The sequence below is a fragment of the Mus musculus genome, chromosome 5 (assembly GCF_000001635.26).
Source record: "Mus musculus strain C57BL/6J chromosome 5, GRCm38.p6 C57BL/6J".
NCBI lineage: Eukaryota > Metazoa > Chordata > Mammalia > Rodentia > Muridae > Mus > Mus musculus.
The window spans coordinates 133508324-133652502 of NC_000071.6; the positions used below are offsets into that span (position 1 = coordinate 133508324).

A 144179-nucleotide genomic window follows, 5' to 3' on the forward strand; every position below is an offset into this window, starting at 1 on the left:
GGCACTGTTTCATTGTGATGGGTAGATTATAGAACAACACAAATATTAAGCAGCAGGTTGGAAAACTTGTTACCAATCCCGACAAGAAGTGTGTCTCTTCAGCTCTGTAGCACACATGGTAATTGACTTGGTCTCAGTAGAACACTGCTGTGGTTTGAATGTGAAATGTTCCCCATGAGCCTTGTGTTTGACTACTTGGACTCCAGTTGGCAGTGTAGACCTGGAAAGTTACAAAACCTTTAAGAGGCAGAGCATCCCTGGAGAAAGTATGTCACTGGGGGCATAGGCCTTGAGGTTAGGTACTCTGCCTCATTTCCTGCCTGTTCTCTTCTCCAGAGTGCAGATACAATATGACTAGCAGCCTCATATTCCCAGGTCCATGCCTTTCCCACCATGATGTACTATAGCCCTTTAAATAGTGATCCCCAAAAGCCCATCTGCCCTTAAGTTTCTTCTTTTCAGATATTTTTGTTACAACAATGATCAGAGTAACTAACACAAACACATTTCACAACCTAGATCAAAAGCTCAGGGGCTTAGAGTGATCTCCTGGGCAGGCTCGCTTCTCAGCCTGAATCAAGGATGGCCAGGTGTAAGAAGTGGAGGTAACAAAGGGAGAATTTCAAAGCAGCCTTGGGGGAAACACAACAGAGGGTCACTAGTTGTCCAAGTGGTGGTGGTACATGCCTTCAATACCAGCACTCAGGAGGCAGAGGCAGAGGCAGAGGCAGAGGCAGAGGCAGAGGCAGAGGCAGAGGCAGAGGCAGAGGCAGAGGCAGAGGCAGAGGCAGAGGCAGAGGCAGAGGCAGAGGCAGAGGCAGAGGCAGAGGCAGAGGCAGAGGCAGAGGCAGAGGCAGGGGGATCTCTATGAGTTCTAGGACAGCTTGGTCTACAGAGTGAATTCCAGGACAGCAAAGGCTACACAGAGAAACCCTGTCTCAAAAAAAGAGCAAGGAGTGGGAAAGAGGAGGAGCAGAAGGGAGGAGGAGGAAGAGGAGGAAGAAGAAGGAGGAGGAGAAAGAGAAGGAGAAGAAGAAAGAAGAAGGAGGAGGAGGAGAAAGAAGAAGAAGGAAGAAGAAGAAGAAGAAGAAGAAGAAGAAGATGAAGAAGAAGAAGAAGAAGAAGAAGAAGAAGAAGAAGAAGAAGAAGAAGAAGAAGAAGAAGAAGAAGAAGAAGAAGAAGAAGAAGAAGAAGAAGAAGAAGAAGAAAGAAGAAGAAGACTATGACATTTACTAATCAAATCAGAACAGGCACACAGAAAGACATGAGTGATGCCTATGGAATAAGATATTGAGTTGAACAGATTTGAGAAGTGAGGAAGAGATTCCCAGCTAAATTGATTTATTTCCTGAAGCAGCAAACAACTGCAGCGAATAACTGAGTTTTCTCTTAAATTGAGACCAAATGACAAAAAGAGGAGCTTATTTAAAGGCCAAACTTAAACAGAAAATGAAAATGCCATATTGGAAATACATCATCAATAAATGTTTACATTTTAGGCCCTCTCCCAAGAGAAAGGGCAAGTATAAATAAAGATAATATTTTATATTGAATTTCAGGAGATTCTGAAACCATCATATCTGGGTGCTTGAAATATTAGATGGTAAAAGAGCCTCCTCCTCTCTCCTTTTCTCCCCACTCCTCACTTCTCTCCCTCTCCTAATTTTTTTTAAAAAAATCCCTCTTCCTCTTCTTCTTCCTCTTCCTTTTCCTCCTCCTCTCCATCCTCCTCCAACTCTTTCCTCTTTTCCTTTTTTCAGTACTTAGACTGACTCTCAGATACCATCATGAATGCTAAGGCTGACTCTATGGAGAGCTATTTCCACAGGCAGACAGTTTAATCTTAAAGAGTTAAAAATGGGGCCAGCAAGATGGCTCAGCGGGTGAAGGCAACCTTCATTCAACCCATGAAGCTCACATGTGGAAAGAGAGAAGACTCCAGCAAGTTGTGTTCAGACTTCCACATTCCACTGTGACATGCACGAACCCACAGACATACATACAAAATCAATTAATGTTTAAAAAAATAGAGAGAGAGGGTTAAATGTAGCCAGACATGATGATGGAAAACTAATTCAGACCAGGGTAGGGTGTGTGTGTGTGTGTGTGTGTATGACCAGGGGTTCAAGGTCTACATTATCCACATAAAGAATTTTTGGCTATCCTGGAATACATGAAAGCCTGTCTCAAAACAAGGAAATAGATAAACAAAGAGTCACAAATATGCATGCCAAATGAGCCACTTAGCAAAGGAAATAAACTCATATGTTCATTCAAATACATGTGTGCAAATGTTTATGACAGCCTTATTTATTGGCTTTAAGAATATTACATTATGTAATTATTGTTTTTAATTATGTGTGTTTGCACATGAGTTCATGTGGCTGCAGAGACCAGAAGAGGAGCTGCAATTATAGGTTGCTTTGATTCTCATGACAGGAGTTCAGAGAACCAAATTTTCTCATCCTAAGCAAGAACAGGTGCTCTTCACCATTAAGACATCTCTAGCCCCATGTCAGTTTTCTTTATAAGAATCAAAAGTTTGAATCGCCCAAATGTTTAATAACGGGTTAATTGATAAGGAACTGTGATACATATAGTGATTGGGATATTACTTAGTCATAAATAAGAATCAATTATAGATTCTTTTACAAAACTCAAGATTCAAAATATCCTGGAGACATAGCTTAGTGGTGACTTGCCTTGTGTGTGTGTGTGTGTGTGTGGGCAGCTCTGGGTTTCATGTCAAGCACTGAAAACACACACACACATGCTATTATTTATTATTTATTATTGGAGAAGAATGTTACATAATTTAACTTGCTTAAAATTCTAAATACACCAATTAGTTTATAGAGGCTGGAATATCAGTGATTGCCTAGAAAGGGGTTAAGGTGTTACAAAGGAGACAAGAAACACTAGGATGAGGGAGTGCTCACCATTGAGACTGGAGAGATGGCTGATGCATGCCAAAACCAGTCACATTGTTCATATTAAATGTATGTCACATGGGTACTATGTCAGTGATACTTCAACATATCTATTAGGAACAATCCCATACAATATGGTGGTAAAGCTCATATAATCTCACACTTTTCAATATCGTGCAAACATTTATCACTTGTACAGGGAGCAATTCCGCAAGGGAGACCATGACTTTTCACTATTACTGTTACTCGAATGATGAAACAAATCAGGCAAAGCAAAGAACACCAAGGCTGTGAGTGGGGACAGGATCATTCTCTGATATGCCATATAGACAAATGCTAGTTTAGGAACATTAGAAACCCAGGTCTGAGAAGTGCCCATGTCAGTAAAGTGCTTTCCATACCAGCACAATGATCCAGCTTTGATCCTAGAACAAGTATGTTAAAAGCTAGGCAAGATGGTGCACACCTGTAATCTCAGTGCTGGAGAAAAGAAGACAAGTGGATCCTTGGAGCTCCATGGCTAGCCAGCCTACATGAATTGACAGGCTCCAAGTCACTGAGAGAACCTGTCTCAAAAACAATAATGTAGACAACAGCCTGTGGAACAGCATCTGGGATTGCTCTCTGGCTCCCACATGAGCATGCACACATGTGCACATACCATCTCATATATACAGATGTCAGAGTCCTCAATGAGAAAGAGCTGTGCTCTGACAGTGGAGAGTGTCTATCTACTGTTTGGCTCATATTGAACCATCATCACTCTGCAAGTTGTGTTTGACCCTTTATTGCTTCTATTTGTAACAGAGCATCTCAGATCCTTAATTAATCCTTCCGGGACCTTTAATACATTTTAAGTGTTTACTAAGCCTGGCAAAGTGATTGATTGCCTCTGGTTAATACCTTTATACTCAAGGTTAATTATTGCTCTCTGATATTTTTTTTTATTTATTAGCCTCCTTGAATACAGCTGGCAACTGCTGGTTAGTTAAGTGAACCAACCATTAACACAAGGCCTGGAGGGTCAATGAAGGGTCTAGTTACTAATTTCTTGGCCACAGAAGACATGCGTAAACCCTATAAAATAAAAATGCTTACCTTGAGCATCTGGTAGTCAGCTAAATGATGCTATAAATGGATGGCGCAGCGTGGAGCTTGCTTTTCCCACAAGGCAAATAACCACGAAAAGGAAAGTCAAGCACAGAAGTGGTGGGCAGAAGGGGGCAGAAGGGAGTGGGGGTGTTAGTTGACTTCTCCTTGAATGGGTTGGGAAATAGGCACAGAAATTTCCAGAAATGGCAAAGGACACTGGGTTTTATTGTGGTGGTGGGGTTTGTTGTTGTTGTTGTTGCTGTTGATGTTGTTTTTGGTTTTTTGGGTTTGGGAGGTTTTGTTGTTATTGTTGTTGTTGTTCTTTAGTTTGTTTGTTTTTGGTAAAGAGCTTACTGTGCAAATGTGAGGACCTGAGTTCTGATCCCCAACATCCATCTAAAACCCAGGAGATCATGGCACTGAGTGAGGGGTGGAGACAGGAAGATTCCTGAAACTTGGTGGCCGACCAGTCTACCTAAATTAGTAAGCTCCAGAGTCAGTGAGAGACTGTGTCTCAAAAAAATAAGACTGAAGAAGACACTTCCTACCCAGTGTCCACTTCTGCCTACACATGCACCTCCACATGTGTGTATGTATACATAAGCACATGTACACACACACACAGTTACAGAAATGAGAAGTAAAATTCAATACAAAGATCCCTGGCCTATACACATCTACTCTGAACCTCCTCCTTATATATTTCAATATATAATCTTTTAAAAGATGTTGGGTTCCGTGCTCTGAATGGAAGATGAGAACCTGGGCGCTTCACGCCAGGCTGGGGCTGGCTTCCGGCTGACTGTATCCCTCAGAAATCAGCTGTAGCTGCTGCAGGGAACCCTTCCAAATGCAGGCAGGAGCCTGAGCATCCCCTCAAAGCAGGGTAAAAGGGGAGTGTGGTGAGGAATGAGGATAGTAAACTAAGCTCAGGAAGGGATTTCTGATGTTGCAATTCAACGTAGAGGTTGTCACTGATAAAGAATGAAAACTTCCCAGTAGAGTCATGACACACACTCATCTGTGACATAATTCCAAATGGTTCCTGGATGCCCTGCTTTAAATAGTGAGTTTAAACCCTGATGATGGGCACGGTGTGGTGAGAAAAGAGGAATAAATGCATTTTACCCTTGAAATTCAACTTACTCCTTCAAAAATGGTTTAAAATGCCCACTAGGACGGTATGTTTATTTATTTGTGTCTCTTGGCTCATTTCTTTGACCAGTGCTGGAGACTGAACTGAGGGCCCCATTCATACAAGGCACAGGCTCTACCACTGAGCTACCCCTCAGCCTGAGAGACACATGCAGACATGCTAAGCTTCCTAGAAGACTCTCAGACAGCTGAGCTGAAGGGATAAGATCCAGACCGAGCTGACTGGAAGAGGCAGAGATTTGTTTATCAAACTGGGTGAGGCAGAGACCCTCTGAGCTGCCTAGAGGAAGCTCAGACCAACTGAGCTGCCTGGAAGACGCTCCCCCAAACCCTCAAGCACCTTATAATTTGTCCAATAAGCTCTGGGTTTCATGAGCTGCCACTCATGCTAAGTGGATCTTTGATGATATAGTTGTCTTTAAGGTATTTCTGTTCTTATAAATACCCTTTAACCCTATTCCAGTATGTAGCCCCAATGGAACTCATTGATTCAACAAGTTGGATTTTGATGGCATCTTTGCTTCAGTCTGTTGTCAGTTTATATCTGGGCTGAGTAGATAATTGGTCATGTCTTCCCAGGAACAGTTTCACATAACCCCTTAACTTCTGCATCCTGAATCCTCCTATTGAAGAGGGAGCACCATGCATCAGGTGCATTGTTAGACTCTATATAGCTTTCTAGTGAACCATGCTCTAATCCTATGAGGTATTGACACATAGCTGGCATTGGAACTGTGTCTTCAAAAGTCCATTCCATCACTGTAACAAGGAAGCTGCGTTGTGGAAGAACAGGGAAATGATCAGACCAGTGAATTCCACAAGTAACACTAAATTCAAAGATCATACTATGCAGGCTGCCCAGCAAGCTCCAATAGTCTTCCTGTCTGTCTCACCTCCCAGATCCTCGGATGATAACCACACGACACTGTGTCTGACGGTTTACACGGAGTGCTGATGACAGAACCCAAGTCCCCATGTTTGTGTGGCAGACACTTTATCAATCGAGCTGGCTCCCCAGCACAAAGAAAGGGCTGTCTCTTTAAAAGGAGAGCATTTACTTTCAGAAAACAGCAAGTCATTGCTAGAAAAATTCCTAAAGGCCTGTACTACAGTTCATCTACAGCAATTTTGAAATGTCTCAAGCGAGCTTCACCATCTGCCACCGCCACTTCAGGCCTGGTTGGATGTGCTGGATCACAGTAAGTGGAGAGTCAGCTCTCACAGCAGTCACGACCTGCTGCCGAGTCTTCTGCTCCACACCCCACTCAAATTAACACCTTTTGGGACCACTTGGTAAATGGACCAGGGGAACAAACCAAAACAAGCAATATAAATGCTGCCTTCAAAATCCAAAGAGTCCATTAAGCAATGTGTCTTTTATTCGGTTATAGAAGTGTCCAGAAGGGATGATAAAGGAAAAAGGCCCCTACTTCATGCATTCTCTATATATATTAGTTATTCTCCTGTTGCTATGATAAAACACTATGGCCCAAAAGCAATTTGTTTTTATAAAGGGATTAGTTGGGATTCCGGTTCTGGGGAGATTGAATCCATCTTGGCTGAAAAGGCCTGGCATGGCAGCAGATGTAGGAGAGCTGGGTGATTATTTCATGTGCACACAGGGGCAAAGAAAGAACAGAAAGTAGGGCCGGGCTGTAAACCCTTAAAGCCCACCACCATTATGGCACTTCTCAACAAGACTTCGTCTCCTGAACATTCCTTAACCATCCCAACAGCGCCACCAACTGGGAACCAAGGATTCCAATACAGGAGCCTATGAGGGATATTTCTCATGCAAACCATGACATACTGAATTCAGACTTCTCAGCGCTCAACACTCTTGGCCAAATACTATCCCTTTTTAAGATTTATTTTATTTTTAATGGGCGTGTGTGTGTGTGTGTGTGTGCATGTGTGTTTGCATGTGCCCCCAGAGAATCGAAGAGGATGTCATATTTCCTAGAGCTGGAATCCTAGGTAGTTTTGCAACACCTAATGTGGCTCCTTGGGTCCTCTGAAGAGCAACAATCACTCTTAACCACTGAACCATCTCTCAACACCCAGAACACCTTTTCTTTATAAAAGATTCAATCTGTATCATTCTGTTGTCACAACGTGACAAAGACTATGCCAAACTGTTTGCCACGAAAAGGGATACTTAATTAAGGCACTAAATAAAGCGTTCAGGTGAGAATGGTATATGATAGGCAAAGGGGCAGGCAGGCAGGGAACTATGTCCATCTCTCCTCCCCTGCTGGAGAATGATGCTGATTTTATGATCTGTTCATCTAAGATAAAGCCACCAGATTTAGCAGGTCTGGCACTTGTATCTTGGTGATAATGAGGAAATAGTACCCCATGGGGCAAGTGAAGCTTGGAGCCAGGAGACAACTGTGGTGAACATAAGCTTGCCTGGATCACAGCATCTTTCCACCTCCAGGTTCCACACCTCTGCCCCATCTCATGGTGCAACCTCTCCCTTTCTTTGGGTGAGACACATGCAGTCACCTGGAACTAAGCATGGCTGAGTTGTCCATTCCTATGCTGCTCTTTTGACACAATTCGGAATGTATGTGTGCCATCCCTTAATGCATTCTTGTTCAAATTCTAGAATGCTGAAAACTGTCAGAAACATGATTCCCAGAGGCTTTGACCAAGGTGAGAGATAAACTTTTCTCATTTACCAGCAAAATACTCTTTAATTGCTAACTAGGAGAATATCAAGACAGATCTAATGCATAGCATATGAGAACAAGAAAGGGATTAAAGAAAAAACTCTAGTTTACTTGGTAATGGAAAATAAATACTTAAGAAGAAGAATTATAATAACATCACTACGATTTTAGGAAATCATAACATTAGTAGAAAAATAATGAGAAAAGTCCAAAAGATAAAAGAAAGATCCAGTTACTTGACAACTAGAGCTGGGGATGTGACTGAGTGAATAGAGTACTTGACTAGCAAGTGTGGAGCTCTGGGTTCCATCCCAACACTACATGGTTACTATCCCTGAACTCAGGAGGGACAGACAGAAGAATGAGGAGGGCCAGGTCATTTTGGGCTACACAAGAAGTTCAAGACCAGCCTGGGATACAAGAGATGATACCTATCTTATGTCAGAGATAGATAGATAGATAGATAGATAGATAGATAGATAGATAGATAGATAGATAGATAGATAGACAGACAGACAGACAGGTAAACAGGTAGACAGGTAGACAGGTAGACATATATACATATATGATAACCAATTGGAAGACATAGTACTTAAATTGGTTCTAGGAGGCAGGGGTAAAGAAAGATAAAATGAATGAATGAATAAGATGCTGAGCAATTGAAACACGGAAACTTGAGTACAAGCCTCAGAACCTATGTTTGAAAAAAAAGTCATGTGTGGAAGAACATACTTCTCATCACAGTCCTAGGAGGACAGGGGCAGAGAGATCACTGAGCCTTGCTGGACAGCTGGCCTAGCCTATTAGATGAGTTCCAAGCCAGTGGGAAATTGTGTCTCAAGGAATAGAGTAGACAACGTTTGAGAAATTAGGACTTAGGATGTCCTCTGGCCTACACACACACACACACACACACACACACACACACACACACACACACATCACACTCACCTGGTCTAAATCAGCATCCTTTCAAAACACCAGAAGTAAAGATGGATGGTAGCATCAAAGGGCTTCATTGGCAGTAAGACCTCCAAGGAATAAACCAAGATCCATTATCTTATTGTCTTGAATGCAGATGCTGCTCACCCAGGCATACTGCTGGCAACCAATAGAAACTGACAGCCACATGCAGAAAATTAGAGTCAATACCTTCATCCTGTGAGTGTGTGGTCCATAGGTATTGACTCTCCCTCACTTGGCCCGGAGCAATGCCTCAGTCCCAATCTGCAAGCCTTCCCCTCACTTCTTCATCTGAGAGCCACTTAACCCATGAGTTATCTTGGCCTCCTTGAGATTTCCCAAGTACTCTGTGATCTTGCATCTGATGATAATCACAACCATTGCAGGCATTTATTGAGTGTTTGATTAGTGCCTGACCTCTAACTCTTGTACTACCATCCAGTCAATTTCATTAAAAACAGCTATTGACTGTTTGCTCAGTAAAAGTCAAGCCCTGCCAATTTGTTTCCTCTAAAATATATATTAAACCTATTGCCTGATTTCCAGATCTTTCCCACCAACCTGCTCCAGTTGTCTCACCATCTCTGTCTTCTGAACAAGAGTCAGGATGACCCAACTCACAGACCATGCTGCTGCTTCTCAGTATCTACAAATGACCCTCCAGGTGAAAGAACTTTCAAAGCCATGGTCTTCAGCAAGCAATGGATCTGCAGAGCCTCTTGGCAATCCACCATCAACGGAAGACAGTTCTGCACATGATCGTGGCTCATAAATGCATGATGCAGCCTTTGACCTGGGTCTGCAGTGTTCCCTGGAACTACTTTCTAGTTTCCTTTTTGTCACTACGATAAACACTGACCAAACACAGACTGGGAAGGAAAGGGTTTATCTGGCTAATATGTTCATATCATAGTCCATCATTGAGGGACATTAGGGCAGAGATTCAAAACAGGAACCTAAAGGAGATCCTCCGATCTCCTGGCACTAGAGTTACAGAGAATTGTAAGCAGCCATGTGCATGGGTTGGGAATTGAACCTGAGTTCTCTGGAAATGCAGTCAGGGCTATTAACTACCGAGACCCCAGCTAGATTTGTTATACATCTCAGGACCACCACCCAGGGAATGACACCACCCATGGTGAGCTGGGTCTTCTTCAATTAGCTAACAATGAAGATGGCCCTTCATATACATACACACAAGCTAATACAATAAGGACACTTACTCAGTTGAGACTTCATTTTCAGGTCATTCTAGGTTGGCCACATTGACAGTTTATGCTAATTAGGACAATGGCATAGTACTTGAAATTTATATGAAATAGCACCATACTGCATACATAAGCACAATCTCCCTTCTAACTGGAACTGCTCCTGTTTTTCCTCTTCTCGATTTGCTCCATAGTTTATCTCCTGTCATCCAACATTACACACTTATCCTAGCACTTCTCACTGAATATTATAATCATCTGCTTGGTGTGTCCCTTCTATATTGAACTGTGAAAAATAGAGCTCTATCTTAATTTTCTGTGGATCACTGTCTTTAGGAAGCATTTACTTTTTAATTAAATAAATTTATTAGTGTATATTTATTGTATAGAGCAATGGGCTTCATGGCATGTTTGTTTCAGTGTGTCATGTTCTTTGAACAAATTCACTCTCATTGTATTTCTTTCCTATAGCTGGACCCCTTCCTATGCAGTCTTCCTTGTAATTTCCTGTAACACATTCACATGTGCACACACACACACACAGGAATGCATGCACACATGTGCTTGTGTACACACACATGCATTCATACACACAGAGATGAATGCATGCACACACATGCATGCACACACATGTGTGCATGTGTACACGTACACACATGCACACAAACAGAGCCATGAGGTACAAGAAAAATAAGATGTATGGCACTGTTTTGTTTTGTTTTTTTCTTGGATCTGGCTTGTCTCATTCAGTATAATCTCCAACTTTATCCATTTTCCTGCAAGTGATGTTATTTTGTTCTTCTGTATGGCTAAAATCCCATTGTGTGTCTATATAAACTACATTTTCTTCGTCCATTCATCTGCAATAGACACGTGGGTTGATTTAACAATCTGCCCATTGTGAAGAATGTCACAATAAACACATATGAGCACATGTATCTGTGTCATGCTGGCTTAGACTTCTCTGGGTATTTTCCCAGGAGTGGACTGGGAGTGGCCATGTGGTAGTTCTAGCTTTGAAAGTCTCTCCATGCTGATTTCCATTTTGGCTGTGCTGGTTTCCATGCCCATAAGCAGTGGATCAGAAATCCTTTCTCACATCGTCATCATGAAGTATATGCATCAGCCTTAGGTGACCCCTTCCCTGCATCTTTATGTCTTACCTCCCGCCAGTTCATAAGTTGTACAAAACACATACTTGTTTGATCTCTCTGCCCTGGGCTTAGCAGTCTTCCTGACATGTCATATCAATGTAATGTGTAATTAGCTGTTCTTCCCTTCAGTTTCATGGGCTGAGAATCTCGGTATATTGCCCATTTTATAGATGTAGCATGAACATAAAATGTCAGAGCCATCCACTGGATAGAGCATATAGCTATTTTATGAAAACAAACAGATGTGGTTGATTATTTTCTCCCTGTCCATTAAGAAATCTGACAGTATTGACTTTTTCCTGGGTACATCCCTAAAGGATGAGGTTCTGAAAATCATACTAGTGTAGACACAGACTTGGGATGGACAGTGGACCAGGTTCAAGACTTTTCTTGCTATTGGGGACTACAATGATCACATTGGTCTTGGTGTTAAGTGCTCCAAGGAGGTAGCCACTGACATCTGAGATGGGATCATCACTGCCAAGCTTTCCATCATCTCTGGGCAGAGAGGCAGCTGGGGAACAAGATTGGCAAACCTCACACTGTTCTATGCAAGGTGCCAGACCACTCTGGCTCTGTTTTGGTGCATCTCATCCCTGCCCCCACTTTGCTCCTGTGTCCAAGAAGCTCCTGATGATGGCCAGTACTGATAACAGCTGAACATCACCCAGGGGCTGCACTGCTGTCCTAGGCAACATTACCAAGGTCACCTTTGATGCCATCTTCAAGACCTACAGTAACCTGATGCCTGAATTTTGGAAAGAGACTGAGTTCACCAAGTCAGTCAGTCTCTCTCTCTCTCTCTCTCTCTCTCTCTCTCTGAATTTCTTTTATTAGATATTTTCTTTATTTACATTTCAAATACTATCCCGTTTCCTGTTTTCTCCTCTGAAAATCCCCTATCCCATCCACCCACCCCCTGCTCACCAACCCATCCACTCCTGCTTCCCTGTCCTGGCATTCCTCTACACACTGGGGCATTGAGCCTTCACATGACCAAGGGCATCTCCTCCCATTGATGTCCGACAAAGTCAGTCTTGAAAAGATCAGGAATTCAAGACCCATACCTAAACATAGTAAAAGCAATATACAGCAAACCAGTAGCCAACATCAAACTAAATGGAGAACCAAGTCTCTTTATAGGGAATTGACTGATTATCTTGTGGAAGCCCACATCTGAGTCTCTGTTCAGAGGACCCAAGCTCCAGCTGTGCCTACCACATAAGAGTTTCATACAAGAAAAACAAAGTGAATTAAGTCTATTAAAATTTTTTAAAATATATTTATTCATTTAATGTGGGTGTGGAGGAATGTACATGCCACGTCTCAAGTGTGGAGAGCAGATGACAATTTTAGGGAGTCAGTACTCTCATTGTATCGTATGAGCTCCAGGGGTCAGATTCAGTCATCAGACTCAACAGCAAGTAACACTGATGTATCTTGGTTATGCCTGATTTGTAATTAATTATTTTTAATGTCAACCTATGAAGTATTAGGTTTCACTGTGGCATTTTCATACCAAATCTGCTTTTGTTGCATCTCCTCATTACTGTCTCTGTCTACTGTACCTTGTAACTTTCTGCTTGCCACCGAGCCTCCTCTCGGCTGTGATGATACCTGCTTCTCATTATCTATTCCTGTATCCCTGTATCTCCCTTCCTAATTCTGTATCCTATGCCCACAACCACACCCACTTACACAAATAAGCACTAGATGTATAATTATACATGTAATCATATAAATATTACACACATATGCATATAAATATTATAAGCTAAGGTCCATATATAAAAGAAAATGAACAATATTTCTGTTTATACATTTGAGGTACCTCACTTAATGTAATTCTTTTGATATCTATCTTTTCTCCTACAAAGTTCATAATTTCATACAAACTAATATAGACATTATAGAAATCTGTATGAGGTTTCTCAAGAAATTTAAAATAGCTTTTAAATTTCCTATGATTTTGTTCCCCCTTCTATGTAGGATTGAAGCATCCACACTTTGGTATATCTTCTGCTTAAACTCTATATGGTTTGTAGTTTGCATCATGGATATTCTAAGTTTTAGGGTTAATATCCACTTATGAGTACATACCATGTGTGTAATTTTTTGTCCAGTTTACCTCACTCAGGATGATATTTTCTAGTTCTATCCATTTGCCTTTGAATTTCATGAAGTCATTGTTTTGAATAGCTGAGTAGTACTCTGTAGGGCACCGCGCATGGGGGAATAAAGAGAGTGGGAGAAGACCCGCGACCTGCCAGAGTTCCGGTGCTCTGGGCAGGCTGAAGCAGAGGATTGCTGCACACATCCCACGCAGGTGTCTGGTTATGGGAAGCCACAGAGCCTAGCCTGCAGGGGGTTGACAAGGAGCAGTCTGAGGTCTCTGGGCCTCATGGAGGCCAAAAATAACAGGTTCTCAGTCTCGGGCATCCCAGATGCCACTGAACACCAGAGAAGAGCTGAGAACGAAGTGGGGGGCCCTGTGGGGGCTTGGCCAGCCTTGGAACCAAAGAGAGTAGAGGGCAGGGATAGAGGAAGCGCTGGGTGGTTCCCAGTGGGGTGAGAGTCTTTGGTCGGTCCGTGGCTGGAGCGCAGGAAGGCCTTCCAGCAGGAGGTTAGATGGGGCTCATTAGGTGAAAGCCTATCCCATCATTCAAGTACGGTAGAAATTGATGAGCAGAGATGGTCTATGGTTTTAGAGCTTTATTGTAGAAAGACAGAAAGAGAGAAAGTAAAAGAAAGAGAGGGCTGCCATGGCCACATTTGGGGGGGGGGGGAGAAAAGGAGGGCTATAGATGAGAATAAAAAAAGGTGTGAGTTTGAGAGAGGAGGGGCCAAGCAGCCCCTTTTATAGTGGGCTGGGCTATCTTGTAGTGTGGCTGTAGGGAGGAGCATCTAGAATGCCACAAGCTTGGGGCTTTGTCTGCATGACTGATAGTCACAGAATTATGGAGTTTAGGGCTCTGTGGTGTCAGGCACCTGTCTCTGGGAATGTGGCTCACTGTTCCATCCCTTGTAGAGTTTTCTACTGGGTCTCTGGAGCAAGCCTCGCTCAACCAAAACAGGCTGCCTTCCACAGTCCCACAGTATTTAATTGTATAAACGTACCACATTTTCTGTATCCATTCTTCTGTTGAGGGACATCTGAGTTGTTTCCATTTTCTAGCTATCATAAATAAGGCTGCTCTAAACATAGTGGAGTATGTATCCTTGTTATGTGTTAGAGCATCTTTTAGGTATATGCCCAGTAGTGGTATAACAGCACCTGACCAATACAGATTGCAGATGCTCACAACCAACCATTGGGCTGAGCCTGGAGACCCCAATGGAAGAGCTATAAGAAGGACTGAAGGAGCTGAAGGAGATTGCAATCCCATAGGAAAAACAATATCAACTAACTGAACCACCCAGAGTTCCCAAATACTAAACCCCCAACCAAAGAGTATACATGGAGGGATCCATGGCTCCAGATATATATGTAGCAGAGAATGGCCTTATCTGGTGTCAGTGGGAGAGAAGAACCCTTGATCCTATAGAGGCTTGATGCTCCAGGGTAGGGGGATGTTAGAACAGTGAGGTGGGAGTGAGTTGAGTGGGAGGAAGAGCACCCTCATAGAGGCAAAGGGGAAAGAGAAAGGAGGATGGGAAGGGGGTTTGTGGAGGGGTAACTGGGAAGGGGTATCATTTGAAATGTAAATGAATAAAATTATTAATAAAAAATAAAATAAAATAGAACTACCATATGACCCAGCTGTTCCACTCCTGAGTGACTGTCCATCTGTGTTTATTGCTACTTCAGTCACAATAGCAAGGAAACTAGAACAGGATGGCTTCACAACACATCTCCACATCTGCCTTACTACACTGGCCTGTGTATTGTGCAGCTAATGGTATACTGTGTGTTTTTCTCTCTAGCTGTCCTCCAGGAAGTACTGGTTTTCCCAGTCTCATCTGGCACTTGACTTGGCTGAATGCTTAGAGATGACTTAAGTTAATCTATAATTGGCTCAAACTCTTCTAAATTCAACTATGACACTAACCATAGCAACTTTACTCACACATGGTCTGAGCCATCCTTGACTTCAAGTGCTCAAACTCAATAACAGCTTTTGTTCTATAGTACCTGTTCGCCTGCCTTAAAACCAGGATGTACAAGAGAAAGATAAAGGGATAATTAGACAGGCTAAGCTTTGTCATATATTCAGGGTAATCAACTTTCTTCCATAGAATGGTTTAAGGTCACGATACCAAACCCTGAATTGACCATCTATTCTAATTCTATTTCTCTACAGAGATTGAGATTCCAATTTTGATAGGAGTCTTTCTTCTCCCTTCTTTAGCATGGGGAGAACATTTGAAATGTATTCATCTGGCACTGGAGAAATAGCTCAAGTCAGGAAACGACCAGTCACACAAACACCAGGATCTGAGTTCATATCCTCAGAACAATGCACGGACGTATGCATCTGGAATCCCAATGGTAGAGTTATGGAGCTTATTGGTTGATCAGCCAGACAAAGCAAATAAATGATCTCCAAATTCAGTGGCAGACTGTCAGAAAGAAGAAAGAAAGAAAGAAAGAAAGAAAGAAAGAAAGAAAGAAAGAAAGAAAGAAAGGAAGAAAGAAAGAGGTGGAGGAAGGAAGGAAGGAAGGAAGGAAGGAAGGAAGGAAGGAAGGAAGGAAAAAGAGAAAGGAAGAAAGAAAAAGAAAGGCAGAAAAGAAAGGCAGAAAGAAAGAAAGAAAGAAAGAAAGAAAGAAAGAAAGAAAGAAAGAAAGAAAGAAAGAAAGAAGGAAGGAAGGAAGGAAGGAAGGAAGGAAGGAAGGAAGGAAGGAAGGAAGGGAAAAAAGAAAAAGACAGAGGGCAACTGAAGAAGACACCCAACACTGATACTTCTATACATCCTGAACACCCATGTGCACACATCTACACAAGCAAATATAACACACACACACCTCTCACAAGAAAATAAAGTATTTTTTCTTTCCATATCCATCTCACCAATGCTATGCTCAGTATCAGAGCCACACAGTTCAGGAACAGAAAATGTATGGTGGCTTCCTAAAGGGATTCATCACTTTTTTTTCACCCTTGTCCCAGATCTCTCACTCTACCATCTTGACCTCTTAAATTTAAGGGCACTTCCCTCTGACCATGAAAAAGCCCCCGGGGTGATGGGAGCAACATTAACTGGTATATAAAGCTGTCAAACTCCCAAGAGGAACTGACCCAAGCGGGCTCTCCAAATGACGAAGATTAAGGAGAACACGGGAGATTAAAGAAATCATTTTTCACCTTCGAATGTGGATAAATTCCCAGTAATAGAGACAGAATAAATAAAAAATCTTTTTAAAAGACCTCAAGCGGTTTATAGAAATGAGGCAGGTGGCAAGGCATTTGCTGTAAAAGCATGAGGCACTGAACTCAGATCCTCAGAACCCTTGTAAAAGCGGGATATGTTCCTTGCATCTGGAATACTGGTGCTCCAGAAAATGAGATGAGGGGTGGAGACAGGAGGACGAGAGAAGGGAAGAGGCAAGAAAGGAGGGTCAGGAGGAGAAAAAAAGAGGAGGAGAAGAAAGTCAAATGTTCTCCAGCCCCCTTCTTCCTGTCCAGATCTCTATAACTTTCCAGTTGTGGGAAGGAGTACACCAACTGTGCTTCCTCCTCTGAAAGGAGCCGCTAGCAAGTGGTAACACCTGAGGCCCATGATTGGCCCTTACCTTCTAGGTATCCCATCCATAACTGTCACGAATGCAACCCCATTAGCAAAACCAGAAACCTATGTCCTGATGTTTAGTTGAGCATGGGGCTGGATTAGCTCAGGGAAATCAGAATAAAACTCACCAGTGGCAATTAATGACCCATGGCTAACCAGGAGGGAGCATAGGTATTCTTCCATGCTGCTGAATGGGTAAATGGAGGGGAGAATACACCATGTTTTATGAGTCCACCAGAGCATGAAGGCAGCACTGTTTGGAGGTACCAGACATATGAACTCAGCTCTTGGGGAAACTTGGAATACAAGAGGCAAGAGAGTTATTCTTCAGAATGAAGATCTATGGCAACTAGAAGAGAAGACTTTTCCATGGGGGTGTGGGGAGTGCAGGCTCCTGCACATGCAGGAGGTGCATGTGTGCATATGTGCAGCTGCTGAACATATGCCTGCATGTGGATGTGAACATGTGGAAACATTGTTGTTTCCCTCAATCTCTATCCACTTTCTTTTTGTTTTTACATGCATTTATTTATTTTGTGTTTACGTACATGAACATAGGAGTGTGTCCCAGCAAGCATACATCCAGCTAGATTGGTCGGCCAGTGTGTCCCAGATGTCCTTCAGTCCCCACAATCTGATACTACCATTACAGGCATACACCCTTACCCCCAGATTTTTGTGATGGTCCTTGTGTTCTGAACTCAGCTTCTCATGTTTGTACAGCAAACAGTTCACCCACTAAGCCATCTTTTCAGCCCCTAAGTAGAATACTCTTCTCCATTAGGCATGGAGAAGACAACCTTGCAAGGCAATGCTATCAACTTCATTCCCTACACAAAGAAGACTGAGGTCCAACAAAACTAGAAGATTTCCTATAGAGCACATGAGCAATGCTCTGAAGGATGGGAGCCCCAATCCAACCACCTGACTCCATGTTTCTTGCTATTTTCTATGAATCATGATGCCTGTCAACCATTTTACAACAATCCAGTTATCACTGTATGTCCGCAATATGGGGTGATGTATGTGTGTGGGGAGGGGTAGATGCCTCCTAAAGTACACACATGCACACACACAATAAAGGAAGCAAAAGAGGGTAAAGAAATGGGAAGCAGAGAAAAAAGGGCATAACAAGACACAGTAAAAGGAGGGAGAGAGAGAGAGAGAGAGAGAGAGAGAGAGAGAGAGAGAGAGAGAGAGAGAGAGAGAGAGAGAGAAGAAAGAAAGATAAGAAAGAAAGAAAGAAAGAAAGAAAGAAAGAAAGAAAGAAAGAAAGAAAGAAAGAAGAAAGGAAAGGAAAGGAAAGGAAAGGAAAGGAAAGGAAAGGAAAGGAAAGGAAAGGAAAGGAAAGGAAAGGAAAGGAAAGAAAAAGAAAGGAAAGGAAAGAAAAGAGAAAGGAAAGGAAAGAAAAGAGAAAGGAGGGAGGGAGGGAGGAAAGAGAACTTCTTATTAACTTCTAATAAGTTAAATGCTGAGTGATCACAAGAGTTTGAGTTCATGGTCTTTCTGACCATACTTTGAGGATTGATGAATTCAATCTAGAGACAAGTGATCTGGCTTCTGGCCCTGGATCTAGCAACAACAAGCTTGGTCACTTTAGCCAAATCACACATCTTCTGAGTACCTACAAAAATATGCCTGATAATGGATCTCCAGGAATCTACCCGATCTGCATATTCCTGTCCAGACGGCACACACAGGATTAATTCTGCTCTTGCATGAACAGAGTCTACACACTGATCCTGAGTGGACAGGGAAGAGCTGTCAGTCAGATTCAGAAGCATCATCCAGAACATATCTCTTCTCTTCTCCATGAGGACATAATGGAGACTGATAGGGTTTGCCAGAGATGAGGCTCAAGGAGACATGGCGTTAGAACATCCTTCATGCTGGAGATATGAAACATCCCTTTAATCCTAGCATGCAGGAGGGCAGAGGCAGGTGGATCTCTGTGTTCAAGGCCAGCCTCTTCTGCAGAGCAAGTTTCAGAATATCCAAGGCTACCCAGAGAAACTCTGCCTTGAAAAACAAAAAGTCTATTAGAACTGATAGCATGGCAGGGTTAGAGGAAAGGCTTCCGCCCACCTATGGAGAACAAAGCGTGATCTTTTAAGATCCCTTATGCAGTAATAGAGAAAGGGAGGTGCTTAACCATCAGGAATTGAGTCCAAGGGCTAAGAAGCAGTTCGGTGTGGCTGAAGCAGGTGTTTAGAACGTCTTGTGTGTATCTGTGGATAAGGAGGTGTAGGAATAGATGGATAGACAACAAGACAGTGGCTCGAGTGCACCATGGAGTATCACTCAACTGTGAAGAAGACTGAAAGCAAGGGATGTGGGAAGGGTAGTACTAAGCCAGGAAATCCAAACGCAGAAATGCAAAAACCACAGGCTCTCCCCTATACGTGGAGTGCAGCCTATGATATGCATGTGCATATATGGAATCAGGTATAACAGGGTTGGGGGAGATGTAAAGATAAAACACCTAGAAAGGAGACCAATGTCTGACAATATTAGGTGCTGAGGAAGGATAGAGAGTGGACAAAATGACACAGAGGACATGCAAGAAGAGAAGAATCTGGGGAGGGGTATAAGAGAGAAGCAGGGGGCAGGGGCAACAGAAGAAGGAGAACCACAAAACACACTGAAAATGTCACAATGATAGCTAAAGCTTTATATACTGATTAAAAATAAATAAATACCATTCTGCAAAGCAATGGACCCTGTGGACAGATGATGTATGTCTCCAGACAACGTTGCTTAGCCTCTAAGCCCAGGAAGCAGAGAGCCTGGGTGTGTTCCTACCCTGCCTTCAGCCTTCTCTATTTGGGGCTTTGGAACCTGGAAGACCTGTTTCCAAGAGGAATGGAAAAGGATGCTTGGCAGAGACCATGAAGAAGCAGGCTCCTCTGCATTCCTCTGGCATGACACCAGGTTTGATCACATTGGAGAGATGAACAGAATGGCGAAACCTTCGATTTGCCTTTGCTGCTAACTCCTAAAGCAGGAGCCTGTGTTACCCAAGGTGATGAAGCTGGGGTTCTACAGCCAAGCTCTCCCCAGGGACTCAGTTTTTCATTTACATTTCCAATTTCCACACTTGTCAACAGTTTCTTTCTCTTCTCCAAGAGGAAATTAAAAAATCCTAAACAAAATGATAGACCCCTTTTAATACCGCAGGGGGGTTGGGGATCGGGAGGATGAAGCTGCTTAGACTGAGGGGATGGGATTTTATTTGCCATAAGCCATGAAAGCAATGTGCTCTCAGCCACAGGGGTCATCTCAGGGGCTTGTTGTCCGTGTAGGAAAATCACAGGGCATGGAAATGAATGTTTCCCTTTAGTGCAACTCCAGAAACATCCTGACATTGCTTCTCTACCTTCAACTGACCTCATTCAGAGTGCTCTTAGTGCACACACCACATCTTTAAAACAGTGTTGTGCACGTCACCAGGGATAGATCAGTTAGTAAAGTACTCACCATGCAAGCATAACAACCTGAGTTCAAATACTCTGAACCCCAATTAAAACAAAACAAAGCAAAGAAGAACCACTGAGTGTATTCAAATTGTTTACAGGAGTGTGAGTTTGGAGTTACTTATGGGAGCAAGAATGACTCGAGCAGCTGCATGAGCAGACACCTACCGCAGCGTGGGTGACAACTCTGTATGTGGAGCTCTCGGTACAACTTGCAGGCAGCTCTACCAGGTGGAGAGTCTCCACCCCACAGCAATTGTTACTGTTTATACAACCTCATGCAGATGTCTTCTGAATCTCCTAAGTTTCAGAAACTTCCTAAGACTTGTAAACTTTATTTTGTGAGTGTTAACTGAACCCTCTCCTACCACTAGAGAGAATGTTTCAACCTGAAAGAAATTATGACACAAAAGTAAGTCATATTGTCCTCAAACTCCCTGTGTAGCTTGAGGATGGTTTTGAATTCCCTAGTGCCGGAATCACAAGAGTTCCCCACTTTGCCTATCTTACTTCACTCCTTTTTAGGACAAAATAATATTATATTGTATGGATATGCCCTTTTATATATTCATTCAAATAACTTGATAATTTGGATGTTTTTCATCTTAGCTGTAAGTAACGCTGAGATGAACATATTTGTACATGTTTTATATTAAATTAATTTTTTTTTAATTTTAACAGGTTTGCAGAAGGTTTCATTTCAGCTTAGTACAAGGATACATTCCACCATGTCAGGAAAGTCAAGACAGTAAGAGCAGGAGGCAGAGGAGCTGCTGGGATGTCTATCTGTCTCACTGCTGGAAGTGTTACAGCAGCTCAGGGAAGGCAGAATACAGTCTGTTATAGGGGTCTCCAGGTGTTGTTCACCACGGAACCAGAATGAATAAATTCTGAGGACCTCTGGATCCCTGAAAAGGTTCTTAGGGGCTCTTGTCTGGCCAAAGTGTTACAGCTCTCTGTAACAGGTAGTCGTGCAGGGCAGGTAGTCGTGGTCTCTCCCACTACCATAGCAGTGTGCTAATGCCAGCAGATGGCTGTAGGGAGTAGCAGTGGCAAGTGGCAGTGGTAAGAGCACCAGCCTGGCCTCCTGGGCAGATCCAAGGTTCAGCAATGAATGCTTTGGGAGAGAAAACGCCTCTCCAGAGTGTTATAGCTCAGTAAAACAGCCTTTCTCAGATGATTCTTGGTGTAATAACTTGTGTACTTTATTCCATATGAATAGGGACCTTATAAACATTTTAGGAGTAGGATGGTATCTAGGAGAAAAGGCATCACATTGCGTTAATCTGAGGTGTTATGGATGCTCTATTTGCATGGAGAAAAACTTCAGGCTGTTGTCCATATGTGTCTGATGGTCATCACCCTCTCAGTGGGGTATCATGCTCACATATTCCAGAACAAGTAGAGCTTGGCAGGGAGATGGATCTACTCCTGACATTCTCAATTCTGAGAGTTCCTAGGGTCTGAGCCTGTCCAGCCTCACCAGTTCTTCTGTCTGTGGCATGGTCCACTTGCCCCACAAGGAGCCTCCTACGTAGAGCCTCTGGGAACAGAAACATAGAGGAGAAAGCCAAAAGTCCTGAAGTTTGAGATAAACAATGGGTGCCCCACTCATAGCCCAAGGCTGTACACAGTCCAGAAGAGCCATGAGTACACCCCAACTGACTCAAAACAAGAACTCTTTTTGTGACATTTTATAATTGTATCATACAGTACTTCACTGTGAATTTTGTAGACGACAAGGTCTACCATAAAGTCACACAAAATAAACATGAATTCTCTTTCACCTATAACTCATGGGTTAGACACTCCTAGATTATTACAAGATTTCCACCACCTGGGATAGCCCACTCACCAAAACCAGGAATATATAAGAACATCATTTTTTTATTCCAGGCAACCAATTGTTAAAATAATAGGTTTATATTTCAAATGTTTCTCTCCCTGTGTTTGATCAATAAAATGTTCTAACGATCAATACAAATGTGATTTGACTGCTGGAAAGCATTTAGAACTCACAGTGAAGAAATCGCTACTAGGCAAGCTCAGCTCAAGAACCTCAAAGAAGCACACCACTCAGCTAGTGACGGGTAACGCTGAAGACAGCAGGGAGGTAGAAGTGAGATTACTAGCCAGTGAGCTTTGGTGTTGGTACCAACATACTATCGCCACATGCACTAATTTCCAGGAGAATTTCTCTAATGCCACTAAAGTCATCTTTAAAGAGTTTTATTACCTAATTGTTCATGCTAGGGGTAGAGAACAAACATGTGAGAACAGGTGTTCAGATCCCCTGGAGCTGGATATACAGGCAGTCATGATCTCTGTCATGGGCTCTGGGAATTGAATTTAGGTTCCTCTCTAAGTGCAGTACAAACCCTTAACCACTGAGCCATCTCTCCAGTTCCTTGTTGATCTTTAAAACTACATACTAAGAGGTCTGGAGACAACTGAATAGGTGAAGTGTTTACTTCATGAGTTTGATGACCTGAGTTAATGGGAAACATAAACAATGTGTGCCATCATATCTGGAGAACATGCCAGCTCTGAGGGGAAGACAAAGGACCCAGAGGCTCTCAGAATCTCCAACAGAGTGGATGAGTGAGTGGACGGCTGAGAAAGAAACAGCTTCCTGAGCTCTAATTTGTGTATTAATCCATCTCTGCACCGTATAAATGACACTATTGCACTGTGTCTGAGCATTCTACTGGCTGAGAAAGAGAGAGTTGGAATCCAAGCATGCAAAGTGAGGTTTTGTTGTGTAGTAATTTCTTCTGAATTGACACATTTCTACCTGGAAGAAAGATTCAAGTAACAGACAACTCAAAGGTCACAGGAGGTTCCTGAAACAGACAAGGTTTACAAGTCCCCTGTACAAGATTACATAGGTGGTAGCAATTGCTATGGAGAAGAGACTCCAAAAGCAGATAAACAGCCTGAAAAAATGGACCAGGAGCTTCAGGGGTGAAGGTTTTATGCATGTGTATCCATGTTGGTGTGGGCTTTTCAATGATGAAGCTGTCTTTGTGTCATAGCCTGTGTGTAGTGTCAACAAGCCTACTTGTTCACTAAGCTAGATTTGGGTTGCCGTCACTATCCTACTAAGAGGAAATAGATGTTTACTTATCTCTGGCTGGGAAAGCCCCATAACACATTCCATGATCCATGTTCTCTACATTGCAAGCCCTGTGAAGATGGACCTTGTAATAAGCCTTAGACTGGGTGCCCACACAGTAGTGGGTGCTTCTACAAGATCTTGCCTTGTGAAAGGCTGTACTTTCTTGATTCTATGCTGATCAGTCTGGACCAATTCAACTGAAAGTATTTCCCAGTTAAAATATGGTGTGTGTATGGCAGGGGTGATGTGAAGGTCGGTGCTGCTAAGATAGACATTGAGCTTTCATTCACTCTGCAGTATTTATTGAAGGCTCATCATGGACAGCTAGAAAATTCAGCCATAAATGTAATAGATGAACTGCGTCATCCTTATAAGCTTAAAATATAGCAATTTAGATGTGATTTATCTGTTTATTCATTCAGTCCCGCAGTCACTCACTCAGCTACTAACTCGTTCATTCACTTCTTCATGCCCTTTCATTCCAACACTTCCTCATTCATTCATTCATTCATTCATATTTATATTTACTTGTTTGTTCAATGAATATTTATGATGTTTCAGATACAGCAGCAGGTCCTGGGAATTCATGCAAATGAAAAAGAAAAGATCCATTCTGGTAGTACTAAAAATTCAGCAGGGAAGCAAGGTATATAAAAAAAACATATTTCCATTCTGAGCTTGCAACTAAAGTCACGGTTATTCTTATTCTATCCCCAGCATTATGTAAGAACTCACTGGAGTGCCAGAATTGAAATCTAGTGCCAACATGAAACAGGGGTCTTAGAGAGCTGTTCAGGAAGAACGGAGACATCCTGGTAAAATTTTCTGAGTGAAGGTCAGCCACCTCCATCCCTAGAAACTTGTTCTGTCATTCAAACTTTTGGGATATGACACATGAATGAATGGGCACACCCATAGGAGCTTTGGCTCATCTTAATCCTAACTTTGCTGTTTCAAAGAACATACAGTCCTAACTAAGCCAGGGGACTCTGCTTTTTCTCTGCAGCTCACTGACAAATCCAGGTTCCCAGGCTAATGTTAGAGTGGCTACTGTCTGTGCCTGCACCACCTACTGGTGGAGCTTGTTGCTTTCAGCTTTTGCTTCCACCTTAGCAATAGTTGTATGGGGAAGGGACCTACATGTTGCATCCAGCTGGCCCTGGTACCTTCATTCCAGAAGGCAAATTCTGCAACTTCTGTTTCTCTGTCCTCTTCAAAACTGTCTGAGAACTAGGCCTACTGGCTGGTCCTTTACATCTATAACTTGATAGCATCTATATATACCAGCTTCCTCCCAGTTACCCTCTCTTTGTCATGTCTATGTATTTAAGTGTAGCTCCCACAGGAAAAGCTGATTCTCTAGTGTAGTGGGTTTTGGAAGAAATGCAGCCTTTAAGAGGCTGGGGAAGGAGGGACTGTGAGGGAGAGACAAGGGGGAGGTGGGGGCAGCAATCAGGATGTTAAGTAAATAAATAATAAATTAATTAATGAGGGGAAATAGTCTTGGCCTGGAATCTCTCCTCAACAGGTGACACACATACCCACCTATAGTTTCAGTGTCAACTACTATAAGGTGATGTGTTTAAGAGACCAGAGCTTGTGAAAGACTACTTAGACATTTGGTGTGTTGTATTACTTTCCATGGGAGACGTGAGCAAGTACCTAATTACCAGCTAGGGCACAGACAACAGATAAAGGAAACAATTCCACCCAAGTCTAGCTTAGTGACCAGTGAGCTTACTGAAGTTACTTATAGGAGTATGGGTTAGGAGTTACCTCCAGGAGCATGGATGGCTCAAAGCAGACATAACACTGAAAAGCCCAGCCCTACCTGAGAGAGAACACATGAAACCTACATCCTGGGAGTCCCCTAAACAATGTATAAGCAGCTCAGCTCACTGGTTGGCAAGTCTCCTCTCTCTGGCCAACATTAGTGCTTCTGTTATCTTGAGGAGGGGCTTAGTGAGTCTTAAAGATTGCAGGAAGTTCCTGGTTCTTGTGAGCATTACTTACTTCCTGAGCCCTGAATACACTTACCATCTATAGAAAGGCATGACCTTTCTTGTAATTTAGAGCTGAAGTTTTCTCCCCAAAGGATCATCTGTTAAAGGTTTGGTAGCCTTCGTGTGGAACTACTGGAAGGCGATGGGAACTTCAACAGGTAGCAACTAGAGGAAGAAGATGGGTCACTGGAGGTTATTCCAATTGGAGGGTGTGATCATTGGAGGGTATGACCATTGAAGGGTGTGCCCATTGGAAGGTACAATGGGATTTCAGGCTGCTCCTTTTTCTCTGTGCTTTGCTACCATGGCTACCATGAGATGAGCAGTCTTTTTTACCACCCTTCTCTACCTCTCCATGATCCCCAAAGCAGAAGATCCAAATGGCAGTAGATTAAAACTAAAGCTATGATCCAACACAAACCATTTTTCACATTAAGTTGGTTTTCTCAATCATTTTGATACAGTGAGAGAAAGCTGACTAATACAGCCTCGAATTGGTCCCCTGCTTTATCAATGTCAGCATCCTCATCCATGAACCAAAACCAATTTTTCTTGCATTGAAAATCTATAAGATACTTCACATTTCAATGTTGTAAAGTATTATGTGCAGAGACTGAAATAATGATGAGAACATTTTTAACATACTTCCAAGCAATGGGAAGTGAATTTAAGAACCATCTTCCTCCACATAGAGGAGGAAGATTCATGTTCAAATAGCAGAAGGGTTGCTTATGTATCCCTCATTTAATCACACCATTTCTTTCCATTACAATATTATTTATTATGTCTATGTGCTTGTGTCTCTGTGTGGTAGGTATATTTGAGTTCAGTGCTTGTAGGGGCCAAGAGTTGTAGTTGGGTGCCTATAGTTGGCGTTATAGGCAGTTGTGAGCCTCACATCATGAGTGGTGGAAACCTAACTTGAGTCCTCTGCAAGAACAGTTACTGCTTTTAACCATTAAGGCCATGTTTTCAGGCTCCCTTTCTATTTATCAGTAATCACAGCCTCAGGGATGTGATGCAACTCAAACCAGGGCATATAGCTTGGAGTGATAGACACAGGTTTCATGGAGATGTCATCTGGATCCTTAAGCCACAGTTACAATTGGATACTCAGCTCCTCTTCGTGGGATTCCTAGGAGAAAAAAAATACAATGCATTTTGTCTGCCTACCTTTAAATACAAGTCCACTGCTTTCAGACCCAATTAGGAGAAGGTAATGACCTGTGGGAAGTGGGGAGCTGGGCTGTCTGCTTCATTGACATGCGGCATCTTTGAGCTAGTCTTTTCTTGTTATCGATAAAATGCTGCAACAAAATCATTACTTGGTAATGCGTTCATTTAGACCTTCTTCCCAGAGGTCCAGGATGGAGCATAGTTACGGTCGCCCTGCTGACATCAGGCTTATGTTGGTGTCATTGGCTATACTCCTCATGTTTGAAGGATGATGCAGTTTTCTTAGACTTCTATATAACTGCATATTACTGAACTCACCCCTTTGGAAAGATGCCTCCCTTTGAGTCTCAGTGTTCAATGGAGCGTGCTATGAGTCTGCATCAGTTTCATTCTGTTGCTGTTATAAAACTTTCTGACTTAAAGCAATTGACAGGCGAGTGGAGAGTTCCTTTGGCTTACACTTCCAGGTCACAATCCATCACTGAGGGAAGCCAGGGCAGAAAATTAGGTAGAGTTGAAACAGAAACCATGGAAGATGCTTCTTAATGTCTCACTCTCTCCCTCATGCTTAGCCAGCATTCTATGACAGTCCAGGACGAGCTGCCTAGTGATAATGCCTCCTGCACTGGACTAGGCCCTTCTACATCAATTAACAATCAAGATAAAAGCCACCCTCAGACATCCCACAGGCCAGTTTGATATGAGCAGTTCCTCAATTACAACTAAATACTTGGCTGTGTCAAGTTGACTTTTAAAACTAACTAGGACAGACACTGAGTAAGACGAATATTTCTACCAATTAACCAAGGTTAACCAAAATTAAGCACCCACTAGCATGAGCCTCTTTTAATCCTTTATTTACAGGTTTGAACTAACCATTCTACATACACAGCTAGGTTTACAACTTTGCTTTTCTGCCATCCAAAAATATGTGCTAATCCTGGGATGCAGCCTGTTTGATACGGTCTGCCATGCCCAGTCTCACTATTTTCCCTAAGAAACTAGATTCTGTTTCTTCCCTACCAATGACAACCATGATCCTATACACTGTCTATCTCTTCATCAGAGACACCTACTAGATCATAACTAAATCTGATGAAACTGGTGATCTCCATAGACTAGGGGAAGATCTCCATGTACAGGGGGAAGCAGTAAATCATGTGCTCAGTCACTTCCATTACAGCGCCCTGGAGCCACTGGTCACATAGCCTTCAAGTCGCAGAGCAGAAATGAATGCTGATGCACAGCTAGCTTTACCCAACACAAAACTAAAAATGGACTTAAAACAAGAGAATGCTGAGGAGTCAGGGATGGGGCAAAGGTTCATAAGTGTATATGTATCATAGGTGTACATATGTTCATAGGTGTTCATGTGTTTATAGATGTTCATGTTTTCGTAGGTGTACATGTATTCATATGTATTCATGTGTTGTTCATAGGTATATATGTGTTCATAGGTGTACATATGTTCATAGGTGTTCATGTGTTCATAGGTGTACATATGTTCATAGGTATACATGTATTCATAGGTGTTCATGTATTGTTCATAGGTATATACATGTTCACAGGTGTGCATATGTTCATAGGTATATATATATGTTCATAGGTGTACATGTATTCATAGATATTCATCTGTTCATAGGTATACATGTGTTTATAGGTGTTCATGTGTTTGTAGGTGCTCATGTGTTTATATATATTCATGTGTTCATAGGTGTTCATGTTTTATAGGTGCTTAGATATATATATAGATATTTATAGATATTCATATGTTCATAGGTTTTTATGTGTTTGTCTGTCTATATGTGTTTATCAGTGTACATGTATTCATAGATGTACACATATTGGTAGATACTCATGTGTTTATAGGTGTTCATGTGTTGTTCATAGGTGTTCATGTGTTTATAGGTGTACATATGGTTATAGATGTTCATGTAGAGGTCAGGAAAAAAATTCAACTGCCTTCTCCAGGTGCTACCCACTTTATTTTTCAGTCTTTCATTGGCTTGGTGCATATCCTTTAAGTTTGGCCAGTGATTCTTAGGAATTCACCTGAGTCTACTTCTACAGTGCCAGAATTACAAGTGTGTAGCCCACATAGATGTTTTTTTTTTCTTCACCAGTTTTCTGGGGAGCTCAAACTTGGATATTCAAGTTTGCAGCACAAGTGCTTTACCAAGCTACCACCCCACCCCTGATAATAGAGGTGGGCCAACATGTCTACGTGGCATTTACGTGGGTTCTTGAGATCTATTTTATTTGGTTTTTTGTTTGTTTGGTTGTTTGTTTGTTTGTTTGTTTTTTGTTTGTTTGTTTGTTTTTTGAGACAGGATTTCTCTGTGTAGCCTTGGCTGTCCTGGAACTCACTCTGTAGACCAGGCTGGCCTCGAACTCAGAAATCCGCCTGCCTCTGCCTCCCAAGTGCTGGGATTAAAGGCGTGTGCTACCATTGCCCGGCTGAGATCTATGTTAAATCTCGTAATATTTACTTTTGTTTCATTATTATTCTTATGTGTGCCTGTGTATCTGTGGGAAGATAGGTACACGGGAGTACAGTTCCCTGTGGTGGCCAGAAGAGGATGCAGGATCTCCTGGATCTGGAGTTACACTCAGTTGTGTGGTTTTTTGAATGTACACTTTGTGGATGGCAAGATTATAAGCATGTGTAGCAAGAAACCACCAAGCAAAACCACTCTTTGGAAAGAAATCACTTTACTAGGGGCCAACTCTCAGGCTGTCTCAGGTGTAGGGGATAGTGCCAGCTGCAAAAGCTTGCTGGTTTTTATAAGGGTAGATGGCAAATGGAAGGTGGCTTGAGGCTAGAACAGCTTTGGGGGACTTGTTTAGATAAAACAGGTATTGATAGAAACATTTGGGCAGATGTCAAGGACTTTTGAGAAATGTTAGAGGCTTAGGTTTCTGCTTCTTAAGAAAAAACTCAGCTCTGATGGGATCTGAGCCATCATCTTAGTTCATTATTATCATCTCTGCTATATTGAAGCCCTTCTGTTTCCTAGGAATAACTCAGCACTAATGAAACCTGAGCCACACCATCTTAATCCACTGATATCAGTATTGAAGCCCATTTTGTGACATAACAATTGGTCATACCACAGTGTCACACAAAATAAATTGATACATATTCTTGCAACCCACAGGGTGAGGAGTAGATATCTTCAGACCATTTAATGTGTGCCCCAGCTTAAGATAAGATTCTTCTTTATCCAATGTATCCCAATGAAGCCAAAAAGTTGGATGCCCCTGTTTTAGATGGTTTTAGTTCACAGAGGCAAGAAACCCATGGTGGAGCAGTTTAGATCATGATGGTAAGAGCTGTTCAGAACATGGTAGACCAGGAAGTAGAGAGATACTTCAGGAAGCAACCTGCTTCCTCCACCCGGGGCCCAACTCCCAGAGGTTCTACAGAATCCAAAAGAAGGCTACTAGCTGGAGATTTATTTCAATGGATGGAAAGCTCACCTAGAATATCAGAGGTCCTGGCGTTTTTATCCCAGCTCTGCCTAAAACAAACAGGATCCTACCCTAGAGGTAGAAGCTGTAGGATCAGAATTTCAATCCAACCTCTACCTCAGTCAGCTTACCAGTTTCAGGCCTGCCTTGACTTCATGAGATGCTCTTTCAAAAATAGCAAAAGAAATGTTAGAGATTTTTTTTTCATCTTTCTTTGGACTGGGTAGATGGCTCAGTGGGTAAAACATTTGCTGCTCAAGCATGAAGACCAGAGTTCAGATCTCAAGAACCCACGAAAATCCTAGGTGGACCTGTTGGCCCACCTATAATCCCAATGTCAGAAGATGGGAGACAGGACAGCCCCAATGCAAGGTAGCTAGAAAAAAGTCTGTATGTGAGCATTAGATTTGATAGAAAGGCTACGAAGAAGAAGAAGAAGAAGAAGAAGAAGAAGAAGAAGAAGAAGAAGAAGAAGAAGAAGAAGAAGAAGAAGAAGAAGAAGAAGAAGAAGAAGAAGAAGAAGAAGGACGAGGAGGACGAGGAGGAAGCAGTGAAGGATGACTCCTGACATTGACTTTGACCTCAGGCTTCCACACACACATAGTATGAGCATCTACATACACATGAAAGCATACATGCACATGCATACCTACACACACACACACACACACACACACACACACACACACACTGGGAAGAAAAATGGCATCAGTTTAACCAAGCACTATTTTGTCTTTGAGAAGCCACCCAAGTACAAACCACATCAGCTGCCCTCTAGTTAACTGTGAAGCAGTAGGAAAACATGGGTCTCACTGAGTAGTTCTGTGCTCTCATCATGCGCAGCCTGCAGGAATTCTCAACCTGAGGTTGTTTGCCAATCAGCTCCCATCCACCCCTGAATATCACTACAAAGTCGATGAGGAAGCAGGACAACACAAAATTCTGCACACCAGGAAATCCCACTTAGAAAGCTGTGAAAACTCATGTATCCTTTTGAGGCGTGATGGTTTTTAATTTTCTTAGGCCCTGATCTCTATGGCAATAATTTAGAAGTGCAGAAGCATTTGTGAATCAAAGTGAGGCATGTCTATGTGTTTAATTATGTGTTTTTTGGTGGAAACTTTCCATTTGATCTCAATTTAAAGGGGTTTATACTTCAACAATGACTTTTTCACTTCTACTAAAGTCTCTGTAGGTTATTGGATAGGAAATCTCTATTGGTGCTGAGAGGATAGTAGGGGAAGACTCGCTTCTGTGTGGGATGCAATGGATGTAGATATGAATCTGGAGACACCTGCTGAAGCATCCTGGATTCACCTGTTGAAACCTCTGGATTCTCTTGTTAAAGGACAAAGACTTGCACCAGGGATGCATTGTTAGAAATCAAAATAAGAGGCTGAAGAGGACAAGACTGTTGTACATATGAACCCACAGCAGGTGTAGCTGCCACCATAAAAACTGCACAACATCAAGCCAGTCAACATTCCAGTGGGGAGGGGGGTATAACAGCTTACAAGCCATAATTGTACAATCCAGTACTACCCAGAGCTGAGGAGCTATTGGCAGTTGACAGCTGCTAGAGGAGATGGAGTTAGCTTTCTTTCGGGGTGTGTAGTCTCTCCTAGGTTGATTCTCTCTTGTGTATAGGGCTATACACACGTGAATATTGGCAATACTGATTGGGCTTCATAGGCACCTTTTTTTTTAAGGATGACATGAAATTGAGGAAGATGTGGGAAAGATATTGAGGAGCAGGAGAGAACAGTAATCTTAATTTTTAAAATTAATAAAATGGTATGAATACAGTTTATTATATATATATGTATGTATGTATATATATATATATATATATATATATATATATATATATATATATATATACATACATATATATATATATAAAGGCACTCCTTAAAATGGAAAGGTGAGGGAAAGAGATGTCTTCACAGGTTCTGGGAAAGCCGTGTACTCATGGATTCTAGGCCTTGGTGGGGCATCTACATGGTAAGTGCCTCTCCTGTGTTTGTATAGTGCTGGCTTTTCTAGAGCATTCTCTTGAGCAGTGTGAGGCCCCAAAAGGGATGCTCTTCCAGAGTTTTCCTGTCAATTGGCTTCCTTCTCACATTAATCTTTTTGAAAATGTATAGTTCAAAATTGATAATTTCACACGTGCAAATAATAATATGTTTTGATCAAGCCCCCCCATTCCTTCCACTCAAATTTCTCCCTTGAATGGGCTGGAGAGATATGCTGTGCAGTGTGCAGAGTAGTGCATTCATGAAGTAGTGGCATGCATGTTATGGCAGTAACCAATTGCTGATTGGATTTGAAGTCCACTCTGCAAGAGGGAACTTATCTGTTACCCTTGATGCAGTTTTCTCAGTCCCTACCCTCCTGCCACAGTTGTTGACCATGTGCCTACTTCTATTCTTGAGAAATGGATGAGCTGGTGAGCCTGAAGCACTGCACTCTCAAGATCCTACAAACCAAGCCTCTTACACACTATAAAAGATGCCCCTCTCTAGACTTAAACACAAGACAGGCTAGAGATTGTGGGTGTCACTCATCAGTACAGTAATTTCTTAGCATTCACAAGGCCCTGTGTTTGATATTCTTATAGAGGGACTTTTCTCCCCTCATGACATAGCACTGTCATCTTGAAACAGAGATGACTGTGAGTAGGTAAGGATGGCAACTACAATACAGATAAGTGTGGTGGTTTGAATATGCTTGACCCAAAGGAAGTGGTACTGCTAGGAGGTGTGGCCTTGTGGGAGTAGGTGTGGCCTTGTTGGAGGAAATGTGTCACTGTGGGGGTGGGCTTTGAGATCTCTATGCTCAAGCTCTGCCCACTGTGGAAGTAAACCCCTTTCCTGGCTGCCTGCTAAAGATATTCTGCTCCTGGCTGCCTTCACATCAAGTTGTAGAACTCTTGGCTCCTCCAGTATCAAGTATGCCTGGATGTTGCCATGCTTCCCATCATGATGATAATGGACTGAACCTCTCAAACTATAAGCCAGACACAACTAAATGTTTGCCTTTATGAAAGTTGCCTTGGTCATGGTGTCACAGCAATAAAACTCTAATTAATAAAACCCTAATTAAGACACTAAGTATATGATAATAGTGATGAATACTCACTAGCAAGTGGGAAGAGAAGGGTCACAGGAGCCCCAACTAAGATTCCAGCCCATAACTTCATTATGACCTCTTCCAGTTGAAAATTACTTGGGAAAATTCTTGAGTGTCTAGAAAGTGAAAAGTGAACTAAAACAGGGCACCCATGGTGCTCCTGTCATAAAGTCATCATCCATGGTGGGATGGAGCTCTGCGGTGATGCAGCCACTTAGAGGTCCCCAATCCTTCTACAAATAATCCTTATCTGTAATTCCTTAAGTGAAGACATGTAAACTAATTCTTTATCAAGTTGAGCTTTTTAAAAGATTTATCTCTCTCTCTGTGTGTGTGTGTGTGTGTGTGTGTGTGTGTGTGTGTGTGTGTGTGATTTCTCTGAGCTAGCATTACAAGAGGTTGTAAGCCATCAGCATAGGTGATGGAAACTGAGGTTGTGTCTTCTAGAAGAGTCCTAAGACACTGAATCATCTCCCCAGTTGGACTTTAGGGGAATCACTACTGTATTCTCATATCACTGTCCTCTCTGGAAAGAGTAAATTTGTATTCCTGTCTCCTTAAGAAAATTTATGTAACAGATTTTCTGAGTTAGGGTATCCATTGCTGAGAAGAGACATCATAACCAAGTCAATTCTTATAAAGGACAACATTTAATTGGGGTTGGCTTACAGGTTCTAGGTTCAGGGGTTCAGTCCCTTATCATCATGCAGCAAGCATAATGCTGGACAAGGAGTCAAGAGTACTATATCTTGATCCTAAGGCAGTCAGGAGAAGACTGGCATTCTCAGGCAGGTAGAAGGAGAGTCTCAAAGTCCACCCCACAGTAACACACTTCCTCTAACAAGGCCACACCTACTCCAACAAGGCCACACCTTCTAATAGCTCCACTCCCTGGGCTAAGCATGTTCAAACCACCTCACAGAGATACAGTATCAGAAAGGAAGAAACAAAATATAAGAGTTTAGAGTCCCCTTAGCTCACCATGGTGCCTGAGAACCAACCAAACCTCCCCAATGACAGGTTACTCTAGCTTTCATCACGGACATCAGTAGAACATTCCAGATCCAAACCATAGTAGTCAAAAAGAAATGGAAGATTGCATCTGTGGTAGAATTTGGATCCTTTTGAAACCCTCTCCTCCTTCCCCTTTCATCCCAGCCCATTCTTTTTCTCCCATCCTTACATATACCACCCCCTTCAGTGTTTCTGAGCATCTATAAGACTGTCAGACACTCTTAAGGTCTAGACAGAGATGTCTATCAGTACCCAAGAGGAATTCATTTGTATCCAGAACTACATAAGATCACTGTCTGTGATCTTTTCTCCAAAGAACTGGGCTCAAGTGCCTATTGAAGCAATCTATTCACTCAGTGATATCCATTTATTTCGAGTCTGTGGTGGCAGAAGGCCAGATCTCCAGGCTGCAAGCTCAGGTTATTTGGGTTTTCTCCTGACTCCAGCATGTAGAAACGACTGCCCTGGTTATGCCAACTCATCTGTTAAGTGGGCATAATAAGTGCAAGGGAGAGAGTTTAGTCAGTAAAGTGCTTAGCAAGCAAGCATCTCATGGACCTCAATTTGGATCCCTGACACCCACAGAAAAAACAAGGTGTGTTGGAGCTAGAGCAATGCCTCGGCTGTTAAGAGCACTGGCTGCTCTTCCAGAGGATGTGGGTTGTATTTGGATTCCCAGCATTCATACAGAGACTAACAACTGTCCCTGATTTGAGTTCCACAAGATCTATCACCCTCTTCTGGCCTCTATGGACATTGTACATGTGTACACATATGGTGCACAGACATAGTACAAGCAAAACATTCATACATAAAAATAAGGATAAATAAATCTTAAAACATACCACACACACACACACACACACACACACACACACACACACACACAAAGAGGAGAAGTGATTGAGGAAGGTATCTGTTATTAACCTCTGACCTCTACACATGTACACACAGGTATACATATGCACCAAAGCACATATACAGCATAGGTGTACACACACATACACACGTGAAGGCGTGCACACAAAAGTATTTTTACGTTGGCATGATAAGACCTTAACGGTTGTGTTACAGCTTTTCTTTATTTTTAAAGCTTATTTTAATTTGTGTGTATATGGGGGGCTGTGTATGCAGGTACCCATGGAGGGCAAAAGAAGGTGCCAGAGTTCCTGGAGCTGGAGTCACCTCCCTTCACAGTGTGACTGACAAGAAGCAACTTGAGAGAGGAAAGATTGATCTTGATTCAGAGTTTGGAAATATAGTTTCTTCGTGGTAGGAAAAGCATGTCAGTAGGAACTGGATACAGCTGTAGCTTAGCTGCTTGAGGTTGTTGCTCACATTTGGAATTCCAGGAAGCAAACCATGGGAGAGAGAGGGAGGGAGGGAAGAAGAGAGGGAGGGAAAGAGGGAGAGTAGGGGGAAGGGAGGAAGGGAGAGAGGAAGGGAAGGAGGAAGGGAGGGAGGAGGGAAGGAGGGAGGGAGGGAAGGAGGGAATATTGTTGAGACAGAAGGAGGTCATCTTACAATTTAAGAATCTGAAGTTCAAAATTGTATGTGTTAGAGATATGTTTCCCTATGCATTTCAAGCTGGCCTCTAATTCATGATCTTTCTGCCTTAATCTCTCAAGCGATAGGATGGCAGGTATGTTCTGACACACAGTCATGAAACCAGAGTTAACGTTGCAGCTTTGGGACAATTTTTCCCCACTCTGATTCTCAGTTTCGTTTTTTGTAAAAACAAGGAAAAAAAACAACAACTTAAAGAATTGCCTTTATTCTATAGATTCACCAGATTCGCTGTGGGAACTGTGCACAGTACAACAATGAATGGGTCCATTCAAATTTGTGTAACATGGCCATTGCCTTTCGCCTTATTTTGTAACTTGGTGATTGTTTTCTTCAGTTCATAAATAAAATATTATCCTTTGTATTAGAGAAAATCACCTCTCCCACCCTCAAAATATTTTCTAAACCATCTAATTTTAAGGGCAGCTTAACTGCGCCCAGGACCATCTCTGCAGAAAACAATTGTATCCAAGCTCCCCTAGCATCTCCACTTCCAAAATTTCCCCAGAGAAATCTTTTCCTGCTGTAGAGGAATTTGTGCATCAGAAATTAGACAGGCTGACTGGAGGTTCTGTGTCTTTCAGGCTGGATAATTTAAGGGAGAGCCTGAAATACATTATCAGATGAATAGAAATAGGAAAGACACCTACCAAGGAGCCATGGAAACATCCAGAAACAAAAGGAAAGTGGATGATTTTTGATCTGCTGCCAATTTCAGGGACAGGTAGTCTCAAATAGGGTACATTTCTGGAATGGAAACTGTTCATTCATTCAATTATGTATTCATTCATTTATTTACTTTGTGTGTGTGTTCACGTGTGTACGTATGTGTTCATTTGTGTGTGTGTGTTTATGTGTATATGTTTTGTGTGTATGTGTATGTGCATGTGTTTGTATGTGTGTGTGTGTTCAGGTGAATTAATACATATACATTAGTCTCATTTCTGTTGCTGTTAACAAGCATCCTGATGAAAAGCAGCTGAGGTAAGAAAGGTTTCCTTTGATTCCCAATTCCATGGTCCAGTCTGCTATAGTAGACAAATCAAGGCAGAGACTTAAAGCATCATTATCAAGAGCACAGAGAATAAACACATGGACTCTCATTTGCTGAGTTCTCAAACAGCTTTCTCTACTCTTAAGCAAGAAGGGTCCAGCTGAGGAAATAGTGTTGCGTATAACAGACAGGGCCTTCATACATCAATTAGCAAGTAAGACAAACTCCCTCAACAGCCCACAGGTCCAGTTGATCTAGGTAATTCCTACTTAAGACTCTCTTTCTAACTAATTCAAGATTAAGTTGGACAATGAGAGCCAATCAACAAAAGTGTTATTCTTGGGAATGACATCTACCTCTGCTGAGATGGAGTCTCTCACTGGCCAGGAGCTCACAGGAGTAGGCTAGGCTGGCTGGCTAGAAAGCCCCAGGGATTCTCCCATTCTTCCCTCCAAGGCAATGGGATTACAACCACACACCATGATGTAGGCTTTTTTTTTTTAACTTCTCGGGGCTGAATGATGCAGATTCTTGCACTTGCAAGGCAAGCATTTTGTTGATGGAAGTATTCACTAAACCCAGTGTTAGTGTTTCAAAAATAGAGTTGAGGGATCCCTAGTAGTATACCTTATTAGTGTCTTAGTTATCTGTAGTTCCACCATAACCATCCTACATACTCACAACATTAAGTAGCAATGTATTCATGTGATATTCAGATCAACAGTAAATCTCAGGGTCATGGGTTCAAGCCCCATATTAGGTGCCATCTGTTGAGTGAAATATTTAAAAAGGCACCGTCCCACGCTAACTCTGGCTATTCTCTGGCCCCGGTGATCTCTCCACCTCCATGGCTAACCCCATGTAGTGACCGCCCATCTCTGACCCAAGCTCCAAAATCTCTCTACCTGTCTGCTAAGTTTCCACTAGTGGGTGACTGCAATGCCAGCCCCATTCTTCCAAATTCCCACTGCCTTTTGAGGTGTACTTCTTACAAACTCATACTTTGTTGCCATACCTTTCTCTCTGGAACCCAGTTGAGTTGTCGCATGAAGGAAAACACCACACAAACTTAGTTCAGAATCAACAGGTAACTCAATTGTTCGGCACAGCAACAAGCACCATAATTTTATAAGCTATCCTAAATATAACTCCTCCAGTGGTGAATCATGGTGAATTTGCCATCTAAACCAGGGGCCTCTTGTTAGCTACATAATGTCCTCCAAGCTCTTCCTGTCCAAAAGCAAGACATCTATTTCTGCTTCTCCTCTTTCCCTCTCTGACCTAGAAGTCTCACCTACTCCTCGAAGAGTGGTCCCATGAAATCTTTATTCATAAGCGGAAGGTTCTGCCACAATATCCTTCACTTGGGACTGTTGGCCCTTTATTGTGAGTTAGGAGCCCGAGTTGCACTGTTAGCCAGAACTAACATAGGTGTACTGATATCTTTTCTCATTGCTATGGAAAATACTTGTCAAAAGAAACTTAAGGAGTGAAGACTCTGTTTTACTCAATTGGGAAGGTATGGTGGAAGGAGTGTAAGGCATCTGCTCACGTGGCATCCTCAATCAAGAAGCAGAGAGAGGTGAACGCTGGTGCTCAACTTAATTTCTCATTTTTGGTTCAATTCAAGACCCAGTCCACAGGCTGGTGATACCAACATTTAAAATTCTTTCCTCTAAGTTAAACCTCGATTGAAACTCCCTTAAACATAACCAGACACAATGTGTCTACTAGATGACTCCAAAATCCATGAAGTCAATGAAGATCAGCCAGCATTGTAAGTTTTCTCCCTATGACCTGAGATCTGGCACAGTGCCTGGACACAGAGAGAGGGTCCCAAGTGTCCAAGCTGGAACTGTGTTGCCTTCTATGATCACTTCCTGAATTTCCTATAGCTTCACTTCTGCCATTTTGTTTCATGATAAAGGAATCGATGCTCTAAGCTGGGCATAGTGGTACATGCCTGGAATCCCTGCACTCGGGAGATGGAGGAGAGAGGATCAGAAGTTCAAGGCCATCCTTGGTTACATAGTGAGTCCACAGTCAGCTTGATTACATGAAATATCATTTCAAAATAAAGCAAACAAAACTTAAGAATCACTTTAAAATTATTCCATATTACAGGGTGAGAGAGATTAGACTTGATGGATGAAATGTCAACAAATTTAAATATATATATTTTAACAGGAAAAAGAAGTTTCTCATCAGACCTGGGAAACACATGTCATTGGAGATGTTATGAATTGTTACTGGCCACCTTGCTATACAAGAGAAGAAAAAGTGACACAGACATTGTCAGGTGTAGAAGAAGGCTTGTTGGGTATTGTATTTGAAAATGAATGTCTCCTATGGGTACATACTTAGCTCCTGGATCTATTTGGGGGAGATTGGGGACCTTTAGCACTTCCTCCTTGTTGGAGAAGTGCTAAAATTGAGCAGGCTTTTAGGTTTTACAGCTTGATCCAACTTCTTGTTCCTCTTCTGTTTCCTGTGTATGGATGAAATCTGACTCACTGACCACAGGCCCATGCTGTCATGCTTTCCCCACTATGATGAGTTCTACACTTTGGGAGCCATGAGTCAAAATACACTCTCTTTGCCAAAACTGGTTTCCTTCAATTAGTGGAGTGATTTCGCCATTTCTGGTTAACTAAGTAGACTTCATTTCTCCAGAACTCTCGGGCTATGCGAGGGGAAAACATGAATATGGATATTTCCCTGCACATAAATTATGCAAGACCTAGTTATATTTCTTACGGAAATCAATGAGATCGATGAATGTTACACTGTGAACAGAACATTGCCAACATAGTTTAACATTGTAGGGGTTCCATGGGGACACAGGCTGACTGATAATTAGGAGGTCTCCTGTTCAGTTAGAATATTCCATCTACTTGATGATTGATGGGTGTGTCTATAGGTGGCAGGAAAGGGGAATGGATTTGTAATAAATAATTTCCCTATATGTAGAAACTGTGGGACTGAAGATGCAGCTCAGTGGTAGAGCACTTGCCTAGATACCATCCAGTAAGACACTGAGGTATGGCTCAACTGTAGGTCAGCTGCCTAAAATTTCCAGAAAGTTTGCTGAATCCCCTGAAACTAGAGTTACATGTGATTGTGAGCCATCTTGTCGATGCTAAGAATAAAACCCAAGTCCTCGGAAGGAATTGCAACCTCTGAACCATCTCTCCAGCTTCCAATAATGTGTATGTTCTGATTTTTGTTTATACTGCAGCTATTTGCTTTTAAAAACAACTGTATACATCAGGTTTCCACATTACTGTGGTTGATGTGGATAGAAGCCATGGCTATTCCACCTGCTTCTGTGATTTTAAAGATATTCTATTTCTCTTGTTCTCCAACTCCTATCCTGTTATATGAAATTCCAATTACATCCTTAAGCTTTTCGGGTCAGTCTAAGGCAAGAAAATATTCCCCAATTATTTTAAAGGTCAAACAAAAGAAACAAGGGATAATAAAGAATGCCTCTGTGCCAAGTTTTTAAAATAATCCAGTCTGACATCATACTAAAAGTTTAATTACCATTCTCTCTCTTTTTTTTTAATCAGGCTAGGGTGTGGCTCAGTCTGTAGAATGTTTATTGAGCATGCAAGAAACCCGAATTTCAGCCTCTCCACTGCATAAATAGAATGTGGTGGTACATGCCTAAAATCCCAGCAATGGGGAGATGGAGGCAGGAGTTCGTGGGCAAGCTTGGCTACATAATTAATTGGAGATCAGCCTGAGCTAGAGGAGATCCTGCATCAATAAAGCAAGAATAAAAACAGTGGGGGTGATAGTTCAGCAGTTAAAAGTATGGGTCCATTTCTGTTGACTGTGGCTGGGAAAACGCAAGTCTGTCTCCACAGCTCAGATGTAAGTAAGGTAGGTAGATGCCTAGCTCCCACATTATCCACAGATACATGGGATGCCTCTAGGTGAATATCTTGTACTCCCTCCCTCCTGAACTTACCCATTGGGAAGTACATTGGTAGGGAGACAACTGTCCCCCAGGAACCCTTTCCTGTGACTCTTAATCCATGGCAGCTTCTGTTTCAATACAAATGCTGGGGGAAGCAGCTTCATCGTCCCTTTATATTCCTGACTAGGGGTTCAGATCTTAATTTAAAATGTTTGGATTCTGGGGAGAGCTCAGTGAACATGCAAGCACAAGGACCTGATTTGGATCCTCGGAATCTATGTAAAATAATCTGTATGGGGGTTATGGTCTTGTAATCCCAGAGCTGGGGAGGTGAAGATAGGCAGATAGGTGTCTGGTGGCCAGCTAGCCTACACTATCTGAGAAGTTCCAGGTCTTTGACAGATCCTGTCTCCAGAACAGGGTGATAGTATCTATCTCAGTTAGTGCTTGAACTGCTGTGAAGAGACACCATGACCATAGCAACTCTTATAAAGGAAAACATTTCATTGAAGCTGGCTTATGGTTCAGAGGTTTAGTCCATTATCATGGCGGGCACCAGGGTGGCACATAGGAAGACAAGTTGTCAGAGAGGTAGCTGAGAGCTCTAGATCTCAATCCATATGCAACAGGAAGAGAATGAGACACACTAGGCCTACCTTGAGTCTCTGAGAACTCAAACACCACCCCCAGTGACATACTTCGTCCAATAAGGCCACACCACATCCAAGGCCACACCTCCCAATAGTGCCAGCTCCTATGAACTGATCAGTCTATTTTAATTTAAACCATAGCATTTCCTGAAGAATAATAACACTTGAGATTGACCTTTGCCCTGTACACACAGGAACACACATGTACAAACAAAGACACACGTGTGTGCACATATACAAAGTATATTCTGTATTCCTAGCACACCTCATCCTGTCTTTGTGGTCTTTTCTAAAACTCTGAACAACTGAGTGACATATAATGAATTATATTGACATATACACATTTCCCTTTCTTTAAAGGTTTATTTTAGTGGAAATACTGCTTAGGAAGCAAGAGAAAGTAGATAGCATCAGTGGAATATTGACAAGCTCCCTTAATGGAGAGATTGGTCTGGGAAGGTGGCTCAGTCTAGATGGAATTTTCATACAAATATGAAGACCTGAGTTCAATCTTCAGAATCTAAATACAAAAACTTGCATACAATGGCATTCTCTTGCAACCCCAGTACTGGGGAGAGAGACAAGAGGATACATGGGGCTCAGTGGCTACCCAGTTTAGCTGAGGGTATGACCTCCAGGCCAGTGAGAAACCCAGTATCTTTTTTTCCACTAATTTTTTTCCTCTGTCCTTGGATATTTCATACATATCTGCAATGAATTGTGGTCAGATATTCCCCTGTATCCTCTCCAACTCAACACATCTCCTTCTCAATGCCTTACCCTTTTCTTTTGCATAGCCTAGTAAATATGATCAATGCTGCCCATATACACATGAGCCTGGGGCTAACCGCTGGAGTATGGGAAAACCTATCAACGGTCATACCTTCAAAATGAACAATTCTCCTTCCACTAGCTCTTCAGTAGAAGGTGGAGCCTGGAGAGCACCTACCTCATCTATGCTGGAATTGACTGCCTTGATCTTATGTTTATCTTATGCATAACCATAGCTGCTGCGAGTTCATAAGAGCAGCCGCCACTTCATGCACAGAGGACATTTCACGGTATGCTTCTCACCCAACCCTTACATTCTTTCCACTTTCTCTTCTGTGATGTTCCCTGTGCCTCGGTAAGTAGGTGGAAGTGATAATGAAAGTCAATTCAGAGCTGCATATTCAATGGAAAGCTTGTCTTAAAAATCAAGGCAGACAGCAACCAAGGGAGATGCCTGAGGATGACCTCTGGCTACCACGCATACACATTTAAACGTTACTGCATACCCGTAAGTGTAGGTATATTAGCAAAGCATCCTTATTTGTTTCAAGCCCCAGACAAACCATTTTCTGGGTTTACCTTAACCATCTAGAAATGGTGTCAGCTCTTGGTAGGGCACAATGCAAGCCTCCAGCATCTAGCACTCCAAGCAATCAAATATTGATAAAATCTGCACTTTGCACTTGTAGGTAAAGCACAGGTCACTCCTTTTCTATCTGCCCTACAGCTGAGCTACTGTAGCAGTCTTGTTCACTATAAATGGTAAATTACTTTTCAAGTCCATATCTGAGATTCTCCTCTCCTGCCAAATGAATTCTAACAAGGGGAAAACTTGCATTGAGCATCCCATGGGGATAAGTGGAAAGGCAAAAAAAATTTTTGAAAACCCTCCGGGCAACTCTCCCAGAGGATATTATTTTTTAAATGTCTCTAATAAGGCAATATTTGAAGACTGCAATCTGGAAATTCAGGTCCAATCCTAATGTTGGCAACAGGCAGGCAGACAGTGAATCAAGTTGTAAAACAACCACTAATGTGAAAGAAAGACAAGCAGCTTACACAGTGTGAGTATACCATCCTGGCCCAGCACTGGAAAGTGCTACACCTTTATTGGATTTCAACCAAAAGCCGAAAGAAGGGCCAACAGTTGCTAGGAAACATGTCAGGGTCAACAGAGCACCAGCCCCTCTCGACCCACCCACCCAGAACATCTCTTCAGAGGAAAGAGGGTTCAGAGGCAATGATTGATCTTAGACTATTTTCCTCCTCTTGCAAACAGAGCCAGCCAACTAGTTTAGCCATTTCTATTAGATTAGGAGCCAGGAAATGAGAAAAGTCTTGCCTCACAAGGGAGCTATCGTGGGGTCACATGCCTGACTGCAAGACGCACAGGGAAATAACCAGGACTGTTTTGTTGGGAGAAGAGGCAACCAAACGGATGGTCACCTTATGAGCTCCCGGTGCCTCCTGTGACCTCTCGTTCACCATCACCCTCTGGCCACACTGAACTTCTAAAACCATTCTTTAAACATTAGAATCATTCCATGGTAGCATCTCTCTAGAACAAAATGGGGAAAAAATTGCAAAGGGCCGGAGGGATGGTTCAGTGGAGAAGAGCTTCCATTGTTCAAGCCTCAGAACCTGAGTTTTAATCCCAGCACCTGAGTAAAAAGCTGAGTGTGGCAGTGTGTGCCTGTACCACGGGACTGTGGGAAGCAAAAACAAGAGGATCTTTGGGGCTTTGTGTTCAGTGAGAGACTACGTGGAAGGAGTAATTTGGAGAATTATAAACGAGGATACCCCACATCCTAATCAGGTGTCTACTACTCATACACACAGGCACACATATATACTTACATATATGCCATTCATAGGCACCACGCATATGTACCATCCCTCTACAATATACTATCCCTACACACACACCGCTCCTCCACACACAAAAAGCACTCCTTCACATGCATATACACACAACCCCCACCCCACCAACACACACACATGCACACACATACACACACTTACACACCACTTCCTTATATCCATTATTCATAAACACAGACCACTCCTTCACATATATCACTCTTACACACACACATACTACTCTTAGACACACACAAACACACACCACTCCTACACACCTCTATACACACATACAATAGTCCTTCACATACATACATATAACTTCTACACAAACACACCACTCCTATACACACACACACACATATACACACACTATCCCTACACATTCATTACTCCTACACATACTCACAAACACACAATTCCTATACACACACCACTCCTACACATAAACACCATCACTACTTCTAAACATATCACTTCCCCACACATATGCCATCCTACACACACACACACACACACACACACACACACACACACACACATCAGTCCTACACACATACATATACCATTCCTTCACAGACATACATACCCCACACATACTAACCCTACACACATACATGCTACCTGTGCACAATTACACTACTCTTCCACACATCACCCCTACACACATACACATACATCACTCATACACACATATACATACCATTCTTTCACACACATACTAACCCTACACACATACATGCTACCTATACACAATTATACCACTCTTACACACACACACACACACACACACACACACACACACACACACACACCCCTCAGGTCCTGCCAAAAGCAGTAGGTAATCTTAAACCCTGAGCCATGCATTTCAACCCCATTTGACACACTTTAGAAGACACTTTCTAGGTGAATTTCCTTTGCAATTTATCAATCCCCTATCCAATTTATAATTCCCATAATTCCTTTAAAATGCAAAACTCATATCTGAACTAATTTGGTCAGTGAAGAACAAGGCAAGTTTTTTTCACTCCTGAAATATCAAAATGAAAATCCCTGTTGGAAGGAGAGATGGGGAGGGAGGGAGGGAGGGAGGGAGGGAGGGAGGGAGGGAGGGAGGGAGGGAGGGAGGGAGGGAGAACTGAAAGGATGAAGAGAAGGAAGAGAGGGAGGCAGGGAAGAAGAGAAAGAAACATGAGCTGATGTGTGTTTTAATATTTTGGAAATCATCTTTGAAGTTTTGCTTTTTAAAACAGTCTCCTGTAGTCCTGTAGCCCAGACTGGCCTCAAACTCTTCCTGTAGCCCAGGAAGACCTTGAATTTCTGATCCCCCTGTTTCTACCTCTTAGATGCTGGGATGGCAGGTGTGTGACACCTCATCTGCTTTATATGATGCTAGAGATTGAAATCAGGGCTTTCTGCATGTTAGGTGAGCACTCTAAAGAGCTAAAGTGTCAGTCCAAGAAGAATAGAGTGCAGTTTAAGAATCAACTATTGAGGGAAAAAAAGATGGTACAGTGGTTAATGGCACTGGCTGCTCTTCCACAGGGCCCGAGTTCAATTCCCAGCACCTACAAGACAGCTCACAACTGTCTGTAACTGCAGTTCCAGGGGCTTCAACACCCTTTTCTGACCTCTGAGGAGACTAGGCACATGGTGATACACATTCATATATGCAGGCAAAAAAACCCCCATACACATAACATTAAAGTTTTAAATTAAAAATAGTCAACTATTGTTTCTTATAATTATGAAAACATTGGATTGTTTTCCAGATATTGGCAGGGGATCATGCATAATCTGCTTGCATATATCTGATGTTAGAAGTCCCACTACTTGTTAGAAATCCCCCAGATAGATCACTAATCCAAAAATACATCTCTAAAAAGGAACAGGGTCTATATCCCTACACTCAGAATTATTGGACTGCACCAGAACTTGATGTAGTAATTTCATATTTGATCCACTCCCTGAGGTGTATTAGATGACTTTATTGCTCATAATAGATGCTCCATAAATATGTGCTTCAGCAGTAAATTCAATAGTACTCCTTGTCACCTGAAAGCACCATGGGTAATTTTCATGTAATTGACCATTTGTGTTAGGATATCCGAAACATGAATTAAGTCAGTCTGAAAACTTTTCTCTTGTGTTCAGTTTCTGTGTGTGTGTGTGTGTGTGTGTGTGTGTGTGTGTGTGTGTGTGTGTAGGTCAGAGGCTGAAAGTTGGGCATCTTACTCTATCCCTTTCCACTTTAGTTTTTGAGACAGGGATCTCATATTAAACCTAGTCTTAATTTGGTTCACTGGCTGGCCAGTGAGCTCTAAGAATGTGCCTGTCTCCAGCTCCTTCCCCATGGCTAGGATTACAGGCATATGCCAAGGCACTCAGCCCTTAATTTTGACTCTTTTTTAAAATCATGATCTTACTCTGTAGCCTGGGCTGGTCTGGAACTCACTGCATAGCCCAGGTTGGATTTAAACTGATGGTAATCCTACTGCCTCAGCTTCCCTCAGTTTCCATAATCCACATCAGGAGACTCACAACAGCCTGTGACTTCAGTTTCAAAATCTAGTATCCTCTTCTGGCCTCTGCGGACACCTGCACTCATGTATACATACCTGCACATGAACATACACAAGCACGCACACACATGCGCACGCACACACACACACACACACACACACACACATGCAAACACACACGTGCACACACTTACAAGTAAAATGAGCCTTTTAAAAAAGAAAGAAAGGAAGGAAGGAAGGGAGGGAGAAAGGGAGGGAGGGAGGGAGGGAGGGAGGGAGGGAGGGAGGAAGGAAGGAAGAGGAAGGAAGGAAGGAAGGAAGGAAGGAAGGAAGGAAGGAAGGAAGGAAGGAAGGAAGGAAGAAATATTCTTTGACTTAGGAGAGCCTAAATCTTCAAACAAGGGGGCTACTTACTTTTGCAAGGTAACGGCAGGGAAGGATACAAAGTGCCACGTGGGGGTAAAACACAGAGAACTTTTTCACACAGGGCTGAGAGTGTGCTGCAGTTGGTAAAGTATTTACTGTCCAAGCATTGGACCTGAGTTTGATCCCCAGTATCCATGCAGAAAGTATTAGGTACGGTGGTGCATACTTATAATTCCAGCGCTGGAGAAGGAGAGATCGGTGATTCCTTGGACCTCATGGGCCAGGCATCCTGGCTCAATTGTTAAGCTCCAGGCCAGTAAGAAACCCTGACCCAAAATAATATAAACAAACAACAAAAAGGAACCCGAAGAACAATGGCTAGCATTCTAGCATTCACATGCACATATGCATGCATGGACACACATGTGCATGCGCACGTGCATGTGTACACACACCACGGAGGAGGGGGAGACAGAGAATTAACAGACACAGTATCAACCAAGTACCTTGTGGCGAGGGTATTATAATTAAAACAACAGGTGTGCTCATCTCATAGCAGATTCCAGATTGGATATAAAAATATCTGCAGAGGCTCATGTGTTGAAGGCTGCTTCCCCAGCTGGTGGTGCCATTGAGAGACAATTGGGTCTTGAGGGTACTAATCTCATCCACAAATTCATCTTCAGAGCCCTTTCAGCTAGAAACTCATCAATGGATTAAGCCATTGATGAAATTAAGCCCTCATGATCCCATCACCCCTCAAGAGCTCCACCATCAGGGGACCCAGCCTTCAACACATGAGTCTGTGGTGGGGAGCTCTTGACATCCAATCTCTAACAAAATACTAATAGATTTCCTATTAACCTCCCCCGAGCATCTTATTCCCTAAAATCATGAGTGTGTCTTGTATCTCTGACATTAGTGCCATTTAAAACTATTCACACAAGCACACACCCAAGAGTTGAGAGTTGCACGCACATGCACACACACACACACACACACACACACACAGAATTCTTCTCACTTACTGATGTGTAGAAAGGGGAGTTTTTCTCTCCCTCTCTCAAATGGAAGATGCCTCTCCACAAATCAAGTACGTTCTTGCTACTTGAAAACAGTTTCAGATGCACCTGTTCCCCCCTTACACACACAAAAAGGATTCACAAGTTAATAAGTTTTGCAGCACACATAATCCACCCCAGCAGGGGAGAAAGTCCTCTATAATCCCTTGCAAGAGGCATTGGCTGCTGACTTCAGAAATGCTGCTCTTCTATGGGGTTGGATAGAGGGAGGCTTTGGGTCTGACTGCCTGGCACTGGTGGGGAGGGAGCTGAGTCTCAGTAAAGGGTTTTCTGGTGGTTGAAAAACAGGTTAGCAACTGATAACTCACTGTGGGTCCAAAGGGGGATAGGGAGTCAAATCAGAGCTAGAAATGGTTTGAGTCTTTACACTCTCAAAGCCCACCCCCAGTGACATGCTTCCTCCACCAATACCTCTAAAGACCACCATCAACTGGGGACCAAGTATTTAAATGCCCAAGACTATGGGGGACATCTCATTCAAATCACCATACACCTCAATGTCTGTGTAGCATCTATCTATCTGTCTGTCTGTCTGTCTGTATGTATGTATGTCTGTCTATCTACCTATCTATCTATCAGCACCTGTCTGACTACCTGTCTTTCTGTCTGTCTAACTTTCAACCTGCCCACCTAATCTCATTCACTTTTCCCCCTGACCCTGTTGCTATTCTTCATCTATTGAGAAGCCAGAGAAGGCACCCAATTTGAATGACAGACCTTGGGAAAAAAACTCATACCTACTCCAAGTTTACAACATAAACTTTCTGGCTTCGTTGCAAACAAAAAAAGAGGAAAGAAGGAAAAGAAGAAGAAGATTACTGCAAACTCCTACTCCTCAATCCTCGAAATGTAGATGATGACGAGGACCATGGCTAGAAATGCATCCCCTCTTTGTGTGTGTGAGTAGGTATGTTTATGTGAAGACGCCTACATGTGGGTACAAATGTGTGTGTATATGTGTAGGCAGACAAACAGGCACATATGTATACATGCCTATGAATGTCAGAGGTTGATGTCACGTGTTTTCCTCAATGAGTCTCTACCTTGCTTTTTTTGTGGCAAAGTCATACTCTGAGCCTGAGGTCACTGGCTTGGCTACACTGGCTAAGGACTCAGGGATAATCCTGTCCTTGCTCTTACAGTGCTGGGCTTAGAAGCACACACCACTGTACACTCTTTTTCATGGGATCTAGAGCTAGAGCATCAGGGCTCACACTTGCACAGGCACTTACAGGCCTGGGTGTCTCTCCAACCCTAAAGATAGGTGGATGCCCTGGTCTACCAGAGGATTCTCAGGAATCGGAGTCGGTTCTCTTTGGGAATCAGACGTTACTTTCTTCCTCACCCTGCTGCCTTCCCTCAGACATCAATAAGGGAAAAACAGGCTGCCCGAGGAGAAGAGATTGGTACCTGGAAAATGAGCGTGCTTAGGATCAGTCTTCAGGAAACGCATGTGGTATGAGTTATTTGGAACACAGTTCTGATCCACATGGCTCTAAATGAATGCCACACTGGCGTTGCCACAGACAGCATGGGACGCTCTAGATTCTATTCTGCTTAGCAGACGAGGAGGACGAAAATGTGTTTTAGCAATAAAACACATGTGGCTTGCTTTAAGAAAAATGTGATTTGTTCTTCCGGCTATGGAATGTTTTGAGGGCTGCATAGAAGCTTCTCTTCTCTCAATGCTATGAATGAGGGACACACTAATAAAAAAAAAAAAATTAAAGCCATTACAGTGAAGGAACCATTCTTTTAGCTTACAGACAAATGCAAACTCCTGTCAGTGTTTGCACAGATGGAACATGAAGGCCTACTATGTGCCACTTTGGTAGCCACCCTACTGCTGCTGCGTGTCCCGTAGTACTCTGAGGAGACTTCTGTGAGATTCCTCTTCTGCAGTCTGAGGGTGAATTGTGTGTGTGCATGTGTACATGTGTATGTGTTAGTGCATGTGACTGCAGGCACATGTGTGCCATGGTGCCCATATGAAAATCAGAGGATGACATCAAGTATTAATCCTCTCCTTGTCCCTCTTCAAGGCAGTCTTGATTCATTGCTAGCTTTGTCGGGCTAGCCAATCCACAGGCTCTGGATTTCTGCTACCACTGTTTCCCCATCTTGCTATAGCAATGCTAGGATCATAGACATGCATTACATCGCTGAGTCTGCCTTTTACCTGGGTTAAGGGAATCAAACTAAGATCCCTCCATCTTGAGCAACAACTTTTCCTGCTGAGTTCTTTCCCTAACCTGAACTGGAAATTATTCATTAACAGCTCTGTATGCCAGCTCACTCAAATCAGCTACTCAAATCAGAAGACCCCCATTTAAATTTCTATGGCCCTTGGTTTTCCTCATCTGTAAAATTACAAGTTTAGACAAGTTGAATTCAGAGACCAATTCTCAAGTATCCAGCATTTCCATGACTCTACCATTAAGGTGACCTTAAGAATCCAACCTTTCTTCATCAGCCAGTCCCTGGAATTTTTGTAGAGACTGACTTTTGAGATAAGGCCTTACTATAGAGCACAAGCAGGCCAGAAATTGCCTCTGTAACCAAACTGACCTCAAACTACTAATGATCTCCCTGCCTTGGTCTCCTTAGTGCTAAGAATACAGTCACATAGCACTGTGCCCACTAAGTTCACCACTCAATCTGAATAAGAATCTTCAACCTTCTTACTGCATTGGTTGATGGTTTGATGCCCCGAGACTAGTGAATGTAGGAATTCTGAGCCAGACAAGATCCTCTGATGAATATCAATAAGTGACTTCTTTGATCCCATTAGGAATGGAACTCAAAATATTATACATGTTAGACAAGTGCTCTACTACACCCCTTCTTTAATGGGGGATTCTAGGCAAATGCTCTACCACTAAGCCATGCCCTAGCCCCTCACTGGTGAGATTCTAGGCAGGTATGCTACCCCTGAGCCATACCCTCAGACCCACAGTGTGTTGGGGAAGGGTTTCTAGGCAGGTGCTCTAACACTTAGCCACACTCCCAGCCCCTCACTAAGGGATTCTAGGCAGGGGATCTACCACTGAACCACGCCCCCAGCCCTTCCCTGGGGGATTCTAGGCAGGGGCTCTACCATTAAGCCACGCACCCCCCAGCCCCTGACTGGCAGATTCTATACAGGTCTTCTCTCACTTACTCACACTCCCAAACCCACTGGTGACTTTTGTGATCTCACTAGATGTCAAGGATGGTTAGCACAGAAAAGAAAGCAAAATTGTTGAAGCATAAATGATGAGGCAAGTAATGACCCCAGTTAGTAACATTAAATTCTTCAAGACTTAAATGTATCAGAGTAGCAGACCAAAATGGACATGATGTCATCCCAGCTCTTGGTACCTAGGATCAGGAGGATCACACGTTTGAAGGTAGGTGCAGATATCTAACAAGTTTGAGCCAAGCAACAGCTACACGAGAGTCTGCTTTAAAAACAAGAAAAGAAATACAGCTAGAGCTTCAATAAAGAGAGGTGTGGACAGCAGCAGCGGTCGCCATCTTGGTCCGGGACCCCCGAACTTAGGAAATTAGTCTGAACAGGTGAGAGGGTGCGCCAGAGAACCTGACAGCCTCTGGAACAGGCAGAAGCACAGAGGGGCTGAGGCAGCACCCTGTGTGGGCCGGGGACAGCCGGCCACCTTCCGGACCGGAGGACAGGTGCCCGCCCGGCTGGGGAGGCGACCTAAGCCACAGCAGCAGCGGTCGCCATCTTGGTCCGGGACCCGCCGAACTTAGGAAATTAGTCTGAACAGGTGAGAGGGTGCGCCAGAGAACCTGACAGCCTCTGGAACAGGCAGAAGCACAGAGGGGCTGAGGCAGCACCCTGTGTGGGCCGGGGACAGCCGGCCACCTTCCGGACCGGAGGACAGGTGCCCGCCCGGCTGGGGAGGCGACCTAAGCCACAGCAGCAGCGGTCGCCATCTTGGTCCGGGACCCGCCGAACTTAGGAAATTAGTCTGAACAGGTGAGAGGGTGCGCCAGAGAACCTGACAGCTTCTGGAACAGGCAGAAGCACAGAGGCGCTGAGGCAGCACCCTGTGTGGGCCGGGGACAGCCGGCCACCTTCCGGACCGGAGGACAGGTGCCCACCCGGCTGGGGAGGCGGCCTAAGCCACAGCAGCAGCGGTCGCCATCTTGGTCCCGGGACTCCAAGGAACTTAGGAATTTAGTCTGCTTAGGTGAGAGTCTGTACCACCTGGGAACTGCCAAAGCAACACACTGTCTTAGAAAGGTCCTGTTTTGGGCCTTCTTCTTCGGCCAGGAGGAGGTCCAAATACAAGATATCTGCGCACCTTCCCTGTAAGAGAGCTTGCCAGCAGAGAGTGCTCTGAGCACTGAAACTCAGAGGAGAGAATCTGTCTCCCAGGTCTGCTGATAGACGGTAACAGAATCACCAGAAGAACAATCTCTAAACAGAGTCAACTATAACTACTAACTCCAGAGATTACCAGATGGCGAAAGGTAAACGGAGGAATCTTACTAACAGGAACCAAGACCACTCACCATCACCAGAACCCAGCACACCCACTTCGCCCAGTCCAGGGAACCCCAACACACCTGAGAACCTAGACCTAGATTTAAAAGCATATCTCATGATGATGGTAGAGGACATCAAGAAGGACTTTAATAAATCACTTAAAGAAATACAGGAGAACACTGCTAAAGAGTTACAAGTCCTTAAAGAAAAACAGGAAAACACAATCAAACAGGTAGAAGTCCTTACAGAAAAAGAGGAAAAAACATACAAACAGGTGATGGAAATGAACAAAACCATACTAGACCTAAAAAGGGAAGTAGACACAATAAAGAAAACTCAAAGCGAGGCAACACTAGAGATAGAAACCCTAGGAAAGAAATCTGGAACCATAGATTTGAGCATCAGCAACAGAATACAAGAGATGGAAGAGAGAATCTCAGGTGCAGAAGATTCCATAGAGAACATCGGCACAACAATCAAAGAAAATGGAAAATGCAAAAAGATCCTAACTCAAAATATCCAGGAAATCCAGGACACAATAAGAAGACCAAACGTACGGATAATAGGAGTGGATGAGAATGAAGATTTTCAACTCAAAGGTCCAGCAAACATCTTCAACAAAATTATTGAAGAAAACTTCCCAAATCTAAAGAATGAGATGCATATGAACATACAAGAAGCCTACAGAACTCCAAATAGACTGGACCAGAAAAGAAATTCCTCCCGACACATAATAATCAGAACATCAAATGCACTAAATAAAGATAGAATACTAAAAGCAGTAAGGGAAAAAGGTCAAGTAACATATAAAGGCAAGCCTATCAGAATTACACCAGATTTTTCACCAGAGACTATGAAAGCCAGAAGAGCCTGGACAGATGTTATACAGACACTAAGAGAACACAAACTGCAGCCCAGGCTACTATACCCAGCCAAACTCTCAATTATCATAGAGGGAGAAACCAAAGTATTCCACGACAAAACCAAATTCACGCATTATCTCTCCACGAATCCAGCCCTTCAAAGGATAATAACAGAAAAAAACCAATACAAGAACGGGAACAACGCCCTAGAAAAAACAAGAAGGTAATCCCTCAACAAACCTAAAAGAAGACAGCCACAAGAACAGAATGCCACCTTTAACAACTAAAATAACAGGAAGCAACAATTACTTTTCCTTAATATCTCTTAACATCAATGGTCTCAACTCGCCAATAAAAAGACATAGACTAACAAACTGGCTACACAAACAAGACCCAACATTTTGCTGCTTACAGGAAACTCATCTCAGAGAAAAAGATAGACACTACCTCAGAATGAAAGGCTGGAAAACAATTTTCCAAGCAAATGGTATGAAGAAACAAGCAGGAGTAGCCATCCTAATATCTGATAAGATTGACTTCCAACCCAAAGTCATCAAAAAAGACAAGGAGGGACACTTCATTCTCATCAAAGGTAAAATCCTCCAAGAGGAACTCTCAATTCTGAATATCTATGCTCCAAATACAAGAGCAGCCACATTCACTAAAGAAACTTTAGTAAAGCTCAAAGCACACATTGCGCCTCACACAATAATAGTGGGAGACTTCAACACACCACTTTCACCAATGGACAGATCATGGAAACAGAAACTAAACAGGGACACACTGAAACTAACAGAAGTGATGAAACAAATGGATCTGACAGATATCTACAGAACATTTTATCCTAAAACAAAAGGATATACCTTCTTCTCAGCACCTCATGGTACCTTCTCCAAAATTGACCACATAATAGGTCACAAATCAGGCCTCAACAGATTCAAAAATATTGAAATTGTCCCATGTATCCTATCAGATCACCATGCACTAAGGCTGATCTTCAATAACAAAATAAATAACAGAAAGCCAACATTCACATGGAAACTGAACAACACTCTTCTCAATGATACCTTGGTCAAGGAAGGAATAAAGAAAGAAATTAAAGACTTTTTAGAGTTTAATGAAAATGAAGCCACAACGTACCCAAACCTTTGGGACACAATGAAAGCATTTCTAAGAAGGAAACTCATAGCTATGAGTGCCTTCAAGAAAAAACGGGAGAGAGCACATACTAGCAGCTTGACAACACATCTAAAAGCTCTAGAAAAAAAGGAAGCAAATTCACCCAAGAGGAGTAGACGGCAGGAAATAATCAAACTCAGGGGTGAAATCAACCAAGTGGAAACAAGAAGAACTATTCAAAGAATTAACCAAACGAGGAGTTGGTTCTTTGAGAAAATCAACAAGATAGATAAACCCTTAGCTAGACTCACTAAAGGGCACAGGGACAAAATCCTAATTAACAAAATCAGAAATGAAAAGGGAGACATAACAACAGATCCTGAAGAAATCCAAAACACAATCAGATCCTTCTACAAAAGGCTATACTCAACAAAACTGGAAAACCTGGACGAAATGGACAAATTTCTGGACAGATACCAGGTACCAAAGTTGAATCAGGATCAAGTTGACCTTCTAAACAGTCCCATATCCCCTAAAGAAATAGAAGCAGTTATTAATAGTCTCCCAGCCAAAAAAAGCCCAGGACCAGACGGGTTTAGTGCAGAGTTCTATCAGACCTTCAAAGAAGATCTAACTCCAGTTCTGCACAAACTTTTTCACAAGATAGAAGTAGAAGGTATTCTACCCAACTCATTTTATGAAGCCACTATTACTCTGATACCTAAACCACAGAAAGATCCAACAAAGATAGAGAACTTCAGACCAATTTCTCTTATGAACATCGATGCAAAAATTCTTAATAAAATTCTCGCTAACCGAATCCAAGAACACATTAAAGCAATCATCCATCCTGACCAAGTAGGTTTTATTCCAGGGATGCAGGGATGGTTTAATATACGAAAATCCATCAATGTAATCCATTATATAAACAAACTCAAAGACAAAAACCACATGATCATCTCGTTAGATGCAGAAAAAGCATTTGACAAGATCCAACACCCATTCATGATAAAAGTTCTGGAAAGATCAGGAATTCAAGGCCAATACCTAAACATGATAAAAGCAATCTACAGCAAACCAGTAGCCAACATCAAAGTAAATGGAGAGAAGCTGGAAGCAATCCCACTAAAATCAGGGACTAGACAAGGCTGCCCACTTTCTCCCTACCTTTTCAACATAGTACTTGAAGTATTAGCCAGAGCAATTCGACAACAAAAGGAGATCAAGGGGATACAAATTGGAAAAGAGGAAGTCAAAATATCACTTTTTGCAGATGATATGATAGTATATATAAGTGACCCTAAAAATTCCAACAGAGAACTCCTAAACCTGATAAACAGCTTCGGTGAAGTAGCTGGATATAAAATTAACTCAAACAAGTCAATGGCCTTTCTCTACACAAAGAATAAACAGGCTGAGAAAGAAATTAGGGAAACAACACCCTTCTCAATAGCCACAAATAATATAAAATATCTCGGCGTGACTCTAACGAAGGAAGTGAAAGATCTGTATGATAAAAACTTCAAGTCCCTGAAGAAAGAAATTAAAGAAGATCTCAGAAGATGGAAAGATCTCCCATGCTCATGGATTGGCAGGACCAACATTGTAAAAATGGCTATCTTGCCAAAAGCAATCTACAGATTCAATGCAATCCCCATTAAAATTCCAACTCAATTCTTCAACGAATTAGAAGGAGCAATTTGCAAATTCATCTGGAATAACAAAAAACCGAGGATAGCAAAAACTCTTCTCAAGGATAAAAGAACCTCTGGTGGAATCACCATGCCTGACCTAAAGCTTTACTACAGAGCAATTGTGATAAAAACTGCATGGTACTGGTATAGAGACAGACAAGTGGACCAATGGAATAGAATTGAAGACCCAGAAATGAACCCACACACCTATGGTCACTTGATCTTCGACAAGGGAGCCAAAACCATCCAGTGGAAGAAAGACAGCATTTTCAACAATTGGTGCTGGCACAACTGGTTGTTATCATGTAGAAGAATGCGAATCGATCCATACTTATCTCCTTGTACTAAGGTCAAATCTAAGTGGATCAAGGAACTTCACATAAAACCAGAGACACTGAAACTTATAGAGGAGAAAGTGGGGAAAAGCCTTGAAGATATGGGCACAGGGGAAAAATTCCTGAACAGAACAGCAATGGCTTGTGCTGTAAGATCGAGAATTGACAAATGGGACCTAATGAAACTCCAAAGTTTCTGCAAGGCAAAAGACACTGTCTATAAGACAAAAAGACCACCAACAGACTGGGAAAGGATCTTTACCTATCCTAAATCAGATAGGGGACTAATATCCAACATATATAAAGAACTCAAGAAGGTGGACCTCAGAAAATCAAATAACCCCCTTAAAAAATGGGGCTCAGAACTGAACAAAGAATTCTCACCTGAGGAATACCGAATGGCAGAGAAGCACCTGAAAAAATGTTCAACATCCTTAATCATCAGGGAAATGCAAATCAAAACAACCCTGAGATTCCACCTCACACCAGTGAGAATGGCTAAGATCAAAAATTCAGGTGACAGCAGATGCTGGCGAGGATGTGGAGAAAGAGGAACACTCCTCCATTGTTGGTGGGATTGCAGGCTTGTACAACCACTCTGGAAATCAGTCTGGCGGTTCCTCAGAAAATTGGACATAGTACTACCGGAGGATCCAGCAATACCTCTCCTGGGCATATATCCAGAAGAAGCCCCAACTGGTAAGAAGGACACATGCTCCACTATGTTCATAGCAGCCTTATTTATAATAGCCAGAAACTGGAAAGAACCCAGATGCCCCTCAACAGAGGAATGGATACAGAAAATGTGGTACATCTACACAATGGAGTACTACTCAGCTATTAAAAAGAATGAATTTATGAAATTCCTAGCCAAATGGATGGACCTGGAGAGCATCATCCTGAGTGAGGTAACACAATCACAAAGGAACTCACACAATATGTACTCACTGATAAGTGGATACTAGCCCAAAACCTAGGATACCCACGATATAAGATACAATTTCCTAAACACATGAAACTCAAGAAAAATGAAGACTGAAGTGTGGACACTATGCCCCTCCTTAGAAGTGGGAACAAAACACCCATGGAAGGAGTTACAGAAACAAAGTATGGAGCTGAGATGAAAGGATGGACCATGTAGAGACTGCCATATCCAGGGATCCATCCCATAATCAGCTTCCAAATGCTGACACCATTGCATACACTAGCAAGATTTTACTGAAAGGACCCAGATGTAGCTGTCTCTTGTGAGACTATGCCGGGGCCTAGCAAACACAGAAGTGGATGCTCACAGTCAGCTAATGGATGGATCACAGGGCTCCCAATGGAGGAGCTAGAGAAAGTACCCAAGGAGCTAAAGGGATCTTCAACCCTATAGGTGGAACAACATTATGAACTAACCAGTACCCCTGAGCTCTTGACTCTAGCTGCATATGTATCAAAAGATGGCCTAGTCGGCCATCACTGGAAAGAGAGGCCCATTGGACACGCAGACTTTGTGTGCCCCGGTACAGGGGAACGCCAGGGCCAAAGGGGGGGAGTGGGTGGGTAGGGGAGTGGGGGTGGGTGGGTAAGGGGGACTTTTGGTATAGCATTGGAAATGTAAATGAGCTAAATACCTAATAAAAAAAAAATGAAAAAAAAAAAAAAAAAGAGAGGTGTGCTTTGTACTGGGCTGTGCATCTGGGTGCGGTGTATTTTCTAGTGGCTCTGCCTAGTCAATAACACTGTCATTTGCCTCCCATGTCCTTTCCCAGGACTATAAACTCGGCTGCAAGCTTCCCACTGCTGCTACAGCTATTACCAACAAGCTAATTGAGTTTGCTGGCCATGGAAATGCATCTGAGGAGGTAATGTGGTGATGTAATGCTGTGTTCCTGCCCTCTAAGTTCCCTTCCTGCTATTACCAAGGCCTTGTTTATGAGACTGGATGCAGAAATACAACAAAGCGCTGGCTGGCAAGAGTCTAAAGCAGAGCTGGCTTGGCTTTCCTTTGTCCTCATGGGAACGTGAGGTTCTTGGGTTCAAGTTCAGCAGGGAAACTCCAAAATCAGGTAAAGGGGTCCTTGAGGGTCACTGAAGAAGGAACAGCAGACAGAGCATGCTGGAAGCAAAAGTACCAATTATAACTGGAGGCAAAATGAGGCCAGACAAGGTCAGCATAACAATGTATCAGGCACTGATCTCTGCAGAAAGAGGGAGGCAGAGCTCCTCTGAAGCTGAAGAAAGGAGGGAGAGACAGTGTACTGCCCATTGCTGAGCAGAGATGTGCGGGAAATTTTATTTGGGCTGCCCAAAGAAGACTTAGAAACCGGATCAGCCAGCACACCTCTTTTGTAGCTATTTCCTGTGAATGGAAACATTCCCTCCTGTAGAGAGGATCTCTAAGAGCTGGAGTAAAGAAATGTGTAAGTCTCAGGAAGTAAACAAAACTTACAGGACTCACAAACCCTCCCTAAGGTCATAAAGGCAGTTGCAATGACTGACATGGAAAGACTCTCCCAATCAGTCCAACTGCCTGTAAGATAGGTAGGGAGCTTCATGGATGCAGCTCTCAGGAGTCACCCACAGTTAACTGGGCTCTTCGGTAATTCAGCCACCTTCTGAGTCACAGTCCCATAAGTAGCCTTTCACCTGCATGCACCTGTATGTAACCTGACTAAACTCACTGGCTTCGTAAGCTAGACCTGAGTCTATACTTCCTTTAGTCTGTTCTCGGAGCCCTGTCTGGAGTAAATGGACATCTGTTCACATCTCCCCAGGGAAAAATTACACGACATAATAAATGAAAGCTCATTGAGCCGCATGCTATGACTGAATCTGGGCTAAGGCATGCTGGGTGAGCCACTAAAGACCTCCCAGGAATTTCTGAGGAACTTGCCTTCTGCTGGTGATAGGAGATGAGTTCTGAAAGCAGGCATGAGAACTAACAGAACAGAATGAAGATCTGAGAACAAAATCCTTGAGCATAGCTTCATGCAGTTTTGAGCAGGATGCCATGACCATGACCAGCTGGACTTCTATCACAGCACAGGGGCAGGAAAGCATGGGAAATGTTTAGTGCTCTGGAACCCCATCTGCTTTGGTTTATACACTCATACCCTCTTGTAATAATACCTCCACCTGCATATGCTATCAACACAAAACCCTCTCCAGACAATGCAAATAGCAACAACAGAACCCCTGGACCACCTATTCACATTGACCGTCACACACTCCCACCTCTAAGCAATGGAACATGTTTCCCCACCCATGGCAAGAATCAAAATCAGACAGTTTCTAGCCAACTGTATTCATGACACAATCAGGTACGAAGAAGAATTAATGCAGCTTAAACTGGTTTGGGATGCATAAGCAGCAAGAGTAAATTGTGTCCTCCTATGAACTTTTAGGAGAAATCGCTTATTTATCTTCTTATGTCTATGCATAATTGGGCATGTCTATGATTAAGATCAAGTGCATTGTGGAAAGAAAGCATGAACAATTACATGACCATACCTATCAAGCAAAATAGAGAACCACCCAGCCATACTCTTTATAACCAGCTCCTCCTTCCCTTAGACTCCATCAAAGGATGTCCCAAGCCATAAAGGAGACCCTTAGATACTCTCAGCCATGTGGACTACTTACAATTTTGACAATTATCCTCTCTAATCTGCACTCTCATTTTGCTCTGAAAAAAAGCTGCTTTGTATTGTCAAATCTGAGTGAGCTCCTATTTTCAATTCTTTAAATAAGACACCAAGAACGTAGATACACTCGGGAGCAGCAGTTCTCAACCTGTGGTCATGAAACCTTTGGGGTTCAAGTGACCCTTTCACAGGGGTCGCCTATTACCATCAGAAAACACACTTACATTACAATTCATAACAGTAGCAAAATTACAGTTATGGAGTAGCAACAGGAACAGTTTTATGATTTGGGGTCACCACAGTATGAGGAACTGTATTAGAGGGTCACAGAATTGGGAAGGTTGAGAACCACTGCTCTAGGGAATGTTGACATCAAAGAGTAAGAATGCCCTCTTCATTGTCTTCTCTCTCTGACTTCCATGATGCCATCTCCCATGATACAACATAGTGGTGGAGCAAGGACCAGACATGTCAGACCTTTTAGCATCATATTGTGATGTCGCCTACAAAGTTTACCCTTGAGATCCAATCAATTAACTTACAAAAACAAAACAAACCAAACAAACAAACAAAGCCTGCCAAACGTGAGCACATGGTATGTGTATGCGTGTGAATGTTTATGTGTGTGCTGGTTGCATAAAACTACATGTTCATGTGTGCACATGCCCTTGCGAGCCACAGCATGCCCCAGTCACCATTCATTTTGTTTTACTTTATTTTATTTTAAAACAGGGTCTCTGGTTAGCTTGGAGCTCTCCAAGTAAGCTATGCTGGCTGGCCAGAAAATCCCAGGAATGTCCCTGTCCAGGTCTCCGGTGCTGAACCTATGCACTTGTGCTACTGTTCCCAGTTGTTGTGTGTCACTTTCTAGAGAGACACAACACAAATGTCTATTACCTCAGATAGGTACAGGCAACAGACCTGAGTAACTGAACCAGTGAGTTTTACCAGAATTATTTACTGGAGGAGGGATGACTGGAAGACAGCTACATCCCTGAAAGCCTACCCTAGCTGAGGTAATGACCTATAAAGACTGTAATTGGCTGTAATTGCATGACTTTCATGCAGCTCAACAGGTTAGAGTGAGTGTTTTCTAGGCAGCTCTGCCAGTTGACCTCTTCTAGACAGCTCAGCTAGTCTCCTTCTCCTCAGTAGTATTAACCACTATATAACTTTGGGGAAAAGAAGGCTTTTTAATGTTCATCTGGTCAGTTTCAGGGACTTCCTGAGGTTTGTGCATTGTTCATTTCTGAAGACTTAGCCTCCATGCAGGATGAAGTGTTTCCCCTCAGAGAAAATTTCTGCACAACACTGGCTCAGTACAACTTTTTAAAAAAGCTGTTCCATGGCCACAAAAACCATAGCTTTCATATTTTACTAAAGGTGCTTGAAGCCAAAAGGAGATCCTGTAATAAAGAGAACAGGACCTGGTGACAAGAAGTGATTAGCTACTTCATCTCTGTCTTTGCAGAAAGCCTTCTGATAAAACTCATAATGAATTATGAATTTCCATTATGAATCCCTTTCTCTCTCCAAATACAGAGAACAGAGCCTGGATATTTGCCCCAGGGCATCTTTTATCTCTCATCTTGCTCAGTAACTTGCATGCCATAATTAAAGGCGTTTTGTACTGCCTTCTCTTTAGTCGCATGCTCTGCTCTCCTGCAGCAGTAAGAGCCCAGCAGCTGGTTTTACATACTCAGCAGCACTGTGCTGAGCCTCACAATTATAATTTCCTAGACCAGACATATTGGTGCATGCATGTAACCCCAACACTGAGGAAGTACACACAGCTGGGTCTCTGGGGCTCACTAGCCAGCCAGCCTTGACTACTTGGAATAGCAAAAGAACCTGTCTCAAAATTTCAAGGTAGACAGTGCCCAAAAAATGACACCAGAGGTTGTCCTCTGGCCTAAACATGTACATACATACATGCACACACACACACACCATATGTACACACTAAAAATTATTTCCTTAGGCTTAAGGAACCGCAACAGTTAAAAATGCATGAAGTTCTTGCAGGAGACTGGAGCTTGTTTCTCAGCACCTATACCCCACAACTCAACTGCCTGTAACTTCAGCTCCAAAGCCTTCTTCCAGCCTCTGTGGCATCTGCACTCACATGCATATAGGTACACAAAAATACACATAATTTAAAAATAATCTCAACAAAAATATTTCCTGAATGTGTAAATGATGATGATGATGTCTATAGCCCTAATGTACAGTGTGAGTGTGTAACACGCACACACACACACACACACGCACACACACACACATGCGCACGCGCATGCACACACATGTACATATTCTCACACAAACATAGCCATTCATAAGTATTTTCTCTCTCTCTCTCTCTCTCTCTCTCTCTCTCTCTCTCTCGCACACACACACACATACACACACATTTGCAAGGACTGGAATCATTAGAATATTTTCATCCATTTCACAGCAGCATTCTCCATATTATCTAAATTGCCACTTGGCAAAAAGAAAAAAGAAACCATTGAACTGAGGCCCTGAGAGCCAGGCATAAACACAGGGAAGATGAAAGTTCCATTCGTGAGGCAAGAGGAAAGGAAAAAAAGTACTTCTTGCTAATGGAAGAGAAATCTCTGTGCAGGGGGAAAAAATAAAAGGCAACTGGAAACAAAAGCAAGATGAATGACTTTCATTCTAAGGCAGCGCCCGAGAAACAATGGTGCTAAATGAGATACAATTCCTGACAAGATCGCCTCTCTCTCCAAGGGCTTTCATGGCGCTGTGCCTACCGAGAGTTATGTTTTATCTCCCCGAAAAAGAGCCAGCCTGGTTTATTTTATGCGTGATACCTTGCATCGCCTCGCTTCCCGTCTCGCTGAGATTTAAGTCAGCTATCTGTGGTGTGCTATCTGCGATCAGCTTTAAAGATCTGAAAAGCCCTGAGTTTGCAAGAATGGATAAAAAGGCAACAACAACAACAGCAGCAGCAAAAAAAAGAGCCTTCTGGTTTGACAGTGACAGATCCCATGGGTCCCCTGGTGATCACACTCCCACAACTGAAGACTAAGGAAAGGTGTCTCCAGCCAGCATCATACCTTTGTGAGCTGGCATTTGTAGGAGTGAGGGAGACGGGCTATATGCTACTTCCTCAGATGTGATAGGAGTGCTCCCCCTTTTACATACAACAAGTTTGGGGTGAAAGGGGGATTTAGATAAACAGTCCTAGAACTCAAGATATTATAATGGAAAGGGAGGTTTAAATTGAGCTTGGTGGTGAAGGCCTATAATCTTAGTACCCAGGAAGCTGAAGCAGGAGGATCAGGAGTCTAAGGCCAACCTATGATGCATGTTCATTGAGTTCCAGGCCAGCTTGAGCTATCTTGTGATACTTCGTCTCAAAATAAAATAAAATAAAATAAAATAAAATAAAATAAAATAAAATAAAATAAAATAAAATAAAATCAGAAAGGAACGTAGAGAGGGACAACCGAGTGGAGAAAAAGAGGAGGGAAAAGGAAGGAAGAGAGGAAGGGGTGGAAGAGAGAAGGAAGGAAGAAAAAATGAAGGGAGATGGTGAAAGAACATAAAAGAAAGAAGGAAAAGGGTAGAATGGGAAAGGAGGAAGAATGCGAAGGATGGAGAGAGGAAGGGGGTATTTTACGACATGAATGAGATCTTTAGGCTTTAGTTTGACCCTGTACTCACCTCCCTAAACCTCAGGTTTTTCTGGTGTAAAATGTCCCAAGAGCAGGGACTGTAACAATGGGAGTCAAGGGCACTGGGCAAGTGAAAGCCACATTCATGGGGCGGGGCCTGCTGATAGGCTGTTGTCAATATTATTTTACATTGCTCTCTCTCTACCCGGATGTTTCTTGGCATCCTTTGTGATTAATACCTTTTTATCTCTAATGAATGAACAATTACAACACAATTAGGCAGAGGGAATTGCATTACTCTCCTGATTAAAAGCCTGGTACCCAAAGGATCGAGTCTGAATTCTTTAGTGTGGCTTCACATCTGGACGCAGGATCACCTGCCAGTCCCCTCTCTTGCTGGATCTTACTCTGTGGAGCTCCCCTGCCCAATTAAACCTGCCTACTGAACCCACAGCATCCCTGAACGTTGCCCTGTATCTACAACATGTTACTTTCTTCACTTGCAAATGATTGAGGGGAATATAAGTTGGGGTCTGTGTCTAAGTTTGTGTCCAATGCAGATACTGCTTCTCCTAGGATGCTGTCCCTTGGGAGCTCCAATGCAGTGATGTTCGCTCTCTTTTCTGGGCTCACAGTACACTGTAAGCCAATGACACTCAAAGGTGTTTCCTGGACCACCCACAGCTGTAGTCCCAGGGAATTTAAGAATGAATTATCCTAAGCCAGGTATGAGTGATCACAGTCTGCGAGTAAGGATTCTTTGGGCTTTCTGGAGTGACGTAGTCCACCACAGAAGCAGTTAGACAAAATGCTACAGTCACAGAGTGAAAGGATGCAAGTACCCAGTCAACCAAGAACGTCAGCAGGGACCTCAAAAAGGTGGTTGCGGCAAACAAGGGAAACTCAGCTAGAAGTATCAGATGTTATCGCATCCTTAGCTTGTGTTTGGTGGGAACTCGAGTCCTGTTAACTTAATAGATTCTGCAGGTGTTACCTGATAATCACAAGGATGTTAGGGTCTGACAGACAGGTGGCTATTAAGAACCTAAAGAGGGAGGCTGAGATGCTCAGCAGATAAAGGTACTTGCCGCCGATCCCAATGACCCGAGTTTGATCTCTAAGACACAAACGATATGAGAAAACTGACACATACAAGTTGTCCCGAGTTCCACATATATACCATGACTCACACAAATAAGCAAAGAAAAAAAAATATATATATATATGCAAAAACAAAACAACAAGAACATTAGACATGCTTACTGCCCTACTAGGATCTATAAGAAGAAAGAGGAACTTGCAAGAAAACAATAAATGTAGGCTATAAAAAAATCATAAGAGAAACTGTTTTATGAGAGATGTGCTCAGTCACTTCTCTTGAAGGAATGTTTATCTACACCCTCCTCCCCAAGTCCTAGACCTCTCCAAACCCAAGGCCTATTTTTGTATTGTGCTACTTACTAACTTCTACAGGCTCTGAGTGACACCTACATCAGCTGTCTTATACATCAATAAGCAAACATCACCCCCGCCAGCAAAACTGTATGACACCTGCGGTATGGGTTCACCTGGTCAGTGGGCAACAGACGCTACGTAATTATAATAACCATCCTGTCTTCTGCCTTTGTTATGGTTGATATTACTAATAAACTTCATAAAATCTTGGGTCACCTAGGAGTCAAGTCACTGGGTGTATACATGAAAAGTTCATTGAGATGGGAAGGCACACCCTAAATTCGGGTGACATCTTTTCATGGTATGGGGTCCTAGTCTAAATGAAAAGGGAAAGCTGAGCAGAGTACCAGCCTTCATTTCTCTCTTCTTCCTGACTGTACACCAAATGTAACCTGTCACTACAAACTCCTACCGCCATGCCTCGCTCACCTTGGTATATGCCTTCTCTGCCATGGTGGGCTGTGGTCTAGAAGTTTGAGCTAAAATAAATCCTCCTTTAAGACTCATTTTGCATACAGTTTGTCATGGCAATGAGAGAAGCAATTATTAGACCATATATAGTGGTGCCCAATCCAAAGGCTTTGGAATTGTTGCTGAGAACTTAAGAGTTGACTATTATTGATCACGAACTATGAACTCCTAGGGAACAAAAATTGTTTCTTAGAAGAGATGATTTGGTACTTAAGAGCACCTGCTTCTCTCCTAATGACGTGGACTTGAGTCCTAGTACCAATGTTAGGTGGGTCATAACCACCTATAACTCCCATTTCAGGAGATCTGGCATCTTTTTCTGGCCTCCACGTGCACCTAAATACATTTGAGCACGCGCACGCGCGCGTGCACACACACACACACACACACACACACACACACACACACATGGTGCATACTCATAATCCCAATACTGGGGAGATGAAGATGGGTCTTGGACTCCCTGGATGGCCAGTTTAGCCTAATTAGCAAACTCCAGGCCAGTGAGAGACATTGCCCAACAAACAAACAAACAAACAAAAGAAAAAACAAAAAGACACCAAAGTTGCTTCTTAAAAGAAGACTTTATGGACAAAAGCATTTGGCACACAACCCTAGCAACCTGAATTTGCTCCCTGGAACCCTTGTAAAGATAGAAAGACAGAAGTGACTCCACAAAGTTGTCCTTGAACCACCACATGTGTATTGTGGTACACAATAATTTATTATTATTATTATTATTATTATTAAATAAAATGAAATTTAAAACAATGTGACTATTACCTGAAGAACAAGACCCAAGGAAGATCTCTGGCCTCCAAAAGTATGTGCACACACACACACACACACATACACACACACACACATGAACACACAACTGCACATAAAAAGAAGAAAAGAATGCAGATAAAACACTAGGACACATGATTGCATCTGTCCTCTAAGAAGGTCACAGGCATTGTTTGCTAAGAATAGATGGCAGCATTGGCAAACTCCCTCCTTGTCTTCAGTGCTGATGCCTTCTCCCTCCCACATCACAAGCTACTCCCAGGTTCATAATTATCTGCTCCCTTCTCTGCTCCTCCTTCATGGAGAAGAACAAGTTCTTTGAGGTCAAGGACTGGGTCTCATGCATAGGTGGCCAACAGAAGCGATCCTTACTAAATTTCCTAAGAAGACTTCAAGGAGAACGATCGGAAAAGAAGAATTTGCAGTGAGTCAGAAGAAAAATGGAGGTGGGCCGAGCCACAGGATTTCGAATGAAAAGAGCATAGGAGAGGATGTCAGATATTCTGTGGCTGGAAAATACACACACACACACACACAAACACACACACACACACACACACACACACACATACACACACGGCGACATACAATGGGAGGGAAGAGAGAAGTCAGATATTTGAATGATGTAGACAATGTGAAGGTCAAGGGCTGGCCTTTTCAGACAGGAAGAATTGAGAAGGAAGCTCATGTGTAGAGAGACAGGGCATAGGAGCAGTTTCAATGATTTGGCCAACTTAGCTAGGTTGAGAAGCATCAGTCGTGCCGTCTATGATAGGGTTTCCCCAGAGGAAGTCACCAAAGTCAGTAGACAGCATGGAGAAGATACTCCTTCAACGAGAGTCCTGTCCAATCAGCCGGAGTCTCAGAGAGAGGACAAAAAGGAGTTTCTTTCTCTCTCCTGGAGGTTGTTCCAGCCAACCTTTGACATCAGTGTTCCAGGCTCTCTACCATAGGGACACCAGGACCTACACGAACTGCTCCCTGAGTTCTAAGCCCACTGTAGGTGGTGTAATATTCCCTGGGTTTGAGCCCTGAAATGTGGGAGAGTATCGGCTCTGCTCTCCATTATGGATGTGAGTCACTGTTTTAAGCTCCGGCCTTGCCTTGCTTGCAGTGATAGACTACAAACATGGACTTGTGACCTGAAATAAATCCTTTCTCCCTTAAGTTGCTCTTTGTCCAAGTGTTTTATCACAGACACAGAACCAAAACAAAGATGCCGGAGAAAGTATACAAGCTGAGGATGGGAGAAGGAAGACTGATATTTCAGAAGCTGATTCTCAATCTTCTCAGTTTCCCAACTTTCTCACCCAAACAGCAAGGAAATGAGCTATAAAAAAGGAGATAAACCTGATTGTTTTTCTAGTTCTGACTCTGTCATGGGCTTTTTTCATTTTTCTTTTTTTTTCCTTTTTGTGTGTGTGTGTTTAAGAAAATAAACCATATATGATAGTAAAAAATAAAATCCAATACAAGATTCTACAGTTTCCATTCAAAAAGATAACTCTAATATAAAAAAGTTCCTTGAGCTGTATAGTCACTGGGTCTGCTTCATTTTGGTATGTCATGTTTTGACTTGCTACTTAATAAGCAAATAAAAATGACATTTTAGGAAGAGAAAAGAGTAGAATGTACTCTACAGCTAAACCAGGCCTCAAAGTGGAGCAGCTTCATTCTGTCCAACTCTGTGACCACAGAACTATCATATGAAATTGCAATGCACAGGGCTATGGCCAAGACAGAATGAGCTAAAGCACGTGGACATTCCTTGTACATAATAAACCGTGAACGTGAACTTGAACTAGAAAGAAAATGATTAGCAGCAAGGCATGATTATCTATATGGTTCTGACAACAGCACCATTTTGCCACCTGCTGCCTAGACATTTCTGTAACGGCATGACTTTGCTAAGACGTGAACTTTGCATGCTGGTGTTTGCCCAGCTGTAAAATGAGATATCTCCGGGGATGGCAAACACAGCCAGCTCCTATAAGTCCATGGGGATGTTTATCTTGGCAATGAGAGGTGGAGGGGGCAGGATCAGGGGCTTTAGAAAGGATGAGTGAACAGATGGCAGGTGGAACAACAAGCCTTACTTCAGAGGACAGAAGCAGCAGCTAAAATCAGTGGACATGCTATGAAGGTAGCTTTGGCCTAGGGCCACAATTATTTACCTAATTAAAATACTAGTCACCACCAATTGTGATTCTGCATTCGCTCTTGTAATATTAGCTACGAGGAAGGCTGAGGTAGTAAGACCATCATTTCAAGGATACTTGAATTACATACAAAAATAAAGAATGCTGGGGAGGTATCTTAGTGGCAGAGCACCTGCCTAGAATCCCCCAGTGAGGGGCTGGGGGCGTGGCTCAGTGGTAGAGCCCCTGCCTAGAATCCCCCAGGGAGGGGCTGGGGGCATGGCTCAGTGGTAGAGCCCCTGCCTAGAATCCCCCAGGGAGGGGCTGGGGGCATGGCTCAGTGGTAGAGCCCCTGCCTAGAATCCCCCAATGAGGGGCTGGAGGTGTGGCCCGTGGTAGAACAGTTGTCTAGAAGCAGTGATGTTCTATCACTAGTCTGGAACTCATTTAGTAAACTAGGTTGACTAGCTAGTGAACCCTAGTGATCTACCTGTCTCCATTTCCCCAGTTAGATTAGAAGTGTGCCACCATGTCCAACACTTTTCAGGTGGATTCTGAGAATCAAACTCAGGTCTCCTGCTTGTGCACTTTACTGAGTGAGCTGTTCTCTCAGCCCCCAGAAGTTCATTTACAACTGTCATGCCAGAACAGGCCCAGTTCAGATCCTTGACCTTTCAACCCGAGGTCACCTCTAAATCCCACTTCCTAGGACAAGAGGAACCTCCATCTTTGAAAGTCTTCTTGTTCTGTCTTTGTATCTAATCTGTGTGTGTTATTCTGAGCTGGCCTTAACTGTGCCCCCAACCAGAAGCCTTCGCAATCAACTGAGCTGGTTTTCATTCTTCATTTAGTTCTTGGACTCACTCCCTGCTCTGTCACCACGTTCATAGGCAATGAAAAGTGAAAACCATAATTTGGTCCAGGATTCTAACCATGTCTTCCTACCTGAATCCTTTCTTTGCATTGGTTGCAGGCACTCACTATGGAGTCCAAGATGGCCCCAAACTCATGAACTTCCTGCCTCCTACTTTCCAGCTGTTAGAAAGATGTGCACTACCATGTCTGATGGTCTAGTTGGAATGTGAAATGTCCCTCAACAGGCTCACTGTTAACAGTGTTTGAGAAAGTTGTAGAACCCACAGGAATTGGAGCCTTTTTGGAGGAGGTGGAGGCAGGCCTTGAGCTGTTACAGCACAGCCCCATTTCCTGTTCCTACTTGGCTTCCTGAATGCAGATAAAAAATGACCAGCCAGCCTGTTCCTGCCACCATGCCTTTCCTGCCAGCTTGTGACGGTTTCACAGTGCAGTAGTACCTTGGAGAACAAAGCCCAAGGAATGCCTCAAAGATCTCTCCATGCAATAGAAATCATGCAGGGGTTGGTGGGGGCCACAAAAGGCCACCTCTGAGAGAGGAGAGAGAGGCAGAGACAGACAGAAAGAGGGAAGGAAGGAAGGAAGGAAGGAAGGAAGGAAGGAAGGAAGGAAGGAAGGAAGGAAGGAAGGAAGGAAGGAAGGGAGGGAGGAAGGAAGGCAGGCAGGCACAAGATTTTATATAGGGTATGCAACTTGTGCAGACAGTGGAAATGAGTTGTATTTGACATCTGGTGATTACTGTGGCTGCTGAGTCACTGAAGGCAGGCTGCAGGCTACAGGAGAACACCTGGTTCTGGAATTTAGGCTGTTTCCAACACAGATCCCATGTCTTCCTCACCATCACAGAATGGCTCCCCCCTTAAACCATAAGACCAAAAAACAAAAAACAAAACACCTTAAGTCACTTTGTCCTGCTATGTCACAGCAGCGACAGGAGTGACTAAGACACTTGGTTTCTTGGTTAAGACTATGAAAGACCAGAACCCAAAAGAAAAGTGTCTCCTCAGCCAGGATGCCCCAAACCTGAGTACTTTTCAGTGTTATAGAATGCTACCCTCTGAGTAAGACAGTGGATATCCTCATAAGACCAGCTCTTCCCCCGTGCAGACCATCAAGGTCATACCTGTGCACAATTGACATGCTCTCAGAGAGGGAAGGGGTAGGGAAGGTCAACAGACCTCTCCCCAAGATTCCAGCTGCTCCTCTCAGTCATTCCTATGCCATTCTGCCCTATCACACGTGGCTTCTGGGTCTTTGAGATACTAGAGTACATAAGCTAGGGAGATTTTTAACCAAAAAGGGGCACATGACCTATGTGACAATGGAGTAGCCATCATCCATTCTGGGTGACAAGAACCTCAGTGCTTTGGGGTCATTGATATTCCTGCCCATTTTCTCTCACGGTAAGTAATCCCAATCTTCCCATTGGTTCCCTCGGGTTAAACTTTGATGGAATTCTACTTTGGCTTGCCACTGGGACCTTATAAGGAAAGGGTAGATATTGGAAAATAGATACTTAGGTCCCTGATCGGCCATTCAGCATCAGAATTCCAGAGGTGAGAGCTCAGAGATCTATTTTTTTAAACCCTCTGGATGCTAAGACTGAATGATCCTAACAGGAAAGCTTAGCCCTCCCGCATCTATTTAGTGCAATATGGAACCCCTGCACCGTTCTCAGGCTATTTGTTTTTTAATGATTGATGAATCAATCTAGCAGTAACTCATATCTCCCCAGGCCAGTCACACCTGCCTTGAAGCTGGTATTGCTGCTAAACACCAGCCCAGGTGCCGGAATCCCTGGAGAGGCCTCTCAGCCTGCAACCTGTCTGAGTAGCATGACCAAAGCCATTGGACAATTCACAGGAGATCAAGTCACTGGTAGCCTCAAGGCATTCTGACTCCTGTTGTTCTCAGCAGGGCAGGGGCTGGAGAGCAACCTGCTCACCATGGGGCTTCTGCTGCCACTCTAGAATCAGCCCTGTGACTCAGAGGCCACAACCCTGGGCTTACCTTGGGACCAATATGTCATTCACTCTCAGAAGCCATTACAGCAGGGTCTGTGGCAGCTTTCTCTGTCTTGCATGCTAAGTCAAGGGTATCTGTTCCATATGGTGGTGAATAATTTACAACACAATTTACTTCCTGCTTATATAGCTGATTCCATACAAAGCTTCCATTTGCATATTTATTAATTTACAAAATTAATGCCATTTTCTTAGTCCCGTACAGGATGTGTGGCTGGTCCCTGTCTTTGAATTAATTTTAATCTAAGGTGGAAACATTTGTTAAGGGAGCTGGCTCAGGCCAAAGTAATCAAATTCGTGGTAATCAAATGCTGGTAGGGGGTGGGGGAAGAGAGAGCTAACATTTATTGAGTGCCTAACCATGCCAGGCTCCAGGAAAATTAATGGTGCAGAATAGAAGTCTCCAAAAACATCCCCTTAATGTGATTATTGTGGCTGTTTTACAAATAAGGAAATTGAAACTCAGAGAGAATATGGTGCTGGCCCTCATAAGAGAGCAGAGTCACAGATGCTTAGAAAAGTCAGGAAGCAGTATTGCCCACCACTCTGACTTCTTATTAGTCAATGAAGGCCATTGCTACTCATAATTAATCTGGAGGAGGAAGTACTTGAAATTCCAGATATTTCCTTGTTCATAGATATTCTTGTTGACAGGGAAGAGAGGAAGATACACATTGAGTATTCTACCATGCTAGATGTTAACATTTGTTCAGATCTGCATAAGGAAAACCAACTCCATCAAAATTTCCCAGTCATGACTGGGGCAAAACGCTTGCTATGTAAACTTGAGTATGTAAATTCAATTCTCCAAACCTATGTAAAACAGTTGGATATGGTGTTATATATTTATAATCTCAGTGTGGGAAATATAGAGACTGGAGGATCCTTGGAGCTCACTGGTCCACCAGCTTAGCCTACTTGATGAGTCCCAGATCAATGAAAGACCCTATCTCTGAGGAATGACACCTGAGGTTGGCCTCCACAAACCAGTTCACATGTATTCATTCACATCTACACACTCATGGATATGAGTGTGTGTGTGTGTGTGTGTGTGTGTGTGTGTGTGTGTGTGTGTGTGTGTGTTATATTGCACTGTGATGATTTGAATAAGAATTGGCTCCTCAGAGGTTCATATATTTGAATACTTGTTCATCAGAGAATGGCACCACTTGAGAAGGATTAGAAGGTGTGGCCTTGTTGAAGGAGATGTGGCCTTGTTGGAGGAAGTGTCACTTGGGGTGGGCCTTGGGGTTTCAAAAATGCAAACCAGTCCAAGTGGCTCTCTCTTCTGCTGCCTATAGATCCAGATGCAGAATTCTCAGTTACTTTGCTAGCTCCATGTCTGCCTGCCTGCCACCAGGCTCTCTACCATGACTAAACCTCTAAAATTCTGAAACATCTCCAGCTAAATTTCTTTTTAAGAATTGCTGTGGTCATAGTGTCTCTTCACAGCAGTAGAGCACTGATTAAGACAAGTGCAAAATTTCACCTTTATCTCTTAATGGATGACTATGTAGTCTTTACCTCCCCATAGACATGATCTTCCTGAGCCACTAATGTCCTCTCTGTCTTTCTATTGCATCTCAATAAAACTTGCTCTCTCTGTCTCTGGAACAAAATATCCAAGAAAACTTAGAGAGGAAAAGGTATGTTTTAGCTCCCAGCTTTGGTGTTTGCATGGTTAGTTGGTTCTATTGCTTTTAAGGCAGGAACACATGACAAGAGCATGTAATAAATGCAGTTACTTGCCTCATAGCAGGCAGGATGCAAAGACAGAGACAGGAAAAAGCTAGCACACACCTCCTGCCTTGCTTGGCCTTGATTGTCAACTTGGCACAACCCAAAGTTATCTGAGAGAAAAAGCCTCAGTTAAGGAGTTGTCTAGAACAGACTGGCCTATGGGTATGTCTGTGGAAGACTGTCTTTATTTTGAACTGAGGTAGGAGGGCATAGACCACTGTAGGTAGCACCATTCCCTAGGAGGATGGTCCTAGGCTGTCTATGGAAGCTTAGAGAAGCATGAGTATGCAGGCAACATTTCTTATGGTTTCTGCTTGAGGTCCTGGCTTGACTTGCCTCAATGATAAGTTATGAACAGAAAGCCAAAATAAACCCTTCCCACCCCTAAGTTGTTTTCAGAGTTTTATCACAGCAACTGGATGAAGCTAGAACAACCCCACAGACCTGACTTCTTCCCACTATTTCTCAATGCTACCATAGGCTGGGGCTAAGCCTTCAACACCCAGGCTTTTGAGAAGCAGCCCATATAAAATCATAGCATCACTCCTACCATATGCCCTCTTGCTCCTCCCCTTCTGTGTGCTGTTTCCTATGTTGTCCTTTCTTGTCTCTTCTGCTTTACTCTCATAAATTAAAATCTATGCTTCTAACCACTGCCTCGGAGGGTCTTGAGGGTTTGAACTCACCCAGCTCTTTTCCAGGCATCTGTAAGTAAAACAGGTCAGATAGTTAATTGAGCACTTAAGAGCCATTTCTGCTCCCAGCACTTATATCATGCATTCCACAAACACTTAGATCTAGTTTTGACTCCCTCTTCTGGCCTCTGAGGGTTTCTGCACTCAAGTCTACACACAGAGATGTAACTTGGGTGGGGGGTGGGAGCCATCAATGCAAACACAGCAAAAGCAAACTTTCCAAGCCCTCTTTCTTTCCCCTAAGAACCTAGCTTACATTTTTTTTTGCAATTTCTTATTAGATATTTTCTTTATTTACATTTCAAATGTTATCTCCTTCCCTGGTTTCTGCTCCGAAAACCCCTATCCCATTCCCCCTCCTGCTGCTCACCAACCCACCACTCCCTTTTCACTGCCCTGGTGTTCCCCCACACTGGGGCATAGAGCCTTCTCAGGACCAAGAGCCTCTCCTCCCATTGATGTCTAACAAGGTCATCCTCTGCTCTATATGAAGCTGGAGCCATGGGTCCCTCCATGTGTACTCTTTGGTAGGTGGTTTAGTCCCTGGGAGCTCTGGAGGACACTGGTTGGTTCATATTGTTGTTCCTCCTATGGGGCTGCAAGCTCCTTCAGCTCTTTCAGTCCTTTCTTTAGCTCCTCCATTGGGGACCCTGTGCTCAGTCCAATGGTTGGCTGAGAACAACCACCTCTGTATTTGTCAGGCACTGGCAGAGCCTCTTAGGAGACAGCTATATCAGGCTCCTGTCAGCAAGCGCTTGTTGGCATCTACAATAGTGTCTGGGTTTGGTGACTGTATATGGGATGGATCCCCAGGTAGGGAAGTCTCTGGATGGTCTTTCCTTCAGTATCTGCTCCACACTTTTTCTCTGTATCTCCTCCCATGGGTATTTTGTTCCTCCTTCTAAGAAGGACCAAAGTATCCGTAGTTTGGTCTTCCTACTTCTTGAGCTTCATTTGGTCTAGCTTTTTTATACTGTCCATATTGATGCTAATCATTTATCCATTCCTCTTACACCTTCAGCCTTCTGTCACTTTCATCATTCTACCTACTGTCAATATCTTCCAATATGCTTCGCTTATTTTGTTGTTGTTGTTGTTGTTGTTGTCGTTGTTGTTGTTGTTGTTGCAGTGCTGGAGATCAAATTCAGGGACTTGTGCATGGTAGGCAAGCAATCTACTGCTGAACCATTTCTCCAGCCCCTCACTGGGGGATTCTAGCAGAGGCTCTACCACTGAGCCACGCCCCCCAGCCCCTCCCTGGGGGATTCTAGGCAGGGGCTCTACCACTGAGCCACGCCCCCAGCCCCTCACTGGGAGATTCTAGGCAGGTGCTCTACCACTGAGCAGTGCCCCCAGCCCCTCCCTGGGAGATTCTAGGCAAGAGTTCTTCCACTGAGCTATGCTATCAAACCTTTTATTTCTATTTGGAATCTCTATTCTGAAAGTTCAACCTAGCCACCTGATAAACCATGCCACATACTGTAGGTATCAAAAAGATATTGTAGCCCAAAGTGAACAAAGTCTGAGCCTGGAGGGGTACCTCCTGGCATTTGTTTTTTGTTTTGTTTTGTTTTGTTTTGTTTTGTTTTAGATTTCTATATTTGTCTCTCAATGCCTTCTCAACCCTGAGGACAAACCCAGAGAAAGACAAAAATACTTTTAGGAGTAGGGAATGATTCCCTGTGGGGTCTGGAAAAACTTCTCCAAACACCCAGGTGTAACTTTAATTTTTTTTCAAATGTCTACTTTTAAAGATTTTTCTTAAATGCTTTAACCTCCCTTCTAGCCCACCACCCACCAAAGGTCGTGGAAAAGAAAGGAATCGGGGGAAACGGACCTATTTAGAAATGGTTCTTTGAAGGAAATGCCATCTGCATTGTCAGGAAATCAGCAGTTCAGGTTACAGGTCAGCAACAGCAGCTCAGTCCACTCTGAAACACTTCACAGGCACACCAGCAGTCCAGTTCAATCGTGTTGGGATAGCAGTAGTGGTGTCACGATCTAGCAAGAACAGCCAGGCCTTAGCCAAATCAACACAAGTCAACAGGAGGGGACCAGGAGGGAAGTCAAGAGAAGCTCTGTGCTGTGTCTCTCTCAATGAAGTAAAGATCAGCAAAGTTGGGAAACCAACAAGCGCTGTACTGCTAGCTCTATAAGCAAGCCTTGTTCAGCCTCCATTACTGGCCATTGAGTTCTATTTATACTTCTTCCAAACATCACGTGCACTCCATCAGTCTTGCCTCAGCACATGAGTCTGTCTCAGCTGACATCAGTCTGCCAATCAGCCCAAGTCCGCAGAAACATACAAGAAGTCCAAGAAGCCATAACATACCACCAGAAGTTTGTTGGTCCGTTTCTCTCAATGGAGTCCCCAAAAAGGAGCTCAACCATACAATGTAAGGCAGACCAATACATACATGTCATTAATGAAGAATCGTTCACCACTCATTCTTTTACATGCTTTCATTAGCAAAACATCCTTTCACGTGTGTCTATGTCATAAAATGTTCCTTCCCATGTTTGTCCCAGCAAAACACCATCTGATGATACAAATGACTTCCCAAAGAACCCTTACATTTCTACTTCATCAGGACTAGGCCGCTTATTGTCCAACGGCTGTCACCAAGCTTACTAAAGGAGAAATGGTGATTACATGAGGACTTCCATGACAGACAGCATAAGTTGGTTTTACTGCCTCACACTCAAAACATGCTGAGAGGAACGATCGCCACAAGGAGTAATGTTCTATACGACTTTTATTTTGATTCAGTTTGGTTTTGTTGTTTGTTGTTTATTTTGCTTGTTGGTTATCTGAGATAGGATCTCTCTATGTCATCTGGATTGGCCCATAGCTTGTAGCAATTCTTCGGCCTCCATCACATCCATCAAAATGTAATGCTTTAATTGAGGAAAAGGCCTTCAAAGAACCAGATTTGACCCTCCTCTCTGACATTCATCTCTTGAATTATCTGACCCTTTCACCCAGAACACTGGGTGAGGAGCTCCAGTTTTTCTGTCTGCCTTTGAGCCCAGCTGCCACTATGAGGAAGTCTTGGGCTCCCCCTCGAGGCCAACAGTAAATCTAGGGAAGAAAACTCCAAGAGACACTGCAGGGTCTTAATTGGCTGAGGACAGGAACAGCAGTAGGGAACAAGAACTTGGATAAAGAAATGAGAGTGGTTGGCCCAGGATGTCCAGGCCCTTCTCCTACTGCAGACAAGAGGACATTGCAACGATATCTAAACAAAGTGAGGTAACAGCTGTGAATCTGTGTCTCCTCTTTAGAAGACACTAAAGGGAAAAGGAAGAAGGCAAGGGAAGGAAGGGAAGGGAAGAGAGAGGGCGACAGCTTTCCTGTGTATTCACCTTCTGCTGCTGTGTGCATGATGTTTTTAATCCATAAATCATCATTAAAAGTCTTGCTGTTTTTAATTCCTTCAATAAACTCTAAGGCATAATTCTGTACCTGAGTAAAATCAAAGGCTCAAATTTGTGTTAAAAATGGGATTGGGGGACAGGGGCAGCGCTGGAGAGATAGCTCAGTTGGTAAAGTGTTTACTATGCAAACACAAAGATCTGACTTTAATCCTTAGAAGCCATATAAAAAGTCAGGTATGGGGTGGTATTTGGTAAAAATCCCAGAGCTGGGGCGACAGAGACAGGTAGATCAGGGGACTCACAGGCCAGCCCCAGGTGAGTTCCATGCCAATGAAAAACCTGGTTCACAAAATAAGATGAATAATCTCTGAAGAGCTACATCCAAGGCAATCCTCCAAACACATACATGCACACCTGTTTACACATGAAAATGCACGCACACACACACACACACACGCACACACACACACATTAGTGATATCTGGGTCATAATGTTGGATGCCTATGACCCCAGCACTTGGGAGACTGACACAAGTAAGTCATGAGTCTGAAGCCAACCTAGACTATCTAGAAAGTTTGAGCCTGTCTGGGACACATAGTGAGACCCTATCACAAAATAACTAAGGGTTGGGTGCATAGCTCAGTGGTACCCTAGAGATCCTAAGCCTTGGGTTTAGACCCAGCACTAAAACCAAATAGGTGTGCTCATTAATGGGGTCTTTCTTGTGACTCCTCTTTGTGCTTGTGATCTCCAGGAAAAAAATTCAGATGACACACAGAGATCATTGTATAGATGATTAGGTGTTTGGAGATGGGTAGGTGACTCAGTAGGTCAAGCACTTTCTATAGATTTTTACCACTATCCCCCCTTTAAATGAGACATTTATTATCCCTTTAAATGGGGATTCTGAGCTCCTATCCAAAGGCACAGCTAGGAAGTCAGCTGAGATGAAATTGAGTAGAACAGATGGCCTAACACAGGCTCAATGCCTAGTGTCTTTAAAGAGCTTTGACTCATAACACAAAAGCAACCACAGACAGTATGTAAATACATAGGCATGGCTTCTTCCAACACACTTCATTTATAAAAACCAGCAGTTACTGGGCATGGTAGCTCATACAAGAGGATCTTGAGTTCCTGTCCAATAGGCTCTAGACTTATTCTAAAACAAAAACAAAAACAAAAACAAAACAAAACCCAAAGGCTGGAGATGTAACTCAGTGATAGATTGCTTACTTAACACAGGAGCCTATGTTCAATCTTCATTCATCCTGCCTTAAAATGAATGGATGGATGGATGGATGGATGGATGGATGAATTTGTGAAAGAATTAATGGGGAAAGAAAGAAAGAAAACAGTCAATGGTGGCACAATGCCTGTAATCCCAGTACCTGGGAAACGGAGGCAGGAGGATGAGAAGCTAAAGGTCAGGTCTAGAAAGGTGGCTTGGTGGCTAAGAGCACTTGCAGCTCATGCGGAGGATAAGGACCTATATCAGGTGCTTTCTTGAGATAGCCTACAGAAGCATATTCACACACAGACACACATACGTATACATAATTAATCAATGATAAAATAAATCTTCTTTTTCTTCAAGTCTGAAGTCATTCTCAGCTACATAGCAAGTTTGGGGTCACCTTGGACTACATGAGACTCTGTCTCAAGAACAAACAAACAAATAAACAAATAAACAAATAAAACGCAGTCAATGTGTCTGCAAGCTATGGAGTGAGCTTTGAGGAGAGTGTGAGGAACAGAATAGAGAGACTGTAGACAGGCAGAGAAACGGGGATCCTGAACTATGCATGACCACTCTAGCACTTGGCCACTCTTCAGAGTTACTCATTCCTGCCACACAGCATCATTAGGGTCCAATTCTATCACTATGAATGGTGATGCTAACGCTGTGGTCAGGGCTGTCATCTGTGGCTCTGGACTCTGCTCACCCGAGTCCACTCGATGTGGTGTCTCCCGCCATATGTCTGGCCACCCTGCTCATTAATCACACCCCTGAAAAGTCTCTTAATTACATTATGTTCACAATCCATAAAACATAATTAAAATATGTAAATCCATTATACTCTTTAATGAGCACATTGAGAGCTCAAAATTTTAAATTAGATATAAAATTGATGTGAACCCACTAGTATTGACTACGCATGACCATAAATCACTCTCAATTTGGACTGCCATGAGGGCCTCGCTCCCATTGGATGTGGCTCTTTCCCCCTATCATTTTTTAAAAGCTGTTTTAAATGACGTATGATCTTTAAAGGATAGCAATTACTGGCTCGCTTAATCGACAACACCAATATCCACAGTGATAATGTCTCCAGAATGCATTGTGGCTTTGCAGAGGACTAGCACAAAAATGAGGTCTTGTGTCTGTGTCAACGTGAATGATTTTTTTTTCCATCTCGGTATAGATATATCCGTGATTCTTTTTTCTTTTTCAAGAAGAGTCTCACTATGAGGCTGTGATGTTTAATCTCAATTGCCAAATTGATAGGATTAAGAGTCACAGAAGAGACAAACTTCCAGACAGTTGTCAGGAAATTTCTAGAAACAGTTAATTTCGGGTGGAAAGACCTTACTCTGAATGTAGGCTGTACAATTTCAAGGGCTGGGGTCCTCTCTGCATCATCTCTGCTTCCTGGCTATGGATACAACATGATCATCTACCTCAGTCTCTTGCTGCCATATCTCTCTTCCCCCATGAAGGACTGCAAGGCAAAGCAAACCGTTGCTCCTTTAAGTTGCTTTGTAGGGTTGCAGCAACAAGACAAATAACCGATACACTGAGCTTGCAGAGGTGTTAAATAAAAAAACTTTCAATAGACTGTATCATATTTTTAAAGGATGTGTATGTGTGAGAGAGAGAAACGCATGTTAGTGTAGATGCCCATAGACAGTAGAGTGGAATGCCTAGAGACAGAGCAACAGGTGGCTGTGACAGGCTGGGTGCTGGAAATTGGACTCAGGACCAATGCAAGAGCACTGTGTATTCTTAACTGCTGACCCACTCCTTCAGTCCTTGAATAAAAACTTTTTTTCACTGCCTTTAGTTTTCAGCCTAGGTGTGATGAGGTCTATGTGAGCTTCTTTTCCACCACCCTATATGTTTTGTTGTTGTTTTGTTTAATCCTACTGAGCTATCCATATAAAGCTTGCTCCAGCTAGTCCTTTGGGGGAAATTTGTCCAACAATACAACCCTAATTTCATGCAACTGATGGACCAGACAGTCAACTAACCCTTCCTGTGTATTGCAGAGCAAAGCCTAAGATGTGCTTGTCTAAGTGACAGGAAGAGACAGCCTTTAATCTGCGGGTGATTTCTCCTCAACAGCTCTCTTTCCATCAAGGCAGATGGTTCATAGACCCATCCTGCGAGTGTTATGATACTTAATGCGACAGAAGAGACCTGGGTGGGGAGAGAGGAGAGGTGAAGATGAGATGAAAGACAATTATCATTTGTTTATGCTCCTAATCCTACTTAGAGCAGAAGTTGTCACAGCTTGAAAGTGGAGGGCAGGGCCAGGACACCAGGGAGGAAGCCCAGATAAACACAGATCAAATCCAGAGGCTCAGGTGAGCTTAACTAACAGCAGGAACTGTGTTTGTTTTCACAGGTGCAGGCATGCTTTCCACCAGTCTGTTTACTTACATATCAAAGCTTCTTTAACCCCAGTCTCAATTTGGCATGAAAAACTACTGCTAAAAAATTTATAACAATGACTTGGGGTGTAGCTCAATGGTAGAGCACCTGCTGAGAATCCCCCATCTAGTGGCTGGGGTGTGGCTCAGTGGTAGAGCTCCTGCCTAGAATCCCCCAGTGAGGGGTTGGGGGTGTGTCTCAATGGTAGAGCCCCTGCCTAGAAGCCCCCAGTGAGGGGTTGGGGGTGTGTCTCAATGGTAGAGTGCCTAACTCTACCCCTCCAGTGAGAGCCTGGGGAAGTGACTCAGTGGTAGAGAACCTACCTGGAATCTCCCAGTGAGAGCCTGGGGTAGGACTCAGATGTCCAGAGCACCTGCCTGGAGTTCCCATGAGGATTTGGGGATATGGCTCAGTGGTAAATGGCATGATTAAGATTCTCTAGCGAGAGGCTGGGAATATGACTCTTTGATAGAGGGGTTCCATCTCCTTAGTTTCCATCTCCAGCACCACAATAATATTAAAAGAAATAGAATAAGTGATGAATATATTTAATATTTAATTACCTTCTGCAGGGCAAATAAATCACATAAACAGTTTAGTAAACTCTGGAAACAGCATAGAGCCGCATGAGCAGTAGAAACAAAATAATAATGAAATAATGAGTAAAGCTATATATTTTAGCCAATGAAATTTGCATAAGTACAAGAGTAATGGAAGTTGTGGTAAAAACATAAAATAATGCGCAATGGTGCATCTCTTTTAATATGGCTAGCCACTTGTTCAATTGTTTCAGAAATATCAGTGGTGTTTAAAACACACAGCAAGTTATAGATGATGATGTGTGCCTGTAATCTTAGTACCCGTATGGCTGGAATGGGAAGATAACTATGAGTTGGAGGCCAATCTGGGCTATGACACTTGTCTCATGGAAACCATGCAATCATAATCATGATAATAAGCATAAACATATCCATACATTATAGTTCTGAAAACATAACCTTTAAAAATAAAGAGGGCAGAAGTGGAGAAGGTGTTACACAAAAATGTTCATATGGTATCGTTCTTAATGGAGCAAAATGTGAAATAAATGAAATGTCTATATCTATCTGGGAAATCGGTCTGATATAGTAGAATATATTTTAATCCTACAACAGAATATTCTATCTTCTACCCACTGCTTTGGTTTATATGGAGAAATAAACAAAGTGTGAGTTTTCTTCTAGTTTTGTTTGTCTTATTGTTTTAAGACAAGGTCTCATGTAACCTAGGCTAGCCTCTGATTCATCATATAGCTGAAGACAGCTTTGAACTTCTGATCTTCCTGCTCCAACTCCCGGTTGCTGAGATTGCAGCTGAACACGATCATGTCTGGTATTGTACAGTGCTTAGGATCTAACCCCAGCCTTCATGTATGCTGGGCAAATAGTCTACCAAATAATCCACATCCCAACCCTTCTATAGTTTTTACATTTATTTATCATGTGTTCACACATGTACATGTGTGTTCATACATTTGGAATACAGAGGATAACTGAGGCCAAACTCAGTTCCCTACATCTCCATGTGGGTCCCAGGGATAAACTCAAGTCTTCAGGCTTGATAGCAAGCTCCTTTGTCTGATGAGCCATCTTGCTAGCCCCCTTTAAATTTTAATATGCTAAGTTCTTCCATCCATCCTGCTTTGGTAGGAGAAACTGGTTTAAATGTGTGATATGATGTGGGGCTGAGTCTCATCTTCGCCACCAGTTGGGTTATTATCTTTGCTCTTAATTGTGATCCAAGATAATAGCAGCAATCATTTCCTGCTTGTGGTGGTTTGAATATGTTTAGCCCCATGGAAAGTGGCACTAATAGTAGATGTGGCCTTATTGGAGGAGGTGTGGCCTTGTTATAAAAAGTGTGTCACTGTGGAGGTGGGGCTTTGAGGTCTCATATATATGCTCAAGTCTGTCCAGTGTGACACAATCTCTTCCTGGTTGCCTTTGGATCAAGATGTAGAATTCTTGGCTCCTCCAGCACTATGTCTGCCTGCACACTGCCTTGCTTCCCACTATGATGATAATGGGCTGAACCTCTGAAACTGTAAACCAGCCCCAATTGAATGGTTTCCTTTATAAGAGTTGCCTTGGTCATGTTGTCCCTTCACATCACTAAAACCCAAACTAAAACACTTCTAGAGTTTAAGTCTGTGCTCCAAAATATACATGTTCAAAACAACCTTTACCTTTACATATTGATGGCAATTGGAAACAAGGCATTTAGAAGGTGATTAGGCTTAGATGAGCTTATTAGATGGTCTCATGATATAGTTGATGATTGCCATAGTCATTTTTCTAAGAAGAACAGAATACTGAGCAAGCAGCACACTTCCTGTCTTGCCATATCGTGCCACAGGACGACACACCCTAGACGCCAATCCCACACATATTTTTTTTAATTACCCCATCTGTAGTTGTCAATGAAAGCATAAGAAAATCAGCCAAGATATTGCTTTACAGTTCAATTGTAAATGTGAAGATAGTTGTTGCCTATACCATTAGTGAGAGTCTTTTGGTTGGGTCTGTAGTTCAGGGGTGAAGGCTTGATATATATGAAATTAGCTTATAGGAGACAGACAGGAACAAAGTTAGTAGTCAGGCATGGTGGCACAGGCCTGTAGCTCCACCACTCAATTTATTTCTTTCAGCACCCACACGTATCACAACGTCAATATCTTGGGAAAATAACACTTTTGTTTTAAAGCTTAAAATGGGTTGTTCTGGGCTGGGAAGATGGTTTGCTGGGTAAAGTGCTTATTTTGTAAGAAAGAGAACCTGAGTTCAAATCTCAACATCCATGTAAAAGGCCAGATGTGGGAGTGCACACCAATGCTGGGAGACAGATAGGAGGATCCCAGGGATGCATTAGTCAACAATTCTAGCCAATTGGGGTTCAGTGAGAGACCCTGTCTCAAAAAACTAATGTGGAGAGAGATTGAAGACTCCCTTATGTCAGCCTCTGACTTTCACAGGTATCCTCACAGGCAAGATCGCGCACGCACACACACACACACACACACACACACACACACACACACACACACACACACACCACCCCCATAAAGAAGGTATGATATATGACATAAAAATCCTGCTACAGAATCAAGACCACATTCTAGCTGTATCTGGCACAACCAGGTATTGTAGAAATAGTAAAGAACAGTTAGAATAGTTGAGCTGCATTTGAGAGCTGGATCTTCTCCTGGCTTTTCCAGAGACTTAGAGAGAATGAGCTCACACCCTGAAGTCTATACACTCATATACAAAAGCAGAATAGTACCTGGCTCAAGAGGCTTATAGAGGGGGTTAAATGAGGTACTTTAAGTAAATGTGCTTGCTTTAAACATCACAAGGGCTCACAACACCATTAACTTAGCACACACTTATGCCTGCCAGGCAGTTTAATGCCTTTGGTCTCTAGTATGTTAACAGGCATCTTTTCGTAGTGAGTTGGACTTATAGGCTATTGTTGCTCAAATAACATTACCGACTTAAGGGACTTAATTGATGAGAACAGTTTCATTCAGACAATCCAGAAACGTCTCTGTGCTCAATTCACAAACTCAAAATAAGTGAATTTGGGCAAGAAACAGTCCGGGATCTTTTGCCCATAAGAAACTCAAAGGGGCTACATGGGGCAATTTTAAAAGAAATGGGAAAGGAACACTAGTTCACATTTATATGATGGAGTGTAATCACCGGATATCTCTAGGCTTCCACAGAAATGGTCCCCGCAAATCTGCAAAAATACCCTTTGCCTTTCTGTGTTATCAAGAGTGCTATGAGTGGAAGTCTGTGCAGGTCTGAGGACCTGAGCTTGAATTTCTAGAACTCCGGTAAAGCTGAATAAGGTAGCACACGTCTGTAATCCCAGAGCTTCTACAACATCTTAGTTAAGGATTTACTGCTGTGAACAGACACCATGACCACTGTAACTCTTATAAAGGAAAACATTTAAGTGGGACTGGCTTACAGTTCAGAGGTTTAGTCCATTATCATCATGGTGGGATGTGTGGTGGCATGCACAGTGCTGGAGAGCTGAGAGGTCTATATCTCTTGTTGTTGTTTTGTTTTGTCTTGTTTTGTTTTGTTTTGTTTTTGAGACAGAACTTTACTGTTATAGGCCTGGCTGTCCTGGAACTTGCTCTGTAGACCAGGCTGGCTTCAAATTCATGGAAATCTGCCTGCCTCTGCCTCACAAATTCTGGGATTAAAGGCGTGCATCAGCACTGCACAGTAAGTTCTACATCTTGAACCACAGACAGCAGGAAAAGAACTGTGAATCACTAGGTCTGGTTTGAGCTTCTAAGACCCCCGACCTCCAGTGATGCACTTCTTCCAACAAAGCCACACCTACCCCAACAAGGCCACACCTCCTAATACTGTCACTACCTATGGACCTATAAGGGCTATTTTATTCAAACCACCACATACAGTGACATGGGAAGCAGAGACAAGATAATTCTCAGAAGCTCCCTGGGCCAGCTAGTCCAGTTTACATTTCAGATAACAACTCATGACCCTGTCTTAAATCTCAAACAAAGAGGAAGGTGATAACTCATACCAGAAATTATCTCTCACCTCCACTGGTGCCAGCACATATACACCGAAACATGAACACACACACACACACACACACACACACACACACACACAGAGAGAGAGGATAAAACAATACTGTATTTTGCACACATCGACTTTTATAGAACAGTGAGAGGTTGCTACATTCTACTTGATCTAGAATAGGTGTATCTAATTCAGTGGTTCTCAACCTTCTTAAAGCTTCAACCTTTTAATACAGTTCCTTATTACCATAACCCCCCACCATGAAATTATTTTTGTTGCTACTTTATAACTGTAATTTTACTATTGTTATGAGTTGTAATGTAAATATCTGAGATGCAGATGCAACCCCTGTAAAAGGGTCATTCAACTCCTAAAGAACTCACGACCCACAGGTTAAGAACCATTGGTCTAAGCTATTGCATTCTGTAGATCCCACTGGACAAAACAGAATTGACTTGAGCCAGACATTAATTCTAGACCCTTCCTTCTGCATCCAACTCCCAAGATATGCAGGAAAAATATAGAAAAATCAAGAGTAATGACTGACTATATTTCCTATAGAAAAAATGTGCATTATTTTTATAATAAAAACTCACGATCATTGAAAGTCTGGGTGAAGACTCTCATCTGTGCCACAAGATAAATGCAGGGCTGGTTTTAATCTCTCAGCTGCACATTCTGTTCTGAAATGTTAACTTCCACAACATGAATCCTATTTTCTATCTCTTTCCAATGATTTCTGAGCCAGTCCAATGATATCTATGATTCCTTCTGGTTATAAAAATGGGAGATGATATAGCTCAGTTGGTATATCACTTGCCTAGGATGCATGAAGCCAAGGGTTCCGTTCTCAGCACTATATAAACAGGGCAATCTTGTGTCCACCCCTAACCCAGCAATTGGGAGGCAGAGGCAGGAGATTAGAAACTCAAAGTCAGTCATGGCTATGAGTTACTGGAAATTGAATCAGTTCTTCATGCCTAGGAGTCAGGCAGTTTTCTGGCTAACCATCTCCCCAGGCCCATCTTCTTTTAGGTTGATGTGATCAAGAATTTTGTCACAGTGACAGTCAGTACAGTGTTATGAATCTAACTTCTCAGAGTCAAGTGCAATAGCTTGTCTATTCTCCACATTCTACATGTGTTCTCTTCAGACATCTCCTCAAGGTTTCCAAAGGCTAAGGAAGCAATTTGTAAAGGATCTAGCATTAAAATAGTTCTATGGCACTATGCAAACATACATCGAGATGCATAAAAATGCGATTCTTTTTAAAATTAATTGTAAGTTGGTATACAAAATAATGGATTTATGGTGATATTTTATACATACACACCATTAAACGTTCTAATGCACCCCTCTTTCCAATGCCTCCTGCTCATTCCCATCATTTCTCTGGAGATCCCCACTTCTGCTTTCATGTCACAAGTAATCTACTACTCTTTCCCTAATTCCCTTAATATCTTTCTCCTCTCTCATGATATCCTTTCTGATTCTGTGACTGATAAACGAATGTACTCCTACAGACAGACAGATGTAATTTTAGAAAGGCAGAGAGGAGAGGGGGGGGGAGAGAGAGAGAGACAGAGAGAGAGAGAGAGAGAGAGAGAGAGAGAGAGAGAGAGAGAGAGAGAGAGAGAGAAAGGCAATTTTAAATCTAGGTACCACACAAGAATATGTAGTACCTATACACAATTGAATTTTACACAACCATGAAGAAAAACAAAGTAATGTTGTACTAGTTACTTTTCTGTTGCTGGGGCTAAGGAAACTTAAAGAAAGGAGGGTTTATTTGGGGTTTACAGTTCAAGAGGAATAGGTGTCTATCACCATGAGCGCGGACTCAGGAAGGCAGGCAGCCATGGAATTGGAGTAACCACTGAAAGCTTGCTACACAAACAGAAGGATGCATAAGGCTTTGGAATCCTCAAGCCCACCCTCACTGATACATCTCCTCCTAATCCTTCCAAACTTCATCTTCCACTGGGGACCAACTATTCAAGCATATGAGCCATACAGGGGCCATTCTCATTCAAGCTGCCACATATGTCATTTACAGAAAAATGAATGTGCCTGAACTAAAATCATTTTTCAAGTGAAAGAAGGCAGACTCAGAAAGACAAACTCAACAGTTTAATCATCTATCTGCTCTGATAATTTGCCTGAAGAAATTGTCTCCTTGGAGGCTTATTGCCTCTTTCTGCTAACCTAGGCCAAGTCCTGGAAGCTTCTAGCCTTTGTACAATCTTATCTAGGCCTGGTGTGTTTTCAGCATCTAGGACTTGCTGCTGAATAAGCTCACCCTTTCTAGCTCTTTCTGAACTCTGGCTGGCTGGTTCAACTCAGCTGTTCTGGCTCAAATTACTCTCCAAACTGACTGATTTTTTTTCTGGCTTCTCTTTCAACCTCTGAATTGTTCTGCTTGGCTTCAAACTAACTCTAACAATCTGTTCTAATCTTCTGGCTCTTTCTCATTCTCTGTCTCATTCTATCTTTATCTCTGTCTAGCTTGTTCTCTCTTCAACTTGTCTCTAAAACTCTCCTGGTAAAACTGCCTCCTCCTTTTCTCTACAGTGCCCCTCTTATAGCTTCCCTTTCCTCTCTCTCCTCTTGAGAGATGCGCATGCCCTATTCTGTCAAATCTTTCTCTGATTCATCAGTGTGTCTACCGTTCAATAAGACACCACTTTCAAACATGGCTACTTCCTTCTACAGACTCACTTGACTTTCCTTGTTTGAGATTAAAGGTGTGTACTGAGGGTGAGTCTACATTCCAGCCAGAAGGATTAAAGATGTGTGCTAAGGATGAGCTACACTACAAATCAAAACAGTAAATAGCACAATCTTGGGGTTCACAGTGTGATCAAATAACCTGCAATACTGTGTGAACATCCTACCTGAGCACTAAAAGATCACCCTACTCATTCATTGATCTGGTACCATAAAATCAGTCTCTAACCTGCTATTATACTTGCAGATGTAGTTAAAATTGATTTAAACATGAAGACCTTAGTTATTGTCTATGCCCACTCATTTTAGTTCTACATTTTCTACAGTACATCAATAAGAACTGTGGGTTGGCACCTTCACACAAACCAGAATCCAGCAGAGTAAACACAGAACATGATGTTATATTGGTTATTTTTCTCATCACTTTGACAAAACACCTGGTGTAAACAAGATAAGAAGGAAGAATATATTTTAGCTCACAGTTCAAGGACACACTCCATCATGGTGGGGAAGGCATGGCGGCAAGAACATGAGGCAGCTGACCACACTGCATTCACAGTCAGGAAGCAGAGAGAGATGAATGCTTGTGCTTAGCTCGCATGTTCTTCAACTTTTTAAAATTCAGCTCATGGGTGACATGGTTGGTGTCACTTGAATTCAAGGTGGGTCTTCCCTCCTTGGCTAAACCTCTCCAGAAATTCTCTCATAGATATAGCCAACAATAGTTTGTCTCCTAGGTGATTCTAATTCCCAGTAATTTGATAGCCAAGGTTAACGATCACATATACCTTCTTCTCGGGTTTATTTTAAATTATACAAGTATAAAACACATGAATACTAAGAACTTTAAGGCAGATACTTTCCCACAAGCTTATACAATATACAGACTAGACCCAAGCTAAGAGGATACCAGACATTAAAACTGTTCAACCTTGAATAATTTGTGTATCATTTGTATATATACATGTGCACATATACACATATGCATATATACACATGCACATGGACTGCTATCCACAACTGGCAAGACTTTAAATTGATTTAAACCACTTTATAAAACGATTTTTAATAGAAAATATGAGGATGCATATAACCTGTGAGTGAAGAATTTCTCTCCTCAGATAGCGCTGCTGTTACCAGCACTTGCTCTTCTTTCAGGGAATCTGAGGCTGTTTTCCCAGTACCCATGTCTGGTGACTCACAACCACCTGTAACTCGAGCTTCAGGAGATCCAAACCCTCTTCTGGCTTCTAGAGGCACTGCATTCACATAAATGAACACACACACACACACTCACACACACACACACACACACAAACAGCTTTTATAAAAAGTACTTACTGTGTAATCATGAGAATTGAAGTTAGATCCCAGCACCCATGTGACAAGGCAACCATCCCATGATTGGTAGTTTAAATGAGAATGACCTCATACATTCTCATATATTTCCATGATAAATCACCATTTGATGAAGTGTTTGGGAGCTGTGGCTGTTGGAGGAGCTGTGTCCTTGTTAAAAGAGCTGTGCAGCTGGAAGTGGGCTTTGAGGTTTCAAAAATCCACACTAGGCCTAGTCTGTCTCTCCTCTCTCCCCTCCCCCAACCCCTCTCTCATTCTGGCTGCTGCCAGCTGCCTGTGGATGAGGGTATAAAGTTCTCATCTACAGTACCATGCCTGTCTGCCTCTCAATATGAGGATAATGGATTCGCCCTCTGAAATGGTAAGCCAGGCCCAATTAAGTGCTTCATTTTATAAGAGTTGCCTTGGTTGTCGTGGCGTCTCTTCACAGCAATAGAACAGTAACTATGACATATGTGCAACCCCAGCTCAGGGAAAGGTGAACACAAGGACATCACAGCAGGGGGTGAGAGGGAAATAAATCAATAAATCAACAAATATCTGTAATTCAACACTCCAAAGGCTGAAGCAGGAGGATTTGCTGAAGCAGGAGTTGGAGGCCTGCCTGAGTTATATAGTAAGTTCCAGGCCAGCCTGGAATACAGAGTGAGACTTGTCTTCTAGAAAAGAATAAATAAAAACAGGTGGCCTAATCAGCTTGAACTGTCATCTTGACACAGCCTAGAGTCACCCGAGAAGGGAATCTCAGCTGTGGGGATTGGGGTTGTCTTGATTGTTCTTTGATGTAGAAGGGACCATCCCACTGTGGGTAGCACCATTCCCTGGGCAGGGCTACTGGGCTGTAGATAAAAGCCAACTAAGCATGAGGCTTTGAGCTGGCAAGCACCAGTCCTCCACGTTCTCTCCTCCCAGCTTCTGCTTCAGTTCCTGCCCTGACTTCTCTCAGTGATGGACTGTGACTTGGAAATGTAAGCCAAAGGAACCCTTTCCTCCCCGAAATTGCTTTCAGTCAGAAGGTCTCTCACAGCAACAGAAAGCAAAGAGGGGAAAGAAGGTAAGAGGAAGATGGAGTGTATGGCGATTTGAGAGAAAATGGCACTCAGGCTCACCAGTAGTGGCACTGTCAGGAGCTGTGGCCTTGGTGGAGTAAATGTCGCTTTGCTGGAGGAGGAAATTCATCACCTGGAGCAGGCTTTGAGCTCTCAGATGCTCAAGGCAAGCCAGTGTGTAACCGTCTCCTGCAGCTGGCAGATCAGATGTAGACCTCTCAGTTCCTTGTCCCGCACCATGTCTACCTGCATGCTACCATGCTTCCCACCCTTGACAATAACTAACTAAACTTCTGAAACTGTAAGCCAAACCCAATGAAATGGTTTTCTTTTGAAGAGTTCTTTAACACACAGCAAGTAGATACCAATGTTTGGAAGCGTTTATAAATGTTCTAACCTCTGCAAAACCCTGGGTGTTTCTCTCACGCCGTCATGAAGATTAAATCTGCAACTCTTTTGATTTACTTGATACAAGGTCACATTATGAAGAACTTGCCACATAAGGCCGGCTGGACATGAATGTGATCGATCCCCCTACTTTGGCTCCATTAATGCTGCTGCTGCTGCTGCTGCTGCTGCTGCTCCCCTCCCTCCTCCTCCCCCTCCCCTCCCCCTCCCTCTTCTCCTTCTCCTCCTCCTCCTCCTCCTCCTCCTCCTCCTTCTCCTTCTTCTTCTTCCTTTTTTTTTTAACCTAGGATACTAGCATGTAATCCAGGGTGGCTATAACCTTACTTTGTAGTTCAGACTGTCCTCAGATTTGTCATGCCTTTGCCCACCAACTCTCAAGTACTGTGAATAAGCAACAGCATACACGGTCCACATTTTTAAACGCTAAAGTCAATAGGCTGTTGTTGCTCTTTTCCAGCTATATTGTTCAGCTATCACTTGAAGATCCCCAAAGGGGTTATTCATGTTCCTGAAATTCAAAACTTCTCTGCGGCAGGGCTGGAGATGTAGCTCAGTGAGTAGAACGCTTGCCTAGCATGCATGAAGCCCTGGGCTCCATTTCCAGAGCTGCAGAAAGCAGATGTGGTAGTGCATGTCAGTTATCCCAGCAATGGAAAGGTGAAACAGGAGGATCTGAAGTACAAGGTCATCTTCAGATGCACAGGCCAGCCTGGGATATGTGAGACCCAGAGAGAAACAAAGAGAACAGGAGTGGGTAAGGAGAGAGACTGTAGAGTAGAGGGGGGAGGAGCAGGTAAGGACGAGGGGAGGGAGCCACTGCTCTGGGATTTCTTGTCTTATCTCTGTAGTAATTCGACTGCCTCTCAAATCTCTAGCAGCTCCAGGATTTATTGTATTTTGGTCTTTATACTCTCAGTAGCTACTTAAGTGCTAGGCCAGCAAGATACAAACTGTTTTTGAACAATAGATGGCTTTACAATGCACCCGCAGCCATTTCTGTTACAGTCACTGTGGCTTTGTCCTTCCACTGCTCACTTTTAAGATTCCTCCTGGTAAATACCCAGGTCTGAATGGGGGAAAAAAAAGTCTAAACTTGAGTGCGCCCAAACAAAGGATGTCACTGTTTTGACGCATACTAAAATGAACTGCCTTTAGTTCCGTGAACCTTGATTTCTCTGAATTCTTATGCTCATTTCAAAGCTACCAAAGAGGACTGGAAAGATAGCTCGGCGGTTAAGAGCACTTGCTGTTTTTCAAGGGGACCCAAGTTCGGTTTTAAGAAACCACTAGAGCAAGTGGCTCACAATCCCTGGAAACTCCAGGTCCAGGGGTACTCTGATGCACTCTTCTGGGCTCCATGGGTACTACATACACATATTCGCCAGGCCAACACACACACACATTCCCAAATACACACAACTAAATAGAAAAGAAAAATTTTCCTCAAACTGTGCAAGGCCTGGGAGCAAGTTTGCAACTTTGTCTCTCTATGAACTATTTCCTCCTATTTCCTTCCTATGGCCATTTGCCCAGACAACAATTGAATGTAAAAGAATTGAGATTACCAATCCACTTAAGAATGTTTCATTTTAAAAATTTTATTACAAACAAGAAGGATAAAAAAAAATAAAACAAAGGTGAGAGAGGCAAGGCTCAAGCGCTGACATGTGTCTTTCTGTTTATACATTATTCAGGGGTCAGACCTTCCACCAAGGCCAGAGAGAAATGCCAAAAATAAATACATATCAACGCAACAATCTGTAATTTAGAATAATGGAAAGCGAGATTCCTATTCATTTTTATGGCACTAACGCTGACACCATTTCCCTCCAATTTTCTATAATGGAACCAGCTGGGTTCTGGGAGGGGACCTGTAATAGGTTTTAATGGACAGAATCTACCATTGAAACTGGCCATTTTTCTCGCACAATCTCAGAGCTTGGCTCCCTGCCCGTCAGGAGGCATTATGCTTTCTCTACGAAGCTACCCAGTCTGTAAGATGAGAGGGGTTTGTGAACGGGAGGAAACTCAAGGCAGGGGGAAGGGAGACCATGGCATCTCTACACCAGGCAATCTCAAGACATACACAGGACTGCACAGCTCCCAGGGGACAGTGCCCGGGAAGCCACCAAGGGGATATCAAAGACCTCCATAGACACTTGCAGAGCAGGGCTCAGTGGTAGACACCTGTAATCCCAGCACTCAGAGGCCAAGGCAGGTGAATCCTGAGTTTGGGCTCAATGGTTCAGTCTGAGCTGAATAAATATATATACAACAATAAATAAATATACAACAGGGAATGGGGAGATGGGTCAGTGTGGAGGAACAGGGAGGCAAAGTCCTTGCTGCACACACGTGGGCTGACTTTGGATCTGCAGTGTCCACATAAAAACCCAGGTATGTGTGGTCTATGCTTGCTGTCCCAGCACTGAGGCAGCAGAGAAAAGAGGGTGGCTGGGACTCATTAGCCAACCATACTAGCCAATCAGTGAAGCTCCAGGTTCAGTGAGAGACCCTGTCACCAGCACTAAGGTCCAGAGGAAGACAGCCAACACCAATCAGTCCTCCAAGTGGGAAACCACACACACACACACACACACACACACACACACACACACACGAACATAAAATAGGCTGGCAGAGACTGTGTAGGAAACATTGAAGATACAGGCAGAGAGGATGTAGAAATAGAGGAAGGATCATGATAAAGACTTATTATTTGAAAGTATGTATACAGTGGTGGGTGGGGAGTAGAGTGTGTGGTTGTGAGTGCAGAGGCCTGTGGAGGTCAGAAGAGGGAGGTCAGATCCTCTGCAGCTGAACTTACAGCCAGTGAAGGTGCTGAGAACCAAACTCAGGTCCTCTGCAAGAGCAGTAAGCAATCTGAGCCATCTCTCAGCTCAGGGTCATCATCTCAGTGACAAATGTCTGAGCCACCCTAGTTCTATTTGCTTGCTATAGACCTGACTGTGTTTTACTGGGTCTGGATTAACAGTCAAATCTCATTTCTGTACCTCTCTTCCCCTCTCATTCCATTAAATCATTCTTGGTATCCACCTATTCAGCTCTCCAACTGCTGTTAAGCATAGGAAACCAGCCTGTAAGAGTGGAATGGGCCGGATGCCACGGAGATAACAAAGGGATGTTCATTCTCATTTATTTTGTGGCATTGCACCCTCTTGCAACCTCTGTTTTGCTTGCTAGGCAGCCTGGCTGTCTCTCTGAGTCACACCTGATATAGCCTCCAACGCAGAGTCATGGCCACCTTGGAGGACATAGGAACAGCTACGCTTAAGGGGAGAGGCACAAAATGATTGTTGCCACTGTGCTAAGTTTTTCCTGAGTGCAGGAGAATTCAATTGCTTCATACATGGAGGATGTGAGGGGAGGATCCTGGAGGCCCAAACAGGGGTTACAGATGATAGAGGACTGCCTGATATGGTGTTTGGAACCAAACTCAGGACCGCTGCGAGAGCAAGTCCTCTTAACCTGAGCCCTCTCTCCAACACCACAGCAGATTCCTTCTTCCCCAGAGCCAGGCCCTGATATAATTTTATATTGAATTTGTTCTTCAACTGTTTCTATATATGTGATGCATCCTGATTATCCTTACCCTCATCCTCTCCCTCTTCTCCCTCTCATCCCTGACACCAACACTTGTCGCCTCCCGCCTCGCAACAAGTCCTCTTGCTTGGCCCTTAGATTTGAGACCTGAGCTTAGCCAGGAACAGGTATGAGATGATGGTTTTGAAACCTAGTCGCTGTGTCCCTCCCAAAGTACATCAGTAGCCCAATGAGCTGTTCTGCAACCCATGATTGACAGATGAGGAGTCTTGTCTTGTGTGGGCCCATTGCAGACAGCCACAGCTGCTGTGGTCACAGCTGTATGGGTTGTACCATGCACAGAAGTACCTCTCCTTCTCCCTGTCTTCCAGATCCAATGATCTTTCTCCTCCCATCTCCTGCAATGTTCCATGAGCCTTAAATGGGGTGCTATGAATGTCCTGTTTAGGTCTGAGGACTCAACAACCATTTACTGCAACCACTGCCAGCCTTTGCAGAAAGAGTATTCTCTGAGTCTACAAATAGCAAGAAAATACATGTTTCTTCTTTATGGAAGGTGCCCGGCAAAAACGAATACATTGAGGTAGATTGTAGTATCACTGAATCACCTGTGTGAATACCAGATCTCACACTGAGCACAACTTAATTGAGAACAACTTGTGGGAGTCAGTTCACTCCTTCCACCATGTGCATCCCCAGGATCGAACTCAGGTCCTCACTCTTGGCAACAAGCTCCTCTCCCCACTGAGCCTTCTTGCCAGCCCACCAACAAGGTTTTGTTAGAGGATTTTTCTAACAACCTCATTACAACAAGCTTTCAACTTTGAAGGTTTGCTCGGATCCTGAATTAGGGAGATGCAGAGCTAAAGGCATTTGTGATGGTTCATCTTGGCAGTCAGCTTAACTGGATTTGGGGTTAAGATATATTGCTAGGCACACCTGTGAGAAGTCTTCTTCATTTGGCTCATTCAAATGAGAAGACTGGCCCTGTATGTGACCTTCCAGTATCACCCAGATAAAAGGGGCATAAATGGGAAAACCTCTATTTTTTGCCTATCTTCCTTCCTGTCTTGCTGGTGAGTTTATCTACTGAGCTGCTGCTTCTGTTGCCATCCAGCACTCATATCAGGACCCAGCTTCTTGCATCCCAATGTGCACTACGACAAGCATCTTTTCAAGAGCCTCCAGGCCTTCAGCAGCAGTCTGGGACTGCTGAAGCATCAGCCTCTTGAATTGAGCAGCCTCTTCAATGTGAAGACAGTCATTGTTGGGGCCCAGTTTCTACATGTAAGGCAACCTAATAAACCCTCTATTTTAACAAACTCTCACACTATACTTCTGTTCTATGAGACAACCCTGACTAATACAGAATCAATAGGAAATGAGACTGAAAAGATGTGCCCTAATATGTAAATGTGTGTATAGATACATATCTATGTATCCATACATAAAACCACTTATCTCACATGCTCATACTAGAAGTATTTTATGTTACTATTTTCTTTCTTTTTTGAGTTTTTGAATATTTGCACCTATGGGACCCAGATCTGAACATGAGAATCTGTCTTCATGTTTCATTTTTGTCTTCCACACTTGCCTGTTACACACAGCCTGAAGGCAATTTTCTACAATATTTCTATTGTATCATGTATCCAGATGTTGTCTTCAGCCCATCCTATGAGATCAGAAGTAGAATCTTCATTTTAACAACATCATGTCAAACTTAAAAGTTAAGTTTCTCACTTGGGCACATTTGGGAATTTGAGATTTGGAGTGAGAGACACTCGACCAGTTTGTGCACATGCACACACATGTACACTCACACCCCATTGACCAGAAGACATTTACAAATACAGTTTTGATTACTTACAACCCTCTCTTCCCTGTTCACGTGTGTACCTCCAGTCTCAATCAACCTTTAGCACATCCTGACTCTTGACAAAGTTTATAATTGAACCCTCGCTGTTGAGCTGTCTTTGAGAAATGGTTTGCTGCTTTCTGGGTTTCCATGACGACAGCTTCCCACCTTGTGGCTGAAGGTAACCTCTGTCGACCATGGCTGGGGGTAGTTATCAAGCTGTCATGGGCAATTTTCCTGCTCATTTGATAGAAGCAACATCCCAGAGAGGAAATAACAGGATGGCATGGGGAGAACGCACTCTCACATTGAAACCGCAATTTCTGGAAAGACATCTACTGTCGAGTACAAGACCCTGGTCTCAAGAGAGTATGGCCGATGCAGCCCATCATCTCAGTAGCAAAGTGAGTAAGATAATTGTGCTGGACTTGCGGCAGACTACAGAGAGTGTCTCTACCTTGCCATAGGAACATGGACATGTCAGATCAGTAGCAGAGCCGTCAATTCCTTTCTCTTGCAGTCCCTGCGTTTTGCTAGGTTACCGCAAAGACTCGCATGATGCTCAAATGAACCGATGGGGTGAAAGCATGCCTGGTAAGCTGTGAAATCCTATACAGGTAGGTGGCTTTGTTTCCATTTCTCACCTTTGAGTTGATTGCCCTCAGGGGCTGTTAGGTCATTTGGACTTTGGTGCCCAATACCATTTTAGCACCAGAAAATAAAACTGAAGTGTATACCAAAACCCAAGCTGACCAATACTGTGTGTTAGATAGACTTAAGAGCAGCCAGAGAAAAATGAGAGAGAAATTCATGGAGCTTCCCAGTTAAAGGTCAGAGATGCCCACCTACAGGGAGGGTTGTGTGGACATTGTATAAACATCTGTAAAGCAAATGAGTAATTTATTTATTTGGTTGGTTGGTTGGTTGGTTGGTTGGTTGGTTGGTTATGTGTCTGTATGTCTGTGTGTGTGTGTGTGTGTGTGTCAGGAAACAACTTGCTGGAGTCAGTCATCTCCATCCACCATGCAGGTTTCAGGGATGGAACTCAGGTCTTCAGGCTTGGGTAGCAAGTACCTTTCCCAGCTGAGCCACTTGACCAGCCCATGAACTCGATTAAAAAAAGAAAGAAAGAAAAGCAATTTCCCTCCACGTAGAGGAACATTTTAAACTCTGCAAAGGACAAATGTATATGTGATTTTTGAGAACATGAGAAATATAGATATAATTTTGAAAATGCAGCTAAAAGGTTGCAGGGGAAATACTCTCACAACCAAATGAAAGAGGCTATGTGCTTTTAATGGCTTCTGAATCCCAGTCTGTCTACTGGAGTGAACAGCTGAACCTGGATCTCACAGACTCGCAGTGGATTCATTAAGTCCTATCTCTCTGCTCTTTTTCTGTGGCCCAGGAAATGAAATGTCATGGTAACACCAAATGTAAAGGATACTCGTAGAATCGGGGGAGGGGGGAACACTCGGTTAAATGGGAGCCTGAGAGATGACTCAGCAGGGAAGAGCACTTGCAAATCTCTCAGAGGACTCCAGTTCAGTTTCCAGTGTCCATATTGGGCAGCCAATGATCATCTGTAACTCCAGGACCAGAGGATCCAACACACACACTACACATGCTGGACTCACATTCACACACACACACACACAGAGAGAGAGAGAGAGAGAGAGAGAGAGAGAGAGGCAGAGACAGAGACAGAGACAGACATACACAAGAATATAAGTAAAATAAACCTATTTTAAAAAAAAGAAATTAAACAACAAGCTTTATTTCCTAACTCATGTTTGAATGTGAAATATCCCACAGATATCAGGTTTTAATGTTTGGTATTGAGTTAGAGATGCTGATTTGGAAAGCTGAGGTACCTCTCACAGGAGGAGCCTGGCTAGTTGGAGTAGGTCACTGGAGGTGGGGGTGGGGTCCAGCCTACAAACGTTATAGTCCCACCTCTTTTCTGGACTCTTTCTCTCTGCTTCCTGGTCTACTAGCATGTGAACATTGGCTTCTACTTTGCCAAGCTCTGTCGGGTAGGATGGACTTAAAACCCTCTGATACCATAAGCAAGAATCATTTTTTTTCCTCCTCTGTTTCTGTAAGAGATTTTGGCCATGGCCAGGCAAAATTAGATAATATAAAATGATAGTTAAATGTTTCAATGCAACATGTGATCAATAGCTGTATTTGTCACCATGACACAACCTTGAGTCATCTGGGAAGAAAGTCTCAATGAGAGATTGTCTACATTGGGTTTGTCTGTGGGTATGTTAGTGGTTGAGTGTCTTCATTAAGATAATGATAGGTAGGAAGACCCAGCCCACTGTGGGAGGCACCATTCCCTAGGCTGGACCTTGGAGTGTATAGGAGTGAAGAAAGACAGCTGAGGCAGAGAGCAAGCAGAGATCCGTGCATTTGCTCTCTGTCTGTTCTTAAGAGTAGATGTGATATAACTAGCTCCTTTAAGTTCCTAGTTTGACTTCCCTAAAGTGATGGACTATAACCTGGAGTTATAAGCCAAATAAACTCTTTCTTCCCTAAATCGCCTTTTGTCAGGGTGTTTTATCACAGCAACAGAAATGAAATTAATGAATGAAAATTTCAGTGACCGTTATACACAAGGTAATATGGCCAGATGCTAGAGAAATAAGCAAAATAATTACAAATTCATATTCAAGTCACTAATAGTGCAATAAATAATTACAACTTAATACCATTCATCAAATGATAAGTCCATATAGAGAAGGGAAAAATAAACTGGTAAAAGAACTGACTGATTTTCCGAGCTAGGAAGAGAAGAATCACTGGAGGGGTTCACGTCCAGTCTGTTTTATTATTCTTCTTTAAAAGAGATTCTTAATTATGTATGCATCGGGGTGAGGGTAGGCGGACACAGAGGCAGTACACAAGAGTGCAGGTACCTGTGTAAGCCAGAAAAAAAGAGGGGGGGGGTGGTGTTGGATTCCCTGGAGCCAGAGACACAGGCAGGTATGAGCCACCCAATGTAAGTACTGGAAACTGACATTGGATCCTCAAGGGAGAGCACTATACGCTCTTAATACTGAGTCATCTCTCCAGCATCTCAAGTCTGGTTTAAAGGTTCTTAAAGAGTATGACATTTTAAAGCCGGGGCATGCTAAGGCTCACCTTTAATGTCAGCACTCAGGAAAAGATACAAGTAGATCTCTGGGAGTTCGAGGCCAACCAGGGATACATGGTAAAACTTTGTCTCAAAGAAGCAAAACAAACAAAAACAAGAACAGAGTACATGGCAGTTTTATAGGGTCAGAAGGAGACATTCAAAGACATCATAGCATCATGGCCTGATAGAGCGTGGTGGAACTAAGAGGAGTTTGATATTGTTGGCAGAAAAGCAAGGGAAAGAAAAAAACAGGATGGTGTCTGCAAAGGGAATCAGAGGATGGATAGAGGCCCTGAATCACTTAGCTAGACACTCATTTGCCAGACCAGACAACCCAGACTTCATCCGACACAACCACAACATCCAATACGCATCTCTTCAGCTAAATATGGATGCTTACACTTAAATTAACCACATTTTATGCATGTTTGTATGTGTGCATGTGCTTGTGCACGTACAAGTCAGATGTCATCCTCAGGAATGCCAACCACTTCCTTTGAGACAGGTGTTTCAGTGAGAGTGGAGCTTATGGATAAGGCTGGGTTAGCTGGCCAGTGAGCCCCAGGGATCCTCCCATCTCTACCTCCCCAGTGCTCTGATGATAGGCACGTAGTAAAGTGTGATTTCTAGGAGTCAAACTCAGGTCCTCAAGTTTACATGGTAAGAGCTTGGCCTACTGAGCCTTATTGACCAAGTCATCCCCAGTTGTTGCAGACACACACGTGTGTGTGTGTGTGTGTGTGTGTGTGTGTGTGTGTGTGTACATATACAATATACAATATTCCTTAGACACCTGAAGTTTCACTTTTCATAAGCTTAGTCATTAGCCATTAACTAAGGGGTAAAAATATTAAGTGGAAAACTTCAGGAAGAGGTAGTCATACCTCTTTTATATTAAATGACATTCCGGATAGTGTGATGACACCATAAAATCAAGCTGTGAGGCATTTTCTTAATTAGTAACAGATGGGGAAGGGCCCAGCGCATTGCATGTGATGCCATCCCTGGGCTGGTGGTCCTGGATTCTTTAGGAAAGCAGGCTGAACAAACCATGTGAAGGCAAGTCACTCAGCAGCACCTCTCCATGGCTTCTCCATTAGCTTCTGGCTCAAGGCTCTCGGCCTGATCGAGTTCCTGTTCTGCTCCATTAAACTCATGTCCTGAAGAATCTCTGCCCGCTGTACCCATTAGTTATGTGCTACTAGCAAGTGTCACTCTGCCTTAGGGTTCTACTGCTGTGAACAGACACCATGACCAAGGCAACTCTTATAAAGGACAACATTTAATTGGGGCTGGCTTAGAGGTTCAGAGATTCAGTCCATTATCATCAAGGCAGGAGCATGGCAGCATCCAGGCAGGCATAGTACAGAAGGAACTGAGAATTCTACATCTTCATCTGAAGACTGCTAGGAGAAGACTCCTACCAGGTAGCTAGGACAAGGATCTTAAAGCCCACAGTGACACACCTACTCCAACAAGGTCACACCTCCTAATTGTGCCACTCTTTGAGCCAAACATATATAAACCATCACACACTGCCATCCTGGTTATCAGTTCAATGGTTGTGCTTGAATATCACGCTCTGTAGTGCCTGCAGGTTCAGGAATCCACTGCGGGTCTTGGAACTTATTCCTCCTGAGTAAGAAAGAGTACTACAAATATGATATACAAAGTATACATATGTAACATATATTATGTATTATATTGAATATGCAGTCAGTGGTTTGTAAAGAATATTACATATACAACATATATAATGTAGATATACAGAGGATACATATATTACATAAGAATTAATAGTATGAACAAAATACAGACATTATATACACACAATTGTGTGTTATGTGTATGTGTATATACAAATATATAAGCTAAACAATATGTTTCCTTAAACTGTAGATCTGAGATGCTGCTAAGAAAAGGACATCTGTGGGTCACTCCATCTGTTTTGCTCTCCCTTTTTCTGCTTTGTAATATTTTTCTAATACACAGACATCTTGGCCTGACACGCTGTTAAGATTGTTTATTTAGAACACTATGAGAGAAAAAGAGATGCCACTTGGTTCCATATGATATTAAATACCTCCAAATGTCCAATTCACAGGGAACTGTCACAATCGTCATGCTTACCTGATACTAGACACAAACTAGTCAAGCAGTTGGACCCAAATTAGTCAATCTGGAGATGTCATGTAAGTAAGCAGTTGGCCGGATGGGGTGGGGGTGGGGGGTTTGAAGGATACTTCTTTTGCAATATTTTCACTCTATTTGTTTCTGTTTGTTTGGTTGATTGTTTGATTGACTGTTTAGAGATAGAGTCTCCTGTAGCCCAGGCTGGCCCTTAATGTAGCTGAGGATAACTTTGAACTCCTGATCTTCCTGCTCTGTTTCTCAAATGCTGGGATAATGGAGGTGGACTACCAGCCATGGTTTATGTGGTACAGGGGATGAAACCCTCGGTTTCATGCACAATAGGCAAGCATTCTATGCACCAAAGCATATCCCCTGTCCCCATATAACATGATATGTGTGTGTGTGTGTGTGTGTGTGTGTGTGTGTGTGTGTGTGCGCGCGCGCATGTGGGGCTTATGCATGTGAGGTGTGTGTGTGTGTACATGTGGGGCTTGTGCATGTGAGAGGTGTGTGTGTGTGTGTGTGTGTGTGTGTGTGTGTGTGTGTGTGCATGTGGGACTTGTGCATGTGAGAGGTGTGTGTGTGGGCGTGGGTGTTAGTATATTGGGGAGTTTCTTTAGCTCTATACCCTGTGTTCCAGTTTTGTTTTGTTTTTTTTTTTCAGAGTCGGGATGAGGGGGAGCTCCTTGGATCTTGACTTGATTTCACCTTGCAATTTTATATAGAGAAACATCTAACAGAAATGCCCCACAAAGTGTTGGCCGTCACCCTAAGTACGACAATCGACTCCCGAGGTAATAAAATGGTGGTCACTTGGTGAGGATCTTGTCTCCATGCCCTGCATGTTCAGTTCTAAGTCCCTGGCACAGGTAGGTGGCACTCAAGTGATTCCCTGGTTAGGAAAACGCCACATTAGAAAGAAACTATTGATTTTCAGTCTACCACCTACACAGCTATCATTGGACCGCTTTAAGGAATTTACTCCAATTTTGGCTTTGGTTTTGAGCCTCAGCTTCCATTGTCAGGCCATTCAACTGAGGGTTGTTTAGCTGTATTCGAAGAGCGTTCTGAGATGGCTTGGGAAGTAAAGCCATTTGCCACAAAGCAAGTCTGAATAGATCACTAGAACCCCAGCAAGAGCCAGTTCTTAAAAGTTGTACTCTGACCTCCATGTTCATCAGCGGCACATAAACCCAGTCACACAGGCACACACTACATCCCCATTCAGTACTCACACAGTAGAGTAAGTCAAAAGAACCCAAAGAAGAGTCAATTGAATGGGCTTCCCAAGGCTGGAACTGGACAATTTGAGCAAACAAATAAATAGCAATATTCAATTAAAACTCAAAATATAAAATACTGATATAGTGACACATAGTCACATATGTAACTATAGGATGACCATAAGCTCTGATAATACAGATGTCCGTTATATGCTTACATAGGTATGACTCTTACATATGGTACCCATTAGGACCTATTAATATAAGTAATTAAATGAATTAATGAAGGAGGAGGAAGTACCTATGAAATGGGTGGGAATCCAACTTGGTGGCGGGGCAGTATAAAGCCTCAACAATTCTTAGCAGCATTCCAAGCTGCCCCAAAGTCGGCCACCTTGCCACCCCAACCTGAGGAGAGACAGCTCTCAGGTGCAGAATTTCAAATATTTTGTACAAGTAGTCTGTCCTCCATGAGAAGGCAAACTCATGACTCCCCCTCTTTAAATGTAACGAGGGCCGGACAAAAGGAACTTTGTAAAGGAGAAACATGTGAGGCTTCACCCCACCTGCGTAGTCAAAATCAAGGTGAACAGTCATTCGTCATCAATAGCATGCGCCTTCTTCAATCATGGTGCTGGGACTTGACACTTGACTTTCCTGGTCCTTTAAAAAAAATGCATCACTCCAGTTAAGTCATGAGAAGACCATCAGACAAATTACCATGGAGGAGAGCCCTGTTAGAGAGATTTGACAGGTTCTCTACAAAGTTGTCAAGGTCACCAATGACAGAGCAAGTCTGAGACACAGCCTTGGGCAAGAGAAACCAGAGTAAGTGTGATAGTTTAATGGCCACTGGGAGCCCTATATCTGAGAAGGGAATCTGGTTTAAATGAAACAAACTCCATGAGCATCTACACCAAGTGTGCACTTAAGTTAAGGGGACAGATCAGCACTGGTTCACTAATTATTAAATGTGCATTACATTAATAAAGGGGGAGGAAATTCAGGTGAGCAACAGAGATATATACCTATCTGTATCACACCACACCACGTGTTCTGAAATATGAAACTTCCAAATGCCTTGGAACACCTAACTTTGGGACTGGTATTGGGGGCGGGGTGAGGGGGGTGGGGGTGGGGATGTCTCAACAGTTCAGAGCACATACTGATCTTTCTAAGGACCTAGGTTTAGTTCCCAGCACCCATGTTGAGTGGTTCACACACCCTCTCCTGGCCTGCTAAGGTAGGTATGATACCTGCTTGTGTATGTGTGTGTGTGTGTGTGTGTGTGTGTGAGAGAGAGAGAGAGAGAGAGAGAGAGAGAGAGAGAGAGAGAGAGAGAGAGCAGAGATCAAGGTCAGGTGTCTTCCTCTATCACCCTACATCTTAATTTTGAAGACAGTCTTTCCCTGACCATGGAGCTCACCGATGAGGCTAAAGTCACTGTTCAGTGAGCCCCAAGGACCCTCCCCCTGGAGATGCTCCTATCTCAGACGCCCCAACACTGAGATGACAGGCATTCACTTCCATACATGGCTTTTAGACGAGTGCATAAGATCTGAGCTCAGATCCTTGTGTTTGTACGGCAAGCACTTTACCTACAGAGTCAGCTCTTCTGGGCCCCATTGTCTTTCCCTTACAGTGAACAGACCAGGCAATTTCCTGGGAGTAACTTGGCCTTCATTTTTTTCAACAAGAAGTTTCTGTGAGAGTGGCCTCTTAGAAAGTTTTACGGGAGCTCTGGAATGGCCTGAGCATCTGGTAGAGATGCTGCGCTTGTGCCTTTATGACGAATCTTTTCCTTCTGGCAACAGGCAGTACTAGATATTCTCATATCAAGAAATAAGTGCTGGCACGGAGAACCCTTGATGACAGCCCACACCGAGACATGTGTCCTCAGCTTGCACCTAGTTAATAATCCTCCTTCTTGTGCTTGTTCCCTTCTCTGGTCTGACAGAGGAAGCATGCGATAAGACACCTCTCCATCTTGTCATGGATATAGTTACCTATAAAGCTTTGACTAGATGCTATAGCTGGGGAAAGCCTTGGAGTGTGAGTGCAGAATGCCTAGCCACTCATGTTCCTCATTTCTAGCATCCATGGTCAATAGCCCACCAGGGCAGATATCAGTTCTACCAAAGATACATTTGAAAGGTGTCATTTGAAAAGGTCTTTCTCCTGGAGATTTTTGGATACCTATATTTGAGGGAAAAGTCACAGAGTAGAAGATTTGCCCAGCTTTCTGCAATGTCTTTTCAGCTGCTGCACAGCCCACAGAGAATCCTTCCACTTCATTTGTCTCTCTCACCTTGAATTAAAGAAAATTATGGGGCTTCTTGTACTGACTGTGTCTCTAAGTTGCAAAGTGGTCAGTTCCGTAAGCACCAATTCGGTGAGGTTTCTTTTTGTTTGTTTATTTGTCTTTTAATGTGGTTTGTTGTTCTGGGGAGACAGCGCGGTGGATAAAGTGCTTACCACAGAAACATAAGGACTTGAGTCTGGATTGGAAGAACCCATGTAAAACCTAGTGCAGTAGCCTGAGGCTGCAGCCAGTACAACTACAGTGAGATGGGAGGCTGAGACAGGAGAATCCCTAGGAGATTGTGAGCCAGCTACCTTCGACTGTGAGACAATTTGATTTGGCATATATTCCATTTAAAATCAAGTATTCAAAATAAAAGCAAATAAACAACAAAAAAGCTGCAAGGATCATAACCAAGATTGTGCTCTGACCCCTACATGAGCACATGTACTTATGTAGCATGATAAATATACACACACATGCGAGTGCACACACACACACACACACACACGCGCGCGCGCACACACACATAAGGTCAGGAAGATTAAAATGATATGGTTTATATCCACCTAAGAAAATTTCTTTTGGCTATGTGACAGTCATTTCAGAAATGACATTTTAAGATTTAGAATATCAATTCATTTCATTATTCATTGACTATAGTCTTTACTTATATTAAGTTCTTAAATTTTTGTTTTCTTATTTTTTGTTAAAATTCTTTCCATTTAACAATATTTAAACTCAATTGGCATACTTAAATGTAGTTTTCCATACTTCAGTTCAAACTGAAGTTTTTTAAAAAGCTGAAATTATGCAATCAAGTAGTAAAAATAATTGTTCACATATTTTTAAAATTCTTATCTTGTTAATTCTTTTGATGTGCAATTCCTTTTAAACGTATTAAATGTGTCACTTACAACTTTATATCATAATTGCTTACTTATTCATTTAATGTTGCATATATTCCATTTACAAGCAAATATTCAAAACATTTATTCACAACTTTAATTTGCTCTGCTAATCAAGAGAGCTCCCCAAGTTTTAGTGTAATTCATGTATTTATGGAGAAATACCCCAGTATACTGTTGTCAAGTAGATGCTTAATATTAAAGGACAGAAATGTCAAGATATTTATACCTTTTAAAAAGATTTAATTTATTATTTATTAGTGTGTCTGTGTATGTATATGTCTCTGAGTTCAGGGGCTGTGAAGGACAGATAGAAGAGCATAAAACCCTCCAGCCAGAGACAATGGTGGGAGGATACTGAAACCTGATCCTCTGAAAGGGCAGTATGAGTTCTTAACCACTGAGCCATCTCATGAGAGATGTATTCCTATATATTTCTTCTTATAGAAAAAGAAAAAGTAGTAACCATGTCTAAAATATCAATTCTGGTGATACTTAGGAGACCTGCAAAAATTATATAACGCCTGCAGAACTGGCGCAGTCTATAAAGTGCTTTGCTCACATAAAGAAAGCAAGCAATATCATGCTGTCCTCTAACAAGATATGGATCTGTGCAATATATGGAGTGCGTTCTCTCTGCTAAAAAAGAAGAACGTCCAGTCCTGACAGTGACTGAGAGAGGTCAGACAGCTCCCAGTTTCCACAGTCTACTCACAGGGTTTGCTATGAATAGTTACACCTCTGACCCAAACCTTCCCTAATGCTGGGACAAAATACTCTGACTATCATGTTTTGAGTGACAATTGTCTCCCATATTTTCGTGAATTGGGAACTTGGTTGGTTACTGCTTGGTAAGGTAATGAAATCTTGCTGAAGTAAGTAGCCTGATTCCACTTCCTCTCTCTTTCTCTCTCTCTCTCTCTCTCTCTCTCTCTCTCTCTCTCTCTCTCTCTCTCTCTCTTTCTCTCTCTCTCTCTCCCCCCCTCTCTCTCTCTCTCTTCATCCCTCCGTCCCTCCCTCCGTCCCTCCCCCTCCCTCCATGCTTCCTGTGTGGGTAAACTGTAATAAAAGAGCTTCCTGCTCCTATTGTCATACAACCCTGCAATGATGGTTGTATCCACCCTGGGACTATAAGTCAAAATAAGTCCTTTCTCCCTTAAACTGCTGTTGTACATAGGCTTCCTCTGAGATTAAAACCTTGCATCCTGGAGGAAAACTCATTAAAACATGGGATGTTAAAGGGGGATGGAACATTAGAATGTTCAAAGGAAGGTTATGTATTCCTGTACATAACCCCAATAAAACTCATGGTTCACCAAGTTGACTTTGGTAGTGTCTGTACTTTAGTCTGCCATCGGGTTCCTATCTGACACAAGTAGACATTTGTTCAAATTTCCCCCAAGAATAGTGTCACACAACAAAGGACAATTGGGCCATCACCTGTGACTCCAGCCACTCCTCACAATATGCAATTATATCCTAATTTCAAGTGGCCATGGGGGTCTCAGGGAGTGATGTAATACATAGGCTGGGGGAAGTTCATTGAACAGTTCTATTTATGCAGCTTTGGGGAAGCCATTGCTCATGCTGGGTAACAATTACCTTGTGAGTGCTTCCGTGTCACCCACAATACTGTCACTAACTCCTCACCAAGCTCTGTGATGTAGCCCAATAATCTCATTGGCTCTGTAGAGTGAGCAGTTGTGGAACTGCATCTCTGTTTGTCATTGGTACCTTATGAGGAAAGGGTGGGCACTGTTTCTGTTTCCCCAGGGAAGAAAGACGTACAATAATGAGCCTTAGTGAGCATTCGACATGGTAAGTTTATCAGCTGCTCTTGGAAACTAAGTTCTAACATCTGCCCTACTTTTTATAGGGAAAAATAGAATTATTTTCATGTCTGTTGCCCATCGGATCACAGGAGACAGCTACTTTTAATATGCCTTTGCTATTTAAACTCATCAACTCAATCATGTTCCTCAGCCTATTCACGCCAAATTAAACTCCCAGGTCTGTCACGTGGCATTTGCTTTCCCAGGAGGCAGAGGAGATGAAATATTTACAAAGTAGGTGTACAGTAAAGCCAATCTTATCTGCTGCTATAATTTTCCCCCCGGTTCTTAAAGGCCTCATTAAAGTGATCGAGGACACAATTCCAAGGGGATTTATAAACTCATCAGGGAGATGCCAGTGAATGAGATAATGGAGACAACAGCCTATTTGCTGAGTTATCGCTGAAGCCACTCAGTATTTAGCTGTAAGCACTGCTTACTGGGGCTTAATTAGAAACACTGGCTAGCCTAGAGTCAGGCAGACGTGCCATCTCATGGTCCTACTTCTAAATGATTCCTCAGTGAAATGTGTGTGAGTAGCCAAGAAATTCAGCCCTGACATGATCCAAAGGAAACGGATAACGCATATAAAAGATGATCAGACGACAGAGTCCGACGGCAGTTATTCATCTAGCATGTGTTTATTCATATAATAAACAGGCATTGTGTTAGGCCATCTGTGGAACAGGCTGATAAGAGATGTGGCTCTACACTTCCAGAAGATTCATTCTAAAATGGAAAAAAGCAACTTGGTTGCTTAGTTTCTCAGTATATTTGCTTCCTTGGAAAATTGAAGCAATAAAGGTTCATCACTCAGAGGGTTGCTGGGAGCAATAAGACATAAATAATACAAGACTTACTGTGGACAGATAAGCGAGAAAGATGGTGGGTGGCTATATGAATAAATAGATGTTAGATAGAAAATAGGTAATTGCATAAATGACAGATGACAGAGAAATATAGAGATAGAAGACAGGGTTTATAGATATATAGATATTATAGGTAATTATACAGATATTATAGAAGATATGATAACAGTTTATAAATATAGATAATTTATAATAGAAAGAGATATAATAGACACCAAAAATCGATGGTGTCTTGATAGATAATAAGTAAAAGGCAGATGAGAAACAGATGATAGGCTGTATGAAAGACAAACAGGCTGTATATGCACAGATAGACAAGACTTCTATGTATATGTATGCTATATATATGTTATTATGTCTGTACACACATGCATATGTGTGCATCATGATGAACATGTTTTACAGTCACAGTGTTATTCCTAGGATAGCAGTAACATTTATATTTGTTACCTTTCTCAACCTTACCTTGGAAGTAGGGAGTGGCCTAGTATATCCTGAAATGCAAGACAACCAAAGATTTAGGATAATAAATGGAGACCTCCAGGCACCTTTGGGGGAAGACTGAAACAGGGCATGGTAAAGGCCTCAGTTTCTCTCACATTTGAGTTTTTAGCCTGGAGAGGATATAGATCAATCAGGGTTCTATAGAGGCACAGAACCAATAGGAGGCATATAAATTAGAAGGTGGATTTATTAGATTGACTTCCATGATACTATCCAGGTAGTCCAACAGTGACTGCTAGCACTCTAGCACTGGGACCTACTAGCTTCTCAGACCACGAGAAGTCTCAGTAATCCCCATCTGCTACTGAAGGCCTGGAAGATCACTAGAGAGCCATGGGTCTTCAGTCCATGGTGGAAAGCCAATGGAGCTGGAGTCTGACATTGTCCTCTGATGCCACCAGCAACAGTGGCTACACTTGCTCCTAAGAGACAAAGACCAGCAAGCAAAAATCAGCGAAAGCTTTTCCCTTGGACCTCCATAAGAAAGTGCCTGCTACATTTAGAGTGGGGCCTTCCTATGTCAATTAACCTAATCAAGAAAACCCCTCATGGACATGCCAAGACGCTAACCTAATCTTGATAATCTCTCACGCATGCCTAGAGGAGTAGCTCTGTTCATTCCACATCCACCCAAGCTGAAAACCAAGATTAACTATCCCACGGCATGAGCTGGGTTAAATACCCAGGGTTTTGAGACACCCTTGAGCAAGTAGGTAGCATGCCTTCTTGCAGAAGCCAGTTGTAAAGTAACAGAGAGAGAAGCAAGATGAAGGCACAGTCTAGGCTTCCTTCCATCCCCCATTCATGGTCCCCTTGGAGGCCCAAGGGAGGAGTCAGAGCTTGTTCTGAGAAAGCAATTCCTAAGTATTTGGCAGAGGGTGAAAATCACAGCTGAAGCTGTGATCAGACAAGAAGAGTTAGAGACATGTGACATCACAGACTTTGACCTTGGAGACAGGAGACCTGAGCTGCCGAAGTGGAAACAGATTGTCCCTCAGCCTCCTGTTGATGATCTTGCTACAAGACCAGTGAATATTAGATCCCTAACCTGTAGAACCATAGCATACTGGATTGACACTGTTCTAAGCTACTATCATGTGTGTGCAATTCCTGCTACAGAGAGGCAACAAAGGTAGTCACCAGTGGATGCCTACATGGCTTGCAAATGACCCATCAGGACAAGCCTCCCACTTCCTCTGTGCTCTGTTTCTGGTCCACAGAGTCTGAGTCAACGTTGGCTGCTTTGGAAGCTACTGGAGCAATTTCAACGCTGTTCAGAAATAGCAGAGAGGTAAATGACCAGGATGGGATCCAAAAACAAATAAGGCCTGGGCAGGCCAACGTCGGATGAAATCATTCTATGAAACGAGAAATGTCTATTCTCGCTGGTAGCTCGTGGACTGCAGCTCAGCGGTGCAGCGAAGCCCTCTGAAGCCTCCTTTGCCAGTATGCAGGATGGGGCAACGCAGCTCGTACCCAAAGGCTTCATGAAATGTGGGACTGAGCTTCTGTTTAAGCCTCGGATCTATTCACCTCTAAACTTACCTCGCCCTGGTCCTTCAGCCTCCCACTCAGCCCTTGTGGGACATACTTGACAGGGACAGCTGAGACACTGCGGCAGCTGTGGCCATTGATGCTTGAAAGCAATCTTTTGCGATTTAGTTGTTGTGTCGGTGGCCTGGTAGTCATCATGCATCCCGCACCCCACACGTCTTGCTCCAACAGCCTGTCACTGGAAGAGAAACAAGTTCTGTTGGCATAGGCTTTGTTTCCAATCACAGCTCTTCTGAGCAGTGTTGGAAGTCCAAGGCTATTATTTACAGCTCAGTGAAGGAAGCCGTGCTTGTGGCCCTAACTGCAAAAGCCACTCATGGGGGAGTGACAGTCTTGGATGACTAACAAGGAGCAGAGGCTTCATATCACCTCCTCTGACTCTGGGGTTTTTTGCAAGTCATAATGTCACCTCTGCTCCCCCAAAACAAAACAAAAGCCATTCTGATGAATGCAACACCCTGGAATCACACCTCTCCCTAATCAACCCTATCCTGTGTTAAAGGAATCAATTCAGCGCAGTTCACCTGAGACTCACCTTATTCTCACAGTAAAACTCCAGCATAAGCCAACTGTGCTGGCTCACACCAGTAAACCCAGTACAAAAGAGATAGAGACAGGTGGACTAGCCTAGTTAACAAGCTCTAGGCCAGTGAGAGACCCAGTCTCAAAAACAAGTTGGATAACACCTGAGAAATGGCACCTGCAATTAATCTCCAGCCTCTATACACATGGATATCCCTGCACATGTATAGTACGTGCATGCAAACACACACACACACACACACACACACCAATATCCAGGGGAACTCCTCAGGGCCTAAAACAACTGAGTCTGAGCCGCTGAGTCATTCACCTATACTCTTTGGATTAACGTCTTGTCTCTTGGTCACATACAGCTTTACAATTTGGCCACGTGAGAATCAAATGTTCACGCAGTGTCTAGTAATTACACTATGCTGAGCTTTGAAGACAAATTATCCTAACCTGGGTTTTCTTTATTGTTGTTCTTAGTTTTTTATATAACATGCTACACAATTTTTTAAAAAAACTATTTAGCCCCAGATCTATCTATATGTATACTTATATTTATATCTGTGTCTACACACACACACACACACACAGAGAGAGAGAGAGAGAGAGAGAAAGAGAGAGAGAGAGAGGCATTTTGAGAAAAGGAAGCAAATACTTGACTCCAGGAATTTGGGGGAAAAAATGTGTGAGCCAAGAATAGTTTCTAAAGAGATGTTAGGAAAATGTAGTATGGGAGCAACACTGTCCATTTTCTGTTACTGTAATGAAATACCTGAGGCTAGGTGCTTATAAAGAAAAGCTATTAATTTAGCTTAGACTGCTGACAGCTAAATACCCAAGCAGCAGTGGTTGATATTTGTGAGTGCCCCCCTAGTTGCAAACCCTCGAGGTAGATGACTCTACTAACAGTTAATTTTCATTGTTAAATTGTCCAGATTTAGAATCACTTAGGAGTTGCACCTCTGGGCATGTCTGTGAAGGTGCTTCCAGGGAGGTTTAACTGCAGATGGAAGACCTACCCTGAATCCCAGTAATGTCATCCCCTGGGCTGGGGTCCCAGACGAGAAACACAAAGAGAAGAGCTGGGGGCAGAAGGGGGCACTGAGTGGAAGCATTCATCTCTGTTTTCTGAATTAAGATGCAATGTGACCATCTGCCTTGCTCTCCTGACACCATGACTTCTTTTCAGGATAGACTGGACCCCCTAAAACTCTGAGCCAAAGAAAACCCTTCCTTCGTTGACTTGCTCGTCCTCAAGTAATTTGGTTGCCTGTAAAGTAACTAACATAATTAGCTAGAGTGTTCTTAGGAGAAAGAGCTAGCCAGGATGTGCTGGGTTGCCTAGGAGACCATTTTTAGACTTTGACTTAAAGACTAAGCTAAGGATATTGGTTATAACGAGACACGAATGACTAGCAACAAATGACTGTGTTTGAGAGACGAGAGAGGAGAGAGCTAGAATACATTCCCAAGTGCTTAAAACAAAACCCTTCACCCGGAGTCATAATCCAAATCCTAGTTTTTGCACTTCTTTGTAGTGTGAGGCTCTGTGAAAGTTATTTGGTCACCTTACTGGTTGTTACATACCAATGGGAGTGTTCTTAAAAGTCATTTTAACCACCTGGTTACAGTTCTTCGTTCCTGTAATCCCAATCCTTGGAAGGCTGAAGTAGGAAGACTGTCACAGAAAGAGTTTCAGACCAGCCTGGGAAACATGCAGAGATCCTTTCTGAAAATGAAAACAGGCATTTTAAAACATCTTTATTTTAAAGATTTATTTCATTTTTATTTATGAGCATATGTGGGGTAGGTATGTGCATCTGGGGGCTGTGTTTGCAAGAGGCCAGAAGAGGGCATCTGATCCCCCAGAGCAGAATGACAGTGGGTTTATAATCTACCCAGAAGGGTGCTGGGAACCAACTCCCATCATCTGCAATAGCAGCATGTACCCTTAACTTCTGAGCCATCTCTCCAGGCCCCAAAATGGACAATCGTGAGAAAATGGTCCAGATGAGGAAGGGGAAGTGTTGGCTAGAAGCTGAGAGTCTACTGTGAAAAATACTAGCAAACACTTAACCCTAGCTCACTCGTTCCTGCTCTCTCTCATTCCCACTTGTTCCTGCTCTCTCTCATTCCCAGTGTTTCACTCTCTCTTTTCATATTGCTAGATGGACTTCCTCAGTTTCTTTTTGTTGTTGTTGTTGAACTTTAATTCTTTTTTTTTTTTTTTTTGATATTTTCTTTGTCTACATTTCAAAGTTATCTCCTTTCCTAGTTTTCCCTCTGAAAACCCCTATACCCTCTATACTGGCTAGTTTTGTGTCAACTTGACATAGCTGGAGTTACCACAGAGAAAGGAGCTTCAGTTGAGGAAATGCCTCCATGAGATCCAACTGTAAGGCATTTTCTCAATTAGTGATCAAGGGGGAAAGGCCCCTTGTGGGTCGGACCATCCCTGGGCTGGTAGTCTTGGTTCTATAAGAGAGCAGGCTGAGCAAGCCAGGGGAGGCAAGCCAGTAAAGAACATCCCTCCATGGCCTCTGCATCAGCTCCTGCTTTCTGACCTGCTTGAGTTCCAGTCCTGACTTCCTTGGTAATGAACAGCAGTGTGGAAGTGTAAGCTGAATAAACCCTTTCCTCCCCAACTGCTTCTTGGTCATGATGTTTGTGCAGGAATAGAAACCCTGACTCAGACACCCTCCCACCTCCCCCTGCTTCCCAACCCACCCACTCCCACTTCTTGGCCCTGGCATTCCCCTATACTGGGGCATAGATCCTTCACAGGACCAAAAGCCTCTCCTCCCATTGATGACTGACTAGGCCATCCTCTGCTACATATGCAGCTAGGGCCATGAGTCCCACCATGTGTTTTCTTTGGTTGGTGGTTTAGTCTCAGGGAGCTCTGGGGGTACTGGCTAGTTCATATTGTTGTTCCGCCTATGGGGCTGCAAACCCCTTCAGCTCCTTGGGTACTTTCTCTAGCTCCTTCATTGGGGACCCTGTGCTCCATCCAATGGATGACTGTGAGCATCCACTTCTGTATTTGTCAGGCAAATACAGAAGAGCCTCTCAGGAGACAGCTATATCAGGCTCCTGTCAGCAAGCTCTTGTTGGCATCCACAATAGTGTCTGGGTTTTGTGGCTGTATATGGGATGATATGCACTCACTGATAAGTAGATATTAGCCCATAAGCTCAGAATACCCAAGATACAATCTATCAGTTTCTTTTTTTGTTTGTTTGTTTTTGCTTTTGTTTTTGTTTTTTGAGACAAGGTTTCTCTGTATAGCACTGGCTGTCCTGGAACTCACTTTGCAGACCAGGCTGTCCTCGAACTCAGAAATCTGCCTGCCTCTGCCTCCCAAGTGCTGGGATTAAAGGCGTGTGCCACCATGCCCGGCTCTCTATCAGTTTCTTAATTCATGGTCTTGACCACTGATACAGAAGATAAGGGCATTTGTAATCAATTTGTCGTTGACTACTTCAGAGGGAAGAATACTTGTGCTCTTTTCTAGCAACGTCTACAAATAATGTAGAAATGGACTCAAACAGCAGGGCTGTTTGTAAAATGGTGGAACAGTTTTAATTTTTTCATTTTGTGTGTGTGTCTGTGTGTGTCTATGTGTGTGTGTCTGTGTGAGTGTGTCTGTGTGTCTGTGTGTGTCTATGTGTGTGGGTCTGTGTGAGTGTGTCTGTGTGTGTGTGTCTGTGTGTGTGTGTCTGTGTGAGTGTGTCTGTGTGTCTGTGTGTCTGTGTGTGTGTGTGTCTGTGTGAGTGTGTCTGTGTGTGTGTGTCTGTGTGTGTGTGTCTGTGTGAGTGTGTGTGTGTGTGTGTGTGTGTGTGTGTGTGTGTGTGTGTACCACAGGATGCATGTGAAGCTGGAGGACAACCTGTAGGAGTTTGTTCTCTCCTGTCATTATATAGACCCTGAAGCTAGAACTCAGGTCTCCAGGCTTGACAGCAAGTCCTTTTACCAGCTGTGCCAGGTCACCAGCCCACATACATGCCGTTAGTGAATATTTTCTTTAGGAATAACCATAATTTAAAGTGTTCTGGGTGTGAGGCTCGATCTTGTTTCTCAGTTGGGCAAAATATGTACCTGGATCTCTGTCAAATTATGAGGGAAGGTGAATAGATACATATTGTGAAGCTAGCCCAAAGAGCTTTCTTGCACCTTAATTCCCATCACTGAAACTTTGGATTCTGACCACATCCAGGACCTCTCTCGTGCACCTGCTTTTGTCTCTGGGGGCAGGAAAAGTAGCATATTTCTGACTTCTGGTTTTCCATACCCACCCTCTAGCACGTACATGAGCCACGTACAGAGCACTGCTTGCTTTTTACCTCATAAAATTAACAACACACTAACAATTTACCTTGTATAGCAACTGTAATAAATAACAGGCTTAGGGACAGGAGCCCAATCACAAGCTTTGTCTTAGGGTCACCTTAGTATATTCTTAACCGTGCTAAGGCAAAAAAAAAAAAGTTTACTGGTTTCAGACTTTTTTTAATATACATGTGATAGTAAATCTCTATTGTAATTGATTGAATATGGAAACGTAAACATTAGGTAGACCTGTGAGGGAATTTCCAGGAATGATTAAACAATGGCAGTAAGAAGACTGCTAGAATGAATGTGCCTTCCAGTGAGGAGCCCAGAAAGAAAGACAGCTAAGGTACCAGCAGGTGAAACTAGCCCCCCCCCCCCACCTTCTCTTACTAGTGAATGTGTCTACCTTGTAGTGGTGGTGGTGGCAGCTGCTATCTTTCACTGGCATCAGAATGCAACTTCCTGGCTTTTCAACATGGACTGAGCATAATCAACTCTCCAAAAACCTTTCTAGGCTTTCAGAACAAGATTGGAACTATTGAGGCATCTGTCTTCACATATTGAGAAAGGTTTTATGACTTTCTGAAAAGAGACAAGCAAATGTCTGTGCATTCCAGACAAGGATCCAAAAATAGACTGAAATAATGATTCTAGCAAAATGCAACTTGCAAACCAATGGGTTTATTGGGATTACTTTCAAGAGTATGGGTAAGAAGGTTTCTTAATAGGAACATAGACTACTCAAAGACAGCTCCATTACCAAAAAGCCTATGCTAGCCTGGCTAGAGTTTCATGAAAGCCCCATCCCCAGAGCTCCCTTCAGGACTTGAAGTCAGCTTAACAGGGAGAGTTGTTACTGCTCATACAATATTAGCGAAGGGCCTGGAGACTTGTAAATTTCAGAAACTTACTGAGACTTGTGAGTTGTCCACTTCTTGGATTTTAGAAAGTTACATTTACTTCCTGAGTAGTAAAGAGCCTCCCTCTAGGGTGGAATGTTTCCATTTAAAGAAAATGATAAATAGCAATCAAGTTCAGAGCCTCTGGTGTTTAGACAACCATTGTTGGACCTACTCAGGCTCCACTGTATAAGACAATTGAATGAATCTCTCTTTATAGAATATAGTCATTGCCTCATTCTGTTTCTCTAGAGATCCCTGACTGATTCGGTGATTGCCTTTTTTCTTTCTTTGTATTTCTCCTCTCTGAACCTGTTGTTTATTCGGGGGTTTAGTTTGTTTTCCATCCAACAGATGGTTCCCAGAGTCTTTTCAAAACTATAGTCACCCCCATCAGAAGATTTCTCCTTGTGGCAGCAAATATAAGGTCTATGGCAGGTGACTGGGGCTGGACTCTGCCCTACCACCAGATGTGACCAATACAGAATTCCAGACATATTTTTGGGTGCCAAGCTGAAAGAACAAAGAGATGAGCAAACAGGACCCTTTCTAATGTTTGACTCATTCCTGTGAATGCAAATGTCCCCCAGGGGCTCATAGGTTTGAGCACTTCTTTCCCAGCAGGTGGTGCTCTTTGATAAGGTTGTGGAACCTTTAGGACTCTAGCCTGGCTTGCAGTAATGGGTCACTGGGTATTGGATAGCAATTTCCTCTAATTGAAAATTTCTTGGTTCTGTCTTGGGCCCCCTATCTCAAAGGAGTTGATTGTGGGGGGGGTCTCCCCAAGAAGTGGAAAGCCTGGGAGGTGATGATATCCGTTTTTAATTTGTGCCCAAGCCCTTTGTTTTCTCATCCACTAAGATATGTGGTGCCTCCCTCACATACCCCCACCACAATGAGCCCCACCATGCCTACATACCAGGCCAGACTAGGACTGTCAACCCTGATAAATTACTCCTTCCTTAAGTTGCCTCTGTCAAGCATTTTGAGTAATGAGAAAATGAAACCAATATAGGCATTTTCCCACGTGTGGCTGAACTCTTGTTTTTTTTGTGCCAAGAACTGATAATATTGACTAGAATTTAGTGTCCCCTCAGCATGTGCCATGTGCCAATCTAAAGAATGGAGTGTCTCATTTTATAGCTCCTGAGTGGTAGGTATTCGTAATATAACCACCCCAAGAAGGGAAAATGGAAGGATGGACGTTTCCCATGGCAGGTCCATGGATAAAGTCTATGGCAGGTGACTGGGGCTGGACTCTGCCCCACCACCAGATGTTATCAATACAGAATTCCAGACATATTTTTTGGATGCCAAGCTGAAAGAACAAAGAGATAAGCAAACAGGACCCTTTCTTTTTTTTTTTTTTTAAAGATTTATTTATTACATGTAAGTACACTGTAGCTGTCTTCAGACACACCAGAAGAGGGCGTCAGATCTCGTTACAGATGGTTGTGAGCCACCATGTGGTTGCTGGGATTTGAACTCTGGACCTTCGGAAGAGCAGTCGGGTGCTCTTACCCACTGAGCCATCTCACCAGCCCCCAACAGGACCCTTTCTAATGTTTGACTCATTCCTGTGAATGAGTTTCCCATTATCAAAATATGTTGAGAGTAGTAACAAAGGCATTAGCTGTTGAATTGGAATCCACTGAAACCCTGCTTGGATTCCAGGTTCCTGTTTCCTGAAGTCAAAACCAGAGATATGTAAATAGTCACAGAGACAGTTTTATATTTAAAGATATATTTTTATGTTTAGGTGTGTGTGTGTGTGTGTGTGTGTGTGTGTGTGTGTGTGTGTGTGTATGTGTGTGTATGTATGTGTGTGTGTGTGTGTTTATATCCATGGCCCATCTTCAAGGCATGGAATCCCCAGAAGCTGGCATTAGTTACAGGTAGCTGTGAAACACCCAACATGGGTGCTAAGAACTGAACTTGAGTCTCTGGAAGAACAGTTAGCTCTCTCAACTGCCGAGACATCTCTCTAGCTCTTAGAGGGGCAGTTTTCAGGCTTCTAATTGCTGTGATCCTTAATACACTTCCTCATGTTGTGATGACCCCCAACCATACCATTATTTCCTTGCTGCTTCATAACTAATTTTTCTACTGTCATGAATCATGTAAATATCTGATATGAAGGATAGCTTCCATATGCCCTCTATGAAAGGGTCATTTGATTCCCAAAATTGTGACAGGTTGAGAACTGCTGCCTTAGAGGGAGTTTATTAAGAAAGACAAAGGACAAGTGGGACAGTAGCTCAGAAGTACAGCACTTGCTTCAGGGGCATGAAGCTCTAGGACCAATGCCCAGGTTGCCACAGAGGTAGAGAGGGAGGAAGGGAGGGAGGGAGGGAGGGAGGGAGGGAGGGAGGGAGGGAGGGAGGGAGGGAGGGAGAGACACAGATACAGAGAATTCTGAATTTCATGACCTTCTCAAAAGCCTCAGACCATTGTGACCCTATATGGTCTATTTAATAGCACCTGCCTTCTCCCACATTGGTATAGTGGACAGCTTTTCTTGAGTGTGTTTTGTCCCTTACACAGAGCCATTCTGGGGTGGACTTTCTGTTCAATGTAAAATTGAAATGGCATTGGTAGGTTCAGGAAAGGAACTGACATGTGATTGCCCTTTAGGGGTAAGATTTATTAGAAGAAAGGACATCAAGACTATGATTGGGCCTTAACAGAACAATACGACATATTCAAATATAAAAAGAACAATACAAATACAAAAAAAGAACAAGAAAATACAAATATGAAAAGAACAATACAAGATATTCAAAGTCAGCACAACAGAATCCATGAGGAGAGTAAGAGCTTCTCTTCAAATCTGGAGAACTTCACTAGAAGGAATATCTTCCAGAGAAATGGAGCTGTGAGGAGAGTGATAGAGATGGATTCAAAGGAGCCTTCAGAGAAATCTCTTGACAAAGGAAAAAATATATTATATAACCATATATAGTATACACTATATATTATAATATATAATAATATATTCATATATATTAAGGTTTGAGAGGCTCATAGGAAGTTTTACACTCTGTGATTTAGTTTGGGATAGCCTATATGACAAAGAGTATGGAGTACCCATGTGATGGGTAGGAGTTGCTAGATAGAGGCCACAGCACAGAACAGCCCATCTCTGTGTCTGGGAGAGAGCTGCAGAGGCATGGATTGTGAGCTCTAGTGTACTAATGACCACTATCTTAAATAAATGGTCAGGCCCTTGTTCTAAGAGTGTCCAGTCTCTCTAGCATTATTCTCTTTCACGTACTTACCTTGGTTTTTATCTACCTTAGTCTCTTTCTGCACACATAGTGGGTTGGCCTGATGCTACTTGTATTCTAATGCTAATACTGGTTCCTCAAGACCTGATTGCCCCAGAGATATTCCTCAGGTAGACCCAAATGATGCTATGTGACCTTGGCCCCAAGTTATTTCTGACTTGTAACTTGCCGGGCCGGAAGGGACATAGGCAGGATTTAGGATTCCCGCTGGAGGTCAGGGGAGAACCTTGAGGAAGGGAAGAAGAAGGTGGAGTGAGGAGAAAGTTGACATGGGTTAATAGTCAAGAAAATATGGTCTGGAGGGCTGGCCAACTGGAGTTAAGAACAGCCCAGATGAAACATAGTAAGTAATAACTCAGGGTTATCAATGAGAAAGCAGATTCTCATAGCATAGAAAGATATCTGCCCAGCTCTTGTGCTGATTAAGGTTTATTGTAAATAATAAAAGTCTTTTATCTGGGAACTGAATGACCAACGGTGGGATAGAAATCCTGGTTTGGGGATTAAAATTTTCTATAACATCTACATCCTTGATATAAAAAGGTAGTGTTCAAAGTCATGTAGATGCACACACCAGAGCATGTTAAATGCTATCCAGCATGGGGAATTGGGTGCCAGGCAGCTGCTGCAAGTTTTACTGTTTCGGTGAGTGCTGTCCTTAATTAAGCCCACAGTGGGTCTCTCTCATCTTCCATGGGAGAAAGAATAGTCCTGTCCCACCCCACAGGGGGGAGAAGAGTAATGCCCTGTGTCCAATTTTCTTCTCATTGCTATTTTTATTATAAAATCACAAGTGCTCAGTGATTCCAAAATGAAAACAGGCAAAGTTCATTTTGCCAACCTTACCTAATAAAAATTCTTAATGCCTTTCTCTCCCATTATCATAAATACTTTTATTGTGTCTAAATTTGTTCCCAATCACACAGTCATATATCTTGCTTTCAAAAAAAAAAGTTCAAATATTTTTAAAAGGCATATTCACTCACTTTTCAGAGTTTTTTTGAAGATTTTTATGTACCTGTCTGTATGAGTATGTGCGTGTCTGTGTATACTCACAGAAGTTCCAGGAGGGTATCAGATGCCTTGGAGCTAGACTTAGAGATGATTGTAAGCTGTCTGATGTGAGTGCTGGGAACTGAACTTGGGCCCTCTGGAAAGAGCAGTTAGTGCTCTTAACCACTGTTAACCACACTAACAGTCATCTCTTCAGCCTTGTCTCTTAAGTTTCATTTTTTATTTTGAATTTGCTTTTGTTTTCTTAATTTACATCAGCCATCAATGGAAATTGAAGTGTATGCACCTATGAAGCCAGCACTCAAGAGGCATCTTGAGACCAGACCATTCCGTATTTTACAGAAAGACCTCGTCCTCCAAACAAACAGCTTGAAGATACAGCCTAGTTGATAGAGTACTCGCCTAGCATGCATGAAACTTCAACTTCCATCTCTATCAGCACATAACATAGGGTGTTGAGGCCAGCAAGATGGCTTAGAGGGAGCGAGTACTTGCTACCAAGCTTGACACCCTGAGTTGTGGAGGACAGCACCAACAATGGCAAATTGTCCTCTGATCTTCACACATATGCTGTGGCATGTGCACCCTACCCCAGACATGCTAATAAATAAATAAATAAATACATACATACATACATACATAATAAAATAAATAAATGTAAACTTTTTAATTAATAAAGACAAGTTGGTGTGGTGGTGCACACCAATAATTTCAGAATTCCAGGAGGTAATAGCTACAGATTCAGAAGTTCTGGGTTATTCTCAACTACATAACAAGTTCAAGGCCACTTGAACTACATGAGACCCTGTTACAAAAAAGTTACACTGGGACATACAAGTGTGCAAAATACTGCTATGTGAAACTTGGGGCTGCAGAGACGGCTCCACAGTCAAGAGCGTTTGCTTCCCTTTCAGGGAACTTGGGACTGGTTCTCAGCCCTCATGTCAGGTGGCTCAGAACTGCCTGTAACTCCACCTTTCAGAAGATCTCCTCCCTCTTCTGGCCTCTTTGAGTGCATAGATACACATAGGTGTATGTTTACACACACACACACACACACACACACACACACACACACACACACAAGATCATTTTTAAGATGAAGGCTTCTAGGGTGATGGTTCAGTGAATGTACACTGCTTTTCCAGAGGAACGAAGTTGGGTTCCAACACCCACATTGGGTGGTTTAATACCATACACAATTCCAGCTCTAGGGGATCTGACACCCTCCTCTAGCCTCTTCAGGCATCTGCACACACAGTGTACACTCACTCAAGGAGAAGATAAATAAATAAAGGATAGATAGATAGATAGATAGATAGATAGATAGATAGATAGATAGATAGATAGATAGAGATAGATAGATAGATAGATAGATAGAATAAATAGATAAAAAAGATAAATAAGATAAAATTTAAAATCTTTTAAAAAAGGAGAAGGGGGAAGGGTCCTGTGTTTTGGAGTTGTAAAGGCTGCTCTATCTGTACACAATCAGTGGCCCACCTTCTGTTCTATAGCTGTAAAATAACCTGCCTGCTTTTGCTACTCTGAGTCCCCAGATCTCACGTTATGAAGTATATATAGTTCTTTGTTTGTCATAGTTTTAAAACTGGCTCTTACATTTCCACCACCGTGACAACCAGATTGGCATCTGGCACTAAGGCCAATGGCTTTCCATCCAGGTATACCTGAGGTTAGAATTCATGGCTCTGAGAATTATATGGGAGAGGTCATATACCTCAAGTTTGCTTCTAATAACTCATGAATTCCTGGTAGAGATTATCCATGTTTTCAATTCCCCAGAAAAACTGTTTGCAACTCAAGAGTCTCTCTAGTCATGTCATCCTGGCCTCTCTCGCCACATGGCCCAATACCCACCATCTATTTGATGAATGCTATTGACCACAATGATAGTCAATGCAGTTACCCAAATGTAGAATAGTGGATTTTTATCTATTGAAATATTTTATATACTTGAATGCAAAACAAAAATATATCTACCATTTGGCTGTAATGCAGACCAACCTCACAATCAGAGTTTTTCCTGCACACCTGTGGCCAAAGAACAACCTGTATGTAGGTCAGTCTTCATAGTATACCCACACCCCAGCCCACACACACTCCTCTCCTAGTATATGTTGTTGTAAACTAAGGAATCTGCTAAAGGTGTATTGTTTTATTAGGCTGAGTGCAAATGATCAAAAAACTAATCTCATTTTGAAGCTGGCATTTTTTTTTAAGGGTAAATGTCAGCCTATCAAGTATGTTAGTAGAATGCAAGCATAAAACATTTAAAGAGAATCCCAACATGATGAAAAGATGGATAAGAACCAACCTTGTAGAGAGCTGGGGTATAGCTCAGTGGTGACATGCTTGACCAATGTGTGAAGCCCCAGGTTCTATGGAAAAATGTGAGGGAGGATGGAAGGATAGGAAGGAGAAAGGAAGATTAAATGTTCTCTAGGTTTCTCTCCCACTCTGTGCTCATTTGAATGAGAATGGCCCCCAGAGGCTCATACATTTGAATGCTTAGTTCCCAATTGGTGGACTGTTTAAGAAGGATTAAGGGGGATAGCTTTGTTGAAAGAAGTGTGTCAGAGGGTGGTCTCTGACATTCCCCCCCCCCAGCCCCACCTCTCCTCTCCTCTGCAGATCAAGATGTAGCTCTCAGCTACTTCTCCAGCACCATGCTGCCTATCTGCCTCCATGTTCCCCACCAGTGTGATAATGGACCAAGCCTCTGACTGCAAGTAAACCCCTTATTAAATGCTTTCTATAAGTTGCCCTGATAGTGATGGCTCTTCACAGCAGTAGAACAGTGACCAAGACATCCCACAATTTGATTTGAATGAGAGAAGGAAGGAAGAAAGTAAGGAAGGGAGGGAGGGAGGGAGGGAGGGAGGGAGGGAGGGAGAGAGGGAGGGAAGAAGGGAGATCCCCTGAGAATCTCCAATGTAAAATATGAAATGAGGGCCAAGCCAGAATTTATTCAATATGTGTACTAGAAAAGTTAAACTTCTAAAAAAATGTTTACTATGAAGCTGCAATTAAGAACGGGTGACACTAGCACAGAGAGGCAAATAGACTCCTGATCTGTCCAAGCATCTCAATATTAAAGTAAGGAAAAGCTACAGTTGCCAAGAAGTGAGGAAGAGTCTGCCATTGTGATTGACAGTGACAATGGTGTATCCACATGGAAAACAGTGAGACCGACCTCATACCATATATACACATACTACAGAAACAACTGATGGAGGAACGACGAGTTTGATCCTGGCATTAGAGGTTCCAATCTATCCTGGCAGACAGAAATTGGAACAGAGTAACAACAGGAAGAGGCCAAGATGGGATGTACTCCCCAAGGAAACACCCTTAATTACCGACTTTCCCCAATTAAGCCTCTTTTAGAAAGTCTCTCCACTTCTAACAAGATTAAACTGTGTCCCTGAATTTTAACTGTTACATGTATGATAACAAACTTCTATGAGAAGGGAAAATTTGAACTTTGAAAAATTTTAGGAGAGCATCTGGATTGTTTCACAACAGGGAATAATTTTTTCCAGGGCTCAAATGGACATAACACACAGGTAAACGTTTCTAATGATGGAACTGCTGTATTAAGGTTGTTGTCTTAGTTAGGGTTTTACTGCTGTGAACAGACACCATGACCAAGGCAAGTCTTTAAAAAAAAACATTTATTTGGGGCTGGCTTACAGGTTCAGAGGTTCAGTCCATTATCATCAAGGTGGGAGCATGGCAGCATCCAGGCAGGCATGGCGCAGGAGGAGCTGAGAGTTCTATGTCTTCATTGAAAGGCTGCTAGTGGAAGACTGACTTCCATGCAACTAGGGTGAGGATCTTATACCCACACCCACAGTGACACACCCATTCCAACCAGGTCACACCTATTCCAACAAGGCCACACCTTCAGATGGTGCCACTCCCTGGTCCAATGATATACAAACCATCACAGTTGTGATCTGGAACTGGGGCTATAGTGGACAGCAAGCTTGCCCAGAATGTACAAGGTCCTGGGTACATTCCAACCACTGTACAAACTGAGCTAGAGGGTGCACACCTACAATCCCAGCCCATCGATGGAGGTTGGAGATGGAGATAGGATTTACTCCTCAGAACACACCCTTAATTACCGACTTTCCCCAATTAAACCTCTTTTAGGAAGTTTCTCCACCTCTAACAGGATTAAACTGTGTCCCTGAATTTTAACTGCTACATGTATTGATGACAAACTTCTATGAAAAGGGAAATTTTTGAATTTTTGAAGAAATGAAATGCAAGTTTCTAGTTGTGTCATGTGATGTAGACTCACATGGTGTTTTGTTGAGCAAGACTTGTGGGAGGATACATGATGTTTGGAGAGATGATAAATAGGACTCAAGGGACGGTGTTTGGGGGCTTGCATAGCTATACAACATTTAGTTGGCCTGGAATCTTCACTGATCTTCACTTCATTGAGAGAGGCATGGTAAAGAACTCCTGGCACTCCAGCTGGTCCTGGTGGCTCCTGCTGACTAGTGCCAGCTCAGCGGAGGCCTGGTAGTTTCTGCTGGTAAGTGCCAACATTGCTGATTCGTGCTCCGTGACACTGTTAAACTGAATTCTTGGTATCCTGACAAACAGAGATTGGAATGGCCCCAAAGAACTGTTTCTGAACAGGTCCACATCCTCTCCTCCTATTTACCATCTTTTGGGGGTCAAAGAATTTAAGAGCCCTTATTAAAATGGGCTTTAAAAAATTTTAGTCCTACGGGGAATTATTCTCAGTTACATGGGAAGTTCAAGGCCAGCCTCAAATGCAATGACACCCTGTCTCAAATTTTTTAAGTCCTAATACAATATAAAAGAAAACCATAATGAAAGAAGTGCATATTTTTTTCTAAAACAAAACAAAAAACAAAACAAAACAAACAAAAAAAAACAGAGCTAATATTCAGAGAAATACAGAACTTATAACAATTCAGAGAGGAAAGAGCAGCTTGCCAGAAAACGGCAAAAATTAGAAGCAGATATCTCACAGGAAAACAACACAGCATGAGCAGCCCACGAAGCCACAGAAAGATTCTAAACAATAATCAGAGAGATGTCATACTGTCAAAACATTTGATGTGACGCTGCACCAACTCTTGGCAGTGATGGGAAGCCTCCGGAAATTCTTAAGCACCGTCTGTGGGCATTTAAATGGTCACAGGGAATCTGGAATGCTCTTGCTTGACCCTGCTTGGCACAAACAGCTAGCTGTCCTTCAAGCCCCCTTCTCCCTCTTCCCAGTACTGTGATGCTCCTGAGAAGTGCCTGCCACTATTATCACAAATAATTAGGGAGTTGATTAATGAATGAATCAATTAACAAGTGTGACTGAAGATTTGGAGAGACGGGAACCCCAGTGCCCTCTCAGTGAGGATGTAAACCGGAGCAGCTGCTGTGGAAAACAGTGAAATCGTTACTCAAAAGACTAAAAAGAACTATCGTAGGACTATCCCACCCAACTTTGGGATTTGGGGATTTTTACCCTAAATAATTTAAATCAGGATCAACATGTCCCTTAAAATGTAGGTCTAAAGAATTGGAGAGATGTAAGAAAAGCATCTTTTAAAAAATGGTCTAAAAGAAATAGCCATACAATCCCAAGTATTTTGGCAAGGCAAACAGTTTCACTCCTGCAGAAGGGTGGTAGCTGTGTAAATCAAGCAGTAAGGGGTGGGGAGTTCTGGGTTTTAATTCATAATGGAAAGGGGTCCTGTGCCTCACTCCAAGGTAGTGGCTCTCAACCTGCAGGTCATGACCCATTTAAGGGATCGAATATCAGATATCCTGCATATCAGATATTTGCATTACAATTTATAGTAGTAGCAAAATTATATTATAAAGTAGCAACAAAATAATTTTATGGTTGGGGGTCACCACAGCATGCAGAACTGTACTGAAGGGGGTTTAAAAAAAAAGAAGAAGAAGAAGAAGAAGAAAGAAGAAATAGAAGATCTTACATATAGTGGGTACAAAACCATTTCAACTAAGGAGATGGCTCAGTGGGTAAAAAGCACTTGCCATGTAATATTGATGACCTAATTCAAACCCTGGAATTCGGAGGAGGAAGATGGGGAGGGGGAGGAGGAGAGGAGGGGGAGGGGGGGTAGGAATTAAAGAATCCATTCCATATTCCCATCTAGCATTCCTGCAGTAAGATGGGAGGCAAAGAAGCCAAGTCATCGAGAAGCTTACAGGCCAGCTACCCTGAATCGTACAAAGCATCTGCAGAACAAGAAAGATTCAGCCTCCACAGACCAGGCATGCAGATACCTACCCCTTTGCATTGCAATCACACATAGACATGAACACACACACACACACACACACACACACACACACACACACACACACACACACTAATTAAAATTTTAAAAGCAATTGCACTCAAAAATATTCTACAGATCTGCCATATAAAACCATGCTTGGGAGTATCAACATGTATTGTGCATTAAAAGTGTTTGTTTTTTGTTTGTTTGTTTGTTATTAATTAATTACTTTATTTATGTCCCAAAAGTTGCCTCCTCCCAGTCCTCCCCCCCTTGAGAGTCTTTCCCCCATCTTTACTTCCCTTCTTTGCTGAGAAAGTGCAGTCCTCCCCCTGTATCCCTCCACCCCGGACAAGGGCCTCTGACCAGCCTGTGTATGCTCTTTGGTTGGTGGCTCAGTCTTGGGGAGCTCCCAGGCATCCAGGTTAGTTGATACTGTTGGTCTTCCTTTGGGGTTGCCATACCCTTCTGTTCCTTCAATCCTTCCTCTAACTCTTCCATAGACATCCCCCTATCTCAGTCTAATGCTGGGCTGTAGGTATCTTCATCTGTCTCAGTCAGCTGCTGGTAGAGCCTCTCAGAGGACAGCCATGCTAGGCTCCTGTCTGCAAGCACAACATAGCATCAGTAATATTGTCAGGGTTTGGTGCTCGCTCATGAGATGGATCCAAAGTTTGGCTGGTCATTGGCTGGCCATTCCTCCAGTCTCTGCTCCATTTTTGTTCCTGCATTTCCTTTAGGCCGGAGTAAATTTGAGTCATAGATTTTGTAGGTGGGGAGAAGGTCAACACTATGTTTTTTTGTTTTTTGGTTTTTTTTAACCACAATTAAAAAAAAAAAGAGAGAGAACTCTAAGCAGATTCTGACCCACAATCAGAGGAGAACAGTTTTGTGTTCTAGCCTGAAGCTTCAGGGAAGGTCCATGGAATTTCTATTATTTTTACACAAACACCTTTAGATCCAGTCTTCTGTATTTAATTCGAATTACTTCAGGCTGTGGGTGGTTTACTTCCAGAGCTTTATAAGTTCTGTTTACTTCCTGGAACCTTTGAAGCCCCCTTTATTTCTCCCCCTCCCCCCAGGAAGGATTATGTCCATTTAAAGGAGATTTCCACTACTCAGCAAATTTATACCTCCTAGAATTTTGTGTCCTGCTTCTTTTCACTCAACGCTCACTAGGGAATAAAAAGTGAACTCTATTAAGTAACCTCCAGCAAAATAGGGTCTAATGGATAGGTAGTATTCAATTCAATAGATGTACTGTATAATTCACTCACTCTGTTCCCTGGTATTAGATATCTCCTTTACAGAAACATTATACTGCCCCAAAATTATCTGTGTCACCCATAATTAACTAAAAGGCTAAGATGATGCTTATGAATATGTCTGCAAAGAGCACCACACTTAGAGTTAACACAACACAGAGGTGACTCAGTAACGTTGGGCAAGCTCCTTTCATGAATGGCTGAAAAGATTCTAATGTGGAAACTTTACCAGTTCTGTGCTGGGCTGCTCTTCCTGACAGTAGGACCATCATGGAAAGAATTCTAAAGTAGTCTGGGACCAAAAATAGAAAAAAATAGCTATAATTGCCAACTCTGGCAGCTTACACACAGCATCAAAAGACCCAACATACTGCTTCCTCGGAACGTACCCACGTCTGCCTTTAGAAAACTGTCTCACATCCAATACCTTTCTGCAGAAGCTGTGATTATAGTTTTGTATTTATCCAAGACTCAGAACTGGTGGGACTCTTTTTCATATCTGCAAATTAATAGAGAGGTGATATCATGGGTTTTTGTCTACCTTTTAAAAATAGCTTAGGCTTAAAGTAAATCTCACTTTGAGGAAGAGATTCTGGTCTGCTTCCCAGAGTGTTAAGTAATAAACTCTCACTTACAAGCACACAATTTTCCCCTTAGTGGATTCTCTAAAGTGCATATTTGAGGCTGCCTATTGGAGGGCCTGCTGTGATTTAGCTGATCTCTTATGAAAAAGTCATAGAATCTTATAGACAGGAAGACCCCATGTTTGGCAGATGGAGGGATTGAAGCCTAGGGTCAGACAGATAACCTCTGACAGAGGTCACAATTGAACCAGGACTCTGCCTCTTTAGATGTCTAATGATAGTCTTGACACCAGGACAATGGCTTTGGTCACTTTCAGGGTGTACTTGAATGATCTTGTGTCTTAAATGAAGTCTACTTGGATCCATTATTGTAAAACACACATAGTTGCTAAGAAAGAAGAAGATCATCCCAGCTCTCTGTCAGGGATTGTGCTAGTTACGACTTGACACATGTGGAAGTAAGAGAACAACTTGTGGGAGTTAGTACTATCCTTCCATTGTGTTGGTCTCAAGATTCAAACTCAGCTCTTTGGGTTTGATGGCAAATACCTTTACCTGCTGGACTGTCACACTGGCGTGTCATTTGTTCACATTTCATCCTAGATATGTGTAAAAAGTAACTATTCTTCTTTAATTTTTCGTTTCCTTTTTATTTTCTTCTTAGCGCATGGCCTGAGCTTCCCTGAGCCTTAAGATCTTCCTGCCTCAGCTCCCCTAGTTCTGGGATTATACACATGTACCACATGGCCAGCATATGACCTCAGGGCTGTCTCAGTCATCTGGGATTTAAAACAGATTGTATGAGGCTGGAAATGTGGCTCAGTGGTAGAGAACTTCCCGAGCATTCATGAGGCTGTGGGTTCCATCCTCAGCACTGAAAAACAATGGCACAGTGAGCACTGTGCCTCTGAACAAGAGGGCTTAGGGTCAAGTAATACCTAGGACTCTAGAAAAAAGTCTAACAGAGACAAAATGTAATAGATGATGATGATGATGATGATGATGATGATGATGATGATGAAGGAGGAGGAGGAGGGAGAGGAGGAGGAAGGGAAGAGGAGGAGGAGAAGGAGGAAGGAGGAGGAGAAGGAAGAAGAAGGAGGAGGAAGGAGGAGAAGGAAGAAGAAGAAGAAGAAGAAGAAGAAGAAGAAGAAGAAGAAGAAGAAGAAGAAGAAGAAGAAGAAGAAGAAGAAAGATAGATAATAGGCAGGTAGGTAGATAGATAACATATAGATAGATAGATGATGGATAGATGGATAGAGATAGATAGATAGATAGATAGATAGATAGATAGATAGATATAGATGATCGATAGATATAGTAGATAAGCAATAGATAGATTTTTAGATAATGATAGATGATACATACATACATACATACATACATACATACATACATACATACATGCCTTTGGAAGGAAAAAGATGCTTAATGTATAAGGTTAGTGATGTGTGCTATTGCAGTGGAGGACACAGGGCCTCAAAGATGAATTAGTAAGATATGGTCCTAAAATCAACTATATAGGTATGGCAAAGCAGTTTATTCTGTAAGTAATTATAATGATGCATTTGAAGAAGATATGCCTAAGAAAATGGAGAATATGAAACATGCTCATAAAACAATGGATAAAGTGTGCTGATGAAATCTTGCTGTGTTTTTTTGAGGCAAGACAGTACCCACCATACTCTACTTAGTATAGAGTACATACTTAGTACTGGCAGGAGGCTCATAAGGTGAGACTGGCCTGGGTCACAAAATCAGATCCTATCTAAAAAAGAAAAGACTAGAAGGGGGAGGGGGGAAAGGAAGAAGTGGGGAAGTATAAGAGGGGGGGAACACTGTGATGTTCCCATAAACCTGGAAATCATGCAGGAGCAGCTGCAGATTGTAGGAACCCTCAAGTCCCAGACACCTGTTATTTTGGTTCTGATTTTGTATTTAGCAAGAAGCCTTATGTTCAGCTATTCAACCTCTTGCGCTCTAGAGAAGCAGATGGCTGAGAAGGCGACCATAAGAACTCTGGGCACTCCTCTACAAGGGACTAGAGTGCCATTCAGTCTTTTGTGAGCTTAGTCAGTATAAATCAGTCTTCCTAGGACTCCCTGAAACAATGTGACAATGGAAGCAACTCTTCAAAGTGGATGTTCCTGGCTCCCCCTTTCTTAACCATTTTGCTGGTGTCTCTTGGGCAGTGCTGACAAAGCATGAGAAGAGAGAATACACAATTGTGCATAAGAGAATAAGAAACATGGACCCAGGTAGATAAGGACTGATCTGCCCACTGGGTTATTTCATATGCAGGATTGAGCAAGCCACTGAATGAGGTTTGTATTTTATTAACCTTAGAATGGAAACATTGAAGTATTATGCCTCATAGAGTCTGGGAGATAGCTCCCCGGGTAAGGCACTTGCCATGCAGGAGTGAGGACCTCCCAAAAACTCAGACAAGTTATATAAATCTGCTATCCAGTGCTCCTATGAGGAGATGAGAAGCAAAGACAGGAAATTCCCTAGAAACGTGTGTGCCTGGCAGAAAGCAAGAGACCCTGTCCTAAAGAGGTGGAAGGTGAAGACAGGACCCAAGATTGTTCTCTGACCCCCACATGTGCGCCATTGCACGTATAAACCTGCATGTGCACAAACACACACATGCCTGCACACACACATCGACACAAGTACACTGAAAGTATGCCTCAAAGAATTTGAAGAAAGAAGACATGTGGCACATAGTGTGTCCCAGAAAGCTCATGTAACACAGAAGGCCATGGCTTCAATACATAGACAATGCTGGTATGTGATAAGCTTAGCACGTGGCACTTGCTCATCTGGGTTATCTCCTCTACCCAGTAGTGGACTGCTGTTTGGGGAATGGGAATTAATTTTTACTTTAACCTAAGCAAATCAGGAAGTTAAATCTGTTGCCTTAGCAGCCCACCACAGTAAAAATAGAAATGTACATCATCGTTAATGGTGTGTTTGGCAGCCTGGAGCATCCTTGCAAGCTAGTCCCCCAGACAGATGGCTGAATTGATGGAGATTTCATGGCACCAAGCAAAGAGCACCAGGTCTGGAATTTAAAAGACTTCCATTTAGTCTTGCTTCCTTCCTCCTTTAGGGGACGGTGGGTGACAAATCTCATTCTGTGTCTAAGTTCCTCTGTCCCAGCATGTTAGTAGTCTGAATCTGATGGGGAGATGTGCTTTTTCTGTGTCTGAGGAGATGGCTCAGGGGGCAAAGTGCTTGCGGCACAAACATGAGGACCCAAGTTCAGATCCCCAGAACCCACATAAAATCTGGGTGTGCTGGCATGTGTGTAGCCCTAATTCTAGAGCTAGATCTCTAGCCCCAGACAGGTAGATACTGGCCTACCTAGCCAAAATGGTGATCTCCAGGTTCAATAAGAGATTCTGTCTCAAGAAATATAGTTGAGGGTGATAGAGGAACATCACTGTTCTTGATCTCTGACCTCTACACGTGCATGTGTAGGTGAACACAGCTCTGTGTGTGTATGTGTGTGTGTGTGTGTGTGTGTGTGTGTTACTTACCTTGGTGAAGTGAGTAGACAAAAAGGGAGTATAGAAGAGCCATGAGAAAAAAAAGGGAATCTAGCTGAATCCTCTCACCAGCTGAGAAGCAACAATTCCAACACAGTCAACAATGTTTGCCTTTCTTTCTTCCTAGTCATGAACGTGGAGTTTCCTAAAAATATCAAAACCCCATTTATATTGAGAGTTGTGTCCTAAAGCCCTGTGCAACTCAAATGCCTTCTGGCTTCATCTTTTCAGATTACCATAGCATCTAAGTCACCTCCACAGTGAAACCATAATCTCACCTCCCTAAAAGAGGAAAAATTCATTCATGGTTCTATTCCCAGGCCCTTCCAGATTTCTGTCTCGAAGCAAGTATGGTGGGAAAGAAAAGTATGCTATTGTATCCAGCTGTTCTATCCAGCCAGGAGCTTAAATCTGACCTCATTCAGATATGTTATAGACTGAAGTGAAATTACCCTTGAAACTTTAAAGAAATGCCTGAGAAGTTTGGAAAACCTTAGCTACCCAGGAGAAAGGCAGGTAAGGAATTGTTCCATACTACTACTGCTCTCAGAGCTAGAAATGGAAGAAGGATGTGGGTTTCAGGGAAGATATGCCACAGTTCAGGGTCAGATTAGAACTTTGAGATAGAACATGCTACACAGTCACCAACGTTAGGAGTGGGACTCACATTCAGGGTAAGATTGATTTATCTTGGGAAAGAGGTGTAGCCATTTACATCATACACACTGTGGATACCCTCAGTAATGGGTGTCCTTCGGTTAACTGTCAGAGCATCTAAGGGTTACAGGGGAGAAAGCAAGAAAAACCCAAGAAGTTCAATTACAGAATGGTCCAGGAGATAGATTCAGCAAACCCACTGTCGGTGTTAATTTTGTGGGGTGATTGAAGTGGTCCATGGAATGGTCAGGTAATTGATGGAACATCATTTTGGGGTGGTTTTGTAAGGGTGGTTTGGGTCAAGATTAGTCTATAAAATGGTGGGATACATGGCCCTCATAAATGTGGGAGGGAATCTTCTAACTTACTGAAAGATCAATAAGAGATAGATAGATAGATAGATAGATAGATAGATAGATAGATAGATAGATAGATAGAGCGCAAAGAGGAATGCATGTCATTTAACCTGCTTCACTAAGCAATTCCTCTCATCTTCCCTCATCTCCATACCAAGATACCAAGATACCAAGATCACAACACCTACTCCTCTGTTTTACATTACTATGAACCTGGACTGAATCTTACTACAGACGCCAACGTGAAAATATAAGCAAATCAGTGGATTTACACATTATAATTATGCAAGTTATTATCTGTGTAAGATAGATAGATAGATAGATAGATAGATAGATAGATAGATAGATAGATAGATAGATAGATAGATAGATGGTGGATGTGTAGATAGATATAGATGATATATGGGCAAGCTTTTATTTGTGTAGACAGACAAATAGTCAAGAAATTATCTGGATAGATAGATAGATAGATAGATAGATAGATAGATAGATAGATAGATAGATCAGATAGGTAGACGATTATCTGTATATATGACCATTATCTGTGTTGATGGATAGATATCAATATATACCTTATATTTTACATGCATGTTATACATATATGTGACATACACAGATAGATTAATAGAAAGACTATAGATATGTATATAGATGGTAGACAGACAGACATATAGATAACCTGCAGAGTGTTATTCTGAAGATCCATGCCTAACAAGCTAATAATGTCTGCATTCTTCAGATAGCTCCGAAGAGGAATGTTTAAGTTTGAGCCATAAACTTGAAGGAGAATGTCCCACTCTGGTCATTCCTAACTTAAGCCTCACTGGGATCAGGATAGAATTTGGAAGTAGAGGGTAGGATAGGACCACAATCACAGCTAGACCCAGAAATCCAAGTTTTTCTGTCTATAATAGAGCAAGAATTATAAAGAAATCAAGCTAGTGAAATGTGGTCCTATGTGTTGTATTCCACGAGTGTATAGTAAGAGTCACACCCTTCGGAAGCTTTGTGGGATTTTTCATGGCGCTGTATCAGTCTGCAGTTCCCCACCGCAAACATTATCGTGTGTGAACCCAACAGTTTCTTATCTTGCTTTGTTCTTTAAAAAGATGTCCTTAAACTAGATGAGAGGAAAGAGATACCCAGGACACACTGCCATTGCATCTACACTAAAATGCCATTTAGTCAGCATGCAAGCTGCCAGAGAAAAGTGAGTGGTACCAGAGGGATGAATTGGAAATTGTCATTCCGTCAAACTTAGTGACAACATTATCTGCAGATCTTAAGAAAAATCAGCTCAGGAAAAAATCCCTGGTTGGTAGTGATCCTCTCAGATAGATTGAAATCTTGCCAGGCTATTCCTCAGGGCTCATCAATCAAGGGCAGTTGTCATGGAGAACGGTTGAATAGATGGTTTCCATTTAATTATCTTCAGCCCTCTAGATATTGAAAGTGCTTGGGAACAAGCAGGCATGGCTGGCTGGCCCTGGCCTCCTCAGATAAAACAGTGATTGTTCTTTCTCCAACAGATCCCCACCTGCATTCATACATCCATTCCATGATCAAAAAGCTGAGAATCAAGTACCAATTATGTGAGCACATGCAATATATGTCTGTATTAAAAATGCCCAGTGCCAAATTAGATGCCATGTACTTTAGGCTGGCAGAAGATAAACCCACAAGCAGTCATGAAGGCTGTATCTGTTCTGTGTTTAGTAGAAGGTGGTGCTTAGTATGGGGAAAGTGCCATCTGTGGTGGCCAAGTTGATGAGTGCCTACTGTTGGGTCCCTCACATAAGGATCTTGATGCAAAGATGTCTGGCTCCAATTTCTTTGAAACCACTGAAAGAGGAAGTCAATAACAGAAGTACAGGTGAAGGCAGTGAAGCCCTTCCGCCATGAGAGGAAGTTCTGTTGTATCCCACATTTAGGAACTTTTTTTTTTTTTTTTTTTTTTTTGTTAACTGGGAGATGAGGCAAATGTCTATTCGGCCCACACACAGGACTCACAACAAACCAAAGTAACAATCCTACTAAGGTCCAATTTGATAAACCAATGAGTTTATTACAAGGACTTATAGGGCATGGGTCATGGGTGATGAGTTGCTAGTACGAGTTGGGGGACCCCAAATAGCTATATCACTTCAATATCCTACCTCAGCATGAATGGTGACCTCATGGAGACAGTCTCACGTAGCCCAGCTACAAGTGATTTTGAGAGGTGCTATACAACATAGGCAGTGGGTGGTTGACTGAAAAGAGAACTTTATGATGCAGCTTCCATGATGTCAACTATAAATTAGGCTGCCATAAACCTCTATGTGTAGGATGTAATATAAAGAATAAGAGATCTGAAAATGGTATCTCACTTTGTAATTCTGTTTCCCTTACATCTTATTTTCCTTTTTAAAATGTATATATTTGTTCTGTCCCTGTCGATTTATGTGCACATACATGCAGGTCCCAGGACAGAAGGGGTGACAGATCTGGAGTAGGAGTTACAGGTAATTGTAAATTGCCCCACTTGGGTGCTGCAAACCAAACTCAGGTCCTCTGCTGCAGCAGTAAGCACTGCTTACCAATTAGCCATCTTCCCAGCCCCTTATCTTCCATTTTAAAATTAATTTTAGGTTATTAAGAGTAATGGTATTATCATAGATATTATAATTAATGGTAAAATTAATGGGTTTCATTGTGACATATCTTCACATAAGTATCTGGTTCTTTGTCCTTATTTATTTTCTTCCCCCACAGCCATCTTTTCTCTCCCATTACCCACAGCTGATTTCTTTCTCTCCTCCAGTTAGTCCATATCCTCCCTCCTACCCCTCACCCTTCTGCTTGCCTATTCCAAATATTCCATTGTCCTTTTGACCTTTCACCTTCCTTAGGCCCTCTTACTTCCCTGATAACTTGTCTTTTTTTTTTTAATCAAGTTACATTTTTGTTTCCTTTTCTTTGAAATGGAGGTAATGCATGCTTTGTAGTAGATTAAGATTAGTTATGCAAAAGGATAAATTGGCATTGGGAGATGGCTCAATTGATAAAATACCTAGTTAGCAGGGGAACTTGTCTTTGATCACCTTGAAGCCCTGTTTAAAAAAAAATCCAAACAGGGCATCATGTGCTTGCTATCCCAGCAACAGGGTGATGGAGACAGGTGGGCTCCTGGGACTAAGGGACCAATCAGCCTAGCCTAGTTGGCAAGTCCCAAGTTAGTGAGAGACCCTTTCTCAAAAGCAAGCTAGATGGTGCCTAAAAAATGATAGCTGGAGTTGACTTCTGGCCTACACATGCACACGTATACACATACATGAACTCCTGCATGTGTGTACATCCCTGCACACATTTATACACACACACACACACACACACACACACACACACACACAAGATTTAAAACAATATTTTCTGATGCTTTTATGGTTGAAATTTAAATGTAAAATCGCCCCCTCAAAGTAGCAACTTTTTTGCCTTGGCTTCTCAAGTACTAGGATTATAGGCCTATGAGATCACAGCTGGCAGAGTAAGAGTAAACTCTTATTCTTTCATCAAATTCATTAGAAGAAGGCAAATCCTGTCTCAGACATTAGCTGCAGGAGAATTTCCCAAGCTCTTGTAGAAGAGGATGAAGAAAATGTGCCTGGGAATTCAGGAGTAAGCAGCAGATTTAACATTGCAAAAGTCACACAAGGATCAGAGGCTCCTACCAAAGCTCCGATGCAGCTGACAGACCCATTGCATGTCGTTAAGGAATTTGCAAGTATGTATCCCATTGACATATTTAGAACAAATTAGTCAATTTGGCCTTGTGCCTCCAAATTGCATCATATCATTGCTTCATTAAAAATGCTCCAATTAAGGGAAGGGAAAAAGTTGCCTAGGATATCCATCTTTACATATTAGTCTAATACGTTCCAATTAGTGACTAAGCCACAGGTCTCTGTTACCATGAGAACCACAGTACTTCTCTGACTGTTCAAATTATTAACTCAGAGAACAACTGACTTCATAAACTCTTCCTATTATTTTGCTACTGAGCCACAGGCTTGCCTCCACCCAGAGAGAACTCTATTGATTACCAAGGCAAGGAAATACAAGAACGGCTACAGGAGATGGAGCAGCTGTCCCCTTCTCCCTGTCAAGGGTGTGGATCAGCTGCAATTCATTTTTCCACTTGCTCCATCTCTCATGCAGGGGATAGGCAAGGAAGGACTGAGAAACCAAGAGGTAAGATAGTTTAAAGAGTTCATGATAATGTATAACATGAAGAAGACCCAGACCCAGAAAGTCAAATATTGTAGCACTTACTTATAAGTGGATATTACCTGTAAAATAAGAGACAATCATGCTACAGCCCACAGACCTGGGAGAGGCTAAGTAACAAGGAGGGTTTAAGGGGGAGAAGCAAGGATCCCCCTGGGAAAGTGAAATAGAATAGATTTTATGGACGGACTGGGTATGGGTGGGGCTAGAAACAGGAGGGATCAGGTATGGGAGGAGGAAGAAAAACAATACTGGGAGAAATGACTGGAATGGAATTGGGAATGGGGGAAGGGGCATTTCAGGGGCAAGATGAAAACCTGGAGCAATGAAACTCCATGGAATCTACAAGTAACCCTAGCCAAAACTCCTAGCAACGGATGTGGGGGGAGGGTGGCCATGGAGCCTGAACTGGCCATCTTCTGTAACCAGGCAAGAACTCAACTGAAGGTATTGGGAAACCAACCCAGGCATAAAACCTTCAACCTACAGTTTGTCCTGTCTGCAGAGTGTTCTGGGACTGGAACCTAGCAGAATTATCAGCAAAGTGACCAGAGAGACTTCATCCAGAAATTGATGGCAACAGATGTAGAGTCTCACCCAGAGCCAAACAGTAGGTAGAGTTCAGGGAGTCCTGTGGAGGAGGAAGAAGAAGGATTAGAGGAACCTGAGGGGTCAGGGACACACCAGGAGAGCACAGTCCATGCAATCAACTATCTGGAACTCATGGGATTCACAGAAATCAGGGAGCCTGTAGGGGGTCTGACTTAGGTGATGTCTTGGCCAGAGCAAGTGAAAGAATTTCTCTTAGCCTTAGAGCCTTTCTGTGTGAATTTGGAGTGAAGCATAGATTGGAGAGCAGCCACTTTCTTCCCCATGGAAGATAATTGGGCCCTGAGCTCCAGTAGCTCATATAAAAACCAAGATTAGTAAAAACAAGCTAGAAGCTGTATGCCAGCTTTTACTGTAAAAACCCTGAGGCTCTTTACTCTACTGTGAAGGACTTCTGCTTTTCGTGTGTGTGTGTGTGTGTGTGTGTGTGTGTGTGTGTGTGTGTATGTGCAAGAGCACATGCACACATTCATGAAATGACCATGGAGATCAGAAGAAGACACCAGAAGCTGTAACTCCTGCAGCTGGAGTTACAGATGGTTGTGAGACACTTGACATAGGTACTAGGAACCAAATAGGTCCTCTGCAAGATTGGTAAGCACTGATAACCACTCAGCCATTCCCAGCTCCAGGAAAACAATTTTTAAAGATAAAACTACAAATTGATAATTAAAAGATTGATTTATGATCCATTATGAAGCTAAAGCAATGTAATTTGGCATTCTCTACCACAATACATTATCCTTAAGTGTATTCTTTTGCAGACATCACTATACAGCGAACTCAAGAGTTAACAAAGCTTAAAAGGGAAAGGGGGGAAGAGGGGGATAAGGGAGAACAAAAATAACCACTAAGGGCCATGTGAGGGGTCATATGGACTCACTATTGTAGAAGTTTCTTCAACTATATACATATATGAAAGAAGTCTAAATGAAGTCACCAAATTAAGGAGGAGATAACGCCCCAACTAGACACCTTTCACCAGGAAGTGAAACTTCCTGTGCAGTAAATGGGTTATAACTAGTTGAGTTGTTGCTCAATGGGGTCCCATGGAAATTCCCAAACAACTCTGGCTATTGCCAAGGCTATTTCTTGCTCTCCATGAACTGACACTAAGTCCTTGTTCCTGAAGACAACACCTATATATCTTACTGAACATGAAGAAGTCAAGCTGGTGTCAAACTAGGTCCTTCACCCATACTGACTAGTGTTCATGTACCAGAGGAGAAAGGTTAACTATCAACCAAGCTCCAAACCTTGTGATCTACAATGGTGACTTGCCTGCCTGATATACTGGTGTATTAGTGGTACAAGTGTTGGGAGTAACCAACTACTCTCTGATTGGATTTAAAGCCCACTCTACAAAATGGAATCAGTCCCTACTATTGCTCCGATGGCCAAGAACCTGAAACAAGATAAGCCATAAAAATACATACATACATACATACATACATACATATATACATACATATTTTAAAAACCAAATACTGTTATTCTTTTAAAGGAGCAGAGTAATAAAATGACTCCTAGTGACATTCTGCTATACCCATAGATCAATGCCTCAGCAATCATCAGCAAAGCTTCCTCTAACAATAGAAAGGAACTGATACAGAGACCCACAACTGAGCAATGTGCAAACAGTGAGAGTCAGGAATACCCAGTCCTAAATGCCTTCATCATATCCTTCCCCTCAGATCTCAAGGAAAACTCTACACAGTTTGTAAGAGCGAGAGAGGATGGATGACACCAAGGAAATAGTGTCTTCCAGACACAGAAGAAATGACACACATATGCACTCACAGAGACTGTGGCAGCATGTACAGGGTCTATACAGGTTCAAGCCGGAGAGGGCCCCAGTGCTGAGCGGGGAATGAAGACAAGCATCCATCCCGACTAAGAAGCTATCTCCAAATGATAACCAGTTGCAAAGAAAAAATTAGTGTCCTCTAATGGAGTTTCACTGGGTATATTAACCACACCTCAAAGTAGTCAGTCCATGCCCAACAGTAGATGGCCAACACAAAACAAACTCAATGGTGGTTTTTTAGATTTTTATTTTGGTTTCATATTGGTTTGTTTGGGCATCTTACTTTACTGGTCTTTAGCTTATATATTATGATTTCTAATTTTTAAGGGTCTTACAGGTACATTTATGAATTTCTTGTTCTTTTTCTTTGTTTCTGATGTTCGCTTGTTTGTTTTCTATTTTTGTTATGTTTTTCTTCTTTGTTATTTTGTTATTTGTTGCTGTTAGTTCATTTCTCTGTTTTGCTTTGTTTTTGCCTATTGTTTTCTAAAGAAAGAAAAGAGCATGGAGTTGAATGGGTGGGGAGGTAGAGAAGATCTGGGAGGAAATGAGAGAGGGCACACCATGATCAGAATATATTATATAGGCTGGGCATGGCAGAATATATTATATGGAAAATTATTTTCAATTAAAAAAAGAAAGGAATTAAGTAATCTTGGATGAGAAATCACTTTTCTTTTTCTTTTTCTTTTTTTAGTTTATTTAATTACTTTGTTTCTGATGTAGACTTATACATTCCTCTTTCAACTACCACCCAGTGTTGGAGTGTCATCCTTGTGAATGTCAGTATGTAAATTTCTAGCTCTGGTTATAGAAAATAATATGGTCAGTTGTCAGAAGATTATAAGGTTCCTCTAACCAGGCATAAAAGATCTGGATTTGGGAAGATGGCTCAGTAGGTAAGAGCCCTGGATGAATTCCAGAACTAGTGCAAAAAACCATCAGTGACCTGTTGTACCCGTAGCCCCAACACTGTGGGATGCAGAGATAGGGGCATTTCTGGGCTGGCTGAGTGCCACCCTAGTTCCAAGTTCAGTGAGAGACCCTGCCTCAAAAAAGTAATGTGAATGGTGATACAGTAGGACATGCAACATATACTTCTGGGTTTTGTACATGTATGTATGTGCATACATGTATGGTGTAAATGCATCTATACACATAAAACTCTCGGTCTCTCTCTGTCTCTCTCGCATGCGCGCATATGTGTGTGTGTGCGCACACACACACACACACACACACACACACACACGCGCGCGCGCGCGCACACACACAGACACACACAGAATCTAAAGTCTGGCCCTGTTCTCCCAGTTTGTACCCCCATTTTCCTATTTTTCTGGCCTAAAACCATCTCTATGTGACTCCCCAGAATATCTTCACATCTAGCTCTTGGGCCCATGTCAAACTCTTGTTCTTTGGTGGTTATGTCAAATCTTTTTGCAGATGTAATTGGTTATAGTTTCCGTGTCCTTAGAGCTGCTAAGCTAGCAGTTTAATTTATCCTAATTCAGAACCTAATTGTCTTGCACTGCTGGCTAATTAAATGTTCAAAGAAGTGATAAATTAGGCAGGTTGATCATTACAGCACAAGTAATTAGCCAGTTGGTCTAAAGCCAGCCAGGTTTTTAGGACAGGACTCCAAAGGAGGAGGGAGCCATACACAGTAATAAAATGTTTGTGTCACATTGATTTGACATAATGAAAACTCATCGTAAAGTCTGCAACCCGCCATATGAACCATGGGTAGGATCTCTGCCATTCAAGGCCAGAGTTTTTCCCAAGTCTTGGATCAAGGTAAAATATTTTGGTCACCTAAGGCTCTCTGTGAACCTGTTATCTCCTGAAGCAGGCCAGGGAGATATTCGCTGGGGCATCTGCACAGATGAATCAGATGAATTGAGTCTGAAAACTGTAGACACATTCTAGGCAAGCATTAGTTCATAGGGTTGAAAGAGGAAGATCTATTAGCACTGCCAAGAGACTGATGTACCACACAGTTACATGTGTATGTTTATATTTTGTGTTTGTGTGTGGCTGAGGTATGCACATGCCATCTCACATGTGAAGGTCAGAAGACAATCTCAGTTGTCTGATCCTATATCCCATCCTGTTTGAGACAGGATCTCCTTGTTTTGTTACTGTATACATCAAAATGGCTGTTTCTCGGGTTCCCAAGAATACTCCACACCTCTCCATAGAAACACTGGGATTATAGATACTCATACTTGGGATTTGGCTTTTCACATCTTCTGGAGATTTGAGCTCAGGTCCTTGTATTTTTGACAGCAAGTGCTCCTACCCACTGAGCCCTCTCCCCCAGCCTACTGCATAGTTCTTCCACAGTAATAAATCCCCCTTTCCCGGTATTGCCTTTAATCTGACCTCTGCATCTCTGCCCCTACGTCCCCTTCCCAGAACAATGTTTCCCTCTTCACTACCTGTCATTCAATTCCTTGCACACCAAACTTGCCTACAGAATGCTGTCTCTGAAGAATATGATGCAATGTACACAGCCCCCTCTATATTCTTAGAGCATATCAAATACATGAAAGCAAGCCACTGGACACATGTTTAAGACAAATGAACTGCAGGGCTGGGGAGATAGCTAAGTTTGATAAAATGTGGGCCGTGCAAGCATTAAGACTTGGGTTTGATTCCCAGGGAGACACATAAAAGCCACTCACAGTAGTGTGTGCTTGTAATGCAAGCTAGGGAGATAAAAGCAGGAGAATCCCTGAGTCTTCCTGGGTAGTCAGTAGCTGAATTAGTAAGCCCAGAGCCAGTGTAATACCCTTTGCCAAAAAATAAAACAGGAAGCAATTGAAGAAATATCCAACATTGACCTCTGGCTTGTAAAAGCAAATGAAAACATATACACACACATACATAATACATACATACATACATACATACATACATACACACACACATACATGTGTATGTGCACATGCCTACACATACACCCATACCCCACACACAAAGTAACTACTGGCTATGTCAGGTTGTCTACTGATGCCCCCTTTGAAGACTATATGTATTCCAGGACCCCAATGTACTCTGACATAAGCAATGGATTCTACATTGATAAATGGTTCCCAGATTTTTCCAAAGCTCTACCAGTGCTGAACTCTGATCAAAATTCCATTGAATAAATGAAGTACCCTTTAAACACCCAAGAGACACCATAACTGAGGCCTTCCCTCTTACTCCAACTGTAGATCAGGACTTTGTCCTTCACTTCCTCCCTCGAGGATCCACTGTATGACTGGCACAGGAGCTATTGGTTCAAAGATTGTTCTTGGGGGTCAGAAAACCTTCAAACCATGCAGAGTCCTCTTTCATTGACTCCTTCAACTGACCTGTTCCATGCCCATCCAACTGGTCTCTAATTGTGAACTTGACACAACCTAGAGCCTTATGGGTAAGGAATCTCAGCAGAAGGGTTACTTAGATCAGATTGGCTTCTGAGCATATCTTTGGGGCATTGTCTTGATTCACATAGTAGAGCCTGGCCCAATGTAAACTGTAACATTTTCTAGGTAGGTGGTCCTGAGCTCTACAAGAAAGGTAGCCATGCAGGTCTTTTACGAGTAAACCAGAAAGCAGTAGTTTCAAGCTCCTGCACTGAGTTTCCTCAGTG

The 144179-nt window shown here is 42.7% G+C and overlaps 1 long non-coding RNA gene and 1 pseudogene across 2 annotated transcripts; one reads left to right on the forward strand and one right to left on the reverse strand.

The window, feature by feature from the left end:
* Nucleotides 11426-11960, forward strand: Gm17979 (predicted gene, 17979; annotated as a pseudogene).
* On the reverse strand, nucleotides 26201-90103 carry Gm36667. 2 transcript variants are annotated; one of them, XR_868576.1, is made up of 5 exons: nucleotides 89698-90103; nucleotides 75829-76011; nucleotides 73983-74001; nucleotides 26723-26805; nucleotides 26201-26633 (listed from the first exon to the last, which is right to left on the reverse strand). It is a non-coding gene; the product is annotated as a predicted gene, 36667 (long non-coding RNA). The 2 variants fall into 2 exon arrangements; XR_868575.2 differs by having other exon boundaries at nucleotides 26203-26633; nucleotides 75829-75992.
* Nucleotides 90104-144179: the final 54076 nt, after the last annotated feature.